Source organism: Filicampus tigris, chromosome 18, assembly GCF_054856515.1.
Source record: "Filicampus tigris isolate MCC_2025a chromosome 18, RoL_Ftig_1.0, whole genome shotgun sequence".
Classification (NCBI taxonomy): Eukaryota; Metazoa; Chordata; class Actinopteri; order Syngnathiformes; family Syngnathidae; genus Filicampus; species Filicampus tigris.
In genome coordinates this window covers 7,185,424-7,329,602 of record NC_141234.1, presented here as the reverse complement: position 1 = coordinate 7,329,602, position 144,179 = coordinate 7,185,424, and the positions used below count along the sequence as shown (strand labels likewise).

The window sequence follows — 144,179 nt, the reverse complement described above, 5'->3', positions numbered from 1 at the left end:
TTGCTTTAACATCAAATAATACTTCCTGAACAATGGATTGCCATTGTGAAAACTTACACAGATTACAAGATATAGTGAACATATAGTGAACTATGAACATGATTTTGTAGCATTACTTATAGATGCTAGAAAATATTCTACTTATCTCTATCTGTCATTACTTTCCGCCTCAAACCCGCCATCACCAACGCTTTCTCCCCTCTCCAACTCGGCCCATTTCTTTGAAAGTCCCGTACGAGTCGGAACGCGACAGTGAGGACAAAAATTAAAATTTCATTATTTACTGCAATCTGGGCTTTTTATTTCTCGGGGAAGGCGAGGCAATTAGCAATGTGAGCCTCACGGCCCAGGGATATTTATTGCTCCGGCCTCTCCTTGCTTTCTTATCCTGTCGCTTTCATCCTGTTTAGCTGTGTTGCGATGCTCATTAGAGTCACGTTGGACAATTTAGTTCAGCATGTGAATTTGAGATTGGACACGGAGGCGATAAATCACTCATTTTTGGGTTGGATTGGGTTTCAGTACATTTAAAGGAGCAGGAGTAGTTTTTAGGGATGGCAATTGGACAACAATTCCATGATTGTCAATTTTTTTAATCATTTTTAATCGGGGCCAGCCGATTTAATCGGCCGATATTGGCTCTTTTGAAATCATCCAAAAAATCTGATGGGTTGTTTTTTGCCCATTTTTTTTTTTTTTTTTTCCCCCACACATCTCCAAGTGCCCACCTCACAGTGGGGATCTATGATCAGCCTGGTCAACTTAACCAGGTCTTCTTGGAGTTTCTTCAAAACATACTTCACGTGCGTCATTTTCCTGCATGGACTCCAGCGAGTCAGTTTCTGCTTACAGTGTGTGATAAAGACTGTGTCCCTCACCTGCGCTGAATTTAAAGGGAATCAAAGGACACGCTTCCACTAGCCTGGAAGCAAGTCAGCCCCGTTCACTCCCACGACAGCGCAAATGCTGCTTTATAACTGCGCCTAATATATATGATAAATACTAATAGAAAACTCCACCTATAAGTACAGGTAAACTGCGCTTTGCATTAGACTTTTGTTGGGCACAGAAATAGGGCCCTTTAAATTAGTTGAGTGGTTGATGAAAATGGATGGATGTTTATGCTTGACAGCTGGGTGCTGTTTTTTTGTATTTGAGAGAACAAACTTCCTCGAAAAGGAGGAACCGTTTTCAAGTTCCTAGACAATATATGCAGATGAACCCAATCAAAGCGGACCCGGCGGCAGATCTGAAGGAACGACGCGATGTGGTAAAACAACATTAAAGCTCATCTTAGCGTTCCAAGGCGCTAACATATTGATCACAGAGGAGGCGATGTTTTGCGCTGAGTAAAAAAAAAAAAAACTGCGGGGTGACGGGCGTCGACGACACAGAGACGCGCTCGCGCTGGCGTTCATTAAAATTGCATGGCTTTTCACAAAAGGCGTACAGTTAACTGGAGGGAGCAAGAGGCGAAAACAAGTGTTTGCTCATAATAGCTCTTTTGCATTCCTCCCACTGGTCCGAAAACACATTTTTTCCCCATTTGTTGTCACATAAGCCTCCTGGGCAGGTGGAGTATCAGCAAAAAAAAAAAGACAACATTCCTGTCAAGCTTGTAGGTTTGCTTAGTAGGTAATACAGAGTGATTTCATTATACCATCGCCGTTTCCCACACTTTGACTAATAAGTACTTTTCAAACCTTCCCTTCCCGTTTGCTGGCGGCGGTGCTCCGGTTCTTCTGCGATTTAACCTTAACACGCTATCATTACTGTCACTCCCCGTGAGGAACTTAACACAGAAGCTCACTTTCTTGCGACGTTGAGCCCGAGCCACTGCGTCAAGGCGGCACACAGTTCCTCTCAATTACATGTTGTGCTGGTAAATCAGGCTCCAAACTTTTGGCAAACAAAAAACAGCATATTATTGGAAGGGCCTCCATGACTGCTCTTTTACAAAGAAATCCCGCGCAATAGTCGTAAAAAGACGATACAAGAGGTTGGAGTAAGTCGCATGCGTGCAAGTCATAAATCTCAAGTCTTAACCTTCAAGTTTCAAGCAAGTCCCAGGTTACTGTGGGATAACTCAAGCAGGTTTAGTCGAGTCCTTGTTACTTGGATGTAGCAAGTACAGACGTACAGTCTGGCTGAGTCAACAACATAGATTCGCCGCAGTGAAGACTTTCATTTAGTTTATAGTCACGTCGAGTTCTATCAATATCAAGTCAAGTTGAGCCTTGGATAAGTTTTGGTAAGCAAGTCCCATTCCTGTAACTGGCGACTTAAGTCTGATTTTAGTCAAGTCGTATGATCTGAGTCATCTATTCATGAAGTGGGAATTGCCACCATTGTGATACATATTTAAAAAGCGGTATGGTATCCGCAATGCCAGCCACTGAAGTGTCATATTATAAAACAATTGTGGGAAGGCACAGTTGCTTTCAAGATGACAGTTTAGTAGTGCATTACGTAATCCTCTTCCACATTGTGACATCGTCCTGCCTTTGTTCATACTCCGATACAACACCCAATGGGGGAAAATTGACGGTTTGACTTTGTTCTCTGATTACTGGCAAAGTGTGAGGAAATGTCTTGGTCATCCATTTGTACGAGGGCTCTTGTAGTTTTGTACAATCAAATCATGTTTTAAGACAAAACTCAGGTTAAAATAATATGTTTGTCTTATAATTCCAGTTAAACTATTAATATAGGCGAGTATAAACATTTTTACTACAGATCTCAGTTCCGATCTCTCATGAGTAGCGTGGCATTACTGTACTTTGCTTTAGCGTTATCCTGCTACAATACAAGCCTGGACCAAAAACCTCCCATTATCTGTACATTCTGGATTTGCAACAGCACCACACCCTCCCCCACCCCAGCATGTGTCATTGCCCGTCGAGTATGACCTCCCCCGTCCCGCCCTGTGGTGACACCGCCTGCCCTTGTTAAGTGGCCGCGGCTCCCCTTGCCCGATTTACAGGTGAAATCTATTCTCGCGCACAGGCCTCCAGGGCCTGGACGGACTGTAACAGAATTTTTCCCCGACCACGACGCCGAGGATAAATGGCCGAGGTGGCGGGACTGGACAGAAAAATCAATGGCTGTTTATACAGACGTGACAGTGGCGGCGCCCAAGCAATTCTCCCGCTCGCCCCTCCAGACGAGCCTTTCGAGACTCTTCCCCCACTCCTGTAAGAATTGCGGCACCCCCCCGTAGGATGCCACCGAGGGCCGAGACTATCTGGCCGTTTTGCTCTCAATTTGTTCACAAAGCATGTTGAGGTCAAGCTAGTGCTTTTTGATGGGCCAACTGTCAACGCTACAGTACGTATGCCAAACATGAAATGCAGACACCTTGGGGGTTGGGCCAGCGGGGGTCATGTGTTCCAGACGGACGTTCTTTCTCAGCTAGCAGGTCGCAACCTTAAAATGTAAAGCCACCGTGTGCTGACAGGGTCTCACGAAAGACACATTCCTATTAAAACATAAACTTGCTTGTTGGGCTCCTGATGATTCCCCACTTTTGTGTCCTTGACACGCCACATACTATACTTTTGTCTGCTAAGATAACAGACTAGTCCGTATTCTATACTCATCTATTGATTTTTCCCTTTCAAAAGTAGAAATCCACCTTTTGTTCACACATTGTTTATACATGTATGCATACTATACTGTACATATACACAGTTTATAGAACAAAAGTATGTTTTTCCATTTTTTTTTAGTCAAAACCCAAAGAAAACCACTTTCCAACATTAAAAAAGACAAATTACTGTTTACAAATGTGCTATTTGTTCAATGAAAATCATAAATTTTTTGTAGTCTGACATATTATCGCCCCTTCCCCAAAAATTGGTGATAAATTTGGATTTTCTTTTAGATTGCATTGACAATATAAACAATTTTAGTTAAAGATGAGTGCAAATGTAAACTCCACCATATTTCTAACTTGTTCATCTTTCTAGTCGATAATGAATTAAGATTTTGGCCTACTAAAAAATATGCGTGACTTTCAAATACTCTTTTTTTAATAGAGTAACAAGAAAGTCAGGCTAGTAGAAATATTAACTTGCCAATCCAGGTGAAACTTACATTCAGATAGCATGCTAGCAATAGCAAGTTTCTAGAAAGCACGGATGTACAGAAACTACTGAATTTGGCATGATAATATTTGCCAGTTCGCTAAAAGCACAAAGATATGAGTAGAATTAGCCTGTAGTTAGCATGCTATCATTAGACAGTTAGCATTCAGCACAAAGATATCAGGCTAAAGGGAATCTAACACCTGTTTAGACTTAAATACAGTGATACATTAACTAATGAGGTTCCACTGTATTCAAATATGTGCTTCTACAAAACCCATTTTTAGTCGAATTCTTGTTTTTTTCTTTATTCTTAATGGTTTGCAGCATCCTTTGTTCTGTATTCACTCACTTTTGCTACCAATTTACTGAGTTTGTGAGGCAGTCGAGGGGCGGCTGTGTCGCACTTGCAACTCACGTTGATTTATGTCCACTGTCCAAATAAAAACATAAATCAAAGCACCTGCCTCGCAAGTCACTCTCGCACCCCGTCCCCGCTGTTGTCTCAGCCGCCCCCCCATCCCCCACCCCCCACTTCATTGATGGACACGCAATTGATTCCCCTCATTGCGTCAATTTGTCGCCTAATCTGGTGATATGCTGATAAATTTTTACCGCTTTGTCAATTAATTTTCCTCCGAGGCTCGGGCCTGGCAGCGACGGACACATCAATATGCAGCCAGTGGAAGTACGGCTGACAAAATTAAGTGATAAAATTTATTGCCCCCCTATGCGATGGTGTGAAAACATAACTAATGAGGGAGGCAATTAGAGTTGTATGTGGTCTGCTTCAGGGGGTGGAAAAAAGACCTCTGTGGTAATTAGACAGGAGGGAGAGAAGAGATCTAGTGGGAAAATGGTCATCTGAAACAGAGGAGCTTCATAAAAATAGTTTGTTCCATCTTTCCGTCATAGTTGTAAAGGGCAAACAAATGGAAAAGGCCTATCAAACACGACTTTGTCACTTGCGCGCATTTCCCATTTTTGACAAATGCCTTAAAGACGCTCTAGCCGCTCATCACTTTCCCCTTTTGCATGTTGAAGTACTGACATAAAATCGTCAGTACGTCCTCGCCTAATTAGTTTACCGCTGACTTTGACGCATGTGGGTTTTTTTTTTTTTCGTCATGCGCTGGAATAAATTAAACATAGATGCTTGTGTCATCATTTTATTTATTTTTTTCCAGAAGGGAAGAAGGTTGTTAGTGGCGTTATTCCCCAAATACAATCTTGACGTTCACATCAAAAACGTACAACGTTATCTTGCTTTATTTTAGCACCCGCCGCCGTATGGCCCGATAGAAGTTGCCGAGCTCGTTTTGTTTGACACGTCGCACTCGCACTGTCGTTCGTCAGACAGACCGCCACTTTGGTTCGCACTTAAGCTGTTTGTGTTCGGTCTAATGGAAGCCGCCGTCCCGGTGGGGATGCCGATCACTGTCTGGTGGGCTCTGCGGTCAGTGATCAAATGTGCCGGAATGCCGCATAAAATAAATAACCATGTCGCCACAAACATTGCAAGACAAATAATTTGTAGTCTAAAAAAGCTCCTCATCACATATGACAACTTGCCTGGTGTCTAAGAAGGATGAACAACGCGTGACGTTTGCCTTGTTTTTTTTTCTTTGTTTTTTATGTTAACCCATTAAGGCCTAAAGCGCCTTTCTCAACAGCTCCCCAAAACCTAAGGTCGCCTTTGGAATTACCCTTGAAAACCTGACGTTTTCCCAGAAATTCAACACTTCAAAAATTCAAATTGATTAATGATAAATCCCTCTGCCCCTGTAGCAGACAGAAACATAATTTCAAAAGAATTAAAGAGCTTAGACATGTGGCTTTCACACAACCAGAATTTATTATTATTTACTGTTTCAATCGAAGATGTAAAAATAACATGTCAGTGCAAGAGAAGCACTATTCTAATTTTTAAAAAAACGAGTGGTAGTTACCATCCTCTATTTTGTTACAAAGACATCAATATCGTAATTGTCTACAAACCATATCATATCACATTCGACTGTTTCCACTGGTCGTGCACGTCGTCTATATATCACTGCCGTTACTTACTTTAATCAGAGCTCCCGGTGATCGACGGCGTCTGCCATTAGCCTACCTACGGCTCGAAAAAAAATTCCACGACCTCCGCGGTCTCACGACACCGTCACGTGTATACTCTGATGCATTAAGTTGGCTAAGAGATGGAGAATTGGATTAAAAAAGGACGATAGCGTATCCGCTCCCCCGGTTTGAAAGGTAGAAAGACGCCACAGCGCTCCCAGCTCTAGTGGTAGAAACGCGGTTATGTGCTCCCGGGCTTAATGAGTTAAATCACCTAAAACTTATCTACAATACCTAGGACTATCATAAAGTCCGCTTGCTTAATCATACCATATATCATGAAACATTTAAGACAAGCTCGGAAATTAACATCAATGTTAGGGTGATTTATGAACCTTCCAACTAGAGCTTACGACAATATTTAAGGTATTCATTCTCTCAGATCTGTGGGAAAAACGAATATTAAAATATTATACTGTCTTGCACTGAAGGGGTGGCTTCGTCTTGGAGTTGATTACGCTGCATTGCCCGCAATTGGCCATGGCGCTTCCTGGTATTTTGCGCACAACATGCAACTAGACTGAAGGCTTGTAACTCTAAATTCTGACTTACCTGTACACTGTCACAACCCATTTAAAAAAAATATGAATACAAGATACAGCGAGGGCACAAATGATGAACTGTGTTATAGCCAGGGTTCACTGTATAACAGTCACATTGTTTAGTATTTTTAAAAAATAAAGCCCCCATAAATAGGCCTCCCCAATCTACTTCTGAATGGATCAACTCCCCCGGACACTATTTAGGAAATCAGGGCGAACTTGAATTAGAAAAATTGTCCTATGAAGTCCTATGAGTACGAACACAAGTCAAGTTCATCTTCCTTTTGTACCTTTTAATCCCATATCAAATTTGTAATATCGACATCAATTAATAATGAAATTACAATGGAGTCATCATCCTTCATTTGAACACTTTAAACATGGCCGCACTGTGTAACACACGAGGGCTTTGCCACTTGTGGAAACTTCATTTTTTATGTGTCGGAGCACCCTTGGGAGCCATTGAAAACAAATGGTGTGTTTTGAAGAAAACTCCTTTTTACGACTCCAACAACCCGGGGAAGCGACTTTTCTCAAGAGTGGAATCGCCATTAGCGCCTTCATTAGGAATGCGGCTAGCCATCGACGCCACTTTTTTTTTTTTTTTTTTAGCCGGCATTAACGTCTTATCTCTTAATTCTCGGCTGCATTCTTCGTGTCCGGCGTAATGAGATCCCTTCATTAGACAAGCGTGCCGATTCTCGGAGGGGTGCTCCTGCAGGGTGAGGGATCCTTACCAACGTTGGTACTGTTTGAGGAAATGAAGCTAAAGTCTTTTTGTGCTTGTTTAATAAAACAAGAAGTGCCTTAATATGATCATTTGTTTAAAGTAGTGTACAAAGTGTACTAGGGTGTTTTTCACGTTGCGTTTGTGTGTGTGTGTGTGTGAGTGGAAGTTAGCACATTGTAGCACAGGTGACAGCATGTTTGTAGTTGCTTTGAAATATGACTTGCACTGATGGTGAACTTGCGATGTATTTATTTATTTATATATTTGGCAAGTGGTGCAATAGCACTGTTATATGCACACCCATTTTTGAAATATCACGTTCACTGAATTGCATTACTATAAAGTATATTACAATATAACAAAAATGAATATAGTGAAATAACCCCAAAAATGATTACCACTAAAGTAAACTACATTAAGTAGCAAAGTTTAAGCAAGGGGAATATCAGAAAATATGATAACTTAAGTGCAAATCACCCAAAAATAAAAATTAAATAAAAATAAGGATGATGAAATAAAATAAAAATAGGTACCGTACATTAAAAATGAATACAATAAATACAAGCCTCAATTACAAATAACTAAAATAACTAAATAAAACTGTTCAAACAAATAAAATGAAAATAAAACATTTATCAAAGCGGAAGTCAACCTAAACATATTTTTTTCAAGAATATGTTCTATGCATAGGCGGCACGGTGGTCGACTGGTTAGCACGTCCGCCTCACAGTTCAGAGGTCGTGGGTTCGATCCCGGCTCCGGCCTCCCTGTGTGGAGTTTGTATGTTCTCCCCATGCCTGCGTGGGTTTTCTCCGGGCACTCCGGTTTCCTCCCACATTCCAAAAACATGCATGGTAAGTTGATTGGATACTCTAAATTGCCCCTAGGTGTGATTGTGAGTGCGGATGTTTGTCTCTGTGTGCCCTGCGATTGGCTGGCAACCAGTTCAGGGTGTCCCCCGCCTACTGCCCAAAGACAGCTGGGATAGGCTCCAGCACGCCCCGCGACCCTTGTGAGGAGAAGCGGTACAGATAATGGATGGATGGATGGATGTTCTATGCAGGCCCACTAGTTGAAACACAGCATTCTAATTAATTTTGTGTTTGTGCAATATGAGTTAAGCAGCAAAAGCCACACGATTTTAGGCATCTCAGGTGGCACCCTCTTTTCTCACTACCGTCGAAAGAAAATTACATCACGGACGCTCAGGGCTCAGATAGCAACCAATCATGGCTCACCTTCAGAAAACAGGTGAGCTGTGATTGGTCGTTTTTAGAGATGGCTAAAAGCAGATGGATTAGCTCTTATGCCTTGTTTCAACTAGTAGGCCCGATTAAAATATGGTCTTGTGTTTGGGTTGACTTCCCCTTTAACTACAATAATACAAGCAGATAATAAACACAGTAAATGAAAAAATAAAAATAAATGAGCAATAAATTAAATAACTGCATTTGAAAATGGAACTAGAATACTAACAACTAAATTAGAATCACTGCAATAAAACATAACACATTCTCAAGTAACTGCACAAAACACATAAATCGAAATAAACAAACTAAGAATAATATATTGAAATATAAAAAAAAAAAAACACAAATCATACATTTGAATTTTGAATTTCTTACAATGAAAATACAAAAATAAATACATTCAATTATAACAAAAATGAAAACATTACTTTCCATAATAAAAAATAGGAAAAATGAATGCCTAAAGTAAAAATATATTGCATACATAGCTACCCAGAATATAAAACATTTACTGCATGTGTAATTAAACATGGTAATTAAATGACCGAAAACTACTATTGTCTGTTACAAATGAATCAATCAAAATATAGATAACGAAGAAGACAAAATGAATTTAATACAACTACTGCATGTGTATTAATGGGTCCTGCTATTTTGGCTAGCAACAGAACAAATGGGCTTAACTCTTTCATGTCCACTTGTGAAATATAGCATCTACAAACTGACATGATTACACTTACTACCTTTTTTGTTTCCTAATGAGGAAAAGGGAAATGTTTGTCTTAAATCAAACACGCATAAATGACAATCGGGTAATTTCATTCATCAGCGTACCAAAATCTGGATTTTCGTCTATTTTATGTCGTTGTCGCCTTACTTCTGGAATCTGGTGACGAGCAGCAAGTCAACGTTCCGCGAGGATTAAGCAGAAGCTGCCATTAAGAGTAGGTGTCTGTTTTAAATATGAATCACCTCCTCTTCTAGTTCAAGTTGTTCGCTAAATAATTCAGCGCCGGGGGATGCATTATCGACTTGATGTAAATGTGATATGAGTGGAAATTGGGACGTGTGACCGAGACGATAATTGAGACAAGAATGGGGGTGGGCAAAGATGGCACAATGGCAACAAATAGTCATGAAAAGCTAAATAAATGATTGGGTAAAAACTGCGAGCGACATGCCGGAAGAAGCTCCAACGGTGTGCGAGAGTCGGACGAGAAGTGAAAAGCAGCAGCTGGCCAAGCGGCGGCACGGCCAGACATCTTATTACGAGCGCTTGTGTCGCCCTTAATGAGACAACAATCGGCTCCCACCTGGTCCGGATGCCGCCTCGGAGACGAATGTTGTATTCCACCTCCAGGAAGACTCTCACCTTATTTTCCGCCAAACACTACGAATTGAAATTCTTCTGCAGGAGGCTATTACAACTTATTTGGAGTGATTGTCTGTGACAAAGCAAGAACATGACTTTCACCTGAATGGCATGTCCAGCATGTGTCCACACAGCTGGGAGATGACCGCAAAAATAACCGTCAGAAAGTGCAACCTAACACTCACACACACACATATATATATATATATATATATATATATATATATATATATATATATATATATATATATATATATATATATATATATATATATATATATATATATATATATATATGGGGGAATAAATAAAAAAAAAATATTTGTGTAATGCAATATTTTCGGGGGCTTCTGTCCGTCACAGTTTATCACCTACAGTGAAAATTACAGAGCAAGCAAATCACTTATTTTGACCGCTGTATGTGTGTAAGAGTCAATTTCCAGGTGCATGGGTGTGAGCCACCGACTGTAATTTGCTGGCGATTGTCCAGTTCAGTCACCTTTGGCCGTGTTGCTCGGTGTGCTGCGGTCTTCAAGAATGTGATTGAGTGCGGCAGCGTCTTCATCTGGGGTGAACGGGTGCTAGTCGTGCGCTTGTCATCCTCATCTTGCGGGATTATCCGGAAAAGCGATGCGACCCCCTTCAACCTCCTCCCCTCAGTCGCATTTCCAACTTATTGGAGTGGCCGTTCACAGTGCTGCCCGGTGTCATTTAATGAGATCAAACGCTTGTAGTGTCAGTGGCAGCTGACAAGATGGCGTCGCACAAGAGTGCAAACTGTTCATGCGGCGGGCGGCCTCCGTCTACAAGACGTCGAGACCTAAATGAAGTCGTACAAAAAAGCACTGCGTGTGATAATACGGCACATTTTTACGACTCTGACAAGTATGTAATTATGCGCCATGCTGCCTTTCAGATTGTATCACAGTCAATAAGAGAGCGTGCTAATTTCATTCCCCTTTTGACATATTTACACGGAAAGATTCCGTTTTGGTGGAGGAATTAAGAGGCCTTGACGGATGGCTCTTAACCATCTGTGACCCGCCGCCCGTCACTCTCCACCGAGACGGACTTTGATCTCGAAGGACGGGACGTCTCGGGGAAACATAAGGCCGTTTGCGTGCGCAACATGGACAAAAGTATTGGGACACCTGACTCTCAGTTTTGACTACCCTCATCAGCATATTCCTCACATTTTCCTCAAATTGTGGGTCATCCATCTAAAACAATAATGTGCCGTGGAAAGTTATCCGCTTTCACATAATTAGTCCCAAAATTATTTACTGCAAGTATCTTTGTTCATTTATCCATGCCAACCACATATACAGTAGTGACAGGCAGAATAATTTCATTTTTTTCCAAATGTAAAATATGTGCAAGGGCTCAATGAAGGTTGGAAAACGGTAGGTGCATCATCCAGTTAAGACCAACGCCTCCCTCAAATATATATATATATATATATATATATATATATATATATATATATATATATATATATATATATATGTATATATATATATATATATATATATGTACTGTGCTGAGAAAATATCAATGACATCATTGATTAATCGAATACAACCGACTTTCATCATATTATCGGCAACCATAAAGGGGAATCTTTTAGTCGTTCATCCCTTACCACGGAATATAAAAGCTGAAGACAAGGACGTGGTCACTCCACAGTGCTACGTATGTCGCTATGTTGTGTACGTCCATCTTTGTGTTCAAGGTCATAGCCGTTTTTTTCATCTAGTTTTAAACATGCCTTCCAGGCCACCCACGCCGCAGGGGTCAGCGGCAGTGACAAGGTCCACTTATGAGACGTGGGAATTGGCGTCCGGAAGCGGGGAAATGCGTTCCCATCTCGCCGCGTGGCGCGTCCCTCGGCGCTGTCATAAAAGCAGCAGTAATTACCCGGAAAATTGACAGTGAAATTGAAAAAGTTTGAGGCTGTCCATCCTCCCGTCTCCTGTTTTGTGACAGTCGAGGGCCCAACGTTCAAATGGACCACAGTATAAGAGGTAATTCCTTGGAATGGTATTATAACTCGATAAATTGAGAAAAAACAGTATTGAAAGACAGTGCTGATTTCCTTAAGTTACAGTTAGTTATTTCTGTTGTGCTATTGGACACAATTCATAGCTACCAAGATTAGGTATCATATTGATGGTGAATTAATTATTAAATTGCATGACATGAACTTTTTTTTTTTTTTTACTTTGTGGATTATTTCTAGTTGCTGTTTATTTCTGCTGTGCAAGGTTGCAGTTATCAGCAGTAACTGGCAGCTATGACCATATTAATTAAATTCAAATACATTTTATTGCGGGTAATGTTTTATACCCACCTGTGATAGGTAAAAATCAGGGATATCGAATATCATCGCCCCTAGATGTTTCAAACATGAGCCTCTTCCCACCCTCTTGCTCACACAGATCACGAAATAAGAGGCAAAGTGTGCTTCCTTCAAGCTGTTTTTGTACATCCCAGTGGACGATGTAGACATTGGTAGAATGGTACATTGTTGGAAGTAATGGACACATTTTGTTGTTCTTCATGTCAATTTCACTGAAATCAAGTCTTAATATTTCCCCCTCCTCCCCAGCCCAGTCATTCCTAGCTAGCCCGCTATTAACGCACGGTGACATTTGCAAATGTACATCACAACGTACACAGCCAAGTACGCGCGGCGCTTGCAGCGTTTGACTGCAAGACGAGGCATTAGTACATTATCATGCGGCTTGTCAATAGTCATGAAAGCGTGCGACGCTCAAGAACAGCCATGCGCGAGGACGCCGCAGCGCCACGCCGCGCAGCGCCGCGCCGCTCCCGATCGCTAACGCCAATCTCCATAATCAGGATGAAACCGCACCGCGGCGCTCGCCGATGAGTGATTGATTGAATATGAAATAATGAGGGTTTTCCGCCGCTCTGCCGGTCATCTAAAATTCCGCATACAAATCAAATGGAAATTTTATGCAATGAGATGGATTAATGCGACTCTGGCAGCGTTTTAAGGTCCTAATGCACGGCAATAAGCAACATAGGTTGTCTGCGCCAGCACGGACGCTTGTTTGCTGTTGATAGGCCATTTTAGTGCATTACTGTCAAAATAATGCATGTCTGTCTGCATCCATTCCACCAGCTTAACGTGGAACGATTACAATACGGCACTTTTCAAACTATTTTAGTGCTAAAGTGCCACTAAAGTCAATGCCAAAAGTTGTTGAATTAAATATTAATTTATGGAAGCTGGGGAGGGGGGGGGAACGTCAGCCTTTTTATGCAATCTCCCTGAAAATTAAATCCTATTGTTTAATCTAATGTATTATTTACCTGTAGAAGTAAGGCTTTTGCATTTTAGTAATGCATTCATACATTTAATACATTCTTAAAAGTATATATACATACATACATGCATACAAATATTAACAATGTCATATTTTTTGTTACCCCGACTAATGCAGTTGACTTTTTTAATTTTCCTTATTTTGTTTAAACAATGTTACCCTTGAATTTTGATGCGAATCCATACACGTAGCTCAGAAAAAAAAGTATGTTAAAATGTGGGGGGAAAATATGATTGTAATTTAATATTGTAAATATGTAACACTTTTTAATTTGTGTTAAATTCTGTTTTATATTCTCGTTTATTTTAGGATAATTTTCTGCTTGGTATTAATATACTGTAATAAAATATTGTTCCAATATGCATCATTACTTTTTAAAATTATTTTAAATATACTACTTTACTGTAACTACTGGTGATTATCATAAGTATGATGATTTATATATATATATATATATATATATATATATATATATATATATATATATATAGCCATACTTTTATGGGAAGTACAGCATTTTTTTTAGAATGAAGAAAAGGGTAAGTGCTCCTACAAACAATTTTTGTATATTTTCATATACATACAAGTCAATATTTCGTATTTTCTGACATTGTGGAAGCATCACGTATTATGGCCACTCTGATTAGTATTGAAGCATTGTTGAGTGGTTGCACATGTCCGCCTGCTTGGTTAATCACGTTGATGTTAAGTGGTATTTACAGATTGTGGCCAGCAAAATAGCATATTAGAAGCCCAATTAACATTTTTGTTGCCCGGGGCAACCGGCAAGTAGATCGCATCTGTTTTTTTTTTTTTTTTCAAGCAAGCCCGTGCACTGCACTGGTGTCCCGTGCAGCAAATTTAACTTTAGGACAAAGGGGACACATCCCGTGATTAGCATGCTCATTAATTTGTCGGCTTTCATTTAAATCTCATTTTAAATGCCTCAAACCGCGGGCGCTTAAGCGGAATAATATTGTTGTGATTTCAAAACGGAGCGTCACGCTGCTTCACCAGAGGGCGTGGCCGACGTTCACTAGCTAATCGACATGGTGACCATTTTGTGAAACAAAGACAATAATTAATGTGATTCATTTTTTTTTGGAAGAGGTTTGAAATTATTGAATGGAATTTTGGAAAATTTGATTTTTTTACGTCAAACATCAAAGCTCATTGCTTGTCTTCATTGTAATCCACCAACGATTAATAATTGAGTGTTACAGCTTTTGGTTGATTACAGTCAACATTTTATGAAAAAAATAAAGATACGTAAAAGAAGACAAAGATAAGCTGTTCTTTCACATATGGGCAATATTATGACAAATTATATGACGATGCTACTATTCTTGTTGGGCAAATGCAATCTGTGTTTTGCCAAATAACTAAGGCACTGAATGGACTATATGACAACTATCAATGTCATGAATGGGGTAAGAAGTCTAATGTTTTTCTTGGCAAGTTGGTCATTCTGAAAGTACGCCTTGGTACCATATCGAATATTCCGTGCCTTTACTTTACATTTTCCGTTAAGTTTCTCCATCAGTGAAATACACCAGAAATATGTGAATTTAAGACACAGTCTGTCTCTATACAGTCCAACCTGTCGCCTCTGAGCTCGAAGTTAATGTTCTTTTAAAAGTTGGGAACGAGTTGGTCAATTGTGGCTCACAAATGAGTTGTAATAGCATAGATTAGCAGGACAGATAGTGACACATTTAACTGCACGAGCGCCATCATCTTAGAAGCAAACGACGTTTGATGGCCATCAAAGCGTCCCACCCCGGATCAAATCTGCTCCCGAACAGGAGAGCTTCCCATCCCGGCTGCCGATTGATTGACAGGTAGACGTTGACCGGCTTTTTTCATTTCCTCTCCCTCCGCTTCATATGAGACCTCCACCTGCCATGAAAGCGCAACTTGTCCCGCGTTGGCAGCCCCCAAATGATAGAGAATGTGATTAGCTTTTCACGCCGCCGGATTTCCGAATACTGCTGATGGTTGACGTTTTCTCTCTTGGCGGCCTGATAAAATAGTGATGACAATTGTCTTCAAAGGGATTTTGTCAGCATTAGTCCGACTGATAAAATAAATATGGTGTGACACCGGGGATACTGTTTGTTTCGCAGTGAAATAGCTTGGATTTAATTGTCGCACGTATTTTTTTTCTTGTTGACACACAGGTCAGTTTTATTTGTATTGCGTTTAAAGTTTTAAATTTAAGAGTTTCATTGCAGTGTTGCTGCCGTGCACCGCCCACACGGAATGACAAAAAAACCAAGTTTTGTAAATGTAGAGATGGTTCAAATTTACTAGCAATTGGACAAAATCTTCAGGACAAATTTGTCTCTGTCCCTACATGTTCCCCAGAAATCAAAATATAGAATGTGAGTTGAACCTAGGAAAGCCTCAGACTTACCCTGACGTAGAAACAAAGCAATTTCAAAATGATCTTCGAAAGGAATTCAATTGGATACATTGTGGTCCCCTATAACCACAAGTTTGTGTTTTATGTAGTTTCTTATGCTACTACTAGAGTCAACAAGTTAAGAAAACTATATTTATATAATTTGTACACACATATATATATATATATATATATATATATATAACACCCAGGTCTTACTGATCCCATCTATTTGACTTTTTGCACACACACAGCCGTACATCACAGCTGTTAACGTAGCCTCTAGTTGGCAAACACCATCCGCCGTACTACTGCTATCTCGTCAACTTTTTTTTATTTTTATTGCTGTCTTTTACAGGACGACATACATTAAACCCACTGTAGCCGCTATAAATAGTTTGTTGTAAAGTTGTGTTTGCGAAGCAGCCTGTAAACACGAGCACGACCGCGGCCAGGCCAAACTCATTTCCATTGAGTATTAAGGTGATAAACATAAATCGTACCAAGAGTGTTTTGGGGGTTTGAATGCAAGGTGCTACAATGGATGAGTGAAGCTGAGGTTCAACATAGAGAAAGTTTACCATAAACGGCACACTGAAAGAACTAACATGAATAACTGTGGCAGACATTTATCTTTCAAAAATGTTTTTCAGTGTTTAGATGTGATCTTAACCTTACAGTACAACTTCGCCCGTCCGAGCTCGATTTGTAAAGTATTTTAGAAGTTCTCAATGATTTAAATCTTAGTTTATAGTGTTCAAATGTGTGTGCGCGTGTGCGGGGGTGTGTGTGCGTGTGCAAAATGATGTCTGTGATTTCTGTGAGTGAAAAACACCACTTTGGAATGCTCAATTTTAGGCTCCATTTATCAAGCGATTTTCCCCGCATGCCACTCTCTACCCCAAAGAGCGCGTTGTGATGCTAATTGACGCTTATTGATTGTTTTAAATCCGGGCATCCACTTAGGATGGCCGTCAAGGAATGCCGACGTTTGATTTGCTCTTTCATGCCGTTAAGCGGCGTGCGCAAACGACAGCCGCGCATCTCTCATTCCTTTTACTCATCGCGTTTGATTATGTTTGGCTAAAGCGCCTGCACCATTAGCGCCGCTGGAATCATAAGTTATGAATGAGGTGCTTGGCACAAGAAATCAACGCTCGGGGCATCAGCAATGACATGGCGAGATGCGCGCTAGTCTCTCTTCTGCGTGACTCGGTACGCAAAAACCCGACCTTCTTTACATACGCGTGCAGCTAATCGGAGTTGAAGTCAATTGGGCCCATCTCGCCATCAGATGGTTTGTTGCTTTCAAGTCCGGATGCGAGGCTTAAACACATAAAAGCGAGCCGAGTTCATGCTCTGTCACCATGGCTCTAATGGGATTTGCAGATCATTATGTGAGGCTTTAGGGAAGAAAATCCAACAGTCAAGTTTTGTCACTTGATGGTTTTTCTTTTTACATTTATCTCGCTATTAGCGGCACGTCTTTGGCTTCATTTGAGTCCTTCAACCTCCTCCTAACGTGAATTCATCAGTCCGGATGAGGGACGGACGTACAGTAGTTGTCGATGGAACAATTATGACCTCGTTCTCATAATTGATGATTAGCACACCAGAGACATGTTTATCATTATCATTATTAGGGATGGATTATGTAAATGTACCTTTCTTAACAAGTTTAGACCACCTGTCACAGAGGGGGGAAAAAAGGAAAATACCTGTGTGTATAGAGCTTCAGTTTTCACGGGCACTCATTTGGGTTTTCAGCTAAAAACAACTGGATTGACACACGAGTGGCCCAGAAAACAAGAGCCCTAACACCATCGAAATCGGCGCCATTTTTGTCACTGCTCAGTCGTTTTCGATCGATGTGAGCCAACAAGAAAATCTACCGGAGAAATCACAGCGAACGCTAATTGCATTTTCTGCATGAAGTATGATCTAAAGCAGACATTTCCCACTGCTCGCCTGGCTAGGAGTCACCTGCGAAAGCCCCGTCAATCACCGTGACTGGCACTTCTCAAGTCAGCCAGCCTAATTTCTGTCTCTTTTTGATTGGTTTGTCAGCTTTTATCTGGGGACCCCATTTGCTTGGGTTTTTCTTTACCCTGAAAAGGACGCGTCAGTCAAGTTGACTGACAGGACTCACGCCCTGTGTGGGTAAGGGCAATGAAATGATTCCCAGCAGTTTCCCTCGCTGCAATGCAGAGTTGTCATAGCAGCAATATGATGCACACTTGATTGTCTGTATAAGTTTCTTTAGTTACTTGATAAATGTCTCACGATCGTAACCCTTACATACAATCCAGCTGAAATTTGACGCGTTTTGACCGCATTCAAAATGCCCAAAATGTAATTCGTTCACCCTGAAATGGAATGAATTTTCCTAAAGTGACCCAAAATAGACAAACGAGAAAGCCATTCTTTTCTACTGGTGTCATAAATTGTGTCTACTTCATTTTGATGTCGATAAATGACACCTTCAGACAGATTTGGGCATGTTTGGCGACACTGTATAGCTCGAGCTAGCTCCTGCAAGGAAGCATTCGGCTCCTAAATTCCGAGTGACTCATAATGGAACGTTTCTGCTTACGGTCGTGACTCAGCCGCGCATCACAGTCACGATAGACTTTCCCCCCACTAATCCCCCCCCCCCCCCCCCCCCCCGAGGCGCTGCTGGAAGATCACCAAGTCGCCCAGCTGCTCTGACAAAACAGGAAACTTTCATGGCAATGGTTTAAACTGACAGGGCCGCGATGACCTTTTAGATTACAAAGCGAGTTCAAAGACGAGAAGAAAACTGCATAACCACAACTGGCTGCGTCTTACATGTGACAATAATCACATATCACATATCCTTCATATGTCGGAGCTGTGATTATAATTTGGTAAAAACATAAAAGAAATCTGCCCCAAAAATACATCGAGAAATGTTTTATGGCATGATGAACTTTTTGGCCGTAATTCAAAAATGTATGTTTAGCGCAAAGCAATTCTGGCTCTGGTCTGACATCAGCCTGTGGGCGAGCACCAGTCTCTCGTGCCAGGAAGCGACTTTTAAAGGGGAGTGATAACACGCATGTACTATATGTGCACTATAAAGGTCACCCACTGCAGTTGTCCATATGGGATCTGACAAGAGCTTTGGACCAAGTGTCTCCCTTCCCCCGTAAGCAAGAGCGGAGTTTAAACAGATGTTGTCGAGGAACAACCGGTTGGGTGTCAAGAGTCACCCAAGGCCACTTTATATGAAGAAAGCTGCCCTGTGGTCTCATTAATGTAAATAGAGAGGTCAGCGTGAGGGTAATCTTTCCCCCAGAGCAAGAATAGCATGCCCACCGTAACACTGATGTCTTTGTTTTGAATTGTGTATCATAAGTGGCTGAGAGATTTGAATATGATGCAGAATGTATTGCTAAACTATTTTTTTAATCACTTTAAATCGGTTCAGCTGCAGTGGCAAATCTGGCTTCACTTGGTCTGCAACGCATGCAGATGTTTGTCTTGGGAATTGTTTGGCCAGTTAACCTTTGCAAGCACACTTCGCCTCTTATTTGGAGAACTGTGCTAGGGAGCGTCAAAATAGGAGCTGAGCAATCATTAATTATGAAGGGGTTTTCTTTAAATGACAATTGTAGTCATGGACTTGAGTACCAAATGTCTATATGTCAATATCAGTGTGGCGGTGTGTGTGTGTGTGTGTGTGTGTGTGTGTGTGGCGCTATCAGTGCACTAGTTGTGCGCTCTTATCGGCGCACTTGTGCAAGGACGTTCTTCCACTCGACCCACCCACCCGGCGCTCCACAGGGGAGGTTTTTATCTCTACCGGTGTTCCACATTATTGATGGCGGCGTCCGTATTGACAGGCGCCGCCACGTCAGGAAAGGCAAAATAGGAGTTTGATATGACATACTGTGGCTCTCAGCAGGTCCCATAAATAACGTTGACACGTTTTTGTATGCATGGGAAGGCCTCTGATTCAGCCTCCCATAAAAAATAAACTTCTATTATGGAATGTATTTGTCAAGTGGCGCCGTGATGGATGGACTCGTGTTTAGCGCTTGGCAGGTGGATGCGACCCGCCGCTAGCGCAGCCGCGCAGGGGTGGATTCGCTAAGCAATCTGGGGGCGGGTGGAAAGAGGAGGTTGTCGATGCAATTATTCAACATGAAGGGGGGAATCATCTCCGCACCTGCTTTCTCTTCACCGTCATGCATTATGGTGACAGCATACTTTCTTGCTGATCAGAAACATGAGACGCAGAGGACAAAAGCGACACAAGATTGTCTTTGGTTCAAACTCGCCAGGCTGCAAGGTGGACTTTTCAAACACAAATGCACACTGATTCCGACGATGAAAACGCAGCCAAATTTGAGTCTCAACATATGAGCGTACTGTGCAAAAGTCTCAGGTGACCGTTAGATTTGATGTTTGAGTACTGGATCGGTTGTACTACAAATATTGGCTGGGGGAACTGCTTATTGGGAGGAGACAGTGATTCAGAGTGAGACCGTTACAGCGTTTTATGCAGGGAAGACTGCTGGGAGGCTGCTGTTTTGGTTAGCAAGATTATCAAAATGTCATTTGCGGCGCTGGTGTGTGGCGCGTGTTCCCATTGCGATGTTGCCGCTCCATCACGGGGAGCATTTGCCCTTAAGCGAATATGGGGATGAAAGTGGCGCCAATCCAGTTCACCTGTGCTTCCTTCATCTCGGCATACTCGGGGACTCTCACATACTGCAAATCAACTTTCCTCGTATCTGCTCTTATAATAAATGGGAATTTGTATGGGCAAATAAATGAGCTTTCCATCATCCCAAACGAACAAACGATGGTCTGAAGTGAGCCCAAAGATGGAGAACTCCTCCTTATTCACTCATTAAGGCGGCAAATACATCAAAAGATCTTTACAATGATCCTCTTTCTCATGCGCTGCCGCTCGGCCGGCCCAATTAGGGGGACAAAGGAGGCGGTAATTACAGATTTTAAAGAAGTAGAATGCTGTATGTAATCGCATGGATCAAAACACAATTAAAATTTCAGCTCAACCTGTTATCGCCGGCTGATGAGCCTGACACCCCCCTATCCCCCCTTCTCTGATCTTAATACTTGAAATCATATGGCGGGCGGGTTGTTTGCCCGACGGACAGATGAAAACACCTCTCGCGCCCAACAGTAAATTAATCGCACCGCTTATTTCGCCACCCCGCAGACGTTTAATGCGAGCCTTTAGAGACGCCGCTCAAATCCTCTTGCTTTGTAATTGGCTGTCGACTTCAATAATTGATTGGAACAAATGTGAAATGGATGAGAAGGTCTAAGTGTTCTCCATCACACGCTTTCTCGGTTCAGCAAGTTCACGGGCGACTGCTCGGAGAAGGGAAGCAGTCGCGCGGATGCGTTGCTTTCTTGGGATCTGATTGCAGCAAAGTCGACGTCATTTGGCATTGCCTGTTTTCACGCGTAGCCAGATAAATGTGCACAGGCGGGATTTTTTGGGGGGGTAGCTTCATAACGTTTAATATCGAAGCGGCAAATTGATCAAACAATCTTATTTCGTCAAATGAAAGTCTGTTAGCTTAATCTTCACGAAATTCGAACCGATGAACCACAATATACAAGGTAATCAATTTTTATATTTGAGGGGATGGGAGAATCGACCTGAATGTTCTGAACTCCTGTTTACAATACAGTCTCACATTGAGCAGAATAATACTTAGTGGGGGTCAACGTGGTCTTTTGACAGCAAACCCGTTGAGTGAGCTCGCAGTGCTGCTACTTGTTGCCATTTTGCAGTTCCCAATTAATTGCCAATTAGTTGTTGACAATCAGTTAAGCGATTGTTATGCCCATTACACTCCAACATACCAAAGCAGCCACTTTTTATGCTCCTGCCCGTGCTGCTGCGCCTCCTCCCTTGTATCTCATCCCTGCTCGCTCCCCTTATTTCCGGCGTATCGCAGCCTCCTTGTCATCACAATGAATTGGATTTGTCCCCTTCAGTGCAAACAACAATAGACGAGCGTCGGGGACCTTCACAGAAAACAAATCGCCGCCTCCCGCCGCCGCCGGGGGAATGGTTGTATACGTGTCTGCGCACATGTGCGCTCGTGTCGCTGATGTGGCTGAGGGCAGCGATGAGGAAGAGGCCCGTGCCACCGAGGCACCCTGGGTCGTTTATTAACATGTCACCCTCGCCTATCTGCGCGGCGAGCCAGACATCCAGACGAATGATGTTCATAATAATAAGGAGCCCCATGGTGACACTATGAGGTCTGCGCTGCTGTCCGTACCGGGCGCCTTTCTTTTATTAGCACTCTATGCAACTCGGTGAGGGCTTTAGGATGCACTATTGTGAGTTTGGACTGGGATACCATTACTTAGTAGGGATATGATGGTGAGTCATCCAACTTCACCAACATGCAGTGAGGGAAAAAATGTCCACAACAAAGTCATCTTTGAAAGACCCCTACAGATGGGCAAAATGAAACTAGAATGGCGACTTGAAACCACAATCGCAGACTTCCTGTGTCTTATCTTACTTGGCTTTCTGTGGGTTTTTGTTGGTCTACTCGGAATTGACATGGCTTTTAAATTTCATGTTGCTAAGTCAAAGTCGAATTCCAACAGACTGTCAAAGCCAAGGCTATTATTTTTCATCTGTCAGTCAGTCAATCAGTCTTTTTTGGGGGCGGGCGGGGGATACAGCTGTGTCTCATCCCAGAACGTTTCCATGCATAGAAATAATTCATAACGGGTGTTGCGCGCGGGTCACCATGATTTAAGCTAATTCATTCATATAGGTTGTAACATTTTAAATGAGATGCGCTCATGTGCGAGAGAGGTCCTTTCAATTGTGACTATGAATTAATGATCTCGCGCTGCGGGTGTTATGAATTATGGTGGAGGTGGGTGGGGGGAACATTGGCAGGTGCCGATCACGCAATCCGCCACGGGTTTGGTTTGCACGCTTTTTTTTCGAGAGACAAGTGAAGGCAACATCTAAATAATCTCAGGTCTTGTCGAAAAATAGAGCGTCTGAAGCGGGAATAAATGGTAGAATGTGCGACAAGGTTTGAATAGTATTTACATCCTGGTAAATAGCGTTTTGTGAAAGTTCACTGCTAATTCACACTTAATAGCCCAGATGACGTGGTAGTAATTCAGCTTGGTAGCCTGCAGTGGGCAACTGTGACTAAAGGCTATTATCACAGTGGATTGATCGTATAAGGAGGTGAAAAGGCACAAAAGGACCACACTCATTTGGAAATATACTTCTTTTTGGGTTTGATATGTGACCATTTCAGGCAGAAAGAAATGAATTGCGCTCCACTATTATTTAATTTCAATACTCATGCAAACGTCGTGCGTAATGACCTTTCATTTGGTCATTTGTCATTTCCCCGTCCCACTAAAACCATTGAAAATCCATCTGTAATTATCCTTTCTGTCGGGTCAAACTGTCACCGTCATAAAAACTTTTAGTCACTCTCCAAGCAATGTTTTAGTGACGTTTTTATTTTAACATTTTTGCCACAGAAGTACACAAAAAATAAAATAGATAAATACAAATAAAAATAAAAGAAAATGAAAGTACTTAATGGATCTAATGGAAACTGAGGCAGTTTTCACAGCGGCTTTATTAACTGTTAAATGTTGTTTTTAGTACCATGTTAACATTGTTAACAAAAACCATGCATGTTCATAACTGCGGAATAAAACTAAAATAAAGTAAAACTACTAACCCTTTTAAAATGTCTGACGGACTAATAATGGAGAGGGAACTTTTATTCACCATACAAGTATTTTTAGTAATGTTTTAACATTTTTGGCATACATTTATACTGTATATGTCAAAAAGTTGAAAACTGTCATTAAAATAAAGTAATATTAATTGCATTTTAAAGTCTCAGAGAGAGCAAGCAATGAGCTTTTTCTGTCAAAAATAAAAATGTAACTATTTTCTCATCATAAAAGCTTCATTAACTGTTTTCTTCTGGTAACATTTGAACACCTTTACCACTCAGCACAATTTTTTTGTACTCAAGGATTTGAGGACAAAAGCCACTGAAGTAGGTACCGTAGAAATAGCTCATTTGAGAAGCTTTTTATTTGCCTACGCCAACTCACCGGACAGAGCATGGCAAAGTTTGATCATTTCGGGATTGGCCATAAAAAGAGGTTGTTAGGTCTGTTCATCTCTGCTTGCAACTTCAATTTTATTCATTGTTTTTTGATGGCATGCTAAATAATTAGACATACTTGCAAAGAAACAACAGATCAAAGTCTTTTGCAAGGACTTTTCGTCACGCCGTTTCTTCTTCTTCTAATGCGCTGTTTTGTCCCGGCGCTTATGCTTCGCTTTCAGCCGACTGGCGTTAAATCTATTAGGTAAATAAAGGAGTCCCGCGATGCCGCGTTTCCTCGAGGCACCCAGAGTGAATTTAGCGTTCGATTAGCCGCCGCCATTTGCGCCAAACCTTTGCTTATTAGAAAAGATGCCGTTGTAAGCCTTCACCCAAAGCAATAAACTGTATGCGCGTGCAAATGGTGATTATGATAAGTACGCTAATCTCCTCGGCTCATCGGCGCTCGCTTTAGCTGCGGAAATGTGTTCCCTCCCGCATGCTGATAGCGTGGAAATACACTGCCAAGTTGGAATATTAATGTTTTTCAGAGGTGGCAAAAGTGCTCAGACTTAAGTAGAGGTAGGTAGAGTGGACAAAAATTGGAGTCAAGTTAGACTACTTTTACTTTAGAACATTGACTCAAGTAAAAGTAAAAAAAAACATTTTTTATTAAATTTTACTCTCACTTGTATACAATTTGATAACTTGGCATATTTTTTTGTTTTTTAATCCACACTCAAATTTGCCTTTTTTCTTAACGTACATTATGCGTGTGCAAAGAAGAGGGGGAAAAATAGAGCTAGCTAGCATTAGCGCCACTTATATTCTCCCAATGCAAAGTGTTACCATAGCTTTGCTAATGTAAACCGAGAAACAAAAAAATATTTTGTTTGTGTCACACATTTGCTACTTTCCATACAAATGCGGGTTTGATGGTGATAATAACAGCAAGTCTGCCCAGCAACAGCCACACACCATGATAGCCATCAAAGTTTTATGGCGTCTTTCACTCACTAACTTGATTTTTAATAAGCTGTCCGTCAATGCTAATGAGGCGGTGAAGTAACCGGCGATGCATTTAGTTATTTTTCCTGACCTTTTATGCAGTAATTCACTCCCCTGCCGTCAATCTGTCGTGTCAAGCGTGCAAGGACGCCGGCGCTGCTGTAAATATTGTTTAAGGACTCAATGCTGTCACCTGTAAACACCCATTACATTACTTCATAGCGCTGCAGTAAACAAGTCCTCATCTGGTTTCTAAGGCTGGTTTCACACTGCATGGTTCAAGAGACAGAATTCTGATTTATGGTTCCATCTTCAGATCAGAATCAGGCCTCCTCCAAATAAGGATGGATGGAAAATGGAGCTGGCCTCACGATGAAAACATTTTATATTTATGGGTCCAAATTTGAACATATTCAAATGTATATTGATTTCAGAACCAATTTCAAAAAGACACTGATTCAAATTGGCCGTAATATAGGTGTTAGCTTGTGTAACTGTGATTGCCTGTCCTCAATCAGCGAAAAAGAACCACAGTGAATCCCTGTTTATAGTGGGGGCTACATTCCAGACCCACTTGCAATATGTGAAAATCTAAAATAAAGACAAAATAATTTGTGTACTTGTATACCTCCCTAAAACTTAAAATACAAACCCACTCATTTAAAGTATTCTTGAGATCAAGTTCTCTCTCTCACTCTTGAGAAATGGAAGACTATCGTATGACATTGAAGCCGAGGGTGCTTGCTTCAAGCTGTTTGTCACTCTCAGTTGACGTTAACGATAAAAAAGCTGACATAAGACAGGAGAATTAAACAGTGCAAGTGTAAAACACCAATATGATCGTCCAGACTAACCCTAACGTCTAACCTTACCTGAAGAATTGATGAAAAAATGTTTTTTCTAACCAGCTTTGATATATGATAGATTGTACTTTCTGTAATTTGTCATTTCTCCTTTTCCCGTGCGTTCGTCTGTGTCTTTTCCCGGACACTACGTGCCCATTATTAAACTTTATCCTAAACTAACCCTAACTCTCTCTGTTCTGTGGGAACAAAGACTATTAGGAGAGCTCAGTATAGGACCTTATCTGCCTTTTCTGACTGCTCTCGAATATGTTGAATCTCTTGTAGTAGACGTCAATGCTGTCCTGGTATAACAGTGTAAACACATCCGTGTTGCGTCGCTTGAAATGTACTTGGAAATAGAAATATAACAAATCTTGTGTATAAACATTAAATCAGAATTGGGAACTGGCAGAGGAAATCCAGCCTAAGAGTCTTGTTGTTTTGGATTTGGGACCGTCGAGCACTCCCACAAAGGCCATAAAGCGGTCCAGTCATTGCCTCTGACGCCTTTTACCAAGGTCAAATCGTGGCCACCGCTCTGTCACAAACAATGTAGGACTGTATGAAAGGAAAGACAACAGCACGCCCAAAATAGATGCGCTTAATTATACTCTGTAATTCAATTTAGATTAATAATTAATGCCTCCTTTCTCCGACTAAATATCTATAATTAATCAACAAGTCCTAGCAAGAAAGCGGGCTAATTGGTTTGAAAACAGCAACCTGAATGCTTAATTTGTGACATCGCTAATTGCGGGCGTAATCAAAGCGCCGCCCTGTGGGATTTGAGGAAGAGATTGTTAAATGGAGGTTAGCGTGATCCTTTCAAAGCATCGTTGTGACGGCTCCATTTAGGGAGCGGACGAGTACGACCGGCGACACGCAGCGTAAATGGCAACAGACGCACTGCATTAGTGCGTCTTGATGATAAACGCTGACGAGTGAATCAGCCAAGGAGTTTTTCCCCCACTTAAGGCCAACTTGGAACTCAGTCTCTTGAGCCAGTGCTCTCACTCGATTGTTTTAAACACTTAGCATGCTGAAACGTTAGCTTTATCTAAAGTGGCTCAACCTGTGATGTTGCCATTAAACTCCACCCATTTGCTTGACGTGAGCTTTGCTTGAGTCCCGATCATTGTTTGCGTGCAATTTGGTTGATAAATGATTATTGCATATGTCAAATCCAATAGGGGCATGAATGAATGGGCCCACATTTCTGACTTTCAACAATTAGCAGAAAGAGTGTGAAACTTTGCCCGAAACGTCCGTTACTGTAAATTGGTCGATTTGACAAATAGTACCTTGAAAAATGGACAAAAATTTTGTGTACTATCTGATGGGCATATGTATGTTGAAGTTTACTATAAAACTGACACATGTTACAAAAGACAATTCGATTCTTTTATGTTTAAGCACCAAAATGTTCAAGCAAATCATCTAACTTTGTCAAAGCAAAGTCAGCCAGCTCAATGATAACATAATGCAAAATGCCATAAGCAAGTTAAGCAAAATTAGCATCAATTTTATCTAAACTTTCAAACAGCTGCGTCTTTAACACACGGAGCAGCAATACAAAAAAAAGAAAAAAAAAGAAATGCAACAACACTCACCGATATCTTCTCTCAGCTATTGACTATCACTGTTGCTTGATTGGGGACCTTTTCTGCCTCTTTTCTTTGCATGTAATGCAAGTGAATGTGCGAAGTATTCAAAATCCGCAATATTAAATTGGCGCAAAGAACGAACGGCGGGGTATGGCGGGGTAACACTGTAACCGTGTTGTCCTTCTGATTACCTTCTCCACTTGAAGTCTTGAAGTACTTTACCTTCCTGTCGTCCGTCATTCATGCCTTTGAGCGCTCCTGGAACGCCACACGAGGGTTAAGGAGTTAATTTCTATAATTGATTTGAAGTGTCTTATGACAGCTCCACAGTCGCCGGCGTACACGCAGCAGCCACCGGTGATTGATCGGCGTGATCGATGGCCCAGGCGGGTGCACACGGAGGGCGTCGCGGAAGGAGAAGGTTCAAGCCGGGTGCTAATGACAAAAGGGACGTATGCCGCTCTCCTGCAGACGCCATTAGCAGTCGTCCTTAATGCTTACTCAGCTCTAGCTGTGTTATCATTTTGAGCTTTGGACTCTAACTTTTAGAGGTGGAATTGGCACACGGGCAAGGGACGAGGAAAGTGGAACCATGACCATTCGGAATGTGTCCAAAATGTCCGTCGGACTTCGAAGAATGAATATGATTAGTCCTTGGGATGTGAAGAGACTCGCCTCATGGGCTCGGGCACTTCTTGTCTAGTAATGTTTTTTATTTTTATTTTATTTTTTTGAATCAAATCAGTTCTGTAAGTTTTAAATTATATTCAAATGTACTAGGATCATAGTTTGTGGTATATACACGGTATAAGAACCTTGACTTATCGATTTCATTTGTTCCGTATGATTCTTTTATCCAGGTCCTCTTCCCATGTATTTATTGACAAACACAAACAATACATTGTATTTCAATAAACAATGTATTAAGATTTTTTAAGCATTCAATTAAGCAATCATTTTTTTGTATTATAGGGTAGTTTAACACTACAAGGCAAATGAAGCGTGAATTAAACTAAAAGACAGTTTTTTTCTACTTCAGTTAGAAGTTACTAAACACTTTGACGTATTTCTTGAACGTCTTTACTGTACATTAGTTGATAGACAGCATGAAGGGATTGGATGCGTTTACGGTGGGATGTAACATCGCCACGACTTCCTTGTTTCCTCGTCACTGCCACCTTGGGCGGGGATCAGATTAGCCGCTCACCAACTTGGCAGGCCCGGGCGCCGGGGCATCGGCGACGCGTGTCCGCTCTGATATTTCCCCTCTATCTCCCGCCGGCCGATAATGCGAAGCCCCCCTAATGAAGCTATTGTGCGGCTGTCCAAAGCCATTGTCTTCCCGCCACGACGTTCCCTTTCTTTCCCGCTCGACACATGCTCCCCTCGGTGATGAGCGCACCTGTAATGGCCACGTCGCTCCTCGTCTGTCCTCCCCGTTTTATCCGGCCGCTCCACCGCCGCCGCCTTATCGTTCTTCTCAATTCCGGACAGTTTTCCGCTATCTACATAGGCAATTTATTTTTGTTGTTTTCTTCCTTCCTCCGCCGTGCTGTTTGGCTTTATCTTCATAGCGGAGATTGTTACAGTTTAGAGAGCTGACGGGAGATGAGCTAAATCAAACCAGTGCACTTGGAGGCAACACTTAATAGGGCAATTTCTTGTCGGACAAACTTCAAAATAGTTGTCATTGAGACAAACATCCTTGACTTTCTTTCTCCAAAGCTCTGCATACATAGGACATATCTCGACAAAGTTTTGAATTTGGGACAATTTCAAGTCTTGTCAGGCATTAATATTCATTTCTGGGGCGGAATGGGCAGCTCCCAATCAGTCATTTGAGCGTCTCAACTCGGTGGATATTCGGTGGGCTGCAACTTCAGCCTACACTGCACTCAAATGCCATCTTAGTTTTGCAGTTCGAGTTCAGAATGACAATATACGCTAATGTTATGGCCTTCAGTGGAGGTAGAGAAGGTAGGTTATGTTATAAATAAAAACATACAAGAGATTCGTTCCCAATCTGCCTATGGGAGGGGAAAATCCGATAGAGACGATATCGTCGCTGTCCTGTGAAAAACACTTATCTCCGATTTTGGAAACTTTTTTAATTTCCACATTAATGCGATGTCTTTAACGCCGAAACACATTTCATGTAAAAATAAGAAAATGAAAAAAAACGGAGATACGTGTTTTTCACAGGTCAGCGACGATATAAAAAAAAACATTTGTATATAGTTTTACCCCTCCCACAAACTTTAAACATACTTAGAATCATTAAAACACATACTTGTGAAAACAAACATATTGAAACACTTAGTCGTCCTTAGCACTTTTTCTCACTGTCTTTTGCACAGTTCTCCAAATAAAAAGTCAAGTGTGCGTGCTTCAAACTGTTTGTCACTCCAATTTTAAGTTGTAAAACTGACCCATAGAACAAAAGGGAATTGTTCTTTCATCCTTTATGAAACACTAAAATGTTCAACCAAGCCATGTAATTTCAGCTAACGAAAGGTCGATAGCAGAATGCTAACGTGTGAAACTCCATAGACAGCATAATTAGTTTGTCCTCCAATATCTCCAAATTGTTTTTTATGCAAATAAAATGGATTTGCTTAAAAAAACAACTCAACTAAAACAATGCTCTTAACAAGCATGATTTCCTTGCATTCGGCATGTTGATGTTAACATGAGTTGTATCATACTGGAATAAAACAATCACACCAGAGCATGTGTGTGATCTGAGGCGCCGGTGTCGCGCTGCCTATATTGAAAATGGCAAAGAAAGCGAAAATGGGAATCCGTGCCTGACGCGCTCGTCACGGCTCGAACCCACTCCGACGTTTAAATGTCACATTCTGCTGCAGATGTTACACTTTATTTGCACTTGGAAATTCTCTAAATGGAAGGGTGTGTGTGTGCGTGTGTCTGCCTTCTTTCATTTCCAATTTGACTGTGCAAACACTACGCTTCTCCCAGAATATCACTTTTCTTGGATTTGAGCGTAAATTTCTCCTTTCATGCCAAAATCTCCCCAGCAAGTGAGAGTGACGTGCTCGCAGACAGTGTGCGACAAGTGCACCTATTTTTTTTTTTTTTTTGATGCTCCGCAGCCTTTGATGTGCTGGGAGAGGCTGACTCGCGTCGCGGCCTCTCCCACCAAATTAGCAATGGCACGCGCGATATTTACGATCCGTATTCTTCTGCGCTTGTTTGTTTCCAGCAGGCGTTACCAAAATGTGGTGCATGTGTATGAGTTACAAGTAAAATGACGGTGTAATATAAAAATCATGCATTTATGTAATTGCACAGTCTGATGCATACATTTTGGGGGGAGAATCTTTGACCGCAACATATGTTCCATGATTATCACATCACAGCAAAACTTTTATACCCTAAATTTTGTCATTTTCATGTTTTTGTCACAAATTGGTACTCTTCTGTCCCCAATGATCGTCTGTTATTTTTACACATTATAGACCAATTTAAAGTGTTCGGTCAACTGTGTGAGAAATGTTGTAAAACTCTTTCTCCCTCACTCTGCGGGGTCCGTGCAGCATTATGTTACCGCAAGATTGAACGTTTGTATGTTATTTTAGACTGACGAGAACATAATTGAGTTAGATAAATTTGAGTAGGCCGTAAAATTGATTGCTGTAATGCTTCGTTTGGTGCAGAAGGAAATGGTCAGCCACGAAGTTACCGTACGTGTGTGCAGTCATTTCTTCTTAAGAATAACTGCCAGCCGGTTTCAGACCCTCCTTTACCCTACCAGGTAAATTTGTATTTATTTATTTATTTTTTAATTAATGTGTCTGGGATTGAATGGCTGGCTTCTTAAAAGACAACAATGTCATTAGCATTGAATGAGTTACTACTTGGTCGGCTCATTGTTTTATTTATAGCATCACTATTGGCATTAAGATCTTTGAAAAAGAGTTTGGGAGATTATGACACACAATTTCCTGGTGACTTGTCCTACCATTTTAGTTAACCACATCTTAATAAATAACATATTTTCGTGTATTAAATTAGTGATTAAACATGATTTTGGGGTGGTATAGTGTTGATTTTGGTGCGTAGCAATGTACGGTAGACTTTTGAACGATGTCGTGTTTGGTATCTTAACCAAGGTGACATTTTAAAAATTTTCTGAGAAGTAGTTCGTTTTGGGGATGTGAGAATTCCACCCAGCAGCGATAACATAAAAAACATTGTGCTTTTGTACTGGTCATTTTCCAATGTAAAACGCATATCTCCAAGTTTTGTTTTTTGTTTTTTTTGGACTAAAACAACTTTCTTTTTTGTCAGGTTAAAAAACACAATTTGGAGACACATTTTTAATTCGACAGCAACAATTCACATAGTTGAAAACAGCACAACACCACAAGTACAAAACAAGCGTTTGTGGTGTGTTCTATTTGTCAGGTGTGCCTCCCGGAGATGAAGCCACGAGAGAAACTCGCACTATCGGGGAACAGCTGTCCAGCTCTAATCTTTTTATGAGCGATATGCTCTTTTTAATGAAAGCCCCTCGCAGCACTCGGCAATCAGCTCGCCATATCGCAGCTTATATTTCATCCCACTATTGTGATGTCATCACCGGGCGCGGGCATCATACATAATTCCCCCCGCGTTATGACAAACTGTGGCCCGGGGGTCGGCGCTATATATGAAACGCCTTTTGGGCTTGTCGTCAAGTCCGATGCCATTTGTGGCTGGAATAATCACCCGGCAGCTTGTTGCAGGATTCGCCGGCATCAAACAACACATAGCACATGGATATCTGAATAAACAGTGAGTAGGTTTTGATAGCATTTTATACGACTGCATTAAGTTTAAGTGAGTAGAATAACAATGCAGCAGGTACCTTGTTTTGTTAGTTTTATTATTCAGACCACATTTTATTCCTTCCACGTTTCTAAGCAGGTACAAACTGGAAAATATTCCAAATTCCACATTTTCCAAAAAGAAACTGTTCAGCTCCTCCAGGACAACTTGAAAATTATCTTTCCCATTCACCAAATTCTCCAACTTTTAATTATTCCACATTTTCCCTTGTTGACATTCCCGAATGGATGGGGGAATTTGACATGTTGACCTCCCCCGCGTATTCCTTGACCAATTCAAACCATTCAAATGTTCCGGTCATTCAGGACCTCTATGGCTTTGTATGAAATTTCCCAAATTTATTTCCCAACTACAATTCAAAATTTTCACAGTAAAATGCCCAAATGAAAACCTAATTTACATATTCCCCCCCTTCCACATTTCTCCACCAATGTGAACCATTCCAACCTCAAAATGTTCAGCTCATTCAGGACATCTTACGAACCGTTTATCACATTGACCCGATTCACACATTTTAAAATACTGAACTCCACTTTTCCCATAACTGAATCCTAAATTCATGGAGCAATTTTGCATATTTGTTCCTCATATCATTTACATTCCGTTGTTTTCAGTCTAGTGTCAGCTCTTCAATTTGTACAGAATTAGCTTTTTTTGTTGTTGTTGTTGTTGCGGAAAATATTTTTAGGAAACATGGTTCTAGGCCATGAATTTAAAACAATCAAACGTAATTTTGTACCTTCTTGTGTTGCACCATAACGTATTCATGTACCATTGGGCAAACACACCATTGGTGAATTGAAGTGTGTGTCGAGACCATTGTAAAGCGAAGAGATCCGTGATTATCGGTTATAAATTGTCTGTTATTATGCTAGCAAAAATGAACGCACAGTGTTTCACGGGAACAAAAAGCAAAAAAATGATATCAAACTGCTAATTTACATTCACCTGCATCATTAGATTTTCAGACTAGCTCGCTAGCTAACGAGCCTCGACTTCTGCCTTCTCTCGTGTCTTTTTGTGCTTTCTGTAATGAAGCCTGACTCTGTGTTCAGATGTATTTTGTGCCTTTTCCAAAGCTGCCTCGCTTGTGTTCATTTCCAGGATGAATTGAACAGGAATATTTCCAGCCATACTTTTGAACATTTTGGCTACTTACTGAGACGCCTCCACCGCATTTTGCTTCCAAAGGCATCTGCCAGAATATTTATTTATTTTTTTGCACTTCAGTATCATTTGGATACTTTTGATTTCCCGTTTAAGCCCGTTTGTTATTTGCATAGGAAGCTAACTGCGGTGATTAATTCCGTCGGACGGTTCCAGGATGATAGTGCCTCCATGTGGATGGGCTGTCGTTCTTGCAGATGCTTGTGTGCTCATCTTGCAAAAAAAGCCTTTTGTTCCCCTCAGGAGACTCTCAAATTGTCAGTGCCAAGCAACAACTTTATGTTCCCAAGAGAGGAGCTGAAATACCCTGGGAATCAGGCGTCATTTAGCCCACCAGAGCCTTTTTCCATGACTGGCAATCACATTTTACCTTTTATGTTCCCAGTATGTGCTCCTTTTCCCTCAATTGTACAATCATTCAATCTTGTTCGCTTGTCTTTGATTTTACGTTGAATCTCAGTTGAGCTTTATCCGACCCCAGATAATAGCGTCTCTCTTCTTTTTTTGGTGCCTTTTATGTCCCTGTATGCACTCCATCCTTGACTTTACGTTCTTGTTCACTCCTCTTCTAATGTCAGGTTTAGTCTCTTTCAGCGTTCCTCGGACCCACAAGAGATTTTAGTTTTAATGTTCTTATATGCACTCCTCCTTGCAATGGTACCGTCGTTCAATCTTTTTAGATAATGTTTGATTTAACGGTGAATGTTTTTTTTTTCTTTCTCATATACCCTCTAAACTCTCCATTCCAGCACTGTTCTGGAGGGGTTTTTGTTTTGTATCTTCCTGTATGCGCTTCTTCCTCTATCAATCGCAAAGTCTTGTTCTCTCCTCTTTGATTTCAGGTTAAATCTCATTCAGTCATGTTCCGGCCACTCTAATCTCACCTGTCCAATATCAATTTGTAGAGGGTTTCTGTCTTTTATGTTCCTGTGCTCCGTGCTCTCAAATGAACAGTTTTGTTCACTCCATTTCGGTATCAAGTTGAAACTCATTCAGTCTTTCTCCAACCATTCTAACCTCACCAGTCCTGTATCTGTTTTAAATGTTTTGCCTCTTCTATTCCGGTATGTGCTCCTTTCTCCCAACCCTCCAATTGTGTTTGTTCCTCTTTGATTTTAGGTTAAAACTTAAGTCAATCTCTGATCTCCTCTAATATCAGTAGTCCGGGGTCTCTTTTGAAGGATTTCTGGCTTTAATTTTTGTGTATGGACTCCATCCTCTCTCAACTGTGCAATTTTGTTTGCTACGCTTTGATTTCTGAATCTCATCCAGTCATTCTCAAAACACTTTTTACCTCACTAGTCCAGTGTCATGTCTTCGAATGTCTGCCTGAGTTGAGTTTTATATTCCTGTATGCACTCCTACCACTTTCAAAGGTACAACATTTCAGTCTTTTTGGTTCCGCTTTGATTTGACGGCCATCGCTGTCAACCAAAACATACACTATGCGTCCAACCTCATCTCACATTAGTTTGGACAAAAAGTGCTAGTGTAATACTTCTACCGAAACGTGTCGAAATACAAGAGTAAGCGAGCGCCGCCGTTGCTATCAGGATGCGATGACTCAATCTTTTGACAAGGCTGGCAGCGGGCTGAGGGAGAACGCCGGCAGACGAGATGCTGCCACTGCTCGTTAATTTATTGGCAGGCCGCGGTGCGTTTTCGCAGTGATGAACGACACGCGTCTCAAAGGTTAAGGGCTGGATTGGCGTCGCATTAGCTGACGCTTCCCGAAAAAAAACAGATGAGACATTGAAGCCAATCTTTCGTCATGATACTAAACTTTAATTTAGCAGCCATACAAAAAAAAAAAAAAGGACTTACTTGATGTACTGGTCCATAAATGTCAGCATTCATCTTGGGGGACACTATACCAAACAAGTTATATCAGGTGGGCAGTGGCGTCGCAGTTTCTATGGTAACCGTGGCAACACAAGTCACATGTTCCCCTAATAAAATCCTGCTAATCATGATCAGTCTGTGAACACCACATTGCATTGTGTCTGCATATGCAGGAACGCCGTAAGATGTCATTATCTGCTACAGTTATTTAATCGTGATTTATTTTACTGAGCAGCCAGGGCAAATATGTCTCCACCATCACAAAGGAAAAAGATATTGACTGGTGTGACTCAGGTGACCCTCAAGTCGGGTTTGATGGGTTTTCATATTTCTGCTGGCCTGTTACAATATTTTGGTCTGTGGTCACCACAACAGCCATGTCCGGTTTCAGATTCTGTGGTCACCCTTACAACAATTGGCCTTATCACCACAATCCTAAAAAAAAAAAATGAGGATCGTCTTGACTAACCTGAGTCTAGGGGGGCAATTGAGCCAAGGGCAGGGTTCGTACCTCCGTCAGCCTGGTCATTCATATTTAAGATGGTTCTGTCATTACCCTCACTGGCGTCACAAAAACCAGCAATAGTCTCGACTGACGCGGGTCTGGCGATGGCTGTGTTAGTATTGCTGCTGGCCCGTTTCGGTTCCAGTTTGACACATTGGCTGCTATTGTATACGCATTGTAATTATCATACCTCAATGTTCGATATCAGTTTCCAAGCAACCATTCAACAAATAAGAACAGAAATGCCACCGAAAGAGGAAAAACAATAATATAGTGTGCTCACTGTATTCTAGATTCAAGGTCGCAGCTTGGACACGAGAGCGTCCTCCATTGCTTATCTCAGCTGAATCCTTGCATCGGAGACGACAGAGAGAAAATGGCTGCGTGCTATGTATGTACAGTGAGGCACACACAGATACACACTCATCTCCCGGTGAGGAGATAGAGATAACCCCAGAAAGCACACACACACACACATCATAAGTAGTTCACTTTATCAGCAGCAAAAGAGAGCTGGCAAGCCATCTCTTCGCCATTGTTAATCGCTCTCTCTCGTCGTCATCCGTCTTTTTTTTACCCTCCCTTTCCTCGCTCACTCTTTTCTTTGAAGCCCACAATTTAATAACCTCAAGTGCTGTCATAGGAGGCGTTGAAAAATGGCTTCTATAAAACATAACGGCCTTAATCAGAGTGTGCCGAGGATTCTCCCCGCCGTCGCTGATTTTCCCCCTCCAACACACACGCACACACACCCTCTCCCCCACGATGATCCCCGCCTTTAATGAATTAATGTTGAAATATGCAGGGCCTCAGTAGTCATTAGATGCGCGCCGCTAGATGTGATTTAAGATGGCGGCCTTTTATAAGCGGCGATATGGAGCGGGTTGGGCCTGGACGGACAACCATCGTCTTGACCGACCCGAGTCTAGGTGGCGCTCGAGCCGAGCAAGGGTCATGGCCGGCCCTTTGTTTTCTTTCTGCTTATTTTCTGGTCTTCTCCAGATGTGATTTAAGCGGCAAGGTGAAGCTGGTGAGGCCCTGCTGGTCAGTGTTGGTCTTGACTTACAGGAGCCGAGGGTGCAGCCTGCCGGCCAATTGTTTTCAAGTCTAAGTGGAGTTTGAGCCATGTGTTAATGACATGTCTGCTGGGTCACTGTCATGTTTCAGTTTGTTTTTGGATACAAAATAGAGCGAGATGGACCCGGCCGGGCAGTGAAGTTTGGACTGATCTGAGTCGCGGCGCATATTCCTGATTAATTTTGCGTATGCGCGAGACGTGATTGAAGATGATAGCCTATTACAAGTCATCAGACCTGGCCTGGTCATTCTTTTAGAGTTTAGGCCATGCTCACGCTGAGGGTGTTTGCTTGTTTCGTATGTCTCCTGGTCTGTTGTAATTTTTCTGAATGTTTTTGGGGTAAATGCAGAACTTCCTTCAAGATGGTGGTACATTTCAAGTGGCAAAACGGATCGGTCCTTGCCCTGTCGAATAGCGATCCTATTGACTGATCTCAGGCTTGGCAATGTTTGAGGCAAGGGTGATGGCTTTGCAGTCATTGATTGTTTTTGTGTATACTCGAGACAGGTTTTAAGATTTAAAATGGAGTCGATCGGGCCTGCCAAGAATTGGCGCTAAAGCCGAAGGTGTTTTCTCTGTAAGTATTTACTTGCTGTTGTCTTTCTGATTGTTTTTTTTTTTTTTTTTGCTACACTCATGCATCAAGCTGAAACACGGGCTGATAAGTTAAGGAGATTTGTCCTGTATCCGCCGCCTCTGAGCAGCCTGGTTTGGATGGGCGTTCATCATCACGCACTCCTGCCGCGCCCTTTGACCTGCGGTAGCGTGGCCCCAGCAATTGAATCTCGACTGTGATGGCAGCATTGCGTTTAAGCGATGACTTCAACAGGGAGCATTTTTCTTCCAGGTATCAGCAGATTTTAAGATATTTTGAAGGCAGTGTGCGGTTTCCCGTAGCTTCTATTCATTTTGAGACCCTTTGTGAATGCTTACCTCCTATTAGGAAATAATCCAATCTCCTAGTATGAGCCAACATTTTGGTTGGTTTGAGGAACAGACACCTACAATACTGTATGCACTAACCGTCTGACTTCTTGTGCAGCCTCATTAGGTGGCAAACTAGTCGGCCCTGCAATAATTGGTGTTGACCGTTCATAGCTTTAAGCATAAGCATGGTCTGTTGTGGATAGAACTTCTGCATAAGGTGTGCGTTCTCATTGACTTCTCGGGCAGCCTCTTTAGGCAGTGGTCTTATCGGAGCTGAATTAATAAGAGTTTGTCACACATACTGTAGGTCTTAGCACTGAACTTGCTTGTCATAGTTAGAACCACTTCAGATATAATTTGTGTATGAACTTAGTGTGCAGCCTGTTTAGGCAACAATATAGTTGTGCCTGAATTAATGCATTGGCCACCTCAGTCATCTTTTTAAGCATTAGCATTACCTGTCGTAATTTGAACTGTTACAAAACATGTACTTCCTTTTGACCATTTCTCTTATTTTGCATCCTGTTTAGGCAGTAAAGTGGTATTAATGTGTTGCTTCTGCGCATTATGCTTCTAGACATAGCAACTGCACATGATCATTATTTTGAACTTTTCGAAATTTGAACGATCAAACATGCTCAAATAAATTAGTAACGTCCATAAGCAAAAGCAGTGGAATATGTTGGCAGCAACGAAATCAAATAGGCAGTTTAACTTGCCAAACAAAATGGAAAAAATGTATGTAGCTCGAGCACAGGCATCACCATCAAACATTTTTCTGACATTTTGTTAAAAAGGCCCATCAAAGTGTTCCTATAACTTCCACCCAACATTTTTTTTGACAATGTTTCATTACTGTCGAGCGGCTCTGTAATCTATTTCCTTTGAGACGCCCCTGTGAAGTCGTGATCACACAATTTACCGGCGCTCTCGTCGCAGCGGCTACGATGGCGGCTGAAATTAATTAATAAATAAACACCGTATTTCTGCTGTTCATCAACGGGCGGTAAAAATAGCTCTCATTATCACAGGTAAATTACCACTTTCGTTTTTGTGTCGAAAAATTAATTGTATCCCTTAACAGCTACTCCCTGGAGGATGTTAAAGAAGAGAACGGGGAATGTAAAACAAAACAAAACAGACTGTGCCGACCACCAAGAGTGCTAAGTGATGCTTTCAAAGCCTTGCGTCAGTGTTGGTGTCTTTCTACGGCGGCGTACGAGTGTCCCGCAGCGATGGGCTGCAGGTAGAACCCCTCCACCCCCCCCCCAAATTACAAATGTGCGGATGTCAAGTGTTGATCCAGGCGCCCCGGCAGGGAACTTCTCTTCATCTTCACTTAACCAGGCGGGCTGACCGCAGAAGGAGCGGCGCAGTTGTTTTTAGTGAGACGGCTGTGTGATGTGTGGCATTTCTACCCACTTAGTCATCTGTCTGCTACGCATGTCAACTTCAAAAAAACACGAGTGTGTAGTGAAAGTCAACAAGCGAGGCAGGAAATACAACACAGTGCACGGGAACAAAGACAAACTATATCGCAGTGCAAGATTTGATACTCATTCATCTGTCCATTTTTTTCTAATGAGTAATACCAAAATCTGAACATTTTAAGTAGTAAAGCAATTTTATTCAATCACTAAGGTTAGCGTTAAATTCATTGAAAAATAAACAATGTTTTATTATCCACCCAAAAAAATAAACGCTTCCCTCATACAAACATCTTTAAGTTCTAAGGTAGTAGCTCTTCAATGAACTAAAGTGTGGTATTTACCAACACTTGATATCTGAAATCTTTCTATGTGCACGTGTGTGAAAGACTGACCACCACGATATAGGGCCAACTAATGGCGTGGAGGATTTGAAATCAGGCAGGCATGGACCTGATCCCGATACCTGGTATCGGTATTCACCCATCCCTAACTAGAATTTTATTGGTAATTGTACAAAAAGGAACTCAGTTATCAATTTGTTTGTTGTCCGTAAGAGACACTTTTTTTCCTTCCAAATTCTCATGACATGCCCTCACATCAAATTTGCCTACTTTGCCGTGACACGGATGACATGGAGAGTTAATGTATCACTCCGTGCCCGTGGCCAACCCACTGATGAATACCACTGCATTAGCTGCGCCATTAGCACGTTTAAGCCGCCCGTAATGCCCGAGTGCAAGTGACACCTCTGGGTCCCCGCTCCACTTAAGCTCCGCGTCAAACTGACTGGCCTGACACGCCAGGTGACGGCAATGCCACTGCGGCCGTGAGCGGAGACCCCTATGATAGGAGTGGTTTTGTCGGGCTGCCATCGCCTGGAAGATGAGGCAGGTTGTCGCCAAGTACGGAGCCCACGTCCATGCATGCTAGCTAGCACATACAGTATGCAGGAAAGCTTACTAGGCCAACTTTCCATTTAAATGTACTTTTCTTGGAAAGCAGATGCACAGTAACCACAATCCTTCTACAAATAAGGGTTCCAATTAATCATTTAACTTATTCCGTTTTTTCAGTTTTTTATTTTTGCGGCGGCGGTCACTCAGAGGGTTGTGTGTGTCTATGTTCACAAACAGCTACTTACAAAAAGATAGCCATTTTATCACAACCAACCACTTGTCGGGGGGGTTCCTGGGTCAAATGGAGGCAGAGGTAGGTGGTACCATTATGATTGAGCGCACAGATGTTTATGCGTGGCTAAAAAGAAAAGAAAAAAATTCTGTTAAGTATATATCATTAATCTAATAGCTTTATTGCTTTTTATCTTAATCTCACGATACCAATAACTAATTCAAATTTGCTTGCTAAAAATGTGCTTTTGCATTGGTTAGATTGAGCATTGAACATTCCAAAAATGTTAAACAACTGAGGCAGTTATTTTAGTAGCTGATGACAAACAGTATGTTATTTTTCTACCTCCCAAAAAAGAATAGAAGAATACATGACTGACGGTCATCTCGTTACTCCTTTTGATATGCAAATTCATCCCGCCTCTACCGTTAGAACTCTGATCTGCCAATATACTGGGAAGGCAGTGTGAAAGAAACCGTAGACTGACCCATGATCGCTTGGACAGTGATGCAATGTAGGTCCCGACAGACCGAACAGAAACCCAAACCACCGCTCAGTGCTAGAAAACATGCTGACTGAGGTAATCCTAAATCCTATGGCAGTTCGGGGTACACTTGGCAATTATGTTTAATTGGCATTGGGATTATGAGGGGCTCTTTGGAAAAAATGTCTTGGCTGTAAGGGCTCCCTGGACCCAAAACATTTGAGAAACCCTGCCTTAACTTGCCATGCTGACTCTGAACTAGACTACTTGAGGAAAGTCACTTTCCACATCGTCCGATGATCACAGGCGACCTGAAGTGCTTCTTAGCCTCGTCTCAATGTACTTCGTACTCCCACTTGACGGTAAATGTGGCCATTTGATGAGCTAAGTTTGGCCACATGAGCCCTAATGGCTGCATTAAAAGAGGAGAGCGGGCAGAATGATGGCTCCACATCCATCACTTTAATCGCCCGGTTCATTATTGAGTGGACGGCCGCCACCTGCTCATACATGAAGGCTGTCAATGGCGATGAGACGTCGCCAGGTCTGGTTTGAGGGAGCGGCTTTATTCCTCAGATCAAGCAGAAGCCTCGTTTTTTTTGTTTTTTTTTTTCCTAAGAGAAAATTAATTGCATCCCCGTTGGTCCGATTTATCATTGGAGATGAGATCAGTATTGTCTTGTTCGAGTTGCGTCATTATGACGAAAAGCCCAAGGAAGAGTTTTCATGAGAGGTTGAAGGGTGCAGCCATTTTACGATCTGTTATGTTTCATCGCGGTTCTAGTTGGATCTGAAATGGGATCATTTTCAAGAAGAAGCATTGGCTTTTACCGCAGAACAAAAAGAGCTTAGTACTAAAAAGGTATGCAGTCCTCTCCAAAAGTACTGGAACTGCAAAGTCAATTCCTTTGGTTTTTGTTGATTCCGGAATACATTTGGGTTCCAGATCAAAAGATGAACATGAGACAAATTGAGATTCAGAAGTCCATCTTTTATTTAATATTTCATTTTCTTGACAATAACCAAAATCACTTGACGAGCTTTTGCATCAATAGCTATGGCATTGTATCGCCAAGAATGGGGCTTTTAGGCATTCCGTTTTCTTGTGTGTCAGTCATTTGATTCACTTCCAGTGGTACTAGAAATTAAAATGAACAAGTCATTGAAGAAAACATGACAGGCTCATAATCCATAGCTGTGTGGGTGTGCACATATAATCTTGTTTTTCCACTTTAAAATGGTCATTCACTTCCTGTTTTGATTTCTACAGCAACCCATATAGGCAGCAGTGAGAGCTACTGGTCAAAATTCAGTTTCAAGTCACAACATAATCTCATTGATACAAACTTGAACATTTGTCACAATCAAATGTCTTTTTAGCCCTAGCCTCCTGTTGTTGTTCAATATCCGGATGAAGTATGGAAAAGGTACTGCACCAGTAGCAAGTACTGATATGACGCACACACACTCACACTTGATAAGAGAGAATAAGATGTCAGCCGCCCCTGTTTTCGCGTCCTCTACATTCTTCGCATTAGCACAGAGGGAACAATGCGTCTCGTGTGGCAGGTGGCCATAGTTCATAATGTGCTGATGCTGACCAAGTGTCACTTTGATCCATGGCGTCGGCGGAGCAAGGGGGGGGGGGGACGCCGCCACCGCGAGCGATGCATGCTAAAGTGAGTGTTCCTGCGGGGGAAGCCGGCAGACGCGATACAGATGAGGGCCGCCGCGTTGGGCCTGTTGACTGGGAAGGAAGCGCGGCGGGGATGAAGCGAGCAGATGTCACACTTATTTGCCTTCAAGGACCTTTAGCTCTGGCGACTCTGTCGCAGTAATGTTCAAAGGCCTATCTAGTGAGGAGAGCTGTGGAAATAATCTGTTATTAAAACATACTCAAATAGTGTCTGTAGTCCTTAATCCTGTGTAGGAAACTACAAGGGAATGGTGCATCCTAAGCGTTTTTTTTTTTTGACAGAGCAAGATTTGGAAGAGCTCAAGAGACCGGACCGGGTATGTAAAAGTGAATGTTCTATGTACTGGATCAACGGCCTTCAACCACTGTTCTACAACCTCCTGTCATAAGCAAGAATCATTTCAAATAATGATGGGCACAAGTTCTTGAAACCTTATTACGATAGCAAGAATCCTTTTGATTTTGAATGATACCTGACCGTGTGGCCAGAAAGATTCTCGGCCCATCGGACTTAAACTTACTACTGTCTCCAAGCCCCTGATTATGATTTTAAACAATACCTGATGCGATTATCTACGATTGATATTTTCCAAGTTTAGTAAGAGCAGCATAATGTTATGTGCGTGTTGCCGGCGCATATAAACTCAAGTTGGCAAGGACGTGTACATAGTTATTTAAACACACACACACACACACACACACACCTTGAGGCAGGTTGTGCAGTCGACGGTGAACGTGATCAAAGCACAGCTGAACACACACACAAACACACACACACACACATTCGTCCAATTTCCATATTCAACAAACTGTCACGTACACAAACACGCTCCTTTGCGTTTGTTTGTTTGAAAGGCACACGCATTGTGACACGGTGACAACATATTCATGTCACCTAAACAATGCATGTGATAGAACAGCATGTCGGCGGCTGCGCCGGGATGTTCGCTCAGTGAAGTTAACAGCGTTTAAAGGCGGCAAAACGCCGTCGTTTGTCAGCGAGACGTCGCTTGGCATCATTGTTTGTATTGGAGGAAGACGCGTGAAACGTGACGGCGGACGAGCGTGGAGACATCAGCAGAATGCTGCGGGAGTGTCGGCACTCCGCAATTCCACATTTTAGCTCTTCCTCCATCTCGATTTATTACACAGGGAAGAGGAGAAAGCACCCCCAGCGCCAGGCGATCTGTCATCTCAACATTATCGGCCAAACACAGCGCCTTCCATACGGCGCTACAAGGGCCGGGCCAAATTGCTATTTTTATGGGACATGATAAAGGAAATGCTTCCTTATGTTCACTTTTTTTTTTTTTTTTTTTTACCTCCCCTGATGTTGGCGCTGTTATTCACTATGCTGGAAGCCATTTGGCATTGTGTGACGCTCGCTGGGGGAGGGGACCAAGTGGACAAATATATGTATTTTGTGTTAAATAAAGACCTCCCTCAAGTAGACATGTCAGGAAATGCATTTATTTATTTACAGCGTTTATGAACTGAGATAAATAGTGGTTCTGTTTCATATAAGTTAACGTTTGCCGTTCTGCCTAAAGCATATTGCTAGCCAGAAGCTGAGCTGCCCTCTTTGTTTATTTATGGGCTAGTTTTGCTTGTTCCTTACAAAATGTGTTTTGTGTGGAAACCTGTGTGGAAACCTGTGCGTTTTTGCGCTGGCTGCAAAAAGGCAATTTGCTCGTCGAAAGAATTTTGATAATAACAATTCCGAGAGGGCCCCTCAAATGTTGGTTATCATTCTCTAATAATAATAATATTAATAATAATAATTATGGAATGTGGAGGAAATTAAAGATGTCTGATCATATTGCAGAATGTGACCAATACAAATTAAGAGAAGTGCAAATATGCTAACATCAACTTCCCTGTTAGTTGTAATTAAGCATTTGAACCAGGGCCGGAGCCATGGGTGTGTTGTTTTTTATTTTAATGAATATTAAGAATGGCACACTTGTGGGTGTCTAAAGAAGATCTGAACTTCATAATATTCACTTTGTCATTTTATTTGAATATATGATGTATCGGGACAGGTGCATTGTGCTCAATGAGAGAAATATTCAGGCCCACCCATTAGCCACCTTCAGGTCCCGCCACTAATTTGAACTCTAGAAGTGAGAAAGTTGTACTCGGTAAAAAGTAGCAAGAAATGCTAAATGAAATGCAAAAAGCCAAAGCTATTACCAAGTTCCATCTGCAAAAGACAAGTCGGTGTTGACTTCATCTGTCTGTTTTTTATTCCCCCTCCTTCTTCTCTTCCTCTTTGTCTTGTCGTTTCCTCTCCTTCAAGCCTTCCCTCAGCGTGCCTGTCAGGCAAACTGACAGGCCCTCAAACTGCCGGCATGAAGGCGAGCATTAATTAAGTCATTGCCGGACTGTAATTTCCTTGAGAAGTTAAAAAAAAAAAAAAAAAAAAAAGAACTCACACGCGAAAAGGTTACCAAGACCTTTTCTGTGTCAGAATTACCATGTGTCATGAATATTAATGCGCTTAATGAAGACAACCTTTGCTTCATCAAGAATGTTCCAGTAGCAGGTGCCAAGCTGATAAACTCACTCACTGATGGCTGTTTTATTTTGTTTTATTTTAACTTTCATTTCATGTCAGACCCTCAGAGTCTGTTATTCAAATCAGGCAATTGCATGTCTTGAATATGCTTGGTTTTTCCTGCAGTTTTGCACATCCTTGGCCTGATCTCTCTGACCTGTTAACTGCTGCGGTCATCAGAATCCAGAAGAATTATTATACATTCTTCTATGGGTGGCAATTTTCAAATGGTTCCTTTTTGCCAGGTCAGATCTTTGATCAGAAGTGCGATCGAGAAAAATTTGGTGAAAAAAAACTAACAGAAATTGACGTTTCACTCTGTAATCCAACAAAATTACTGCGTCTGAAATGTAACAAGCTCAAGCATCAACCTTTGCCTTGAATGCAGTCTTCAGCCATGGTGAGATATTACCATGTCAATTATACACTGAGATGGCATGATTCCTCTTTTTGAAAAAAAGAAAGAAAAAAACCCCCCGCAATTTCACACAGCCTACTACGATCAGATAAATGGTCAAGATATTATAGCCTCTTTCACAGAAAGATCGCACTAAATGGCTGTTTTAAAGCCCTAACACAATCGCCAACATGTCATTATTTGTCTTTTACACTTTGTAACACAGAGATCTTTTAAGATAGGAGCCCTCCATCTGCATGTCTGACCTCGAACTGAGCAAAATTGTGGCCATCGCTAATGCTAATGCTAATGCTGCTAGATGCAGAGTAGGCCAAGAAACATGACCAGTACTACCAAACATCCTGAAATTGTGGACCCTCCAAGATAATTTAAGTCAGCAGTCTGTGAGCATTTTGACTACTCGGTTGAGAACAGAAATGAAAATCGCGTCGTTGACAAAACCCAGACTATTTGTCGAGTGTTCAACTTCACATCCCTGTCCCGTCACTGCGGAATATCTTTACACGCAGGCACCATCCCACCATTGTGCCTGTCTGTAACAATGCAAAATTCCCAGGTCCTGTTCAGCACCTCATTCTGTGTCACTTCCCTTTATACATAACAGCTGAACTTAAAAAATGTGTCCAAATCCCATTTCATCGAGGCAGTGTGAAACTAAAGTAACCCGCAGTGTCATCCGCCAAACTTTTGACTTCTCGCATGGCGCCTCAGCTGTCCCTGCGCTCTTCCTCCTTCCTCTTCTCCCTCCTCTGGCTACCTATTATTCCTGTTGCGTAATAGAGATACTGAAACATTGACAGAAGTCATTTACCGCGAGATTATTGCATCCAGACGCACGCTCGCACTGGAGACGCGCTCAAAGAATGTAATTTGAGGAGGCTCTCCAGTTGTCCTTTTCCATGTATCCATCCTTCCCTGATGCCGGATCCTTATGAGAGTGAGCATCTACTTCCTGAAATGGGACCACTCCCCTTATTAGGCTGTACAATCACACCAAATCAGGAATTCCCAAATTGTGGCCCCAACAAAAAGCAGGTTACCTTTCATCTATTTCCAACGTCTTAAACGGGATTTCCTGCAATGACTGCAACCAAAATAAAGTTATGGAGTACACTGAACGGTGAGTAGCACCTTTAGGGTGTCATTGTCCCCCATTACCTCAAGAAGGGGCCCCCTTGTTGAAGGGGAACAAGCACAAAGCTCCCATTAAATACAACAAGTACATTTAGTGTCATGATAAAATTGTATCTTCAATAATATGTCCATCAGTCCATTCAAATTGTACTTGATGTGTAACTAGTCATGGCACAGAAAACGACTGAGGACCGCTGACCTAGATGACACTCGCAGCCACCCCAGGGGTGCACAAGTGCCCGCCACAGGGTGCGTGAGCTGAAGCGTAATGCATTCTATATATGGGTTGAGGGAAGTGGTGCGCCTTGTCTGTTAAGACGTTGAAAGGGTGTAAGTGGCTTGAAAATGTTGGTTCAAGACCATCTATACGACACTTAAAGCCAACCCAGGGGTGCGCGACTACTCTCCATGGGTGCCCAAAATACTTTCATGGCTTTAAGATAATAATGACACGTCATAACGTGTGCGGCAAAAGGGGGTGCGCCAACTCTGTCTTTGAGATGTTAAAAGATCACCAAAAAACAAAAGACCAATTTGATGCCACTCGCAGCCACCCGTGCCAGTTGTCCTCCAGGCTTTTTTTTTTTTCATAAAGTTGGTGAGTGAAGTGGGGAGTGCACAAACTCTGTCGGGATGTTTAAAAGGGGTGCGGGCCTTCAAATGTTTCAGTAAATCTGCACCCAGTCCTACCAAAGAACCACCTCGATGTCTTGTCTTATCTATCATTCCGGCTGCATTGTGGGGAAGTTGGTCCATCCTCTTGAGACAAAGGACCACACACACATTCACACACACGCCGATGAGAGCTGTGAGGTGCGCTGTCATGCACCTCTCATTAATTCCGAGCTGTCAGCGCGCTCCCCCCTACCGTATCGGCCCCCGGAAAGGTGACAGCTTTCCGATGACTGACAAAGGCTCTTTAGGTGATACAGAGGATCCCCCCGCAGCAAACGCCGGCTTGTGTAAAGTGCCCCTCAAATGTCACTTTTGCCGCACGGTGAGGCGCATGCCCACGGAAAAAAAAAAGGGGAAAAAAAAAAAAACAGAGGACCGCTCTCAAGTCGTCAAGCATGTGTGACATCCCAAGGCTGCGAGTGTCACCGAGGCATCAGCTCTTAAAGCTTTTAACATCCGAGAGAGGTGGTGTTGTTTGACAGTGCTATTGGTAGATGCTATTGTTACGTGTCATTTTTTTTCCCTCCACACTCCCCAAGTGCTTTTGATCCACTTGTTTTTTTTGTTTTTTTTTTTAGTAAGAGATGTATAAAACTGAGGCAAACTTTCCCTCCGTGTCCGTTCAGCTGTCACGGCGACAGCGAGCCATTTTTCGGTGTCAGTGTTGCCAGGCGGGACTGGGTCAGGTAGAAAGAAAATGTTGTATTGTTTGGCTCATGTTGACATCCTCTCGCTTGTCCATGACAATTTTGTTACCTGAGCTGCTCATAACATATACTTGGGAAGGGTTTTTACTCAAAGAAAAGCACCCTCCTTCTGCTGAATGACCACAAGCCGTAACCGTATTCGTTCCAAGTGGTTGTTTGAACTTCACTTTTGTTCTCATTTTGCCCAGTTTTAAATTAATGGTCCATATAAGAAACAAGAGAATATACCAATTCTAGATAGGGAAGTGAACTTGAGTCATAATGCAAGCTGTGTTTTAATGTAATGGATGGTGTTCTTCCTTGGCCAACCCAACACAAAATTTTGGAAATCTGTCTTCTAGTTTTGCCATACTCGTGCTGACTGTCAAAAAAGGACCACTTTTACCAAAATGTCACACGTTCCTGTTTGGACAACGTGCCGTATCCAGGTCCAACTGTATAGCCTTTACATGCCGACAACCGGAGTTGTGAATTCATTTGGGTGTGTGTAAATGTTTGCCTGACAAAAAAGCCCACTTTTTTAAAATGGTTTTCTCCTCAAATAAAGACTGTCTTGTTTAACTTTTGTGTGAAAAGGTGCTGTCTGGCCGTCAACACCCGGCGCACCTCCAACACTTAAGGTAAAGTCTTCAACTGCAGTACGCATATTTAACTTCTTCTTTGTTGCCGGGTGATGATAGAAATCCTCTTTTAGTGTCGAAACACTCTGGCAGATTGAAAATGGAGCACAATGGCGGAATTAATTCGCCGACTTACTCCAAAAGTTCACGGCGCTTGAACACCTTAATATGCGTGGCCTTCACCTTTACGGGCTCATAAAAACGCACTCAGTTGTGCCTAATTCTTTTATAATATGTAATTTATTAAGAGCAACGTATGTTAATCGGAACCTACGTGGGTGCAGGTTTAAAAAAAAAAAAAAAGTGCGGCCACGGAAAGGTCAATAATATTGTTTAATGCGGCTTTAATGATTTGCATTTTTTTTCAACACGTATTTTACATGGTTATTTGCAGCCAATAAAACCATGCTGCCTCTTGTTAATCTCTTGTGAAATATAGTTATATTCAATGCAGGCAGGCACTGACTTAATGAAGATTCAAATATGGCGTTCAGCTTTCTGAAGTTCTGTCTTGAAGTTCCAGAACACTGCAAGTGCATTTCTACTTGCCACCAATGTACATCTACACAAGTGAATAAGATCCAGTAAAAAAAAGGTTTTAAAAAAAATCATATTTCCTTTTTAGACCTCATGTGCTGGACATAGTGATGATGTCATCAGCCAGGGACAGCACTCATCATGCCCCGCCCCCGATAAGCAGGAGCCCGATAGGTGAAACATTTCTGACCTGTCCTCTTGACTTTGTTGTTTTTTTCCATGTCAGTTATGTTGCCAACAACTTTGTTCGAATATGTCATGACAACGCACAAACACACATCTCTTTGTGTTGCCCAGTGTGTGTTTGTACATGTGTGTATACGCTTGTCAACACCTGCATGTGTGTGTTCAAAGCAAAGACAACAGTAAAAATAAATTGCCCGTTGGACACGTTGCTGATTCTCGCTGGGAGCCAAGTTGCGTTCAAGTGCACCACATGCTCATCATCTAAAAAAACGTTTTGCCAGAACAATCTCGCATTTAATAACAACATTACCCCAAAAGCTTGTTTTGCTCTTCAAATAGCCACAGTCACTCTGCGTGAAATTGTATGCTAATAGTCATCAGTAATCAAAGGAGTCATTGATTAAGACTCACCGAGAGTGAGTAGTAAAAAGATGATGTGATCACTTAGAGCCTTGTTCAGATTGAAAGCGTCATCAGCGAGCGTCTCCTTGAGTGCACATGACACCTCACTCGTTTCGCTGGTGGCTACATGACTGATGTGTGATGTGATGACTCCGTTTCGCTCTCTCTCTCTCTCTCTTTTGACACGTTTGAAGGCTCGGCCGTTTGTGAAGTTTAGTGACGGGCGTGCCAGCGAGCGCTTTAGCGAGATAAGTCGTTTGACACGCACACATCACAGACCGCCCGCCCGCCACTTCTTGTGTGTCCACGCCGGGCGCTTTTTTCACTTTTCAGCTGTCACAACTGACGCTGACACATGCTGAAAAGCTGTCAAAACTAAAAATACTGTTAAATTGATCTGGGGCCGCTTCATTTAAAAAAGAAAATTAATTTGCTATTTAAGCAGCAAAAAGAATTCCCCCCTTTTTAGCACAGCGGCGTTGATTAGAGCAATTAGATGTATCCTCCAGGGTGAAGGCCGCATTGAAGCCACAGTCATTGAATGCAACACGACAGCTGTTATGGCTGACAGGAAACTTTGTGGCTTTGTGACTTGCTCACACGCGCATACACATTTAGCATAACAGTTTGCTAACACGGGAATATTACATACCATTTTATTCATTTTATGTTGAAAAGATCGGCTTCAGCGTACACATGTGTGTTCCTGTGCATCTACTCTATGTACGTACTTAGTTTGTACTTTCCCACAGATTTAGGTGCGTATTTATGAGCACACTAGTGCACACAAACAAAAACTGCAAACGTTCACACCGGTGGCGCGCACGCATATGCGCACAGAGTAGAGCAGACAGTGAGTGTGCTGGTCCAGTTTTTGTGTTATGTAGGATTGCACTAATTGGACCACGTCTGTTCTCTAAACATAAAAAGACTGTTAAACGTTGGCCAATTAAAGCCGCTCCAGTGTGTTTAACTGACACAAATAGTGACAAAACACTCAGATTGGGAAGAAAATCATATCCCATACTGTACATATGCTACTGTATATAGATTTCTTTTTTTTTTTCAGATTGAGAACTTTTCTTTAATTGGTGTCCATGAACGTGAAAGCATGATTGGACACAATTATTTTTTTTATGCATTGAACAGGACATGCGAGTTTTAAAATGTAGCAAATAGGAATTCTCATTAAGAAGCCTATCTAGTGTGCGTTTGCCTTTCCTAGCCTTTCTCCTGTGTGACACGTTCACATGCACGCACACGCACACTGCATGCGATCCCTGTGGCCAAACATCCCCCTCCACTTCGCCCCCGTATGTGTGACCACTTGTCATGGGATGTTTATGGTCCATTGTTTGCGGTGCTGATGATCACTGTCACTGGCTGCGTCCATTACCAACAACTCCTCTGATGGATGAGACCCCCCCTCCCCATCCCCCGGCCCAACACTCACATCAATGGATGAACCCCACCCCCGCCCCCCATCCCCCGTCCCAACTCACATCAGCGACCTTGACCACCAGGGCGGCCTATGAGTTGATATCCTTTCAAGCAGTGATTCCCATCCAATTTCATTGAATTGGTCCCAAAATTATTGAGCACAAAATAGTCTTTGTTCATCATGTGTGCAACATGTAGTGACAGGCTGAACAATTAGATTTACCACCACGCATCGTCATTTCAGTATACTGTATATGATTTTTGCATATTTTGGGGGGTTTGTTTTTATTTTGTGGGCATAAGAAAACGGTTTAAATATGTGACTATAACAAATTACAATTCTGCTTTCAGTGTTTTGCACCCCCCTGGATGGAACTGACTCTCTGGGAAACCCTGGTCCGTCCACCATATTTAATGCTCCAAATCATCCATTACATTATTTTTAAAGCCTAGCACCTCATCCTACCACAGTTGGTGCACCACTTGTCCCACATGTGAAAATGTTGTTCTATAGAGGAAGTCCTTCGTTCAATTTTTTTGGTGTGAACATAAACTTATTTTATCTATTATACATTTGATATTGCAAATCAATGGACCGTGCACCTGTAAGTTTTTGCACCCCCTCAAACCTGCGATACTGTACCACATTGCCATAACACTTTCAATCTTAAGCACCCCCATTAAGTCACTCTCAGTTTAATATTCTGCATTCTAGCACCAACATTATGACAGTTAGCGCACCCCCCCCCCCCCTCCCAGTAAATAGCATTATGGGTATCGTTCTTTTTTTTAAATGGTTATTTTTAGCTAAAAATGTTTTTATAGTGTAAATGCTAAAACAAATATTTAAAAAACACTTATGAGCCGTTACAATTTGCAAGTCTTTGGTCTCTCACTTCTTATGTAGCACATTTAGACCGTATTTAACATTCTAGCCATCCATTCCAAAACTTTTAATAGTGACCCACCTCCTCCCTTAACATACTGACAGGGTTGGTGTACCCCATCTCAGCTTTGTGCACCCTTGAAATACAGTAGATTCCTGGTCTATACACACTAATGGTCCATATATAGACTGTGGTTAACTCTCTATGCCATCCATTCCCAAACTTTTTTAAGTCACGCATGCCCTTCAAGGTCTTGAAAAAACCTGCCGCACCCTCGTCCCACCCACACGTACATCAAATGAAAATTGTCACTTGAAGCATGTAGTGTAAATGCAATTTTAGATGGAGAACTGAAGTGCTAGTTAAAGGAGATGTCTTATCAGCGGAGACTCGCAGTAGAACCCCGAGCGCCGCCCCCTTCGACAGGCGGGGGTGCGCCCGGTGAATCTTTAAGCAGCCGCGGCCAATCATAATTGTATTTCATAACTGTCACCAGACGGGAGGTGACGAGAAAGCTATTTGTGTCACTCCGCCGTCTCCATCTCGCTTCTCAATAAAAGTCCAATCAGCAGGCAGATTGTTAGCACTGCGCCTCCGAGATTATTAAAAAATCCAAATGGGGGAATTTACGGGTGACAATTAACGGGCGGAGGCTTGATTAATATAGTTGGCTCGGCGGCGGGGCGGAAGGCGGGAGGAGGATCCAACATGCGACCGCTTGTCATGGGGGACAGCCGTGTCATTCTCTTTGATTAATGGCGCATCATGACCCAGCACCGATCCCGCCTTCTTCTTCTTCTTTTTCTTCTTCTTCTTCAATTTCCCCCATTCGCACCTCCACTCATGTAAAATTAGACCCATTGGATGCATAGTTATTTTGCCATCGGATTTGGGAAGGACTGAGGAGACAGACTGAGAAACTGAATTTTCTCCGTCGTGGCGCGTCACCTAGCTAACCTTGTCACCATGTTGAGTCAGCTGTGATTAATTAGTGCAGTGAGACTGAGCAATTAGGTCAGGGATGTTTGTGTGTGCGTGTGTCAAACTTTTGGGCAAAATGTTAATTACGCCTGCGGCTGACAATTATTTGGGTGATCAGTTAATTTGCCATTTAATCAGTGCAACGGCAGGCGTCTGAGAAATGTCACAAAAGTCCTGACAGATGTTGGATGTAATCAGCCAGCTTCGGAAGATTTTTTTTTTTTTTTTGCAATCATAGTTTATAATAAATAAATAAATATATAAACCAGGCACTATTTCCAAGGTATCATAGATCCTCTATGTTGCAATGCATTTCAAAAGAGTACATCCCAGAGAGATAATCCATTCCAGTCAAACTCTGGCCGTCATAAAAGCTTTATTCATTGTACAGGCAATTCTCTTGACATTCATGGCTGTCATGCAAGTGTAGAAATAAGGTAAACGTTGACATAAAGCAAAAAGATAACTGTCTTAGCTCTGCCTTTATGCATTCATTTTTAAAGTAGAGTTGCATCACAGATGTGTGTCACATGTTTATTTGATTTATAACTTTTAACATTTATTTCTTATTTATGACACAAGTAGTAGTATTTTTTTCAATCATATTTCTTTGTAGAATTTATATTTAAATTTTTTTATATTTATATTGATATTTTCATATTTATTTCATTTTAGTTTTTCCTGCAAAATGTAGAATAAAAAAATTTGGGGGTATATTTTTTTATTTTACGTCAATAATATTACACGGGTATATTGCAGTAAAATGTTCTTTCATTGTATTCCTTTTTTTGGGGAGGGGGCATATTTTGTTTTCCCCAAGTGTGCTTCAAGTGAAGTTAATTTTTTTTTTTTTTTTTTCAAGAATATGTTCTATGTAAGCCCACTAGTTGAAACAGGGCATTCTGATAAATATTGCGTTTGTGGAATAAGTGTTAATCCACTCGTTTTTAGCCATTTCTGGGGGCGGTCATTTTGTCTTCTCTCGACTAAAAATAACATCGCAACTGCTTACAACAACCAATCATGGCTCAGATTCTGAAAACAGGCCAGCCGTGATTGGTCGTTGTGAGCAGATGTCATTTTCAGTCGACAGAAGACAAAATGGCCGCCCCCAGAAATGGCTAAAAATGAGTGCATTTTGCTGCTTAACTTATATTCCACAAACGTAAAATTAATCAGAATGCCGTGTTTCAACTAGTGGGCCTGCTGGGAACATATCCTTGGAAAAAATTTGTTTGCGTTGACTTCCTTCCGCTTGAACAAAATATGGTTGTGTCAAAGAATTATTAGTTAGTACTTTTGATTAAATACACAAAAATAATAAAACACTGGCAGAGACAAGCTATTACATTTTCTTGTTTTATAAATCACTGTTACTAATAAAACACATTCACCTTGATAACAGGTGACAAGCTTCACAAACATCTTTTGGTCGAATTTCGAGATATACGAAATGGCGGGCATTTGAATTTAGAGGTTTCCCACTTGCCTTTTTTAGATGTTTATTTTTCGTAATTTACATATCTTTGCTGTCCTGTGAAAAACTCTTATGTCCAATTTTTTTTTTAATTTTAAATTTTTATTTTTTTTATTTTTACGTGACTGGTGATTCAGCGTTACAGGCATCACTGTGAAAATTGGACATATGTGTTTTTCACATGACAGCGACGATATGTTACCTATAAAATGAAGTTATACTTAAAAAGACAACTCCAACTCTGACAGTCGTAACACAGATTTGATTTGCTCATTTTTAACACTTATTTTTGGTGCTTTTGGTGCTTAAAAGAAGCTTACCACTGTTATTTGTAAAAAGTACAAAAATTAAACACTTTACCTAAACATTAAACTTCCTACATTAGCATCATTTTGACGACATCATTGTACATGGCGTCATTTTTGTGCGACTTTCGAGTTTTACATTTCACGAAAACTATGGTCGCATTCTAAATTCACAGGTCTGAATTTGAATTGATCCACTTCTTGTGTCATTATGGACCTTCATGGCTTAACTTCAAAGAAATGTTTTCAAGAGATGTTAAACAAGTGAACATCTCGTGTGTGTGCACATAGAAACTCGTCTGCATCGTCGTGTGGCGGCAGGGCGTCGACTTCCCGAGTTTAAGGATGAGAGACCCTCACACAAATCCTTGATCCCGTAACGAGCATATTTAACAATGATGGCTATATATTTCCCCCCTTTTTTCTCTCTTCTCGCAATTAAAGAGTCACCGTGTGTAATTTAATTCTTCTTTTCAAGTGCAGGCTCCCCCGAGACGTGGCCTGTAGCTGCGCCATCATCGCTCTTGGTGATTATCATTAATGAATGTCGCCTAGGACCATCCCTCAATGTGACTTGCAGAGGAAACACGAGCCCTAATTAAAGGTTCCTATTCATAAATATATGCCTGCAACCATGCGCATGCTCCCTTTAATGTCAGGAAAGAGCAGCTTTGAGACCACTTTTTAAAATTATTATTATTATTATTGTTATTATTGTTGTTATTATTATTATGGGCACAGCCACCAGTCAGGGATCTGTGTAATTTGAGATTTGTAGATTTTGGAATTGCAAGGGATTAATGTGCTAATTCGACAGTTAATAGCGACGGTAAATCAGAATGTCAAGCATGCTGGGAGTTTGTGTTTTATTCTAGTGTCTAAATTTCCAAAGTAATAATAAGAGAAGAATTTCTAATAAGAGTTTTAACAAATGCCTTATGTCCTTTAAAGGCCACGGTACACGTGGCCGTCATGGGCTGGGCTAATAACTTGAGTGAATTAGCCTGTATTTTTTCAGATGACTCGGAGCTCACAAACTCAGAACAAGTTTGACTTGTACCACTGGGCACATTATTGAATGCCTTTTGTCCCGTAAAGGCCGCTATACATGTACATGTGAATGCCACAGGCTAGGCTAATAACTGGCACGAACTCGCCTTTTTGAGCTCAGGAATTTATAACAAGTTCCACTTCCACCATGTATTATTAATCCAGATACTGTTAAAACTATGGTCGAAAGTCAGTGCACCACAGTTTTTACAGGTGCTGTTATATAAAAGACTGTAGTACCTTAAAGGTACTTGAGTCCATACAACCGGACAAAGTCCCAAGTTTGACTTCTAGAGCGGATCGTGTAATGAAATGCCTCTGGTCCCTCAAATGTTACTGTACATGTGGGCTACATGGGCTGAGCTAATAACCCTTGTGAACTAGTTTTTGTTTTTGACCGACACATTCCAATAATGACAACGAGGAATGCATCAAAACGTTTGACCTGGACAACAAAGTGCATTGTCTAATGCCTTTTGTCCTTTAAAGACCACCATAACTACGCAAACTCTATTGACTTTATTTGTAATGGCATCACGATTATAGCTCACGTTTGGCATGACTGCAGTGTGTCCGGTCATGTTTAATGCGTCTTGTCAACAACGGAGCTATTTCCGTGTTTGCTCAAACAGCACGCCTGCCTGTTGGTTGCATCAGTGATTGGCTGAATGTGCATGGCTGGGTGATGAAAGCTATTATGAATTAAAGAGATGTTAAAATTAAATGAATAACACACATACTAGAGCTGTGGACTTTTATTCTTTTTTTGATTTAAATAAATAAAAAATAAAATATAATATAATATCATGTAAATAAAGTGGTTTTGGGACTTTTTAACCAGTCATTGCATAAATATAATTGTGGTCACGTTGTCTTACACCAGACCAGATCATCCAGCATACATAGTAGGTGGATCTTTATTTATTTTTATTTTGAAGCATGTGTCCCGTACTGCTCCCACTTAGCAACTGAGAAATGCTAATTGGGACGCATGTGTCAAAGCAAACAAAAAGGCAAAAGAGGCGGCAACGCGAGTGTACCAAGTAAGGCGCCGTTTATTTTCAAACGGGAAATGTGTCGCTTGATGATGCAGTCGAGGGAACTCAAAATCTGTTGGGGTTTTTTGCATTATTTGTGTACCAGAAGAGTAAAAAAAAAGCTACATCAGCTGGCCATAACATTAGGTACACTTGTAGAAGACTTATATACAGTCTATGTGGCCTTGTAGTGCTAGAATATGTATGTATGTATGTATGTATTAACATAGTTTGTTTTCTAATGTAATTGCAGTTGTAGTGGCGTACTGTATCTAATACTGTGGTTCGCCTGTTAGGTACAGTACATATATGAGAGAAACTACAAGACAATGAATACATACTGTACTTCCTGGAATCTGATCTCATTAGGCCATGAAGGGTTCTCTCGTGATTGCTTTACCATTTTAGGCCATGTTTAGAGTTACTGAAATATTTTTAGATATAAAAATGAGCAAAAAGCATAAATGTCTTTTACCATTACAAAACTTTTATAAACTTCAGTAACTTTTGGTTTTCCTTTTTTCCCCCCCAATTGTATATCATACTTATTTTTCATTTTATTAATTTTTTTTTCAGTTTTTGCAATGTCCCCCACCAAATAAATATTTAAAATGTTTATATTATTTTTATTCATTTAAAATAATTCTTATTGCTCCCAGGTATAGCTTCTCCTCCCTTATGAGTGAAGTGTGTGACATCCTTTTGACTCAAAGTTTGTTACCAAATGTGCAGTTTGTATCTTGAACTGAGATAGAGCCATCTTTGTTTATTAAATAAAAAATGTAAAAGATGCACTTAAATTGGTCTTCCTTCTTGTATTTGGCCCCACAAATAAACACAGCGTCAGAGAAACCACACAGAAAATGTTAAAAAATATTTGTAAGAGTAAAAACATCTTTGAGTCTCCTACAATCCACAAAATAAGGGAACCCAATCACATTTCTTTAAAATAACTTCACATATGCTATTTTATTCTTCTGCATAAACGTGACCACACCATCAATGCCATCTTTTCATCTTTAAAAATAAATTGCCCAAAAGTGACAAAAAAAAAAAAGATGTGGGGATTACGAGGGTTTAATTGCATTGTCAAAAGTAGTGAAACCTGTCTTTTTTTTCTTCAAGGCGGCACACGTGAAAGTAGTCACATTATTTTAATAACGTCCACTTATCTGATAGATGTGTGCAGATAGAACAGAGCTTGTGTCAAAGTTAGTCTTTATTAATATATCTTGAAGACATATAGCGTGCATATCCTTCTCGTCAGCCTGTCGACGTGAGAGCAGCAGTCATTGATTGGAGATTAGCGACGTTATTTTTGAAAGGCGGTTCAGAAAAGTTTCGAGTGGAGAAAAGAAGTACACGGCTCTTAAATGTGTGCCATGCAAACTGATTTATTCATGAGCATTGAGAGGTAGGCATTAACATTTTTGTCATCATCATTTGGCCCATTAACTTTGCCGTGACTATTAGTGATAAATACTTAATAATACAAAAAAGTATCCTCCGAGAAGCCACCTACTTATACCACCACACCCCAAAAGCCAAACAATAGTTTAAATACTGTGTCATAAATTACATGATAAGCGCAAATATATTGGTAAAATAATGCTACACAATAAAATGGAAAAATAGTATAACATAATATAATGAAATACAAATGAATGAGAGAAATACAATCAAATATATAAAATCATGAACTAATGCAAATAAAAAGTAATACAAATGTTTTAAATATTGAAATATTAATTAAAAATGTATACTATTTAACAAACAAACAAACTAAAAACTGAAATAGTTGAAATATGATTAAAATATACTATAAAATAATACTTTGTAAAATAAAAAATACCATAAAACATTGAAGTAATGAACATACAGTTAACATATTCAATAGTTTAAATGCATATTCTTTTTCAAATAAAAACTAAAATACATATTTCTTCACACACTGTCTCTCACCTGGTTTTCTGTAAATATATCCATTTCGTAGTCAGAAAAAGAGGCAAAGGGGGAGTATTGACACTTCTCCTGATTTATTGTTTCTGTAAGTACAGTATGCACTCACTGGTCACAACATTCGGTACATCTGAGCTGTCAGTTTTGCCTTTTCAAAGACTATGATGCTTTTCGACCGATTTTCTGCACTAATTGTAGTGGATTAAACACATGCTGGCTCCACTGTAATTTGCATGCAAGCACCTACGTATAATGCAAACTTGCTCATTACACCAAAGGAGAAGCCTTTCTGTTACTTTTTAAACAATATACACACACACTGGCATACACACTCACATGAATGCAGGCACATTGAGAGCTTTCTCTCGGGACCCCATGACCCCCCCTGCTGGCACTACTGAGACTCAACCCGTACACATTCAAATCCTTCCTATTTTACTTTAGCATGCATTTCATATTTCATATTTATGTAACTTGACCTCAACGTGTGCCGAAATGTAGCTGTACTGAATGCAATTATCTGCATCATACTGCGGTGTCCCTAATATTTTGGTGTCCTGATGCTAGGACTAGTGCATGAAACTTACTGACGTTTTTTTGGGGGTTTTTTTAATGCCGTAATAAGTCAAATGTATTATCTGTATAAGTAGGTGTATATTTTGTGCACATTGTAATGAGTTGTAAGTACAATATACATATATATATATCAAAGCTCTAAATGATGCCAAAATCAGGATTTGGTGCCTTGTTAAAATTCTAATACAGTATAGATACCGGTATATTTCAAACTTTAATGAGTTGTAAACAAAAAAATGGATCATGATAGCTCAAAATTGGGATTTCAACTGCACTAAGCACCTCATTAAAACTATAACAAAACATTTTAAACAGTGTAGAAAACACACAAAATTAATCTATCAAAACTCAGTCAGATTGTTATTAGCCTTATGGAAAGAAAACTCAGGATTTAAATAATTTGCAGTCTCATTAAAAACTGTGAAGTGCATATTTTAAAATGCAATCATAAGAACATTAAAGCTCTTAGTTGAAAGTCAAACTCATGCCTTAAATTGTATTGGGGAAAATGTATTTTAAAGTATACATTAAAAAAATTGAAGTGAAAATGAGAGTGAGAATCATTAAGTTGTAAATAGGCAATCTAATAAAAATGTTCTAAAAATGATGCTTCAAGATATTTTTAAATCATACACTCTAAACAAACAGTTTATTCATTAAAGCTATGACAGACTCATGATTTAAATTGTGTTAAAATCTTAAAAAGTGCAATTTTGTAAGAGAATAGGTTCAAAACAATGTATCGGAGTTGCTTTTTGCATCATGACTTAAATTGCATAAGGCGCCACGTTAAATAAAAAGTCTCTTCTTTAAGGTGTCATCCTATATGAGATAAAGACCCCCCACCCCAGCCCCCCTTTTGTAGTGACGTCACCGCTCTCCGTCAATTAGCGTTGCAGGCTGCGGTGACAGGCGCGGATGGACACGTGTTGTGTTCCGAGGGCGGTCCTTTCCTTTCGCTGGCGCTCATTAGCGAGCCTTCTGTGGCGTGTAGCCATGGCGAGCACTCACCACCAAGTTTCCCCGTTCGGCCGCCGTGTAATGATAGTCCCCGCGCATTGAAGCCATCCTCCTAAATGTTCATCCCCCGTCGAGGCATTAGCGATGTAACCCCGGCACTGTTTGCTCGCTTTTATAAACACTTTGCTAACGCTTGGGAGCGGCTGGCTAACGTAGCCCCCCCACCCCTCCTTGTGGTGGTGGATCGGGGGAGCCCCTCCTCTCCGTGCAAAGCCGCTGAAGAAAGGTGGAACCAATTCATCCGCCACCTCTTTTGTGCCACTCCAAAAAAAAAAAAAAAAAAAAAGTTAAAAGTATCTCTTACTTTGAGACTTGTGAGTAAAAGTCCATGGTGGGGAAGCATTATAAAGTCCCCCAGGAAATAGAGTCCAACAAATGTTTCCTGCATCTAATGAGCATTTTTGGATTCAACTTTTGAGGTTTTTAATCACAGTTCCTGGGTCCAAATGAATATTCTGTCAGGCCGTTTATGTACCACATGCCCTATGTTGCACACCTCAAAACCACAGCAGACTCGCTGACGATTCATTTAGGACTCTCAAAATAGACCTTTTTTTTGTGATTAGTGTTTAAAAATAATTTAAAATACAAACTTATGTTTCTGTCTAATGTAGGGAGTAACAGTAAAAAAAAATAAATAAATAAATAAATACTCACTCCATTGATGTACAGATACATAAGGAAAAAATTGACTTTAGTACATAAATTCACCAACTTAACAGTCCTGCCATTGCTTGGTAATTTTTTTTTCTTTGTGTTGCGAGCCGAAATCTAAAATAGATGTGAGCTTCAGACCCACGGCTGTTTGAGTGAAGTAAAAAGAATGTGTGTGTTGTAGTTGCAGTTCAGTGCCTGAGTACTGTTACCGATAGTGGTAGCAGTGTATTTTATTTACTGTCTGAGCCCACAATATAGAATTTTCAGACTGAGTGTTATTTGCGGTAATGGTCGCACCTAGCAGTGCAGCGTGAGTATGTAGCGCGTGCCGGGGCTCCCCTAAGAGTCTGCAGCGTTAGATGAGTCAAGTTGTTGAACAGCTGTATAGTAGCAAAAGTCCATCGGGAGTTTGTTTGGTGTCAGTGCACCCTTGATGGTTGTTTTGGCTGCTGTTGTGCTGCTAGAATGGAGAGCCACTAGCACCATGAGCTCGTGGCAATGGCGATTCCATAAAAATGTAGTGTAGCTACAGTGACTGATACATTTGAAGGGTAATCAAATTGAAACCACATTACAGTGGAAAGTAACTGGTAAATTACCAAGAATTAAAATGAAATGTATCTTGTTTAAAAGGTGTTACGCATAGAACCTTTTCATGAAAGTTTTTCTCTTAAGAAAAACAATGAAAAATTCTAATTTGATTCTTTTATCTCAGCCGCCAAAAGTACACTTGTCAATATTTTCCTGTGTTTGGTGCAACCCTGTTAATGATCCTCAGGCATCTGAAAAAAAAAACATATTGAAGACTAACATTGTTTTGGTATCAATGTAATTGCCCAGTTACTGTTATACTTATTGTTTTGGATTTTTTGTAATTATGACTTTATTACTGCATTAGCATAAGTTAGTGAACAGTGACAGAGTTGAAAATCCGTGTTGTGTTTTTTGCTCAAGTGTACATGCTGACTCTGTGTATAAAGTATTGTGGTCTTTATAATACTTAGATATAAATGCCTTTTTCTGATCTTGTGAGTAACAGGCTGGAGTGACACACTACATTAGAAACAAGAAAAAAAACAGAGACAAAAGAAGAGAGGAATTACCTTAAGTCTGCCCTTGGTCAGAGCAATTAGCCAGATGATGTCATTTCTGCTGAATCATGTTGCTCACTTTTTTTCCTCTTCCTCTACGATAGCTAAAAAAATGTTTTGGTTACAGGGTTGCGTGTATTTCCACAACATAATTACAACGATTTTAAAATGTGTGCGCAAATAAATATTTAACAATTACATGGATGACATAAACAAAATAATATCCCCAACATGATTTAAAACTTATTCATTGTGTTGTGTTCTAGTTGGTCATCAAGGTGAAGGGATAACCAGAAGTCATTTTAGGGGGTGCTCAAGAGCTATTTGGAAATTGTAATATTTAGGAATCAGTTTGTCCCAGAGCAGCCATAAGCGCATGCATCTGTATTTTGTGCATTGATTATTTAAATTTCCATTGTGTTGGGGTGACAGAAAATGTCCTCCAATTCTGTAATGACGCATGTGCTTCATAATATAAGAATATATCAGATTTGTATGCTTTTTGCACTTTGGCCCCTGATAGGGAAAACAAATCTCCACAATGGTGCCACTACCACATCGACTCGGGTTTGTGTTTTGTGTGCGTGAATGGGTGGGTGGGTGTTGATGTCAAAGTGACGCCGACTGGTAAACACTCGGCGGCCGATTGACGGACAGGTGGGCTCCGACTTGTCAGGGTGACGCGCCTTGAAGGGGTGGAGTAAAAAAGCAGCGGAGAGGCCGGCCCCGGCTGCGCTGCGTTGCGTGTGTCCGTCCATCAGTGCGAGCCGCGCCGTCATCCTCCTCATCCACGCCGCGGAGGAGCTCTGTTTCCTCTTCTTCGTCTTGTTGTGTGACGCTTTGTTTGTTTTGAATTCGCCAACAATCATATTGACGGAGAGCGCGCACGCGCGCGCCTGTGAGTCTCGCGGGCTCGCGCACGCCTAATGACTGACGCGCCGAGCGAGCGCTGGCACTAAACGTGTCACTCTCTCTTTTTTTCCTCCCCGCTTCCACAGAGTGTCACGGAAGCTCTCACGGCCCGCAGCACGGAAGCCCCCCGCCCCCCCCCCGCCGCCGCCCCCTCCACGAGAGTTCCGAACTGCTCCGCCGTACTTCTGGGGCCGCTAAGGTAGGAAATAGTCCCGTCAAAAAGAGGGTCTTGGAACGGAGGGGGCCCCCCTTGTTTGCCTACCCCGAGCCACCTCCGGTACATCCACACGGAGCCTTCCGGCAACTTCGCGGACCTTCTCTCCCCCCCCCTCCCCCGTTTTTTTGCGGAAATACTCTCCACGAGTAATGAGTTAAACGATCAATTGTTCTTTGAAAATACCCACGCAACGCGAAGGAAGGATCTACGCGAAGACTCCCCGGACTCGCAGCCGCTTTTTCCCCCCCTTTGGTTGAGCAGTTCGGGGTCTGTATGAAAAGTCCAGCAGCGGCAGCATGCCGAGGAGGAAGCAGCAAGCACCGCGGCGTTCATCAGGTACGTCCCAGTGCAGTAAACACACTCTCACTCACTAGACACATTTTAAATGACGTAAATTAAACATATTAGAAATTCGGTTTTTGCAAAGTGGAGCACAGAGCTTACAATTGTACTTTTAATGGGAATTTAGTGCTGTGGGGGATTTGTTAGGGAACAACAATACTTTGGACTATAATGGTAAATGACATATTTTACTATGTTTTATTTACTCTAGGAACATACCGTTATGTTTCAGACATGAAATTAATTAACTAATAATATTTTGTATATGTGGTAACCAAAAGAACTACTGATGTACCCTCACTTATTAATTAGGTTGTTTCCTCTTATTTTAATGTTGCAATCATCAAGCAAGTTCTTCCAACTTTTTTCCACAGTGTTTAATGTGTCAAAGCATTTGAAGTAAGGATAAAATAGCACCCCAAAAAAAACCCCCAAAGTGTTATTTTCAGCTCGCTCTAGCATTGCCATCCTCGATTTGATGCTTGATTGATCGCCTGTCACACCACCGCCTTTCATCTATTCATTGGCGATAAACATCAACCGAATGGTTGGCTACGCATGCGCCCAGCAGCTGGACTGAATGGGTCACTCCTTTTTTTGGGGGGGGACCCCACCTGACAAATTGAAAGAAAAGTTCTAAAACCGGGGATGAATACAAGGCTATTAATTCCCCCAAAAAGGACGGGTGGGAGGGGAGTTTGGGGGAGTGGGTGGTTATGGGGGGGCTCTCTGTGGGTCCGAGAGGGGTGTAGGTGGAAGAGGAGGAGGGTGCTGGGGCGTAGCAAGATCACAGGGGAAGAAAAAGCCGGAAAAGCAGCCTCTTAACGCCGTGACCTGACCTCTGTGTTCAGGAGGTGTCGGACGAGCAGGAGTCGTGACCCGATTTTTAAAATGTATTATTGGCAACCATGTGAGAATTGATCACCGAATACCTCCAACAATTTGGTTTTCGTCGCTGTTGGTCGGAAAGATTACACAAATATTACTTGTCTGGTTTTCTTGCATCATGGACTTAATAAGAAAAATAATTTTTGGTTAATCCCCATTTAGTTTTTTCCCCCATTTCCATTAAATGTATCCAAATGGCATGAATCTTGATGGGAAAAATGTGGTGGATTGTATGTAGTAAATCTGAAGTTATGCTTGGTGGATGTATGAGCTTGATTTTTGATGCGTTCTATTTGTTTGTTTGAATAGCCTCTTTCACTCCGAGATACCACAAAATCGCTGTGTCAGATTCCGAAGATCTGACATGCTTTCAACTTTGCCTTTTGCACAAAACCCAACAAGGCGGGATGTTGCCGCAACTGTATGCTTTCACACAGATGCACGGCATCCCGTCATCAGATTATTACGTGGCGTCAGTGGTAGTGTCTGATTTGATGTATAAAATATTTAACGTCCGTGATATCCGGATGGGAGAAGTAACAGTATTTCTGTTATGCTCTCTATTGTACAGTATTTATGTTCTGTTCTATTTCACACCCATTTACAACACGGAATTGCGGAATTCCCTTAGACCCCATCGATGTCTGTTATGACTCTGATACTACCTTGGAAGGCAGAAAATGTACCAGGTCAAATTTGTCCCCGTATTGCATGTTTGTGCAGTTTGGACAGAGCAATGACATGGGATGGAGGCAGGCATCAGGGTTAGAAGAATGCCCATTTTCAAGTTTGTGTGACAGTTTTTTCAGTGAAAAAAAAGCATGAATCTTAATAACAAAAATTAGCTTTATGCGTAGCTATTAAGGTGAAGAATATCGATGCCGTATCGTTATCTGGTATGATGCAACGTGATCTGCTATTAATATTTTCATACTTAAGTTACGTTTTTACTCATGGGAATGCAGATGAAGCAGGTACAAGACTGGCCAAAATGATCAACATTTTCAGCATGATCACAATTATCGAAGTAGCAAAACCCCTTTTTTTTTTTTTTTGGTCTACTGATCGTTTGGAATTTTCAGCATGATTAACCAGTACAGTATTTGATCCCTAATTGTGAATCTCTGCGTTTGTCTGTACAAAAACAAAGGATTGTTGAACATCCCTACACACCTTCATCAGTTCCTTAGATATGATGATGTATTGTACATGGTCATCAAATACTGCGTAATTGCCAACTCTTGATACTTCAGTATTGTTGGAAAAATATTGCACTGTTGCATCATGATTTCCTAGAGTCATTCCATCCTTTCAAAGTCACTCAGACGTTCCTTTCCGGGACTTTTTAGGCCTCCCTAAGTTCCCTGCACGAGTCTCCCGTCTATGTGATTGACACCCAAATGGCGGTGGAAGCCGTTTGAAGTCCACGTTGCGATGACCAAAGCCAAACGAACGGAATGCTAAGCAGGCAGGCGTCGGCGAGGAAATGTGAGGTTAAGCAGACTTAATCAAGGTTGCGGACGCGGACACTTTGAACTGGTCGTGGCTGTAATGTCTAATTGACAGCGGGCTTCACTGATGGATGTGCTGCCGTTTGAAGAGCACGCCGCAAAAGAAGGGCGTCTCGGTGCCGAGTTGAAGCCTTTGACCGTTATGGTTACCTCCACCAAGGAGTGTATGTTTTCACTCGATTGGTTTGTGCGCAACTTCTTGTCTCGTTTTTGACGTATCGCACCGGATTCCTTTGAGTACATCTGCACATGATGATGTCACAGTTGTGTACGCGCAATCAGAAAGATTGTTGGCCAACCGTCTTTGTTCCGGATCTGATCCAGATTATGTAAATGTCATGATTCATGGTGCATGGAACTATATTTAAGGCAATCAGCAGAGAGATAGGCCATGATAATAAGGAACAGTTTTAAATACAGTGGAAGAAGACAAATGATAACAAAAATAGGGTCTTTTGTTCTACTCAAAAGTTTATATCAAGTTTTAAACTGACACTTAATTTTAATACAGTGTACTGTTTTTAGTTAGATTTCATTCATTTGTCATCAACATGACTTTCTACTGCCTCATAGTCCTCAAGGAAATATGGTTCCTGTGGCCTGTTAATCCCGTCAGAATCTCATCAGATCAGGTTGCCTTCTGTTGTTGGACCTTAGCAATTGTTTTCTACATTCTGGACTCGTATAAAACTTGATGATAAGATCCAACATGGTGCAGTCGTTGATTTCATAAGAGGTTTTCCGGTCCACTGAGTGACCGACACGCATGCTGCTGTCCCTCCCGGGAGGGTGTTTACATCCCTGGCCAAATATCACCAGATTTGTCCCCTGACGAGTAAAACAAAAGAAGCCCCGGCTCCTCGAAAGGAAAGGGGGAACGTTTCAATGGCTCCTTGTGTGTGTGCGCCACTTCCAATAGGCTCCGTTTCATCAGTCACAGGGATGCTTTTACACCCTGTAATGGCACTCGGGCCTATCTCCTTTATGGCCACTGACAATACATCAGTGTTCCCTCATCTGGAACCACATTAGTGCATCTGTTAGTTTTGGCGGCGCATTTCAGCGCAGTGCCATTTGAGCACAGTACCCGTTTTTTTTAAGTTACTCTTTTTTGCTGCAGTCATTTGTCGTCATTGTCGTGAAGGCGTGTTTATGTTCGGGAGATGGGTGATTAAAATCAACGCTGCAATGTCAAGTGGTTTTGAGGATATGCTTTAGTCAAGAGCAGGACGACAACAGCAGGCCTTGTTGCAGTATCATCGATGAGCCAAGAAATGTCCAAATTTAGAGAGATTGCTACTCAAGTACGAGATTAAAAGTTGAGGTGACTATATTTTCCCCTATTACCCACCGCTCCGTTTTTGTTCAAAGTCAAAAAAGGCATTCCGACTCTCGCTTTTGCCAGCCACAAAATCTTAAATCAAACTGCTGCACTCTTTGTAATGAACGTGTCAACTAATCACTCAAGGTGGCAGAGTAATTACACAATGACACAGATTGCGTTACAGTCACATGAAGAAAAAAAAGGAAAAAAGCAAGACAAGCGGTGGTCCCATTGCATTCTGGGAGGGTGACACATCGCAGGGAGTGCCTCGTCGTTCCCGACCGAGGCACCTGTGATGTGGAATAATTGGTTACCTAAACAGGCTGCGAAAGATTTCTGAATGGGCACGATAAATGGACATGTCCATGTTTGACTGTTGACCATTTTCTAGTTCGCACAGGGTACAGTCAGGCACAACCAGTTTGCTGCCGAAACGGGCTGCAAAAGTGGAGGGGGCATTATAAAATGGCATTTATTTGCTGGATCTTGAGTAATTTAGCAATTGTTGGTGTCACTAAGGCTATGTTGTCATCATTCTCATGAAGTGATAGTTATTACATGGCAGCAAAATAGCAGCGAGTGCAATTCATTCAGGCCCACTTAGTTTGCTCCCTAAACAGGCTGGGGTTAATGTCGTGGGAATGGCCATGATGAATAGAATTTTGCTGAGCATGTGTAATTTGATTCATCCATTGTTTGTGTACTTGCTACGTCTTCTTTGATGGAGGCATCATGAATTTGGTTTGCAGTCGAAGGCTGCGCAAGTTACATTACGTCATTTTTTTATTGTTAGTGAGATCATGGGATCCATCTGTTTGTATTACATATTGATATGGGTTTTGTTTTTAAGTTGCCTAATGTTGAAATAATAGAGACATCGGGCAGCAGGGGGAGCAATGAATTTGCTGCCAAAATGGACTCCAGAAGGATATGCTAAGAACAGAATGCTTAATTGCTTTTGGTTTTCGTAAAAAAAAAAAAAAAAAAGGCAATAACTTACTGTTGCGAATACACTTTGTTGTTTTGTTGTTGTTGTTGTTGGCCCGCATGGCGATGTGGCACACGGCAGCTGTCAGCCAAGGAAGGCGGCAAGCGTCACGCTACTAGCACCTCGCCGACACTCCTATCTGGATGCCATCCGATAAAGCGTTTAATGACATTTGTCAGGGCTTGGTGCGTGCTGCAGGAGGAAATATTTCAAATACACACAAGAACGCAGTGTATGCTTGCGATTGTGTACGCATCGGCGAGTTTGTGCAAGTGTGATCCGGTGATAAGCAAGCGTATGCAAAGTATCATTAATGCTTGACATTGACTGAAGGAGACGGTGGATATACTGCGTTTCTGCAAAAAGTGGCCGGGGCTGTTTATTTACTCAACTGCAGATGGGGGAGGCCTTTATTTGCACGAGTATGGTATATTACAATTCATGTCAGGTGAAGCAGGAGTTTAAAATTCAAAGCGAAACAGTACACAACATTGTGAGGCGACCAAATGTCAAAATCAACCAGAACAGTAATTGCCATAAAAGGTGCCCTTGTTACATAACTTGAGATCATCTTAAGTACGCTGCAGGCAAAACGTCCACGCTTTAATTCGTCCTAGCGACCCTTCACAGGTTTCCGTAGGTTAGATACATAATTACTCCCAGTTTTTGAGGGATGCTTATTTGTCTTATATCTGGCACAGCATCTCCTCAGCGGAGTTTACATGTCGCACGAAGGTGGACGAGTAAGAATCAAAACAAGTCAACTATTCCTGAAATTCAGCCGGCCAGCCGGGCGACGACGTAAAGGCATTCAGCTCCGCCGCCACGAGGTAAACCTATCCGCAATTTAATGAGGTTGAGGGGGAAACAGGAAAGCCTGGCTTTCTACTCGAATATAACAAAAGAATCCTTGACAAGGAAGCGAGGCCTTTTTTTTAACTAAACAAAACTTTGAGGGATAAATACGCCCTGCAGGTAGGACGTCGTCACTAATCAGCCCCGTGTTTGATGCTAATTTGCTGTTTAAAGACATGAAAAAGACAACTCAACTGAGTTCAGAGAGACAGCCGCATGAGATCATTGCACATTTTTACTTGTGCAGGTTTCAGTGCGTGGGACAAAAGGAGAGGAAAAGCGAGAGAAAAGTGATGAGTCATGATTTAAAGAAGACTTTATGGGCTTGTCATGACTGTTGCTTTGCCTGCAGCAGTTTTACACCTTGGCGTTTTTACGACTGTTGTCCACTTTTAGAACTACGTTACATTTCAATGTGTCCTTGTGCCCTTCGTGCTCACTTATTGCCAGTTGATTTGTTTGCACTTAATTTCATTGCTGGGTTGCTTTTTTTCAGCTTTTTTATCTGTTTTCCTTAATTATGCCTTTAATGACAAAATTTAGCCATATACAGGAGTTTGGTTATCTTTGACCAAATAGAAAAAAATACCAGCTTCCCATAACATTCTCCAAAAATACATGCAATGCATGAAATGTATTGTATTCATAGATTGTGTTACAAAACACAAACCTGACCAGATTTAAAAGTGCCCAATTAAAACATTTTGGCTTGTCGCAAAACGCCCTTTTTCCGATGCACAATATCTACTATATGCTTCACAGCTCAACTTGCTATTGACATTAGGCTAACCTTAGTTTAGCCTGTTGTTCAGTGTTATCTCTGGACTCCACACTGTTATCTATCCTTCAGCCTCCTCTTAGCTCCACTTTACTGGAATCTCCACTCAATCAAATGTGCCTCCTTACCAACATAGTTAGCTACTCTTCTTTGTTAGCGTGTCTCATTTGGAATGGTGTGTTAAAACACTTTTTTAAAGTCTAAGTTAACGTGGCACCGATCCTCACTCTCTTGCAAGTTATATACTGCAGTTCAGTGTAGAGCACGGGTGTCAAACTCATTTTTGTTGGGGGCCACATCGTAGTTATGGTTTCCCTTGGAGGGCCTTTATGACTGTGAACCCATATAAATGTATGATCGCCTTATATGATAACATATACACAACAAATTGATAGATAGGTAGTTTTGAAATTATTGATGTAATTATTTGAAATGGTTCAATTATTTTTCACTTTTTTTTTTATAGTTGATATCATATATCAGTGTTAAAAAAAGTCAAAACAATTAGCAAGAAACATGAAGTTGACACACATGATTTGCCTTCGCGGGCCACATAAAATGAGGTTGCAGGCCAGATCTGGCCCCCGGGCCTTGAGTTTGATACCTGTGATATAGAGAAATAGTTCTCCAAATAAGTGGCCAAACATGTATTGTATTGTATACTTAAGACGCAAATGTTCAACCAAATCATACAATTTTGTCTAATGAAAGTCTACTAGCTTAATGCTAACAATGTGAAATGCCATAGACTGGCTCAAGGAAATATAGCATAGATGTTATGATAAATCTGAAAAAAAAAATGCTGCTTTATCACACGGAGCAGCAACACATACATAAAGCATACGACAATTGAGTACAACAGGATGATCTCCGGGAAGAGCAAGTATGATTGGGACTTTCTCTGCTGTCTTCCTTGCCTGAAGGTTTTTCTGCATCTCTTCTAGTAGAGAATCTGATGATACACTGAAGGCATGCAACTCTAAATTTGGACTTTAGTATTGAAAAAAATAGCTGTTGTCCAAAATGTTGAATGAACCTACTATATAGCAGGGGAACACTGGACCGCAATTGCAGTTTAAAATGACAGCCAAGTGCAACGCTGCTGAAGTAGCCCTGGTTTACCTGAGGTGGACTCTGGCAGCCTTGAACATCTGGGAGGGCGAAGCAGGAGACACCAGACGGCAAGATGAGCGTGTCGGGCGGGCGGCGACAGTTGTCCCGTCTGAATGAAAGCTATCGAAAGTGACAGACAAACAGCACTCGCAGCTGTGACTGTCGCCACGGCTGTGACAGGTGTCAATTAAGAAGTACCAGCGCAGAGGCACCCGATGTCTTTTTCTTTTCTCTCTCTCTCTCTCCCTCTGAGCTCTTTTTGTGTGAAACGCTTTACCTTTGTCAGTGTCGTTTGCACCTGACGACTGTGGCCTTGTGGAACCACTAATCGATAGCCAGCGAGTTGGCATTTTTTTTGCATAGTATTTGCAGAAGGAAAGTATTTTTTAACTCCCCACAGCTTCCCCAGAAATAACTAAAAAATACGCTAAAATTGGTACGAGACGTCATTTTGACATGGTTAATAGTCAAATATAGGAATACACTTAAATATGAATACATTTTTTTTCAAATTTATGGAATGATTATTTTATATTTTCTACAGATATGTTGTTTATAGCATTTCTTTTGAAGTTCAGATTTAAGACTGTTCTCTAAATACACACAAAGTCAGAAGGACATAGATTGATTTGTGATGGAAACTCTGTCGTTCGTTGACGTATTGAACGTTTTGTGAGTCGGCGATCACCTAATCGGATCGAGACATGTCAGTGGGATGCGTCCGCCCCCCTGTAAGCAACAGCAGAAAATGCTAATTTGGCTGTTGAGTGAAACCCTCAATTTCCCAGATGATTTCTGTCCCGACACTTCGGTCACAAGCTTTAGTGTCAGAGACTGAAAGAATGAGATCGTCTGGATGAAGCCAGCCGCCTCCTTCCTCCTGCAAAGTGACCGGCCCGGGACGCCCATTCACTTCCCATCGGGCACTGCTGCCATCTCTCAGCTGCTTGTACAAGTCATCATTTTGACAGGACACTCACTTGTCTTGCTGCAGTGTTTAAAAAAAAAAAAAAAAAAAGAAAACTGTTCCAGCCTCCCCAAAACTCAATTTGTTTTTAGTACAGAAACATAATGTGAAACAATCAAATGGTTGCGCACTGTAGTAGTATTACTTAGGCTTAGTCAATAGTGCCTGTTTTTTTCATGTGCCTGTATGCTCGACCTACAACATCCACTGGAAGACCTCTTTACAAATCTGCATCACGGCCGTCTAGACCACTTGAGGCTCTAAATGGCAGATTCAACACGCACATAGATTAAAGTATTTTGGAAACGAGCATGTATTTTTAAAAAAAAAAGTGTGATTCCCCTTGGATTTGTTGAGTGTTATACAGCATTCTGCATTTGAGTTTAATTCCTCAATCTTAATGAGTCGGAACATCACAGGCAGACGACTCTCTTTTGAAGTCAAAAACTCATGACTGTCACATATTTTCCGAGAGGCCATTTCCCTCCGTGCCAGGCAATAAAACATGTCGCTCGCCGAGGGAATCAAAGCATATTTCTGTTGGCGGCGTTCAACGTAAAAGGGAAGCCATTGATCGCCATTTACTCGAGGTTACACCAAAGTCATCGCTTTGTAGTCTCCTGCTTCGCCACATTGGTGGGGTGCGGGGCTGCTAGAACCTTGAGATCCCTTGTCTGTTTGACGAAAAGGTGCCACAACATGCCCCCCTTCCCTTAAAAAGTTCAAATCTTTGTCTCAGACTTCCTACAGGGTACAGGCAGGGGGTCCTAAGCCCGGCTCTGTACCGCTAAGTCGTCTGACTGAACAAACAGCAGGACATTGCTTTACCTTGGTATCCCATTTAGCGAGGACACTATCATTCATTATTTCTGGGACTGACAGAAAAAAAAGCGTAAGAAACACAGGTTGTCTGGTGGTAAAATTACAGCGACGTAATTAGCATCGCAATGTGTCTGCTAATTTGATGTAACGACATCCTATCAAAGGAGGAGTCACTTTGAAATGACTCGCAAATTACCAAGAATTGGATCGTTCTGATTAACGGCATCATTTTTCACTACTTCTTTGCTCGCCTTCGTTGCAAGCAATTATCCACATTTGAGGGACATAATCTTGTCAGCATTAGTACTCGGAAATATTACAAAGTCATCAGAAAATATTTTCCAACTGGGCTACCCGAAGTCCTGAATCGAGTTCTTTGAGAATGTAACATGACACTCAAAAAACTATATTTTAACATTGTTTTCAGTAATAATCGATTCATTGCGTGTTAAGTATTGATTGATCGTGAGAAGTAAAGTAGTTTGCTGATTAATCGTATTTGGACTCAACTGAGGCAAAATGGAGTGCACATCTTGGCTGCTAAGATTTCATTTTGCTACATAATAATTAGATGAAGTTGTTTTTGGAACATTCATTAATTTGTGACCCAAATTATGTTTGGTTATTTTACTTAAAGCATTTTTACGTACAGAATTTTGCACAAACCTAGTGTAAAAAAAAAAAAAACATCTTTTTTAAACTATGAGTATAAGAGGTTCAGAAATGAATGACTGAATTAAATTTTGCACAAAATTCTACGACAACTCGCCCGAAGAAAAAGGGAGGAGAAATGTAACCAAATAATTCACGTATACATTTAGTCTTTCTAAAAATTGAATTTTCTAACAATAATTAGTTCATTAGAGCTCTTGTCACGTTTGATGTAACTTTACAATCCTCCAACTTTATATTTTCTAACCTTATATTAAAAGGCGACTGAACTATTTTGGATTGCTTCCAGTAATCAAAGAGCTATTTTGGATTACTTTAAATAAATTCACAAATTGTTTGCATGTTCTTCTGAATTATCACACAGATTTTTTTTTTTACAAAATCTTACTAAAACTTGTTAGAACACACTCAGGTGAAAATGCGACCATTTTTTTCCTACTTGCGTGCTTAAAGTTTGAATTGGCTAAATTTTATCACCTCACAATTGTAGACATGGTAACTGTCCAAAAGTAATTATAAAAAATATATATATGTATTTTATAATTATTTTCAAAAGTGTTTTGTTTCTAATTACATCACGGATTTGGGGGCAAAAATACTAATAAGAAATAACCTCCTTTTCCTGTAAAACATTTACATGTGACCTCAATAATTGTGCTCCAGTGCGGTCTGATGTAACCCAACAATTGGACAACTTCTTGATAACCTGAACATACCAGATATGGGAGCTGTTCCCAAATCTGAGTGGGTAACCCTCCTCTGGCTCTTTGGATTTTGGGGGTCTTTTATGGATGGAGTGTCTACGTGGGCCAAGACTGGTCTGAGTGTGAGAAGCACCGGCAGGACAAGGGAAGAAAGAAAAGGGGGAGAGTGACAGCAGACAAGAAAGAATGAGAGGAGGGAGGGGGGTGGCAGTGGAAAAAGAGGAGGCCAAGTGACAGAAGTGAAAGAAAAATGACTTGAGCGATCGGCGAAATAAAGCAAGAGGGAGAAAAGTATCAAGGAAAATGAGGGTGGCGGGGGGGGGGAGTGAAAGCATTTGGACGTCAGAGCAGAGAAAGAAAAAGAGAGGGGAGGATGTCACCCATGGCTGCCACTCATCACTCACAGCCTAATGACGCTGTTTTTTTCTCTCCTCCCCCCGCCAGTCTCCCCTCCTCCCTCTTCCCGCCGTGGGAGAGAGGACGCTATGAGAGGAGTTGAGTAGGAGGGAACTCAGCCCCACCAAATGGGGTCACTCAGAGTTCACAAGTTCCAGGTGGGGCTCTCCAACACCACTGCTGTTGTGAAAACTGTCCGGGCGGGGACGGTGATGGTTTACATGAGACGTCCTCGTAGAAAAATTCGTCATTGCTTGACTTTTTATTGAAAAGTGTCACATACAGACACCGTCAAAACAATCCATGTTATAGAAACGGTTGGACATGTGTGATATGCACGCCAGGTCAGTAGTTGGCCACTTTTGGGTCGTATCCAAAAGTGTCCACTTATGTCGTTTTGGAAGTTGACTGTAAAGTTTTACGTTCAAGCTGTAATTATCTCTTCTGAAGATCCTGTATGCTTCAAAACAGAATCATGCGGCGGGGAAGCGGGGGATAGGCATGGCCGACGTCATATGGAAGTGACGGCTCTGTTGTTCTAATGCAGTATTTCAACCAACAGACGGTACACACTGCAGCTTTAAGATGACAGCTTTGTCCAAAATATTCCAGATCACAAAAACCACCCAAAGTGCTGCAATTTGGGCGGGGCACGAAAACATCCTCGCAATATTTGAGCCCAACATCACAAAGCTCATGGAAAGCTAACTCATCAAGAGCATAGATGTTGGTTTAGAATTTGACTAGCAGACTAGCAGCCAGGCGTGCTTGTTTTGGTTGTGAAGTACTTACGCATGTTTACATGCAACACCTAAACACGTTTTCACAGACGCCCGTTTATCTCATATGCACGGAATTATAACGGTGTCGTTTTCCAAATTCTGACTTCACGTTTGGTATCAAGCTCCTAAATTGTGTCATGTGCTTATTTTATAGTTTTTCGTTGAAAATCAAACCCATGTTTGGATGTGAGTCTTAAACAAGACCGCACATAAAACGACATAATAGATAGGTTCCCTGTGTCATTTCAACATTGACAAGAGAACAACACTGGTTTAATATGGATGCTAGTTGTTAGCGACATTTTGTAAAGTGCTAAAGCACGTCCCATTTTTTTCCAAGAACTCGAAATACCGTCAGATTGAAGAATCTGCCTTTTTTTGGAGGGCAAATTTGTAATGCTACAATAACATGTACATTTTCTTTCAGAAGAAAACAATTGGTTTTGAAAGTAGTGTTTTTCCAAGAAATAAAAGTGCATCTTTACAAGAGCAAACAAGCAATTAGTTGGATTAAAAAGTAGTTCATATGACAAGAAAGTCACAGTATTTACATATTAAAGTCAAAACAAGAGAAATAGGTCATATTTCAATGAGTGAATTCCAAAAATTCTTAAAATATTTTGTCTTTTCTGCAAAATGTCTTAATTCCTCCAAAACTATATTCCTGGAAAAATGTGCATTTTCTTCTGGAAAACAAAGCGACTTTATTCCTGTAACAGTATGCCTTCTGTTTAACAAAAAGGACTTTCTTCATTTATTAGGTTTTTGTGATGATGCGTCATAAACATATCAGCGCTTTTAATTAGCCCAACGCTAAAGTTAGGGTAGCACCATTGGTTTTGTCTGCATATTTGTTTTACTTGCCCACTGGTCCTCATTTATAGGCATGCAGTTGTTTTTTTGTTTTTGTTTTTTTTAAAACATCTGACATAATTTATTGCAAATTATTTTGAGCTGTGGGTGGCTCGCGGACCCCCCTTGGGGTTCAGGCACCCCACTTTAAGAATAACTGATTCAAACGACGCAAAACATAAACTTGGTTTGGATCTGGCGTGGTACTAGCGTGTTATTGTTTGTTTGATGCGTGTTTGCGTGTGGAGAAAACACTTCCTTCTGGGATTGGCTAGCTTCCCATCCCGAGCTTGTGTGCGTGTGTGTGTGTGTGTGTGTCAGCTCCACTTGTCCTCGCCGTTTCTGGGAAGCGTCAGCCGTTTAGAACTCAAACGGCCTGATTTTTTTTTTTCTTTTTTTTTCCCCCTCTCTCTCTCCTCCGCCACACCACCACCACCTCCTCGCTCTCCTCCTCGCACCAAATTTGGGGAACAGCTGGGGCGGCCATGACGATGATTTGTCTCCCTCTGCCCGTCCGCTTGACAGCTTTCAGAGCACGCACATGCTCGTACGCCATCGCTAATAAGCACACACACGGCGGTACACACTGTAAGACACGTCGCCTTATACAGAGGCCATGTTTTTTCTGGCCGCTGCCAAAACACGGCCATTTCCTTTAAGCCGGGGCCAGCCGTACATCAGCGTGGGGCCTCCCAGCCCGGATGGCAGGGGCTGACAGAATGACACGTGTCATTTATCAAACGAGGGGGCGTCGGGAGGGGGTCTCAGACGGGCTGTGTGACAAAGCCCTGCATCCACAGCAGTGTTTCATGGGATACATGCCCACAGACCATGAACTAAAGTCTCATTATGGCTCAAGAAGTCGTTTGGAAAAAGTACATATGGTGAAGCTCTGTTTATTGCGGGGGTAAGGTCCAGACCCACATAGAATAGTTGAAAATCTATAATAATGGAAGACCATTAAAAAAAAAAAACCTCCCACATGCTTTTAACACATTTAAACCCATTATGAAGTAGAGCAAAGGGAGACTATCATATTTCAATTTGAGAAAACAAAAAGACTCCCTCACAGATTTCTCTTTAAAGGGGGCAAGTGTGCTTGTTTCAAGCTGTTTGTGACTCTGGTTCAAGTTTACTGTAAAACTGACACTGTATATTTCAATGTCAAGATGTTCGATCATGTCGGAGTCAAATCATTTTATTATCATAACTACACACTTTTCCACATGATGAAGGACAAAGTATGATAGCCGATAATTATTATAACTTAGTCTTAATGAAATTCCGCAATCCGAAAACTTAATGCTTAAACAACTGCCACTTTAAAACACACGGAGCAACAAGTCATACAAACCGAGCATACAACAGTTCTCACAGGCTCTCTGGGAACAACTTTTACCCGAGATTGCAGTGGTCGGGGGCCTTCTCTGTCTCTTTTTACCTTGCTCTTCAAGTAGACTTTACTGCTTTCCAGCATGTTGTGGCACAACGGGGGTACTACACTGAGCAACTCTAACTTTGGACTTGCCTATACAGTAACTACTGTAAAAACCCATAAATAGTGGCTTCAAAATGTGTGTTGCCTGAACAATGAAGATTGCTGGAAACTGGATGGGCAGCTGGGGCGGAGATTTTTTCCAGAGCTTTGAGTGGAGTTGAGACAAAATGGCATCGTTCTTCACTTTCTGCCACAGAAAAAAAAATAGTCGTCTTATATCTAACTTGGCAAGCGCTGTACTGACGGATTACTGCTACTTGATTCAGGTTAAGGCATTATTACACACAAATGTTCCTCTTGAGCATTTTTCATGCAATCAAACCGTTCTGCAGATGGAGCAGTTCGGTCTGTTAATCCGAAGTAGCCCCCTAATCAATACAAATGCTGCTCTCTGATTTATTCTTTTTTTTTTAAACATTTGTTCACAAAATTGGATTCACCTTCCGATCGATTAGTCAAATACTGTCATTGACAAAACAAATATTTTGCCATTTGACAACAAAATACGAAAGAAAGTTGCTGACATTATTTTTGTTGCCAGTCTCACACTTTACGTAACATCTTTGACTTGGAGTGTGTGTGTGTGGCTTTAAAAGGTGCTGCCTGGCATGGGAGCCAGCGAATGAGTTAGCTGTTGTGAGCTTAGTTTTGCGGCTAGCTGTAAACTGGCTACGCGTTTGCCAGTCTGCGTTGACTGCCCGGGCGTTATTTGTGACTGTAGCAGGCAGCTCGTGTATAATTGCACTTAATGCACGTTTATTTTGTCACCATTTCTTCAAGCTATTGTGCTATGTTACTTACTTCTGCTTTGCAGCAGACACATTGCATTGTAGCTCGTAGCTTCCTTTTATAGTCTGAAATGGTTCCCAACACCAAACATTTTCTCATTTTTTTTTCAAACCCCAATACTGCGCTCTGTTCTCTTTACATGCACGCCTCCACCACAGTCCCGGCATACGCCTCTCTTCCTCCTTCATCACGTCCTCTTCTGTGATCTCACCCTCACCCCGCCAGATCCCTCCCGCCCTCCTCAGCGTCTCCTCTTTCAGGCGCCCGTTCATTTGTCTTCATAAGCCTAATTTATTCGCTGGGCCCGCAGATGCGCGCTGACACACATCAGTCTCCCTCCCACGCCGCGTGACGCACGCTCCCTGGGCGCACACCTGACCTGCCAACACGCACACGTACATTCACGCGCACATACACGTAGTGTACTATCTCATAGCACCGCGCTTCACCTACTCAGGCCCTCGGAGCTCCTCCTTTTTTAGCATTCCTGCACATATGTTGCCGTTTGTGTGTTTGTGTGTGTGGGAGATAGAGGGCACTTTGGGCAGGGAATTTTTTTTTTTCTGGCGTTTTCCACACCCGCACAGCCGTTGGTTGTCTGTCCGCAGTCGGATATTGTGCTCCGTTGAAGGATGGCTTCCTCTCTTCCTGCCTCGCTCCGGCTGGGAGGATGCTTCGAGCCAACACACACACACGCATACGCGCACACACACTCACACACACAGTCAGACATGCATAGTCGCATACAGACCAATTAGCTGGACATGACTACTAATACAAGCTCACCAGTACATCATTTACTCCTCATCGCTTTTTTTTTTTTAAATCTTCCCTTAATTCTTCCACATTTGACACATACAATAGCAATATTGTATAATTTTGGCGTATGATGCCGTAACAGTACAACCTATTATAGCGATGACTGACAAAATACGATGATATAGTCGAGTTATCAGGTTGATAAATATTGTCATATATCGTGGATGGTTGTCTTTCTTTTTCAAGACAGGTGATTTTTTTTATTTATTTATATGCTTTGACTTGCTAGTAAAAAATCGAGATACAAGCTAAATATTTATTCAGTTAACCAATGGAATTATTGATAGATTAATCACTTCTACACTGCATACAGGCTGACCACTAGTTGGCTGCAGGCTGCAAAGTACGAACTGCGGTGATCATTTTTTGCGATCTGCAATGAAAGGCACTGATCAACACATGTCGATCACATACTTTTCCACGGAAATTGGCCAATCGATGGGAGCACCGCTAATCATTATGTATCATAGATACTTCTGATATATCGATTATTGCACAATCGCTGTTTTGGGATATTATTTGAATTGCTGGCAAAATATCGTGATTTGGTACATAGACATTGTAATGCATCGTGATCATTTCTTCTCATATTTGCATCACTGTGCAACTGCCGTTGTGATATCGGTGTTGTTTTGTGTTATATTGGGAGTAACTCTGCGGCTCCCACCTGCGTATTAAATTTGCTTGAGTGTGATCCCTCCCGCCTTAATCTCCTACACTAATGTTGAAACGATAACAGTAAAAACTTTGGCTAATGGAACGTCGGCCTTCAGCGCCACTTTGTCACTGGGTAAGGAAAAAAAAAAGAACTGAGAAAACTTGGCCAAGCATAAAGGATAATGGCTTTCACGGTGCACAATTGGCGGAATTTCCCCGGTGACACATGCGGTTGAAAGTGCTCAAATATTTGGGGACATCTCGGTCGTCTCGAGTAGACTTCCACCCGGAGGCTTTTTGTGGTACTAATTAATTTCCCTGCAGTGACATTTATAGTTTTTCATGTTCATTTTTTTGCCTTTTATTTTCTCTTTTATACTGTCCCTCAGAAGAAAAATGTACATGTCATACTTGCATTTTTAGCAGTTATCAAATGTCCTTAATTCAAGGTAGATGAAAATAAATAGGGACATGTCCTATAATTCAATAATTTAGTTTCCTGACACTTGAAGTTTGTCACATTCACACCAATTTAAGAAAAATGTGACCAATCAGCCGAATTTAGATGACAGTGCTAACTCTTAAGAATGTATCTTATCAGTTAATGCTATTTTATTTCTCCTTAATCAGTTAATGCTATTTTATTTCTCCTTAACTGCCAAAACAAACAATCTGTTTCAAAAGCATGGTCATGAGGCGAGTGTTGTAAGTTTATGAGCCACTTAATTAATGAAACATGTCTGAGAACTAGCAACCTTGCTAACTGATGCTCACTTGCTAGCTCTATGTAGTCCCTTTATCATGAATTCCTTGAAAATAGGAAAGGCTTGATGATTTTACGGATTTATTATTATCATTATTTAAGATGATTTAAACAGCTTCCGTAGTTCTGTAACAACATGGCTGCGAAAAGAGAGCATCTAATTTATAATAGCTGTCATTGTTGCCAATCTTAGCAATTTATATGAATCCCCGCTAGGGAATTTTAAAAAAATATATCTATTTTTAGCAAAATAAAGTCACAATGTTAAATTGTTGAACTTTGGAATTGCAGCCTTATCATCATCATGATCATGTTGAAATTCATGTTTTTGCAAACGCAACTTTTTTTTTTTTTTTTTAAACAGCAAAAAATACATCCAAAAGAAACCGTGTTTGGTGTGACTAGCATTAGTACACTCACAAGCAGCTTTTTGGTCAGAGTTGTTTAGCAAAACAGTTTATGTATCTTAAAAAAAACAGAACATTTTCCAAATTCTCCTAAATGGATGTTAAGTGATTATTAACCCACCTTGGATAAAGTAGAAGTCCAAATTTTCCTTAAATTTTGGAGATTTTATCCCAGAAAAAAAACATCACTTCCCAAAAACCTCAACCGCCATGTCTTAAGCTATTTAGCACAGACATTTATTTAACTGGGATTCTTTTGAAATGTACGTGTGTGTGGGGGTGGGGGTGTGTGCATGGCTTTTGCTGCTTTGCTCATCAGTGTTGTACAAAGCAAGCGTCCTTGGCAAAGGCTGATTGATGACTTATTGTGGAAGCGGACTCGACCGGAACCAACTGGTTAGGTTTTGGCCCTACGCCATCTCATCTTAATTTTCATTGTAGTAGATACTTACTTTATGTACATATTAATACTCGATCTATGATGCTTGTCTACCATTAGTTTATTTATTTTTACTACAGGTTATTGTTCTTGTTTTTTGGGTATATATATTCTGTGTGCCATGACTGTTCCAATCTTTCATTCTTCCTTCCTCGGACCTTAACTTTGTGTCCTTCGTTGCCACTTGGGTCCCTTGAGTCGAAAAAGTTCAATTTTAACGCCTCTATTCATAGGCCAGGGACACAGGCTCACATTTTTTTCACAGTTTCTATTGTCTTCATGAGTCGCAAAGTAGTTTTCCTCACCGCGGAAAAAGTTAAAAACTCGTCAGTCAATGCTTTTCCGCTCTCTATTGTCTACGCTGGCGTCGGTGATTTATGGTAATTATCCATCTTTTGGGGGTCATCCGTCAAGCGGCTTGTTGCTAGGCGATGGGAGCAGATGTTGTTTAGTCGCCAGCAAGACAGGAAGATGGTCCGGGGCAGCGCAGGTGAACTCAGAGTGTGTGCGTGTGGTGGGGTGGAGATTGGGGGAATATCAAACGTCAACTTCAAGACGGTGCATTCTTAACCTTGAGCCCTAATACTCCATTGTAAGAATCATTATCTGTTAAAACAAAAAAAAACAGCTTCCATTTGAAGTGAATTGCAGTCAAATAATGACTTGAAAAATCTATTAAAATTTGTAAGTTTGCATTATCGTAAAACATTAATAAACCACCTGGCTACTGTCTGAATGATGGAAATGTGCCAACTAGCTGAAGCAAGGAAGCATCTTTGGGTTGCTTTTAAACAGGATGTCCGCATAATTTCTGAGAGTCAATCAAAAAACTGAAGTGAAAGGTTTTTTTTTTTTTAAAGAGCAGGTCATACATGAGTGTTGTTTGACCTACATGGAGTCAGCTGAGCAAATGTCTCACAGTGGCATCGTTTTTAATTAGCATTAGTAACGCTTTATGTGCACTTTGCCTCAAAAAAGCAAACCAGATGGTTTGGAATGCCTGTGCAGCACAAGAGCACAGTTGTTGTTCCAACCCTCCAGTGTGTGTGTGTGTGTGTATATCTGTGTGTGTGTGTGTGTGTGTGTGTGTGTGTGTGTACACATGGAAGTGGGAGGTTGTGCGTTTGATGAGCTAATGGTTGTTGTTTACTCTCATTACAAGCCCTCGTTTGACAGTGTAGGGACGCCAGCATTTCGCCGGTAAAGCAAGACAGCTAAACTACAGTGGTACCTTGACTTGCCTGTTTTAGGCCCTGTCTACACGTAGCCGGAGTTTTTGAAAACGCCGGATATAAGCCTGCGGTTAGCCCTGTCACGTCCCCGGAGTTTTTTCAGTGAAAACGCAAAACTCCGGCCGCAGTGGAGATTTGCGGATATCTCCGTATTAGCGTTTTGCTGTGGACGGTTACGCCCGGAGATTTACGTCATCACCGTGCGACAACAATGCTTTCACATCATTGCGCGACTTGTGTTTTCATGTCAACATGGATTCTCGCGCCGCTGCGTTGGTTATAGCCATTCTCGATGCGCTTTTTGCTCACTTATTTGTCTGCAACCAACCACTGCTTCTCGTTGAAAGGTTTAAAAGCAATTCTGACCTCTTGTCGGTTCTCCCGAACGAGTTTGGCGCCGTGTTTTTGGTTTCGTAGAAGTGACGTCAAAGGACGGAAGTTCCTTCTGAATGAACAGTATTTGGCTAACTAATGCCACCCAGAGGCTTGGCATGCGTTTAAAAACGCACTTCCGCGGTTTCGTGTGGATGCGTTTTTTATTTTAATGTGTATTCCTACGCAGGCGTCGGGGGGTTATATATGGTTGTTAAAAAACCCCGGCTACGTGTAGACAAGGCCTTAATTTGCTATGTGACCAAGCTCATATCTGAACTTACTTGTGTATCAAATTAAGGTTCTCTATTTCAATGACTTCAAATGCCATTCATCTGTTCCAGCCCCCTGAAAGTTAAGTTCCAAAGAAAGAAAGAAATTCCTGGTTGATTGGTGAACCAGAGGCGAGACGGTAGAACTCGTCCCAATCAGAAAATTAGATGCATGGCCAAGTCAGTTACAGTCAATTTCAACACAACGCAGTGTGGGCATTGAGTCTTGTATGTTAAACTGCACACGCAGTTGCTGCATCGGGACCTTGCGCACAGACGACCCAAAGGCAGCCAAAAGCCAGCCTAACTTGAAGCTTTATGAGGGATTTCTGATCAGAAATAATCTTGTGACTAAATTGGTTCAAAAAACATAAAATGAATAGACCTGCAGCATCTAATGATGCCCAAGCCATCCTTTTGATGCTTATGCAGTTTTTTGTGATTGGGTCAAATGAAGAGCGGTTCCTGACCACGATAGCTGTATTAATTCATTCACTGCCATTGACAAATTTACTTGTCTTTTCGCAGTCCAGCCATTCAATCCTAGGAATTCATTTATATTTTTTTCTATTTTTTCAAACATTAAGGTAAAAGAGGGTCTAAAAATGTCCGGCAGTAAATGAGTTAATGTGATTCATTTTCCAACCGATGATTTTGTGCGGAATCAATTGTTGATTAGTCATTTCTTGAAGCAAGTGAAGTAAAATAAGTGCTCTAAAAGCAGAGGTATTGTTCATTCGCTTTCACCTAATTTACTGTTGAAGGAACAACAAACTGGAAATCTGAGCTACAGTCACACTATGCAAATTACTCACGACAGAAATTCTGAACAAGATTTATTTTGACTAAACCTCCTTGATATTCCAAATTGAATAACATTTTTGCTGAGCTACATAAAAGAGTCAAAATATGAGAAACAGTTTTTCAACCAAAATATTTGTTAATTAAAGTTACATGAAGTCTGTGTCAGTTGAAAATGGCTGTGCTTTTATTGCTATGGTTTACTAGCAAGAATCAAGGTGCTGAGGACAAATTCATAAAATCTTGGTATGAATCTAGGATTTTATTTATTCAAATGTGCTGATTTATCATTGATGGTAATTGTGAAACAAAATTCAAGAACAGTATCTCTGAAGGTTTATTGATCCAACAAGCAGCTTGGGCCTTGGCAAGAGTCGGCACCCTTGTCTTGGGTGTCATGACTTTGTGCAGGTATAGCTAAAAGAGCGTCCCGCAGAGAACCGAGACGTCGTGACATGCTCAGCATCGGCATAATTGCCTATCCTGCCCGTATAGGATGAGGGAAGTAATAATGTCATTTTATTTACAGCGTCTACCTCCCCGCAGGTCAGTGACACACACTGATCAGGCCTGTCCAAAGCCATCAGAGGTGAGTGGCAGCGAATGGAGGGCCTGGTGACAAAGCGAAACGGGATAGAGGAGAAATAAGGGCCGCCCGTTGCCGAGGGGGCTCGCTAAACGGCGCAAAGGGGTGGGGGCGTTCGGCTGGAACGCGGCGGGTAAATCAGCGGGGGTGAAAGCTGGCGGAATTGGACATTAGCGCTGCAAATGAGAGGTGGGATTGCCCTCTTGGTCGAGACGACATGAATAAATGAAGATGCGTTACCGGCGAAGGTATGTTTATGCGTGCGCACAGGGGATGTTGATTGTTTTCGTCGGCGTGACACAAGATGGCTGACGTATGACAAGTGCTACTTTAGTGGGTTTCAAGCACTTCAAGCACTCTAGATGAGCAGAAGTAATTAATTTTAGTAATATTGTAAACGCAAATCCGGAAGCAGTTGTGTCTAAAACTATTTGGATAAGGATTTTTTTTCCGGATGTTGCATCAAATCCTCAATAATTAGTCAAATTTAGCAAAACAAATCTGTCTTGTGTACCTGCTACAATTTGGGCAAATTCCCTATTAGGAGGTTGTCAAAGTAAAAGCTCTGGAATTTCCTTCAAAATGCCAACTTCAAACCAAAATGTCCAGCTTCTTGTTCAATTTCTTTCTTTCTTATTTCAATTTCTAACAAGTCCTTTAGACTTTTCCGTTCATCTTTTTACGATGCCTGCCAAACTTTCGGTGAAAGTGGTGTTGGGGGCCAAGATTAGTTGGCGTTGGCCCCCCAAAAAATCTTGGCAATTTAGCGTTGCCCATCTGTCTAGCATACCTACCATTTCTGAGTAGAAAGAGACCTAGAATTTGCCCAAAATGGCCGCTTGGTATGATAAAAATGCCCAACAAATTTAGTGTGGGAGAAAGCGGTGTCGCCGGCTAATTTTTCTTCAAACTTTCCTGAACATATTGGAGGGAGTAAGGGGTCGTGCTGAGAGACATACATTCCCAAATCCGTCGCAAAAAAGGAAGTGTAGACTTTCAGCGAAATGCACCATTTAGGACTGACCGCCATTTTATGCCAAGTACGCAAGACAAAATGGAGTCCACCACTCAAACAGGCGAACGCTGTCATTGTGCAAATACCTCTGGACCGAAACCTGTGTGTGTGTGTGTTGGGGGCGCGGGGTAGTGCGTATGTGTGTGTGTGTGTGTCCCCTTTGTTAATCTAGCATGTCAGTGTGTGTGTAGGACATGTTTTAGAGGACCTCACACATCTCCCTGCCCTGGGGGAGGTACTGTATGTTGTTCTTTGTGGTGAGGGAATGTTGTGGTGCCCCACTGTGGTGTCACCTGTCTGCAGCAGGAAATCCTGGACTGTACACAGCAACAGTGACAGGCTGCACTCCAAACGCACACAGATGGCATCGCTTTATACACACAAACACACACACACAAGTATTTAATACAGAGTAGTCATTAAACTGTGGGATTACACTGTCTGTGGACATTTATTGTATTGTTGTTTTGGAGTGATTAGCCCAGTGTTTATCCACCTTTATTGTTCCTGTTCCTGCACACTAGTGGGTATTCGCGGTCTTGAAATGTATCATAGAATCGAAGCATGGTGATGTAAACATGAACGACGCAGTGGCAGATATAATCGATTATAACATGATGACATTGGGATTTTTGGCCCACGAATATTCTTGTATTCTGTCAGTCTGTGCCGGATGTCAGTGTTGGTTTTATCCAAATGGTTTTAGCTTTGACATTACATTTGAGGCCGTGAGCTATAAGTTAAGGATGCACCAAACTTTTGAAAACCTGATATCAGGACACATTTTGCATTTCATGAACAGACAAGAAAGCACGAACTGGACAAGACACAGTGTAAAGCTGGCCACACAAAAATTAGAGATGTTGAATGATGTAACTGAGGGAATCACATTAGCCGTTGTCACCCTGTGTTGCCAAGGAAAATGCACTGCTAAAAAATCACACAAGTCTGTTAACAGTCCCGCCTAGTTTAGACAAAGAGAAGGAAATAACCCAGGCTTGTTAAACGTAGGATTTATGGCTGTATTTTGTCATGGACCATGCCAGGCTTCAACACTTGTTGAGGACTTTGGAGCCGTGATTTAACCCATTAAGGACGGGAGCGCATAACCGCGTTCCTACCAGTAGAACCAGGAGCGCTGTTGCGTCTTTCTACCTTTAAAGCCGGGAGTGCGGATACGTCTGTGTCTTTTTTTAATCCAATTCTACTTCTCTTAGCCAATTTAATGCATCAGAATATACACGTGACGGTGTCGCGAGACCGCAGAGGATGTGGTGGATTTTTTTCGAGCCGTAGGTAGGCTAACGGCGGATGCCGTTGATCGCCGGGAGCTCTGATAAGTAATGGCAGTGATGTATAGACGATGCGCTTGTGGACTTTGAACCAGTGGAACCAGTCGGAGGTGAGATGATATAATTTGTAGACAATGACGATATTGTCGTATTTGTAACAGAATAGAGAATGATAATGACCGCTCAATTTTTTTCAATTAAAATAGTGCTTCTCTTGCACTGACACATTATTTTTACATCTTCGATTGAAACACAATAATATATTATTATTTACTAGTAAATAATAACAAACTCTACCTGTGTGAAAGCCACGTGTCTAAGCTCTCAAACTCTTTTGGAATTATGTTTCGGTCTGCTACAGGGGCTGAGATATTAATTATTTTGTAAGTGTTGAATTTCTGGGAAAAAGGGTAATTCCAAAGGCGACCTTAGGTTTTGGGGAGCTGTTGAGCCAGGCGCTTTAGGCCTTAATGGGTTAAGATCCCTTCACATAGGCTCTTTAGAGAAAATTGTATAATTCTTTTGGGATGCCAACCAATCATCGTTAAGTACTAGTTAAGCGCTAACACACATTTCCTTTTATAGCTTTTATTTACTGCATTGTAGCATGGCAATATCTTTGATTATTGATGATATGAAAACAAAACCATCGTAATCTAGAACCAAGTAACGCATAAAATTGATGTGACGCATCATAACACGTCATGCTGCGTCGTGATATCGAATCGCAAGACCAGTGATAGTTAGTCAGCCCTAGCGGACGTAACTAACGTGCCGTGCCACTTTTATTTTGATATCCATGGGGGCAGTGATGACGGAGCCTGATAAACTGTGCCGAGCGACAATGGTAAACCCGGTTTACGCTGTTATCTGATATTAAACGGTCAACGTTCAACAAGATGTCCACTTTAACATTATAACTGAAAGCTCTCCTGTACTTGTGAGTCCGTTGGCTGTTGTTTAACTTCATGCCCACATCCTCCCCGAGTGGGCTTTGTACATTTTTGACTGACAACCACAACAGACACCTCCATTTTAATCCCCCCCCGCCCCAGCTCCCCACCCTCGCCGTCTTTTGTTCCGCCCGAAAGCAGCCGCGTCAGCATCTTTCCCCATCTCTGATTGCCTTATTAGCCGGAGGTGGCACTCGCAGCTTTTTTTTTTTTTTTTTTTTTTTTTGTCGTACACAGATGGTAGAGAGGAGGTTGTTTGGGGTTTTTGTCATTCTATGCCCCTCCCACCCACTTTCCCGCACACACACCCCTGCACGCACACACACACTCCTGAAGTGTGGTTTGCTTTTTTTTCCCCAGTTTGTTTGTTGCGCTGTCAGCTTAGCTTTGTCTTTAACTTGAACTCGCCACCTCGGCCGTGAATGCCTTCCACCGCGTTCTATTTCTCCGCTTAGATGAGAGCATATTCAATGGGCCGAATTTTGTGAATGGCCCAAGTAGAGTGTAATTATAATGGTTTATTTTTAAGACAAAAACGGATGTGTGTTGAGTCTTTCTGCCTCCAACGCACGCAGAAAGAGAAAAGAGGAGGGGTGGTTGCAACTGTTGAACCTCCAGCTTTTCCCAGGCAGCTGTGACTGGCACCTCACACACATCAGGTATTATGTCCACTCCTATTATGGGATGGAGTGCAACACGCTGTTTGAAGCTGACAGCACATCTGCCTCCTCGCTGGAGACTCATTCTGGCACCTCAGACAACCATCTTACCCGAGATGGATTTGGGGGAGGGGTTGCCTTTTTTATACTCAACGCTGTTTTTTTTTTTTTTTTTTTCCCCTGCCCTCCTGGAAATATTTAGTTTCTTTACAATGTCGCCTCATTTTCAGTCAGGCGTCTTTCGAAGCGCGACCAGGCTGTCATGTCCGCTGGCGCTTTTCCCTCGCCTCACGCTGGGAAGACTTCCACCGCCGCTGCCAAGTCCACTCCTCCCTGCCAGCCACGGCTTGGCCAGGCGCACGGAACTGGCATGCTCTCCCCTCCTCGCACTATCTCCATTACTTTGGAGGCCAAATTGTGTGCGCACATCCAGTCAAATCGAGGGATAGTGTCAGTTTTCCCATGTGAGCCGCTACTTTTGATCCGGTGGTGAAATGGTGGCTGTTGTTTAGTTGTAAATCCATCTTTCATTCCATCTTTTTCCTTTCCCAGTAGCGTAATTAGAGGGTGCAGTATCACTTAATTAATCAATTGCATCATCGTTTCTGTTACCTTTTTTACGAATGACCTGGTGCATCTGCCATTTTAAACAGTTTAGGGAACGATTTAGGGAAGACGCACTTCCGTTCGCAGTGCACAAAGCAAAGTCGGTGACCCCATGCTTTGATAGGTTTGGTGTGGATGCCCTTTAAACAACATCACAAATATTTACAAATGAATAAAATTCTCCAACGCTGAAAATTTCCATAAAAAGAACGGAGGTTTCCATACTGGGATTTCTTGTCTAACGAGGCCACTGTGATACGATGGTTCAAGGTTACAAACATCAAGCAGGAAACTATTTTGTGTGGCTTTGTAAGAATACTGTATTTATATTACATGTAATTACAATTTTAATTTGATTTTGTTTTTTTCCACTTTGAAGTATTTTTTACACATACAGTATTTACTGTAATTCTGTAACTGTCAAATTTTCTTCCGGTTTCACTGTGTAGTTTGAATAGCCTGGTGGCCCTCCAAATGCTTTACTTTAGTTCATCGGGTACCTCTCAGGTCTGTACTCAGCACCCCCAAAAACAGTCTCAAATTCCCTCATACACTTTACAATTTTTTTTTAGAAGTTTTCAATAAAGTCACATGTCTGCTGTAGTTGCACATTGGACTCCTAATTTTCTTCCTGTTGATGTCATGGCCATGTGTCCAAATACTTCTATCACGTGTCAGATTCAAGCCCTGGGGAGCATCCAGCCAGCTGCATCAAATAATGTGGCCCTCTAAAGTTGATAAAATGTGCCTACTTTGTTCCTAGCTGAATGGATTTGTTGTTTTCATTTTGGCATTAAAAAAAAGTGTTGACTTAAAAAATACATTTTCATTAAATCCCTTGTTAACATAAAATTGAAAATGAGCTATTTATTAAAATATTTGCTGATTCAAATTCAAATGTTTTTCAGTAGATATATAATAGAAATCAAATGAATGGGTAGTAATATGATGAGGCGATTGTGCATTTACTGTCTTTGTTTTTCACTGTAATAATCTTGCGATGAAAATGAGTCAGATGCCCCTTGTCTGTGTAGTTTCATTTACAACCTTCATAGGAATAATAGAGACCTGTACTATTACAAAATTAAAGCTGCATGTACTTGCAATTAACAAAACATTGTTTGCTGTTTTCCAGCTTACGGTCCCGAGGATGAGTTTGGATCGGACAAGGCCGATGAAGAGGAACCCCTTCAGGATGACGGCCTGTCTCTGGACGGCCAGGATACTGACTACTTTTTCAACGACGATGAGGACGCGGGGGATCGCTTCAGCTGCCAGAACTCACCACTCAGCAATGGCACCAATCCAGATGCTGGCTACGCCTCACCGCTCAGCGCGGCCAGCGACCACCTGGCGGACCTCAAGACGCCACCCTTGGTCAACGACGCTCGGCAAAAGCTGGAGGAGAAACCTGAGGAGAGCCCCGAGCCGCTCAACGGCCTCTCTTTGCAGGACAGTTTGGCCAAAATGAAAGCCGTCTATGCAAACTTGATCTCCGACGCCTCGTGGTCAAGCATCGCTTTGGACATGCTGAAAGGTAAACAAGATGACGACGTTGCGTCCAGCAAGAACAACAAAAGTGAACATAATGAGAGCAACGGGATCGTAAACACCCACAGCCAAGCAAGCGTCCTGTCAAAGAGCAGATTGAGCAGCACCTGCACTAGCACTACGACGACTACCAGCAGTACCGCTACATCACGAACCGCATCCAACCACACTGGCGTCAATTCGGGGTTAACCTACGACTGGCACCAGGCAGCTTTGGCCAAAACCTTTCAGCACACGCCCTACCAGCTACTCCCAGAACCGAGCCTCTTCAGCACCGTGCAGCTCTACAGGCAAAACAACAAGTTGTACGGACCCGTGTTCACAGGCGCAAGCAAGTTCAGGTGCAAGGACTGCAGCGCAGCCTACGACACCTTGGTGGGCCTGACCATCCACATGAACGAGACGGGCCACTACCGCGACGACAATAAGGACACCGAGGATGATCGTAGCAAGAAGTGGTCCAAGCCCCGCAAACGTTCCCTGCTGGAAATGGAGGGCAAGGAGGACGCCCAGAAGGTTCTCAAATGCATGTATTGTGGCCACTCGTTTGAGTCCTTGCAGGATCTCAGCGTCCACATGATCAAAACGAAACACTATCAGAAAGTGCCTCTGAAAGAACCCATGCCGGCTCTCGCCTCCAAACTTGTCCCGCCGACCAAAAAAAGAGCCTTTCAAGACTTAATATCACCGAGCTCCCCCGATTCCGTGTCCTCTAGCATCCCACTTGGAGAGACGCTCAAAGACCAGAGGCTGAGCAATCCATACGTCACGCCCAACAACCGCTACGGTTATCAGAACGGTGCCAGTTACACGTGGCAGTTTGAGGCGCGCAAGGCGCAAATTCTCAAGTGCATGGAGTGTGGCAGTTCCCATGACACCTTGCAGCAACTGACGGCGCACATGATGGTCACGGGCCACTTTCTCAAAGTCACCAACTCGGCCTCTAAAAAGGGGAAGCAGCTCGTTTTTGATCCTGCTAGCGAGGAAAAATTTCAGTCCATTCCTTTGCCTCCAACAACCACCAAGCTTCCAGCTCCCAATGGGAAGTCGCAACCTGACTCCCCGTTGCAGCCGGCAAGCCCTGAGGAGGGAAATAGGCCGGGAGAGGATGAGGAGGCAGAGGAAGAGGAAGAGCCTGAAATGCCATTGGAACTAGATAAAAAAATTAAAGAAGAGAAGGAAGAGACACCTGAAAAGTCAGATAAGCCAGAGAAGGCAAAGTCCTACCAGTATCTCAGAGAGGAAGACTTAGAGGAGGCACCTAAAGGGGGGCTGGACATCTTGAAATCATTGGCAAACACAGTTTCAAGTGCAATCAGCAAGGCCCAGACGGGCACCCCGACGTGGGGCGGCTACCCCAGCATTCACGCTGCCTACCAGCTCCAGAGCTCCCTCAAGTCCACTCTGCCTTCCTGCGTGCAGGTTCAGCCTTTATTCAGCAGCACTTCTCTAAAGGTAGCGCCCTCTGACTTGGTGCCCGGCAGCCCATCGTCATCGCCGAGCCACAAGAACAACGTGCAGGCCATGGAGAAACTGGTGGAGAAGGTTACTGGGAAAAGCTTGCTGAAGAGTGAAAAAGAGGAGAAGGGCAGGTGTGCCAAGTCACCATCGCCAAATTGCAAAGACAAACGGATTTCACCCAATCCAGAAAAGTCTGTCGTCGACAAAACTGAGTACAGACGCAAAGAGAGTAGAAAAAGTACACAGATCAAGGAAGAGGCAATGTCGCCAAAAAAGCTTGTCAGTGATGGCTGCAGCAACCTGAGCATCATTACCAACCACTCCCCAGAGCTGCCCCTCGTCAACCCCCTCAGCGCCCTGCAGTCCATCATGAACACCCACTTGGGCAAAGCCGCCAAGGTGACCACGCCCTTCAGCGACCCCTTTGCTTCGCTCTATAAGCTCAACGGCAAGTCTGCTCTAATGAAGCCAACCGAGCCGGTGGTCGAGTACCAAAACAATGACCAGCCCATGGATTTGACCAAATCAAGGAGCACCAACGGACCCCCGGTGAACTGTACCGCCCCAAACCGACAACCGGGTTCCAGAAGCGTGTCCCAGTCATCCTCCCCGCCCCTCCGGGAGAACGCTTTAATGGACATATCAGACATGGTGAAGAATCTGACGGGCCGCTTGACACCGAAGTCCACCACACCGTCCTCCATCTCGGACAAGTCGGACGTTGACGGGGGCACCTTCGAGGACAGTATGGAGGAGCTGTCCCCCATCCAGAGGAGGAAAGGCCGACAGTCCAACTGGAATCCGCAGCACCTCCTGATCCTCCAGGCGCAGTTTGTCTCCAGCCTACGGGAGACCGCAGAGGGGAAGTTTGTCATCAGCGACCTGGGCCCCCAGGAACGGGTGCACATCTGCAAATTCACCGGTCTCTCCATGACCACCATCTCGCATTGGCTGGCCAATGTGAAGTACCAGCTAAAGCGGACAGGCAGCACCAAGTTCCTCAAGAATATGGACTCCGGCCAGCCGCTGTTTCTTTGCGGCGACTGCGCCTCCCAGTTCAGAACTCCTTCCTCCTACATTCGCCACTTGGAGTCCCACCTGGGCTTCACCCTGCAGGATCTCTCCAAGCTCTCCATAGACTTTCTCGAGCAGCAGGTTGTCAGCAGGACGGACGAAAAGACTCTAGGTCCATCAGAGTTCACGGAACACGACGACAATGATGGCGGCTCGCTGAATCAGTGCAAATTGTGCAGTCGGACCTTTGTGACCAAGCACGCCATCAAACTGCACCTCTGCAAGGCGCACGGCAAATCCCCCGAGGACCACCTGATCTTTGTCAAAGAGTTTGACAAGCAGTGACTCTCGCCCAGTTTCGGTCCGTCTAAACAGAGATCCACAACTGTACAAAGCGTCGTCACAGCACACATGGTAGCTCTACCAATCAGTGTACTATTCGTTCTTTCCATTTTCAATTGCCAATAAAAACACATTTTAAAAAAGTGACTTATTTTATTTGTTGTTGCTAGGGTTAAAACTACTTGAACTATTGATGACTTAATATTCTTGTAAGACGGATGAACAACAACCATGCAGCAAAAGCAGTGTACACGGTGGTTGTTCAACGATTACTACCTTTTCACTGTCATCTTCTGATTCAAACAAACTATTTTCGATTAGCAATTAATTAAAATGGAAATAAAGAATGATGCACAAAATTTTACGCCACATAGTGTAATTACCCATTCATGCATTATGGCCATACAAAGGGGTGGGTGGGGGGCTCTTCACCGTTCCAAAGCTAAAAACATCCGTGTGATGTAAACTGTACCAAAATGGTGCCGCAACCGTGTGGCCGCCGACCGATTGCCGCTCTCGCTGGCGCACTGCATCTTTTATGAGCCTTTGGGAATTGTCCATCTGTTGTTTTAAAACTGGACCAGCGCTCCCCTGTTTCTGTCACGGTCAACTTGCATATTATTTATGAGATTGTTTGTGCATGTTTTAATGTAAAGCGGCGGGCAAATGAGGAGAGCTCCATTTCCTTTTGTTTTGTTTTTAATTGACAGCCATTTAAATGAAGGTGAAGCAGTTGAAGGATGCTTTAAAATTGGTATTCCAGTTATTTAAACAAATGGAAAGGAATGAAGAAACAACACAGCTGCTTTAAAAACTGCAAAGAGGAAAAAAAAAAAAAAAAGTATCAACTGAATTGTTTCAATATGTACAGTATTTGCATTAGTTGGATAACCGTTGTAAAATGAATGAAGTTACTGTATGAATAATCAACAAGCAGATTTGTCGGCATATCTTGCTTGTTACGATTCCACATTATTTGTACTGTGTGAATTTTTATAATGTTATTTTCTAGACAAAGATGGCTGAAAGTGTATAAAGTTAGGTTTTGTTTTATTTGTCATTCAATGTGGTTTACACAAAAGCACTCGTAACACCAACAAAGAACAACATTCTCAATGGTTCCCTGACGTTTATCATGTTAATTTGCAATGATGCTATTTTTGTCTTTGGTTGTAAATAAATGCCATGGTTTAAACTTCAACAGTGTCACTGTGTACAGTACATTTGAAAGGTTTGAAAATGCATTTTGAAAAGTTTGAAAATGCCCATTTGATTCGATTTCAAAAGACAAAATGCCAAGTAAATGGGAGAAAAGTACCGATGATTTTTCTTTTTAAGTAACTTTGTTTTGCTGATTCTTAGTATCAACTACCAAAGTGAGAAACATGTGATGTGATTGGAAAAAAAAACAATCAATTCAAATATTACGTTTCCATTAAACTTCCTATTCAAAATAAGTCAAACTGTAACGTGCTTTCCTTTTTCTAACTCTGCTGCTTACCATCAGATGTCTGTGTTCTTTTTAATTTTGCATGCTATTAAGGAGACCTGATTGACTTTTGTTTTGCACCTCAGAGCCCTGAATCTGTGCATGTGCATGTTTATGTAGCAAAAATAATAATCCCTCTATAGTGGGGTGTTGTAGATAAAATAGAGAGAGGACAAAATGAGCTTGTGACGCGCGTGTTTGACGTGGCGCTTGGCTTTGCCGTTCAGCAGTGGAGTCAGGCACCTGATGATAAAAACGAAGAAGCCGCGGCACATTTCCACCGAGGGCATTTAAGTCGACATGGTCCCGCCTCTCTCTGCTCTTGAACGCTCGCCTCAGGCGTCTTCACTCCCGGGAACAATGAAGCTTGCGGTGTCTCTCCACAAAATGGACCCCCACTGCCACCCTTTTCTCAAACTGGGATCTGATGCCTTTTTTTTTCTTTTTTTTTTTTTTTTTTTTTATGCGGGGGTGCTCAGAAGTCCCTCCCACTTTGGCCTTGGAAGATTTGAGGGCCATTCAAAATATGTAGCTTGAACTCAATTTTCAGGCGCCCGCGGAGCTGAAATCATTGTCAAACTTCAAAGCGACAAATTTCAAAAGGATCGAGCCAGTTCAGGGGAAACAAAAATGTTTATTCTGTGTGGTTTAAATTAGGGCTGGGCGAGTAACGATACCGGCCTTATTTTAAGATATCGGGTACAACAGTTTATCTCTCGCCCGTACCAAGACCCTGGCTTTTTATTTATCGTCAGTTCACATGTTCTCCAAGACAGTAGACCTGATTTGAAATCAAGGGTTCATTAACAAACGATGACAAAATGCAGGCACATGAAGTCCGTCCCACAGTCAGCATTTGGCAAGTAGTGAGAGAGCCATCACGATGGCCTTACCTATGATTTAGTGTCAGAAGTCGGATCAATAGCTTTAAGACCATCCCAACCAACTGTATGGTTGTGTAACATAATGCAACTGTCCCTTACAGTCTTGCTTTTCAAATGTCATCCAGTCACAGATTTTTCAACCCACAAGATCGGACGTCCGACTTAGAATTTTGTCCTCGGTGCTAAGACAATGTACTTTGAGGGAGTCTTTCGTTCTTTTACTGCATCATTCCTTCCTCAAGTCATCTGAGGAAGTGGCAGACTCATTTCTTGTTTGAGAGCGAAACAATAAGGCACCTTTTCACGCCAAGTGTGAAGCCAAAGGTTTCCAAATCACCAAAGGACGGTTGGCTCGTCGACGACACCCGCCGCCCTGCCGAGATGCGCCGGCATCTCCTAACTGTCAGGGGAACTTGTTGTTTTTGTTAAGATACCGCGCGACATCATGCGTCAGGGCCGAGAGGGAAGAGGAGGCTCTTCTTTCAACAAGTGACAACGTGGATCCTTTAAAGAGTAATGACACCAGCGTAAGCGGCCGATGAATGAAGCCTCTGTTGCGATACATCACGGACTTAGAGGAAAAAAAAAAAAAAGGATGGAGGGGGTAAAAAAGGCGGGAAAAATGTTAGCCTTCCCAAAAATGCTTGCAATTTCAACAATAATTTAGATCTATCCCCACCGGCCGAGTTGGACCCCCTAATGGACCGGTTCTGGCCTGCATTTGACACGCCTGCTCTAAATTGTCTTTAGGTTTGTGCCCTGTGATTCTATCCTAGCCATGTTTTTTTTTTTTAATCAATAAAAGTGTTACTTTGGCACCATTCGGTGACATCCTGTTGTCAAGGGAACCATTTGAAGTGAGTTGAGGAGCTTCATTTAGATAAAATAGTAATTTACTGCCATCTTGTGGCATCCGTAGGAAGTTATAATCACTTTTGTGGGCGGCATCAATTACAATTTTTGCTATTGGCGGCAGGGCTCGGTCCATGTCCCCTTTGAATAACGGGAATTGTCTGTATTCCAATTTGTGTAGTGCCGTTTCGTACGAGGTCGCGAGGTTGATCTACAGCAAAAAAGATCACCTATAACAACGTCACCTAGCCAGAGGCTTAGCTGTATTGATGTTGTTTACTCACGAGACGTGTGGCTCGTGCCCTTAGCTAATACAGTATGTTGGCAGTGGAAATATCTTCATGCTTCCTAACAAAAAAAAACAAAAAAAATCAGACTGCATGTTGGTTCTGAAAGCTTGACAGACTTAGCAACAGTAACTAAGGAAGACAGGCCTCAAAACAAATCAAAAAGGGCAACATCCACCTGGAACATGTTGACTTCTGAAGGTTCAACTTATTTTTGGTGTCAATTGTGTGTGCGTGCATGTGTGTGTGTGTGTGTGTGTTCTTGCTGGCCGTAATGTTGGAAAAATATGAATTGTCAGGACGTGTCGCATGAAAAGTAGGTTGTGGACGTCTCCGGATGACCACAATGCAGACAGTGACATCACCCTCCCTGAGACACGTGTGCGTGTGTGTGTGTGTGTGCGCATGTGTGTATGCATGTGCAATACAAAATAAATAGGTTACAACTGTTGCTGCTGCCATTTCCTCATTATTCTCGACTATTCCTGGTCGGGGGGGATGTCAAGCGCGTTCATCCGGCAGCCTCGGCGGACAGTGTGACGAGCCTCATTCACGTGTGGTCCAAATGCTTTGCATGAGAATGGGGCCCCCAAACTCTGGCAAAGTGACACTCGGCCGACAAGCCGTCACCAGGCGGCTGTCATATTAGGCGGCTAAATTCAGGTGACACCCATCCGGCGGCCTCACCCGGGCCGACCTGACACCGCTTCATGTTCCCCGCTGTCTTTTTCTGAGGGGCTTTGTTAGCGAGGGTGGGAGTGGAGAGAGGAGGGGGGGGGGGCGCTTTTAATCAGCATGACGAACCCTTCCCTGTGCGCGCGCGCACACACTTTACGTGGGAGTGGGCATATGCTGAGGGCAGTGGGCCGGCCGGCGTGCCATCATTAGTCTAAGGCGATGCGGCGAGCTCCTGACACATGTCGACGGGAGTTTCCATTCGACCTCCACAAGGAGCATCCGCATTATGCATAAAGGTGACGGCGTAGTGCTACTGTCACCGGGCGGGAAGAAGACACGGTGAAGAAGAGAGACGGGGAATTTATTCGAGGCGGAACGGTTTACGTACAGGAGGTCCTCGGTGTACGACTGTCCCGACGCGCAAGGTTTCGAGGCTGCAAAACGGCAGGCCGCGGACCAGTTTGGCATCGACCGAAAGCCCTCGATAGCTGCGACAGCTTAATCGAGCCGGGGCGCATGTTGGGGAAAATCTCATCGCACCCAAAAAATTATAGCACAGAACGTAAACGGCGAACTCCAACTATTTGCGGTTCTATTCGCAAGTCGCCAACCTCTTTGAGATACTTTTTCGGTCCAGGTTAGTGGACTCGGTTTAATCCACGCTTTTGAAATAACAGATTTTCTCCAATTACATTTGATACCACAAAAAATCATATTCGTCCATGCAAAGCCACTGATCACCCGTTCCATCGACCACTCTTCTCACCTTGCCGTACAGGTGCCACTAATCAGCCATCTGAGCCCCCTCCCTCCCCGCCCTTGCTGCTTTCTGTTTGCCTGTCCCTGAGGCTCTTTGATGTGGCGCTGCAAAGACATTACAGTGTGGGTTCCCATCTTTTGCTACCAGGGAATTGCGAAAGGTTACATGTCCAGGCATGTTTGTTTTTTTTCCCCTCCTCTGCAACCGTTACACACCTATCCTTTTTTTCTTAAATCTTTGATTTCCTTTCATTAGGTCTACAAGATTGCAAGATAATTTGGGTTGAAAATGCCCAGGAGCCCTGTCCAGTTTTGAAGCTATGACAGTATAATCTGTCCAAAACACCTGCCATAAAACATGATTCCTGTTCACCTTCATTTGAATATGGAAAACAGCTTCGATCTTGCCGGTAGTACGCTATAGCTCGGCGTCTTGTTGCGGCCAAGCGTTCAGCGCAATGTGGTGTTTTGATCCTTTGTGGCCTCTTCCTATCATTGTGAAGCAGAATTCACCGAGCATTTGATTGATCACCTACTAGTCGTGACACAGGGTTAGTCTAACCCTATTGATATTGTCATGAAAGAAAGCTGGCGAGATATATCCTAAACGCGGCCGGATACAGATGTTTATTTCTAGCAGCAATGTTCCCTTATGTTGATCGATGTTATGCATAGAACAGTGGAGTGGTGGGTGGGTAGGCGGGCTTTTGATGGAATGGGATATTCATATTCCTGTTTTTTTTTTGCAAGTTTGGTGGCAACATAAACTGATGTACTTAAATTGGAACGCACCATATCATTGTTTTACCTAATGACATCTCAGTTACAGTACGTAGCAAATTGCACATGTAAGACTTCTCAGTCGTGAGAATAACTACATAGTACAATAAAAGTCCGGAAGTATGTTTATCCCTCCCAATCCCGCCAATGTTCCTTTTTAAAGAGTTTAGCTCATTTTTTTTTGGTCTGATTTCATAAACCCTAAATTAAGTCCCTATCATTATCTGCAGTTTGACATCTTTTAATTTATGTCCCTCCACCAGTCATGGCTGCGCTCCCAAAAGTGATGTGAGGATGACAAGAGGGTGGCGAGAAGGGAAATGGCTGCGTCACGTGGATGGATCCTTTCTAATCATCACTGTTGGTGAGATACAGCTTCAACCATCCTTGTATTGTTCCCGTCCGAAATTGTCCGGCCCCAACTTGTGTGTGTCAGACTCTCACTTTTAGCCGCCGTGATTCAGCCCGTTTGCCCGCCTTTACCTGAAGCAGACCTCGAGAGAAAGACATGACAGGAGCAGGAAATGGGAAATAAGACAGCCTTTTGCCTCAGTCGTCGTTTGACAATCAGAGGCTGTCATCACATTCCCGATCGGGCCTGTCAACGCACACACACGGCCAGCCGACTGTCATATTCCAAGTTATGTTATTTACGTACGCATAAGAGCGACACATGCAAACGCGTCAGACGTTTCGGGAACCCTAAAAATAAGACGCACTCGCTGACATAGTGTACAGTCTCCACAGAGACCACGACCAAGGAGGAAAAAATGTGGGTTGAAACCCTCCAGTTGTCAGAATTCAGACTCTATTGAGATCCAACTTTTATTTATTTATTTTTTTTGTGTCAGAAGTGGAAATATTGTCAAACTTAAGACTCTCTGTAAACTTAACAATCTTTAATTTGGGTCTTTATTTTGTTTGTAAATGCTTTTTAATGGTGTACTTTTAATTTTATAAAGCACGTTGAGTTAGCACACGTATCAAACGCTCCGTATAAATAAAGCTGCCTTGCCTTCACGTTACATTACGAAAATCAGGGGTCTTCAATCCTGTTCCTGGAGGGCCGGTTTCCTGGATTTTTTCCATCCCTCCTTGCTGCAACACACCCGATTCAAATGATAATGGATAGTTATCCAGCTTCCGCAGCTGATGATATGATCATTTGAATCAGGTGCATTGCAGCAGGGAGAGATGGAAAACATCCTGGAAACCGGCCCTCGAGGAACAGGATTGAAGAACCCTGTCGTAAATATTGCAAAAATGCGTTTAATACGCCTCTCATTCCATCTGAACTCGAGAAAATACAGTACACTCCGAATGTGTTTTTTAAAAATTTTTTATGGCTTTTAAAATGAAACTCCCTGCTAACTTGGGATCATGAAAACGATCTTTTTTTTTTTGCAGGTAGAACATGAGCTCCTACCTCACCGGCGGAAGTCCAGCGTTGACACTTGGGAAGTTCTCAAGACATTCTGGAAGGTACGTAAACAGAATTTGTTTTTATTGTTGACACCTAAGTGTTCAACCCACAACCTTCCAGATGACTGCCAGCCCGTTTTTTTTCCCCCAGAATTCCCTCCTACTCAGACGTCACTTTTTGTTTTCCTGCACGATTATTAAGCGACCAATTAAAAACGAAGAATTCAAAGGCTTTAAACGAATATGCAAATGTTCAGTCGTCGGGCCGATAACGGCGTGCCTCTAAGCTCTTTTAGTCTTAACTACAATTTTCCTTGATCCGCCGTGACAAACAAACACAGGTGATAATCCTATTATATGTATTTTGATGCTTTTTTTTTTTTTTTTTTAATGCTATGCTTTTTGTTTCCGTTCTCCGGTCGCTCATGCGTTGTTGTTTTTTTGTTGTTGATTTTCAAAATCAATTTTCAGAACCTTCCATTTCAACACATTTTTTTTTCCCCCGCATTGTGATTCATGTACCGCTGCTGTGTTTTGTCGTGTTTTGCTAGCTCGTTTAGCCTCGTAGTCGCTGGGCGGAGTCGATTCTCTCTACGACGACAGCTGACATTGCTGAAGTAAAAATATCAGGAGGCGCATCAGCTTAGAAAACAAAATTTGTTTTTTTTTTAACCTAACATAACTTTCATTTACAAGTTCATTGCAAAATATATCACTATCGTAAATTATGCATTGTATGAGATGAGTCGTAACCTGGAGTCAGCTCTTCTTTTTTTTGGGCTCAGAATATTGTGAAGCTTTTTTGATTTGGTAGTCTTACCTAAAAAGTCAAACAAAAATACCACTCTTATGCGAATAAATTTGAATGTATGACTAAAGTTTTTTTTTTTTCAATGAACAGTGGTAATTTTACAAGGATAAAGACTTAATTTAAAGACAAGTCATAATCCTCCAAAATAAAGGTAAAAATTTGAATTTTATACAAATAAGTGATTGCTGATAAATGTCTTCCACTAAATTTCTGTTGGAGAAGTTTCATACATGTTAGAAGAAATCTTCGTCCCCTTTGGCGTTGTAATCCGACTGAGCGTTTTCGTCTTGTCTGGTCAGTTGAGCGGTTTTGCTCCTTGGAGACGGACGCAAAGCCAACTTGGGAAGTAAGAGACGGGCACTTTTAAAGGAAGCTTTTGGAAACGTTAAGCCCTAAAGTGGTTAAAAAAAAAAAAAAACAGTGAGTGTCGGAGGAACTTTGGCATGACGACGACACCTTCATTTCCCGTCTAATACCTGAACTAAATACCCCCGCTCGCTCCCAACGCGCGCCCTTTAATCACAGAATAACGGCCTCGGGGGGAGGTGTGTGGTGGATGGGGGGGGGGGGGGGGGTAATAAAAAGTGACAATTAAAGGATCCTCACCTTCGCCTGCGGCGTTGAAGAAAAGTCTACTTGTAATTATTGTGGAAGTGTTTGTCGGAATCTTAGCCGACAAATCCTTGAACCCCCGACGACAGAAGACGCCGAGACCCCTTTCATCTCGGGGGGGGGTGAGCCACTGACAAGCACCGGCGACGCACCTTTCATTGCAAATGTTTTAATGTCTCGTCACGCTCTGCGCGCCCTCCGCTTCCCGCGTAGGCGATGTCGCTCGTATTACGGCGAGTTCAACCAACTTCTGAGGAACAGCGGTCCAACTTTAATCATCGCTTCATTTACTGAAGAGCTTTCTTCCCTCTGCCCCGAGAGAGCCCAAACACTTACATCCATTAAAACTTTTTTTTTTTTTGGGGGGGGTTCTGCAATCGTGGGAATTCCAATTTTATAGTAGCAAAGTGGACAGTAGCAACACAAGAGGAATAAGATAGAAAAATTCTGCAAATCTATGTACTACAATGGTGGCAGGTCTCCATTTCTGATGTATTGGTGGACCAGCCAGGACCGGCAGAACAAAATCCGTATAGCGATGACTTTGAGAGGTCAGTATTTCCCAACACAAAAATGATATCCTTTTTCATAGTTGATAATAAAGTACAATATATTGTCGGTTGGATTTTTTTACGCTTAATAGGCTAATCCAGGGGTGGCCAATTAACTGTGCAAAGGGGCCAGATGAGCAACATCCCAACCTCAACTTTATCTATTATTTTTCCATGTATAAGAAAAGCATATTGTTTTGTTTCAATACATTGCTACGTGTAGATATGGTATAAATGACATATTTAGACTAGCGTTTATTTTGCGCACCAACCGGCAATTTATATTTGCCGTTCCTAGTCATGGCTCCCAAATATATCGATAAGTGGGAAATATAATGTTATTGACTGATGTACAGTATAAAGATTCAGTGACGATTTATAATACAGCCGGTATCTTTAGTGTATGAAAACGTAGGTTTGCGTACAGTATGATCAGGCCAAATCCTCTTGGCAATCACTCCCTCCTCTGTGCAGGAAATAAGAATGTAGCTAAAATCAGGAACCCCCGTCTTTAAAAAAAACGAAATAAAACTAAATTAGCAAAGTTACGAAATATAGTGAAACCGTGCCAACACTGCAGTATTACTATCAGCTCTAAACCAGCATAAGGTGTCCTAGCTGGTCCATCAATTTCTAAACCACTAACGTAAGTAATCTCGGGTTGCTGGAATGGCTACAAAAGGACGCAATTTTCCTCAGTACAAGCAAAAGTATTGTCCAAATGAGTTTTTAAGGCCCAGTTATTTCACATTGTTTCTTTTATTTATCACTCAGTGTTTGCCAAAGAAGGCTGAATCACAGGGGAACCAAAAAGCAAAACATGTGGCGTATAAAGTATTTAATATCTTATCATGTCCTCCATATGGTGGAGTCGGGGACAACTCCTGTCCTGTGGTGAGCACCGCGGGGGCACCGGACCTGTCATCAGCGCCCCCACGCCCGTAACCCCTCCGTCAGACATCAAAATCTTCCCGCTGTCTCATTTGGAATTAAAGGTGAAGTCTTTCAATCCTCTTAGAAACGTCTGAACGGTTAGCAAGGCAACTAAAATGCGCTAATTAGCTAATTAATTGAAATATGACTTCAGTCCTGTACAATGACGACTTTAATGCCAAACTTTTATTTTTTTATCTTCTTGGGTTATGACTTTCATCCCTCAGGATTACAATTGATCTTGTAAAATTATAATTTAGCTCTCCAAATAACCTATTTCCTGCAAGATCACATTTTTTTCCCTAAATGAAACCCCTCAACTCACTTTAACATGGCTCCTCAGCAAAAATAATGTTTTAAAATGACAGCAAAGCACTACTTTTGTTGAAAGGCAGCTCAACTGAACACAGTTACTTGGCATTAGGATGCCACAAGATGGTAGCAAAGTGCTACTTTTGTCTGACTGAAGCACTGCAACACACTTCAGCATAGTTCCTTGGCACCAAGGTGCCACAAGATGGCGGCTTAGCATAAGCGAAGCTCCTTAACTCACTTCAATTTAATTTCTTGGCAAGATGATGAAACAAGATGACAGAAGTGCACTACCTTTGTCTAATTGAAGCCCCACATGTCAACATACTCCCTTGGCGGTAAAATGGTGGTAAAGCACTACTTTTGTCTAACTGATGCACTACAACTCACTTCAACGTAGTTCCTTGGCATCAAGATTCTGGCGAAGCACTACTTTTGTCAAAATGAAGCTCCTCAACTCATTTTAACATAGTTCAGTGGCACTAAGATGCCACAAGATGGCAGCAAAGCGCTACTTTTGTCCAACCGAAGCGCCGGTGGGTGAGTGTGAGGTTCAAATATCAAATCCACATGAGGTGAATTAGCAAATGCCGAACCACAGATATGTGGAGATTCACTGTAATTATCTGGCGATTTTGAGAGAAAAAAAAAAAATGCTAGAAACAAGTGAAATGCTCCTCCCCAAAAACTGCTACAATTTTAAGATATATCATCTCGGTTTCATTTGACTTTTTCAGTGGGTACTTTTTGTGATATTTTCGACTGCCGATGATCCGTGAGATTTTTTTTTTTCTCATGTAAAATATATGCCTTGGCTCAGTGAAGGTTGAGGAACACCGCGTTGGATTAAGAGTCTAATGGCCGCACGTTTCACTTGAACGTGTTGGCAATTTCCCCGGTTGACATTCCCATCCCTTCAGGGTCAAAGCACATCTCGGCAGCCTCTGTATCAATTATGAAATATTTTAACCGTGTCTGTCGAAGACGGACGCCGTTATCATTGGAGTCCGATTCGCTTCCCATTTGCATTTGTCACCGGCCGGCGCGCACATTTAGCACTTCTCAATCGGCGTGTCGGAATGCAAAATAAGTGATGTTGTTGGGGATGCGACGCAACGGGACTATTGAGGGCTTTCAATCAATGCGCATCTTCTTTCTCTCCAACTCCAGCAAAACACGACTCGGTCATCAATCTCACAGCAGTGGGGGGGGGGGGGGGGCTGCGATGCATTTAGGTGGGGGCGACGGGTATATGATCAAACGTTCCGCGTTAAGGTGAACACATTGCGGGGGGCTTTCAAGCTGTGTTAGCATGTTTACCTTTGTTAATGTGCAGTGTTAGTAGTACTAACAGAATTCCATGGATTGTAAGGAATTAATTTAATTAATTTGAATTATTTTAATTTTTTTTTTTAATCTGTAATTCAATGGACATTGTGCTGCAACTTCTAGTGTGTGTGCCTTGCCCACTACCGGGTAGTACAATACATTAGATACATACATAATACAGTATATCGTTGATGTCCTGTGAAAAACACGTATGTCCAATTTTGTATGTATATATATATATATATATATATATATATATATATATATATATATATATATATAGCATTATTTATAAAACATAAAGATGGCAAATGGATTTCGCTGGTCCACTCCCCACCAAAGTCGGAAGATTAATGAGTCACTCTTTGGCTTATAATTCAGAGTTCATCCTCACATACATCATATTTTCAAGCACATAGATTATGAGAGAGAGAACATTTATCATGCGACACGCAAACACACACACACACACACACACACACAAATCGCGCGCCTCCTTCACATCCAGTCATTGTAATGTTATTCACAGGCGTCTCCCGCGGAGCGTTAAAGTGCTGTTTGTGCAAACAGAGCCGAGATAATAGTGGGACAAAAGTGTGCATTCCTCACACATGATCGTCATTCATCACAATCATCAAAGCGTGACACTTTCACGACATTTTTGGGTGCGTTTTCGCTTTGGTTTGGTGAGAGCGAGCGCCCACACGCCACAGATTGCACCCTAAAAAGTTTAGCTTCAGCACAAAATAGGAATTGGTGTCGTATTGCGGGGAATATCATTAGTATTTTGCAACTGTGAAAAGATCAATTCTATCATCTTAAAAGTTTAAAGTTTGTGATAAAGTTGTTGTTTGAGAAGCTAAAAGTTGTAATCTAAAAAGGAGTTTCTTTTTTTTCCCCTTTTTTGGGCGGTATGACCTCACACTCAAATTTTTCAGGTGGGCCTTGATTTTTTTAAGATAAAAACAGTTTTCCATTGCCGTATTGCAAAAGTAGTCATTTTTCGAGGGGAAAAAAGTAATTTTACAAGAATGACGAGAATACAATTTTGAATACATTGTCAAATAAATATATAAATACCAATTGAATTTATTCCATGACCCAGTTTGTAACCCAAAACATTCTTAAACCGAGTTAACGTTTCCAATTGAAATCTGAAATGAGGCTAAACGTTGAAACTTGGCAAAAAGCGTGACAGCCCTTTCAAGAAACGAGCGCTAACGTGCAAAATTGTCCGAGCGCTCCACCGGATTAGCCAAAAAAAACAAGACTTCGACTTTGCAGCCGTTTGTGCCAACAGCCTCTCAAACATTAACGCTGCCTCTCAAAATGATCGACTGCATTATTTCCTAATCTGCCCGACGACGCCTGATAAGAAAGGCAGGAAATCGAGCGCCGAAGCTGATATGACGTCGCCTTTTGCGTAAATTGCTCTTTTCAGACGTCCGGTCGCTTGATGGCGGTAGATTGAATTCTCTCCAAATTGGCACGGCCATGTCACACACACGTGCGCGCACACACGCGCCACTTCAAATGAGCTTTGAACAGAGTCGTCGTTGGCTTATGCTAATCCGTTCCATTTAACTCTCGTCACTTCTTTCGCAGCCATCTATCGAGAGCTGGTGACCCGTCACTCCCGGCATCAGGCCGCCCTTAATTAGATCGAGAGCGATGGCGGGGACAAAATTACTTTTTGGGTTTTTTTTTTTTTTCTTCCCACAAAGTGGACCGCAGTAGGGAATGTAACCTATGTTGCAACAGCATGTACAGTATCTGAGGGGGCAAAAAAATAATAAAGTTAGAAAAAAATGTTTTAATCAAATTGTAAATTATGTGAAATAGATACAATTTTATAAAAAAAAAAAAACGTTTTAAAATAAAGTTGTAAGGGAAATAAAAATTTCTGAGAATAAAATATTACAAGGTGAAATTTTACTCAAAATTAATTGAATTCAATATTTTTTTTTCTATGAAAGTAAAACTAGAATTTACACATTTAATTTTAACAAAAAAAAAAATGGATACAAAAATACAACTTTTGAAATCTGGCGACTTGATTTTTTTTTGCCCAGCAATTTTAACTTCTGGGAAGACAAAATGCTGTCTCCAAATTAATAAATTGTGTTCCAGAAAAATAAATAAATCTAGAATTGTCATAATTTAAAATGTCATAAATTCATGAGAAACAAAAGCGTTGTGTCACCACTTTTGGAGTAATCTTTTATTTTTATTTTTTTAATCTGAAAAACAATTTTTATGAATTTTGAAAGTGATTTTTCTTGAACCGAAACCAAGCCCTTTGTGCATCGTCTAAGTCTGTAACTGCGTCATAAAATGGTTTCCACTGTATGCCACAAGATGGTGCCAAAGTAATATTTAATCAGTGTATAGGTGAGATTTTGACTGAATAATGAACATGAGTCAAGACGTGATTTTGTCGCTTTTAACGTTAGGTGCTCGTATACACACCTGTTTCACCGTCTCTTTCAGACATTGACTTGGCATTTAACATTTTTGTCTCCTTTTTATTTATTTATTTTTTTCATTGGCTTGTTTTTTTTTTTCTTCCGTGCATCAACGAACACAAGCCTGACCTACAAGGAACCCTGACACAGATCAATCTCCAGTGTGTTCCTCTCTACTAATTTAATCCTAATTTGCGCTTTCCCGAGGCCTGAAGTGACGCCGACTCCTCCAAACCAAGATCCTCAGACACGAGATGACTTCCTGGTTGCCGTGGCAAGTGTTTATCGGAGGGAATGTCACTTTGAGTCCACTCGAACAAAACACAGCTGCCTTCAGCCACGAGGAGGCGCCACCGTCATACCGATGATCAAATTAGACGTCATGATGGTGTGTTTAGGGAAGCCCGCGGAGGAATAAGAAGGAATATCATTTTTCTAATGAGAGGGGAAAAGGTCAAAGAGTCCCGGATGGAATGTTGGGGAAGTAATCATGGAAGCAAGCGACGGCAACCCGGACAGAAGTCATGGCGGACGTTAACCAGCATCACGGCCGATTCCCGAGGCCACAGGAGCAACCTCCTCCTGCTCCTCATCTACCAGGTGCTGGCCACAGCATTGGCCTGTGGGGGGCGCTACAGTGCAACCCGGACCGTGGAAACAAATAGTAAAGCAAACGATCCAACTTCTGTTTGCAAGCCCAGCCACAAAAAAAACAAAGAAACTAAATGCATTATTTAGAGGAATTGAAAATGTACTTGCTGACTGGATACATGCATTTTATTCATATTTAAAAAAAAAAAAAACATACCATCACATCAAATGAAACATTGGATTTTGAGTGTAATCGTATACAAATACCTATAAAAATATACTGGATATTATTTCCAGTGGATTAAAAAATCTATTCTAGTTAACCCATTAAATTGTTCTACATTTGTGTTATGTTAGCGACTTGAAATAACTTTCTTTTCTTGAACACTTAAACCTACAATGCTACTGTATCTTAATATTAGTCATTATAATGGCACTTGTGGCACTATTTTTTGAGGTTGGAAAAGGTTTTGAGAACGACTGCCATAGAAAATCTATACCCATATATACTATTCATCTTGTCTAATGAAGCAAAACAATGAACGTGTACAGTACATGTGACCTTGCTATTGTCCTAATAGTCTGTCATACATTTCTCAGGTCAAGGTGAACACTTGCAGACTGGACGCCGTGTTTGTTGAGAAGGCCGACACTTGACGGCATCGTCGATTCTCCGCCTCTCGTTTCCTCCCGCGGCGTGTGCGAGCCTGGCGCGTCTGTCAGCTGTCAGAGGCGGGCCGCTGATACAGAGACCTGTCACTTCTCGTCAGCCTGCGCCACTGAGGCCTTTTGCAGCTGCCTTTCTCCAGGCTACAGGAAGTGTGCGTACGCGTGTGTGCATGTGAGGGTGTGTGTGTCCGCGTGTGTACTTGCTGATGACAGGGGAGGGAAATAAAAGGCATTGTGGGAACGAGGAAGGCCACGCAGGAAGTCCATCAGACTGTAAATATGACATGAAGTAAATGAGCTCAGGAGCCTCTAGCAGCCTCTGTTGGTCACCTGCGGGAACTGCGGCGCTAACTAGCCTTCCTCAGACCAAAGTAGGAGGGATGTCGACTACTTACAGTGAATTGTTTCCTGTTGCTCCCTTGTTTGAGCAACATGGACATTTTAGGGTTTTTTTTTTGTAGATACTACAAAATATAAAATCAATTCCTGGTGATATTGCACTTTCTACCTATCTCTTGACTTGTCATGGTCAGGAAAAGTGGTTTACGGACCAGTGCGTAATTAAGAAGTTCAAACTCAAAGGTCTTAGCTTAATTGTTGATTAACATTTTGCAGTGCATTGTGCTGTTGTGTTGTACACGTGTTAGCGAGAGAGAGCTGGCAGGAGCTTCTTGGCCTACATAGCAGTTCCCGCGGGAAGACCCTGAAATCTTTGATATGCTCCGAGTGGGCATTTTTGTCATGTTTTATATCGTTCAACTAATACAGCAGACAAATGGGCCGCTAAAGAGGCGCGCACGCTCCCTCTGGATCGTTTGCTTGTCTTCCCACTTCCGCAATTCCACTCAAATGTTTCCAGTCCAAACATTCTCGCTCGTTTATCTTTGCACTGGGAAGGCTTGGTAGTTTCAAAAGCAAAAATGTGTTGGAAAAATTATCATCAGGAGATCAGTATTTTTATTTTTACTATTTTCATTATTTACCGTAGTAAACAATAGTAATTCTATTTTTATTATTATTTAAATAGTAGTTATTGTACTACTAGTACCAGTGTTTTTAATTTTTGTATTTATGAGTAGTAGAAGTAATAGCAGTTTTTTTTTTTTATTGTTACTAGTGGTAGTTGAAGTAATAGTACTTATTTTTTTATTATTCTTAGTAGTAATAATAGTAGTAGTGGTAGTATTTTAGATGGATAAGTGTGAATATGTGCCTGTGTGTCTGGAACATGGCAAGTGATATCTGCTGTGGCATTGGAATGTCTTGTGCCACGATGCACCAATCATGACTTCACTGATGAACGATTTGATAACTTTAACCTTCCGGTCGTGACGCAGCGAATCATTTGTCTATTGTTATTGTATTGATTTTTTTTCCCCTTCTCCTCTCTAGGAAGTGTGTCATGAGGAAGTGTGGAGTAGGCATCCGTTCGACTTTGTCCTCCAGATGTCTGCATGAACTCTAGTTGCCACCCCGACGCTGTCGCTCGGCGTCATCGCTCTTCGTTGACACAAACAATTAGGTAATGAAATATTGATTTTTTTTCTTCTTCTTCTTCCCACTTAAATTCATATTCATGATTTGCTTTGATAAATCTCCCAAAGTTGAAAGGCTTTTTTAGGACATGATCAAGGCTTTTTTTAAAAAAAAAAAAACACAAATATCGTAAAGCATCATGTTACCATGAGTTGTAGTGTATAGTAAGGCACTTATTAAAGGGGAACCATGGAAAGTAAGGCGTTTAAAAAAAACGTGTATAATAGGTCTTTAAAAAAACCAACAACCATGTCTACTAAATCGTGAAAAACACCAGTTAGTTTTTTTTTAGATGATAATGTATAGTAAGCTGTAAAAAAAAAAAAGGAAATGACCATGTATACAAAGGCATTTATTTAAGAAAACAACCATGTTAGTTATGTGTTTAAAAAAAAATCTTTACTATATATTGCCTTCACTAATAAATGACTATACATCGTGTCTTCTTTAAAAAAAAAAAAAAAAAGCCTTACGATACACATCATGTATTTTTGATGAATGCCTTACTATATACATCATGTCTTCTTCTTAAAAAAAAAAAAAAAAAAAAGCCCTACGATACACATCATGTCTTTTTAATGAATTCCTTACTATACATTAGGGGTCTCCAACCCCCGGTCTTCACGAGTGTTCCAACATACCTGATTGAAATAATCAGACATATCATTTGAATGAGCTATGTTGCAATAGTGTTACATCTAAAACAGGATGGATAGGGGCTCACAAGGACCGAAATTAGAGACCCCTGATGTTGAGCAACAAAATTCTTACAGTATGGGAAAGTTTACTTTTAAAGACATGTAGGGTCAGGCTTTTGAAAGGTTTAGGATGGCATTTTTAATCATGACAATGTAGGTCTATAGTGATTTTTTTTTTTTTTTAAACATGACCAAAAATCTGTCAGTTGTAAGATGGTGTCGCAATGAATTAGTGGTTCACACATCTGCCTCGCAGTTTTGATGTTGGGTGTTGGAATCCAGGTGCCAACCTACCTGTCTTCCGAAGAAGGCCCCCCAATGTCTAAGTGGCGAACTGGGGAGCTGTGTTTTGAGGAGCTTCTACAGATGTGTGGCGGAGACTGGAGCGTCATCAACACCAGCATCACGGTGATCGGTTGCAGAAAGCCTGCTCAGAGGACGGTGCGGAACTGAGTCCCGCACGACCTCTTCACCAGCAGATGCAGAAAGACGGGCCACGCACAACCCCTCCCCTCATGCAGGTTATCCTATTTTGTTGTTCTATTCTATAAAGTTCATCAAAGTTTTTATCAAATTTATAAAAGTAGGGGGAAAAAAACAGCATCCGAGAAGTCACAGATCTCTGTTCACGCTATAACGCAAGGTGACAGTTGTCACTCCGGTGAGCCCAGTCAGACAACATATGTCAGACCTCCAAGTTTACTGACATGATCTACTAACCTCAACGAGCACTTCTTCTCGACATGATCACGGGTGTCTGACGGGCAGCAAAGTGATGCTGTCACCCAAACCCCCTCGGAACATGACAAACGCGGCGTGACAACTGCTTGCTTTGAGCCCTCAACACGACTTGTTTGCTTCACGTCAGGGGACAGCAATACAAAACGTTTTTTGTTTTTTTTAATTCTACTGTATTTGGAAATTCAGAAATGAAATGCAAATGGATTTGTTTTTGTAGTCAACCTGACAAAAGGACTAAACACATTGGGATGGTACGATAGTTGGCCAAAACATCAAATCAAAAGCTGTATCCAAAAAATACCTCAATTAAAGTAATCAAAATATGAGGGCAGATTATTTTAACACATGCTATTACTGTTGTCACATCGCTCACTTAATGCTGGGTTCCAGGTTGAAAAGAGCAAGCCAATGTTTCCTATTCTTTTGGTTTTGCTGCCACCTTGTGGTTAGACCTGCAAACTGAACCGCAAGCATCAAGTAATGCAGGTCAAGTGACATTTAAATACATTCAAACATCTGACCTGTAAATGCGCTATCAAGTACTCGTGTTAGGTTAGTGTTAAGTTTTTAATGGAACCCATCACTTTTTGCTCTGATGTGTCATGTGGGCGTGGACGCCAGGCAGCTTTTGAGTTTGTTGCCCCTGCAGACTCAAGTGACGCGCCTCCCTGGCCTGACTCCAGAGTCAGCATGGGCTGGGTCTCATGGACACTGCTGCTCAATAAAAGTTTTTTTTCATAATAGTTTTCTGTCAACAACAAATTCACTAATCCATCTCTTGTCCCAAACATGCAAGGCTGCAAAGTGTGCTTGCTCAGAGATGTTCAAGTTAGGGTTATTAAAGTTAAGGTTCTTGAAAGACACAGAAACGACTTGGAGAACCTTTTTTATTATTATTATTATTATTATTATTATCTTTGAACATTTTCAACTACAAATATCAAGAACTGGAACTTAGAGTGTTTCAATTCCACTTGGAATAAACAAACAATTAAATAAAACTATCTTGTACAAATTAATGTAAAAAAAAAAGTCAGTACCCATCACTCTCATGTCCCACAAATTCAATGGCTTTTTGTTTTGGTACAAACACATTTTGTCTATGGGATATAAATACAAAACTACAAGTAAAACACTAAGTCTGCAAACACAAAAACATCAACTGAGGAATGATGCAGTAATACCCAAAAAAAAAAAAAAAAAAGTATTTTATCCCTGAACTTTTCCTGGTGACAAATCAAAGCTTGCAAGCTGGTGGGAACTCGTTTTGAAGATTGAATTCTTCCGTTAACATCATTTATTTGTTGTGTCCTTTGAAAGCGTTTCTTATTTCCATTTGATGCTTTTGCACCAACCATTCACATGAAATGTTTTTTGTGACACTGACTGGCATGTTTTTCAATGGACTATGACCAAACTGTCAGTTTGTTCAAGGGATACGTTATATTTCCATTTTCAGCATTAAAAAGTTAATATAACTATTATTTTTCACGTGCAATTAACACCTTTAAAAACGCATTTTGCCACTTGCCCTCGAGTAAAATTGACATCAAAAGTACTCACGGCTCGGATAACCACCAATCACGGCTCAGCTTGAGCCCTGAGTACTTGTGATGTCATTTTTAGTCGACAGCAAGGGCCAATTACATTTTTAGAGGTGTTGATTGTACGTCAAAAATCATGAAGTTATCAAATTCACTGTAGACAAAATATTAGCTTTTTACTGGTGAAAATGGCAAAATTAGTCAATTATTCCTTAAGCTTTAAGGCGATGTAAGCCATAGATCTGTTTAAATGTGCTTCGAGCTTACCTAACCCCCCATATTTTTGCCAATAGTGACTGTGGCCTTTCTTTTTCGAAATGCGGGGAATTGGGCGAAACGCACAACGAACGACGCGCAACGTTGCGGAGCGACCACACAAGTCTATTGCAACACAAATTTCAATTAAAGACGGAATCTCCACGAAAACGTAAGATTTTCTAGAATAGGGCGTAGGGAACTCAATAAGACTCCGTTTCATTCATCTGAGATTTACGTGCTGCTGTTTTGGTTAGTAAGAGTTCCAATGGGTTGAACGATAGCGGCGGGAAAACGGGAGGCAATTAATTGGGACGGTTTGCCACTATTTGAGTAAATACGGTCATTGATAGTGGTTTCTGGTGCATGCTATGACCTTTGCAAGTTTATTGTTAGGTGTTTTTTTTTTTTTTTAATTTGAGACTGTTCAATGATTTTTCATGTTCTTTGTGAACAAATAAAATGAATAATCTGCCCTAGAAATAAGCACACTGTAGTGTTGGCATACATACAAAAAAAAAGCAAAAACAGGGAAGGTCATTTTGATTAATTGCATATTTTTGGTCTCCAATTGGCATTATCCTCCCCAACTTCACATCTTCACATCCACATAACATATCGTACTGGTGTGCGCGCACACACACTCAAAAGCAGACGTCAGTCTGAGAAATGAAACTGTGAGTGCTGATGAGTCCACCTGATTGCATGTTGTTTCTGTCCTTTTTTTTTTTTTTTTTTAATTTTTTTTTTCTTTTTTTTTTTTTTTTCCCCCGTCAGTGGCGGTGGGTGTCTTTGATGGTCTTCACATTCCTGTATGGAGAGACCCTGAGGTGGAAGTGGAGCAGCTGGTCACCTGTGGGACGGTGTTTTTTTGTATAAAAACATATAGTTAGGATATAATAAAATGCAATTCAAAAGGTCAGCAGCTTTGAAAAATATTTGTTGGTACGAATAGGTAGACAATCTACAGTCACTGCTAATGCATCATACTGAGGCACACCCAGTAAATGTGGTCAATTGGCGGGGGAACCTTGATGCAATCCCATCCATCGGAATTTAGATATAGGTAGCCAAAATATGCTCAGAGTCATTCTGTGTCATTTCATCAAACGCCTCCCACCTGACCATCTCAGAATGTCCTGTCGAATTTCTAGGAAAAAGACTGATTTGGTAATAGGAAAAATCCCAAATATTAGGTCTCTATTGTCAATATTTTTCTCATGGGAAATCATTGAATGGAGGGTAATTTAGAAGCTTTTTGTAATCATACTTTTTTTATAATTGTATGTTATAATTGAGCTCCACACCTGACCTTCTAAATTTGGAGGCTATTGGTAGCAGATATTGACTGGAGAAATGTTGAAGGCTACAGATGAGATAGTTTTGACTGTTTAAAAATGTATTTATTGATTAAATTAAATGAGTATGATGCTGAAAACCATAAAAACTACCCATCATTCAATCATTTTTCATGAGAAAAGTATTGAAAGTAAAGACCTCATATTTTTGGATTTTCCCTATCGACAAGTGTATCTTAGTATATTTTTTAAAAAGAAATTCTGTGATGGTCCAGTGGGAAGATTTTCAGCAATTTCATGAAATGACACTGAATGACCCCTTCAAATGGATGTAACAAACTCTCCACCAGAGGGCGCTGAAACGCCACAAACGGAAAACAACAAGTCTAGAAATGAATTGAACATCCCTGCCTGTTGCTGTATCAACTTCGTTTGCTTAAGTCTAAGTGCATATTCTAGAAGAATTATCTTTAATTCAGTGGACATAATTCCCTTTTTCTCAGCACTCAGTTTCTTAGGACCCATGGTTAGAGAAAAGAAAATTGTCAAAATACCTGATCATTTGAGTCTTGTGAATCCAACGCAAAGCAAACCAATTAGTTATTTATATGGGCTAATTGTAATTTGGAGCACTCGCTACTTTTCGTGTTTACAATACTGTAACATTGAAAGCCAAACTTACTTGTTTGGAAGCTTCAGGGGAGGGATGGACTTCATTTGAAAAATGTCCGTTGAGCTGCAACATTGCTGAAAAGACATCAAGAAGGTGTTGGAAATTTTTCTGCGCCGTTGTGCGAGTTTGGGTGAAGATGCTCCTCACCTTGCGGGTCCAGCCTGGGGTCCACAAAGCCCCAGTGCTGGTAAAGAGCCGCCAGCTCGTGAGGACTGTGGCTCTTCAGGAGGCTCACCACATCAAAGTCCGTGGGCGTGTCCGTCGCGCCGGCGGCGGCGCTCTTGGCCTGAGCGTAAAGCAACGGTTCAAAGTAGGCCCGATGGCCCCACATGCTCATGGCGGCCCACAGGTCGGCCCCTTTGGGACTCGGAGAGGGGAGCCTCTGGGTGTGGTGCCGATCCGAGTTGGACGTCGCCCCCCCGTGACTCAGCATGAAGCCCAGGCCCTCCTTCGGGAAGCTTCCCTCCGCCGCCGTTCTCCCGGATGAGCTCGCTTTGCTGGCGCTCTCCGCCGGGCGCTTCTGCCCGGACTTCACCCTGGCGCGGGAGTCCGGAGTTTTTGCGTCTTTCGCCTGAGGCTTGGACTTGGCACCTGATTGGCTCTTAGGGGCCGCCTGCTTGCCGTTGCCGCCAGTCGGTGGTTGCGTGCGCTGGCTTCTGGGCGCGGGCAAAGTCGGGCAGTCCTTCCCTTCGAGGAACGGCGGGGGTCCCGTCCGTCTCCACCGGGAGGTCTTTGGTCCGCGGGCGCCGTTAGCGCACGGCGCCCACTTTGGGGCCGCTGAACTGCTGTTGCCCACCCTGTGCGAGACCCGCTGATGGATCCACAGCACCTCGGGATAGCAGGTGGCGTGGGAACAATACGGACACTCATGTCTAAGCAGGCCTTCTTTTTTAACCGAGTCCTGTCCTTTGTCGTCCCCCGGTGCCGACAAGTTGAGAAGACTGTCTGAATCGCTGCTCGTCGTGACTTCTCCATCATTGAACTTCTCTGTTTTGATGTTCAAATCACCAGGCAGGCCGGGGAAGGGGTTCCAATATGGCTGACAAAGAAGTGCGCTCCTTTTCCTGAGGTAGTCCACGTACCTTGAGGCCTTGGAACTACTTTGGCCGGCGGCTTTGTCCGAAGCCGCGCTCTGTTTGCTGTCCTGGTGCTGCGCGTGCACGTGAGACCTGAGTAGTGAGGCGTCCACAGTGTGAAAGTCACAGTGCTCGCAAAACAGAGGTTTCTCATCTGTGGGGCAGAAATGTGCAAAAACATGGAGAATCAGAGCAAATGCAAGCAGCGGTTGTAAAGTAGAATGAATAAATTCCAATGTGTGATGAAGACATTTTATTACAGTATTTGCTGCCATTAAGAATCAAGACAAAACTGTTTTAAGAGCCAACAATTACCCCATACATTAGGGGAAAATTAGCCTTGGCTAATTCTGGCTTTTTTTAGCCATGTTTTTTCATGTGTTATGTGAAATTGCACTGTCCCCTTTCAAATAAACCTATCTATCTATTTATCATACTTCCCTGCCATGTTAAGAGACTTGCTGTAATTCAATATATGTCCACAAGAGGTCTAATTTTTGGCGAATATTTTAGTTTTTCCATATTTTTGTCTATCGTTTTTTTGTTTAAATATTCAGTAATGTTTTTTCTAATATTTGTGCATCTCTCTATTTTTTGTATTTGACAAAAAAAGTGGTGTTATTTGTTTGATATTGATTTTGTAACATTTTGTAATCGTTACTAACACACATTACTTTTATATTTAATTTTGTCATAATATTTGTGTACTTTCTAGCTAATATTGGTGTTTTTATCATAGTTTCAATTTTGTAGAAAAAGTATTTTTTTCCAAATATTTGTGCCTTTCGTTGTCATATGTTGTGTTAAGTGTTAATAGTTACCTTCCTGTTCCTGATTCCTGTTGCCGAGGTTGTCTTTGATGGCTCTGTGTTGCAACGCCTCGTAAAAGGCTTGCCCGAGTCCATTCAGCAAGATGCGGTCTTTCTGGCAACTCTTCTTGTCCTTATCGGCTTGCTCGAGGCTGGCGTCGCCCTTCTTCTTTTTGGCGCTGGAAGCGGGCACGTCGATGGGCTTCCTCTTCTTCTCTGACTTGGCGGGGACGTATTCGCCCTTCGCCGTGTTGTACGCCACCTCGGCGTCAGCGAGTCGTTCCTCCCAGCCCAGGCATCTCTCGGCGGCTTCCGCCAGTCGCCCCCTTGTGGCTAACTGCCAAGCCTGGTAGCTGCACACAGGATCCAATTCTGGGATTCTCCGGCCCACGTTTCCGTCCGCCTGGGCTTCCTTCAGTGCAACGCGGGAGAGGCCGAGGCTTTCCAAAAAACGGTCCTTCGTCACTCGCGAGGCCTCGAGGTCTTGCCGTGCGTTGTGGCAGTGTTTGTGTAACCTTTCGTGTAGGCGCAAGGTCTTGCAATCGGTGAAGAAGTGGCCGCAGTGACCGCAGAGCTCGTAGAGGCACTTGTCGTTGGCGAGTGCGCCGGGGTCTTGCGCCACGCCGTTGACGGTGGCGGGCGGCTGGTCGCTTTTGCCGCCCTGCAGCTCCGCCTTGGCCCGGTGGATGCGCATGTGGCTCTGCAGGAACCACGCCTGGCGGAAGCGGCGGCCGCAGATGCGACAGCCGTGGTCCTGCGCGCTGCGGTGCCGCTTCATGTGCGACTTAAGTAACGCCGCCTGGGGGAAGTCTTGGCCGCAGATGCTGCAGGAGAAGGCCCCAGGGTCCAGTCCCTCCACCTTCAAATCTTTCTCTTTTTTCTTGCTAGTTTTCTTCTTTACCACCTCGGGAGTCTCCGGTATCTCCACTTCGGCCTGCTGGTCGCCGAGGCCGAACAGGCCCAGCTTGTGGCTCCGGATGTGCGCCTTGAGGGATCCCTTCTGCGCCGCCCTGTGGTCGCAGTAGGGGCATTTGTAGGGCTTCTCGCGGGTGTGCCGCCGCATGTGCTGCGACAGCGAGCTGAGGAGCGGGAAGCTGCGGCCGCACACGCCGCACGTGTGGCCCGAAGCGGCATCCTCCTCTATCTCGGTGTCTTTGGGCAGCGCTTCCTCCTGCCGCCTCGCTTTGGCCTCCATCGATCGCTGTTCTTCGAGTGTCGCTAGTATGACTTTTCCGACAAGGTTGCTTTCAGAGAGCCGTTAGGTCGTCGTCGGAGGTGTCGAAAAATTTGGAAAGCATCCTTGCTTTGGGGTCATCCGGCAGGCTCAAGTCAACCTGAAACACAACATTGTCCGTTAGCGGTTTTCAACAGTTAATCAAATTCTAATAGACATCGCAATGTAGTAGTAATGCGAAGGCGGCAAATTTAGTGAAAATAATCATGAATTTCGGGCAGTAGGCCAATATGTTTTTATCATTTATGTCATTTTTTAACGTTTATCATTTTCAATATTCGGTTGTGAGGGTTGTCCCAAAAGAAAGCTCTAGATGGAATTAATCAACAATCACTTTGACAGTAATCAACACAATTCTTCCCAATCCATTCACGGCCTCATTGATTTCCAACCATTTTCAAGAACCAACCAGTTCTTTGTTGTTGTTTCTACTCAGTTTCACTCGGAGCACATCGCATAACAAATGAGGGGAAAATAAGCACAAGCTTGGCACCGACAATCCATTTGGGACAATTTGCAATTACAGACGACTCTGGTATAACCTTTGTCCCTCAGAGGCGGAGAGGCGGCTGTCTGCATGTATTAGAGCGCCAGCCTCTGTCCAAATTGAGTGTGTGAGGCCAAGCATGAAGAGACGTATTCATTCCTGGGCCAATGAGGATGGGCCCTCAGGGTCAGCACACTCTAATTCACGATCAATAATCCATTATGTCCGAACTTTGGTAAGCACAGAAACACCCACTTATGCCCAGGCTAAGTGCTGACATGACAGTCTTGTTTGGTGCTGGCATGTTAAACATGGTTGTTTAATGAATGATTCCAATGCTTTCTGTGTAGTCTTTTCAAACTTGTGGGAAAATGAGGTTTAAGTAGCTCCGAGACACGTGCTTGTGCGCACAATGGTGCCTGTTCTGAACCGGGCCGGACATGTGACCGGACCAAACACGCAGCGACTGTGTTTTTTTTTTTTTTTTCTTTCTTTTTTTCCAGTGAAAGATCGTATACTCCGCGGTCTGATCGCCATCCAGGCAGTAAAAAGTAAAACCTGCTATTGTGTCGGCCGCACCAGAACTGTCACATCGCTTCACGTCTGGGCCCCCGCCGCCTGGGTCAGGGGGGTTGATGGGGGGGGGGGGGTCATTGTTTGAGCAAGAGAGGCCACGGCCTGCGTGTCACCCCAAGAACAACAGACAACTCTGACCGTCCTTCGTCCATACTTGAGTGCGACGAAGGTGATTTTTCTAAAGGGGGGGCAGAGGTTTGTCCATTTGTCAGCGTGGCATCTGTCCCGCAAAAGGGGCTCGAGACTGGGTCTCGTCCGGACGTGGCAGGTGTTTGCAGACGCTGTCAGATTAGAATACGGGTAATGTGGCACGCTGTCCTCCCTTTCGAGAGGGGGGCAGGGTGGACGATAAACTAGAGGGTGGCAATTAGGGGGTTAATGTTAAAGCACAATGGGGATGAAGTCAACAGATGGGAATAAAAACAGGCCATCGGTCTGGGGGGCTTCGCCACCACAGCACTAAGAGCCTTTGTGGAAGCAACCTACGAAGTGGAAAACGCCTTAATTTGCCTTAAATGTCATGTGACAGGCTGTCAGCGCAGCTCGCTTCTAGCAACATCAAAGAATTGACTGTTATAGAACACGAGGTAGGCAGGCTCAATCGTAGCCAATAAAGTGGCAGTATCCAAATACTTTAGTTGTTCTTGTCCAGTGAGTGATTCAGTGCGCATGAAAGTCATGTTCAGCCAAAGCTGCTATCGACAAAGTGTCGGTGAACTTTTTAGTATAATTGCCTGTTTGCGATGATGGGCAACACAGTGCTGATGTTGACTGTAGCGTTAGCTTCACACGGGCAGCTAGCTGGTTCGGTGCCAGATGGTTGTCACTTGTGATTAAAAGTGCATTGAGTATGCTTGTGAACGTGTTTGATTTCTTTTTACGCATCCCACATGTGTAAGCTGCTTTTTAATTGTTTAAAAAGCGTTATATCACACAGTCTTTTTTTTTTTCTGTTTCACTTTTGTCATTTCATCTAGAATTCAAACTTATTTGGTACTTTGTATATTTGTCGTTATTTATGTATTTTTTTGTCATCTTTTGAGTTTAGCTTGTTTTTCATTGGTCATGTCATGTCATCTTCGACACCATTCATCCTCTACAGGGTTGTTGGGGGTGCCGCAGCCAATCCCAGATGACTTTGGGCGAAAGGACCGACCGACTACACCCTGAGCTGGTCGTCGGCCAATCGCAAGGCACGCGCAGACACCGTCACTGAGCAGGAACCGACCCCACGCTGCCCGCACACAAGTCAGGCAAGTGTACCACTACACCATCAGAGATCCCTTTTTAAATTGTCCTTTTCTTCTTAGATATTTGTGCCTGCCTAAATCTAATGCCCTAAACGGATCGACTTAAAACAAAGATTGTACCGGTACCTTTAGAAAAGCTTAAGGAACGGATGCATTTTGGACTGTGGCACAAACTATTCTACCCATTTGCCAATATCTTAAACGCAGATGTTTTTGAAGTCACTCTAATTTACCTCTGTCCTACTCCTGAATCTATTATATAAATACACACACATATAATGTCCAAGTATACATGATAAAAGGATCCCTTTTTCCCCCCTCTCTCGTTCCTTGTTTGTGTCCTTTTCACCTCTTGTGCTAGTAGTGCCTTTGGAGGTGTGCAAAGTAATGTTGCTCTGGGGAGGGGGAGTGCCATATCTTTTAGAATGCCTCGCGCCCCTTTTCTCTCCCTTTTCTTTGGCAGATGAATAGGCATGTCCAGTCAGCTGTCCTCACATTGAATCATCCCGACATCCCACAACCAGCTCAGCACAAACTCCCTCTGGTTAGACTGCCGTGTGCTCATGTGTGGATGTGTGCGTGTGAGCATGTTCCTGCATGAAAATAGCTACTGCCGGTGTGCGTGTTGCACCAAAACCGTGGGCGTAATTTCCTGCCAAAAACTAGAAATAGCCTCGTCGCTGAATATGATTTTTGCAAGGCATCCAAAATGGCTATTGTGGCTATTTTTAGAAGCACTTTTGAAATGTAACTAAGTATGTCAGCATAGGTATTTTCGCAATTCTGTATATCAATTGCTTGAGAGATGATGTCATCCAAATATTCCCAACAAGCAGGAGCAGCAGGCCTGTGCCAAAGCTACCGCTGACCGGAGAGCGAGCACGTGACTGTCCTTATGCTTGTGTCCAGAGCCACGCTCGCTGGCTCACTAAGCCGCACCTCACATCTACTGTTTTCTGACCAATAATCCTGTCTGTTTTCGTCAAGCGCCATCGTTTGCTTTGCTATATAAAGCCATTTGCTCTCTCATCTTGAAATAATCCCCCAAATTTGCGGTCATCAACAATAAAGTCTATGCCAAACTGCATCTTTGAGCTGCAAATGGGCTTGTTTTGTCGTGTCATATACATTTCTACGGAGACAAAAATAAATAATCTATTTCATTTCAAAATAGTGTCAAGGGATACTGTCCAAAGAGTGAGCAACCAAACTCCAATGAAGGCGAACGATGAAGAGTAACAAAGACCAGTAAAAAAATAGCGATGACGAGCAGGGACTTTTGGAGATTGGCCAAGAGGCGCAAACACTACACGTGTTATAAAGACTATCAAAGATGAGGGAAGATGAACAAAAATAGCAAAGAGTTGTGAAGATAACCAAAACCTACCTAAAATGACCGGAGAATAGCAAAAACTACAGAAAACAAGCAAAGACTAGCGATCGTACATGCCACTCATGATCGTGTGCAATGTTTCCTGTCTCCAGCTTTGTTAGAGTGTTATTGGTTGTGTTATGTCAAGGCAAAGACAGAAAGACGTGTGATGTTACCAAACACGCTTGACATTGTTGTAAAGCCAAGACTAGAAAAACGCTGCACTAAAACCAATGAGATTACCACGTTCCACGAAACAATTGAGATGATGGGAATGCGCCGTGACGCCAGTAAAAGTCTAAAACGTCTGATTGTCGGTTTTCAGTCTGAGACTGTGAAAATGGTTTGACAAAGACTAAAGCGTCGAAGCATCTTTTAAAATTAGAACCCCCAAAAGTTGATGAGTAGTCTTGCGGTGTACTCAAGATGGCCTACAGCATACCACACACATAACCTTATCACCTTTGACCATCACCAGTCTCCACCCCTGAAGCAGAACTCCCAGAAAATTAGAATAGTAGTAGTAGAAGAATCGAAGCTAAGATAACTGCTAAACTAACTGGTTTACATGGCACGATAGTCACTTTCGCGTCACAATCACGAAGTCTGTGGTTCGGTTGACCACACACCCGCCGTAAGGATTTGCATGCAAAACTATTTCGAAGATTGCTTAGCCAAACCGTTTTCTCAGCAAATTGGAAAGGAAGAAAATACAAGATAAACACTCGGGACAATTGTGATGTTTTACCCGGCCTTTGTTGACTTTGATCGCAAGGAAGTGGGGGTCGAGCCAACATTCATATTTGAGCAGATCCCAGATTTGGGTCTTTGATGACTTTGATCAGAAAGTGGAATTGAGGGCTCAAAATCGGCCTTGCCTATTGGAATGTCTGTCTTTTCAGCTAATATCTAATAAATACATCAAATAACATGGTGCCGTTGGCCATTTCAATATACTTGGACATCAGACAGAGAGTAATATTGGTATGTTATTAATAATTTCCCACTTTGGGTGAAAAAAGCCTACGTATACAATTCGGCAGGTCCACAAATCAGTCCTCCATCACCAGCAGTCCTCTGCTGGTTCCTCGAGCGACTTAGCAACAATGAAGGCGGTGTGGGCAAACAGCCTCATCTACCTAAGAGATTAGACAGCCGCCGGCTCGGCAGCCTAACTTGTGCACATTTTTCCCCGCCCCCCCTACCACCCTCTCGCCGCCGCCTTGTCAACCCAGTGTGCAGTTACACAACATACACAGGGATTATTACTCTTCATGGCACTAGGCAAGCTGCTCCGTGAGTGGCCTTTTATCGTGGAGTCAAAGGCGTGCGAGGAAAGGCGAATACTGCCCAACGAAGCATCTAAAAACATGTTCATTATTTACCTTGAAATAGTCTTTGGGGCATCGTTGGTGTTCGAGGCTAACTTTTCTCATTGTGGACCCCCCACTCTCTTTTCAGTGTGTATTGGCTGGTGTGGGAGACACTGGTGTATAATCTGCGGGCATTAACTTGCTCTCTAAAAAAAGCACTCTCAACAGGGATTAGATTATTGCGGCAAGGTCATCATCGACTCGCCGGGACCGTTTCTCTCGGTGGCGCTCTTTTGCCTCGTTGGTTTCCCCGTTCAAACCCCCGGGCAGATGTACATGATTTAGACACTGGTTTTAGTCTGTGTTAGAAAAATAACCCACCACATTTTATGATGGTTTAATGCGCAGTATGTTGTAGCATTTGAGACGATGCTGATTTATCATCTTGATGATGGTGATGAGATTAATGGTGTGGAGCAAAACACGTTTTAAACATCATAACAAGTACAGTATGTCTTTTCGCCGAACTGTCCAAACAAAGACAAGCAAAGACTAATGCTGGTGTTACGCCTAAAGATTTTCACAGTCTCAGACTTAAAACAAAGTCAGAAAGAAGTGTTAGTTTTTCCTTGAGTCGCAACGCGCTACCATCACCTCGACAGTTTAGTATATGCTAGTAATATTCAGAGCTGGGCATTTTACTAAAAGTTTGCGGTTCGTTTATCACTTTCCGCCTACAGCCGTAGGTCCGTTTATCCGCCATTTTGTCCGGCCGGACCAAATAATAATCACCTGTCCAACTAAAATTTTAAACAGGCTTCTGTTTACGACAACCAACTTTGACCAAACGTTTTGATTGTGGGGTAAAAAAAAAAAAAAAAAAAGCCTTGAAGAGGAATCAACCCAAACATTTTTTCAAGAATATGTTCTATGCAAGCCTACTAGTTGAAACAAGGCAGTCTGATAAATATTGCGAGTTAATCTACTCGTTTTAGCCATCTCTGGGGGCGGCCATTTTGTCACTTCTGTCGACTGAAAATGACATCACAACTACCCAGGGCTCCGGTAACGACCAATCACGGCTCAGCTTTAGAAAACAGGCGAGCTGAGATTGGTCGTTCATTTTCAGTCGACAGAAATGATAAAATGGCAGCCCCCTCAGATGGCTAAAAATGGGTGGATTTTGCTGCTTAACTCATATTGCACAAACACACTATTAATCAGAATGCCGTGTTTCAACTAGTAGGCCTGCTGAGAACATATTCTTGAAAAAAATATGTTTTTCCACTTTAAGAATATAGTTGTAGTCTTGCAAATGGGGACCCTACAAAATCACTATATTTTTTTTTATAAAATCTCAGTCTTAGACTAGGATTTGACTAGAAACACTCTAACTTGTCTTTAAATGTGAGCAGGTGTGAGATGATCGTTTCTAAGGTTCTTTTCCAAATCTTCTCAGTCTTCTGTTGTACAGGCATCTTAAAGACAAGCAGAGACCGGCACAGACTCGTAAACGTTTGCGCAGACTAGCAAATACTTACAAATGAAAGCAAAGACTAGTATAGGTTACCAAAGATGAGGGAAAATGAGCAAAGACTGGTGAAGATGACCCAAGACATACACAGGGATTATTACTTAAGTGCAAAGGCGTAATCATGTTTGTTGCACTTCACAAAAGAAAAAATGAAATTAACTTTGGTCTTTTTATTTGTACTCCTCCCATGACCTTGTCATAATCTGTTGTCCACATCAAACCTGAAGCACAAACGCTTCTAATCCTAGCGTAGCTTTGTGATGTAGCAGACACGCAGTACTATTGCTATAATAGCTAAGCTCTTCTAAAATGACAGTGCCATCATGTGTCAAAATGTCTTTTTTGCAAGCAGCGATCAAGGTAACGATTGCGGCAACGTAAGGCGATACGCGTTTGGCCATTTTTGCCCTGCGGCAAAGCAGAAGAATGACAGCTGGCAGCAGGGTTTGGATTAGGTTTCCCCGTCGGGGCTACTGCATCTTTTACACCGCCCCGCTGCTCGGGAGTAGAATGGCGCTATAGTAACCCGATTCCCTCGCGCACTCATCCAATCTCGTCTCGGCCCTCGACGGGGTTAAACAGAAGAAAGGATCGGCGGACGTCTTAGTCATTGCCGCCACCTTCCATCTGGATGTCCTGCCTTTAGTTCCTGCACACCATTTCAAAACAAACCCTGAAACTCAATCGGATGCAACAGAGTGACAATAAAGTCATAGTTGTAATGCTTAAATTGCTCTCGGCATAATTTAGTGGTACAGAGCACCTCAAAATTCAAACTGCCACTTTCCTCAAGAAGCTATTCCTAAAACTTGCCAGACTTCATCAAATAGTGTGCGTCTTGACTTCAGTAAGGATCAAAACCTTCACCAACCTTTTTCAAAGTGTAATGCACTCTCCTGAAATAAATTTCCCCCCCAATTATTTTGCTCTTGTTTGGTCATGTGCTCCAATACTAATGTTTTTAATAGTCATTAGCAAATTTACACCAATGCAGTTAAGAACAGCACCCAAAAAGTTAGATGCAACTCACTAGTTAGTGCTGGGTGTTTTTCTTTTTGTTTTGTTTTTTTTTTTACAGAAAAGCAACACAAAAGTTCAACGCTGGTGAGCTATTTTTAGACCAGGTCCGCGGGCTTCTCATGCGGTCGTTTGGGGGCCAGCTGGTACCCGCAGGCACCTGGATGGATGGATATACTTCATCACTCCGATGTGGGAAATTAGGTAAAGCAAAGATATGCCCGGTTAACAAATGTGTCAGCCACTGTGGATGAGCTAAGGATGGCCTTGCCCCCTCACATCTTCCTGTCTCTCAGTCTGTACCCATCCCCCATCCCCTGTCCGGCCCCCTGACCCAATCCCCATGATTAAATCATTTTTTCTTTAGCCCAAATTTGGTCCCACCCCCCAACACACCCTACTCCCACCACCCCGAGCCTCCCCGCTCTCCCTCTCTCTCCCTCTTGTCTGGTAGATGGCGCGCACCCTCCTCTATTGATCGTCATACTGAGGAGATTACCCTAATAGCTGGGATTACCTCCCCACATGTTGGGTTAGCCACATACGGCGGGGCGGGTGGGGAGAGGAGCACCGTGGATGAGTATGGAAAAAAGAGGACGAGAATTTTGGGCTTGTTTTGTAGAAAAAACAAAAAATTTCATTGGAACGACAAAACTAAAATTATTAAATAGACCTGTAATTTAGCTAAATTCATTGATTGTTCACACAGGGCAAGAGTCAACTGTTACGCCACACAGGGCAAGAGTCAACTGTTACGCCAATTTGTATTCCATTCCAAACCAAAACATCAGCATGTAAACAATGAAAGAAAATTCAAGCAGATTTTATGCAACATTGAGACTTTAGTGACGATTAGCATTCCTTTAGATTTAGTTGTCCGTTAACTTAGTAGTTATTTAGGTGTAGTGTAAAGCTAAGATTATTTATATTTTTTGTAAAAAGTAAAAGATTGTGCATCCATTGCCTTAAATTCATCAACAGTCCCACGATAATCAAAGGAATATTAAGACTCTTCCTAATCTCCAAAAAGCTTTGAAAATGTGTATGGATTTCTGCAGTTACGAAATCATGTCTTTCAGTAGTTTAAAACTATGTTCTTCATTAGACTCCATTTTGGTTTCATTGCTTCAAAGATCAATCAACAATCCCCAATGGATTCCAAAATTCAGTGAGGGATTACTGTACACAATCGCTGCACCTGTTATGAACATTTTTGTCACCATGCGCTATGATGAAATATACTTTATTATGTAAATATGTAACTAGATCACCATGTACCATTGTTTTTGTTTTTCTTTAGCTTTGTTTTAGTCTGCTATCTGTCGTTAGGTCGGCATTGCACCTTGTCAATGGCCTTACCTTTATATCCAGGTAGCATTCACGTAGCTAAAATTTATTTTGCGTGCATTTGCCTCCAAGGTTTCTGTGATTAAGTGTCCCACACTGATCCAGAGATAATTATGCCTATTCCTAGTCTCAAAAAGGGCTACAAATTCTCTCTATTGATCCAGAAGTAATGGCGATTTACATGACTGAATTATATTGCCTGAAATAGAGTTTGCATAAATGTACACACACAAATGTATTTTGCCTGCATATTTTGACGTCACAATCTCACTTCACATATTTGTCTTTAATATGAATGAACATTTATTATAGATATTGCCAGGAGGGAGGAAGGTATGCATGGATGTAGCTAAAATGTGCAGCCCCATTTAGCTTCAAGACCTTCATCAACAATCCCACACTGATCAAAGGATTACTGGTATGCCTGTTCCTTCTCCCATAAAGGTCTGATAACATCTGTATGGACTGATGCAAATTGATGACTTAGTATAGTTGCTTAATTATATTTTCAATGTGGCAACTGTCATGTTTTGTAGATAATTTAGGATGCTTGCCAGGCCCAATGATGCTACATTTTGATGGCCCTCCTGGCCTGCTCTTTAATCCCTATTTAAGACAGTGGAAACAACAAGCACGACAAATCATTGCTGGGTTTCCCTCAAAAGCAATCACCGATACATTTCAGCACAATTGACTTTCATGAAGATGTTTAAAAGAGATGTAAGAGAAATGGGGGAGGGGTTGGGGTGCTCGTTAATCCACCGTTGATCCGCCACAATGGCAGCCTTGTTTGCGCCAACTTTGTTGATAAAATAAAGATGGACGAGGTGAAAGCGACCAAACAGTGGTGGAAGTCCGGAGGAGAGGGGAGGAGAAGAAGGGCTGCCGGGGAAGCTACTTGTCCCGGGGCAAAAAGAAAAAAGTGACAAGTAGCGAACTCCTAACTGGAGTCGGACTCAAGTATTCTTACCTCAATTGGAGGGCTGAACGAACGCGGAGGAATCCCATCACTACTCGTTCACAATGGCGACATACTTGATGCTCTCGGAACTTTGTCGCCGTCGTCGTCGAAATCACGGCCGGGTCGTCGCACCTGGGCCAGCCGCGGAAATGGAGTCAGTGGCAGTGCTGGCGGGTGCCGTCTCGTTCCTGGAGGCGAGTGAAGCGCGGGATAACGTTAATAACGTTAATAACTGGAGAGGCTGAGCATCTCCGCCTGCTGGCCGTGTACGTACGTGCGTGCGTGCGCACGCTCGCGCGCTCCACAAATACTCCAGCAAGTAGACTCCGCCGGTGGTGGAGGCTATCAAAGTGGCGGCTTATTTTTTATTCAACTTGTTTTAGATGGAGCCAGGTCAATAAAGTGGAACGGTCCAAACTCATTGATGGCTCTTTTTTTTTATTTAAAGAGACAGTGCAGCTTTCATTAAAAAAAAAGAAAAAAAAAAAGCAATTCTCCATACGTGACGTCACTAAATAAATAGATGTCGATGTATTCAACAAGATAACAAGATGACCACAAAATCCAGCAGATGGCGTCGATAAGAAAAATAATTCTAAAACTAAATTACGTATTGTATAATAATTATATTTTTCTTAGTATTATGAAAATCTGATGTGCAAGAGCAAAACAATGATAGCAGATTCAGTGTGTTAAAAACCAACAGCTTAATAGCATCTTAGATTGAATAAATAATAAGGTAAAATAAAGTGTTGACCAATGTAATTATTGAAATCGGGTAAAACTGTAACTGGTCATAAATACTACAATAAGAAAGCAATGTACTCAATTTTAGCTTGGAGACAATTCAACTTTAATTTAAAACACACAACTTCTCTAAAGAGTCAACAATATACAGAAATCCAGCAGATGTTGCCATTATGAATTTTACAAGTATTCAAACAGAGTGATAACCCTAAAACAGTAACTAAATCATGCATATTGGAAAGCTCTATAGAATTAATGAGTTAATTCTCTTTGTCTCTTAATTGTATCAATGTAGATTAGTATTATTATTGTTATTATTACAGAGACCTTGAGGCAGGAATTATTGATAGCATAGCAATATTGTATGCATGTAATCAAAGTTCTTGTTCTTATCTTTAAACCTGACTTTCTTGGTTCGAATCCAGAAAATGGGACTAATGACAAGCAGTATGGAAAATGGCTAATATCTGACCCCTGGATCCGAGATGACAAATTTAAAACAAAGTGATCATTCGAACCAGCAGATGGCGCCATTATGAAAATAACGTATTTTACAAATGTATAGATATTTTTATAGACGCTTTCATGACATAATAGAATGTAAAAAAAAAATAGAATGTAAAAAAAAAAATCAAAATCAAAAATACAGTTAATAATTTTAACTTATAGGTGACAGTTTTACTCTGTCAAAGAATGAGTTTTACTTTATTATCATAGTAATCAATTTCAAGTATATTGTTAGTTCGTGATAAATGTTTCTAAATCTCCCCCCCCCACCCCCAAAAAATCAGGTCTGCCGACCCTATGTATAGAATTTACCTATTCCATTTAGGAATTAGAGTCCACTGATAGTGTAGTGGTACACACGCCTCAGTTGTGTGCGGGCAGCGTGGGATCGATTCCCGCTCAGTGACGGTGTCTATGTGTGCCCTGCGACTGGCTGGCGACCAGTTCGGGGTGTAGTCTGCCTTCGCCCATTGAAGGCTGGGATAGGCTCCAGCAACTCCCCGCGACCCTATATAGGATAAGCGGTTTGGAAGATGACATGACATGACATTTAGGAATTAGGCTGTAATGTACATGACATGAGAAAAGTGAAGCGATGTGAATCAAGAGCAATTGATGTCAAATTATACAAATACCAAGAGTTTGGGGACTAAAATCTAGCATTTGAAAGGTGCTTTGCAGGGTGTGCTTGATGGAAATGGCTTTGTTTTGTTTTTTTGACAAGCAGCCATTGATCAATTTGGCCTACCCCAGCATCTCCTTCCGCCCATTGCCGCCTAATCTCATTTGGTCATTCGCCGCTGATGTTGTTTCCACTATCAACGACCGGTAACGATGACCCATTGCAACCACCCCGGTTAACCCTGCCGTATAAATAGAAAATAACAACAGAGTGTCTAAGATTCCCTTTCATTTATAACCCTGAAATACATCAATTATATACAGAGCAACTATGACATCAAATGTATACATTTTGGGGTCCCAACCCACAGTTTGAAAGAAGCTAATGGAAAGTAATCTGCTCTAAAAGAATCCAAATGCAAGAAATCCATACAGTCCAAACTTTGAGGTCATCAATTAGTGTAATTTCAAAGTTTGGAGACAGGGGTGCTTGAAACCTATTAATAAACATACTCATTATCTTACTATGTTCCATGTATTTTCAACATGTTTCATATGTAATTTACAAAACCTTGAATTTTAACAAAAAGTTGTGAATAATGTCATATTTGGGAAAAGAAGTGCAAATATTCATTATCAGCCTATTTTATCTTGAATATTACACAGCACTGAATAAAACCAAATACTTTTATGCAAATCAAGTCATAGAATGATACAATTAGATATGAATGACCATTCACATTTATTCAATATAGCATAAAAGTACCACAAAAAGATTGACTGTCACATTTAAATCTGCTATTAATCAGTAAAAAAAAAAAAAAAAAAAAGAAATCCCAAAAGTTGAATGAAGGCAAAAATGTCATTTATTTCAGTTGTTCAAATCAAAAGTCAAACTCATCTCCAGTATGATACGGACTCATTGAAAATAGAAAACTACGTTTTATAAGGCAAATTCCTAGCTAATGTCTATGTCAAAAATTTAAAAAATGATCAATTATTCCCAAGATATACTAATTAATTGCGATGCACCTGATTTTACAATTGCTATTGCATTATTGTGAGTGCAGCGGTCATCCTGGGTCATTTCCATTGAGGAAGAGGATGGGGTGGAGCGTCAACGCGGAGATAATGGCATTGTTGTGCTCCGCCGCCTCAGAGATAAGTTCCACGTCGTGCGCTACAGCAGAACACTTGCGGGGGGAAGGAGGGGGAAAAAACACTCACCGAATCTGGAATCATTTGGTAAGTTTTTCTTTCAGTCGCCTGCATGTAAACATAGTCATAATTAATACTTGATGAAATGCATCTTTTTTTTTCCCTATGTCTGAGGTGAAATATACTGTGAATTGGTTAACCAAGAGAAAATGTCATATGCTCTGTATTGATTGGATATCAATTGGATATTTTAACACCAATATTATTTCACAAAAGTCCAACAAAATCTGAAGTTTAGTTCGTGTTGATTGCAATGAGAAAGGTACGATGCTAACCATAGAACAGGGAATGGAACTGGGACACGGGAAATGATATGGCAATCTTTTCAAATCCAATATTTGTGGATTTTCGCTCGCCGTGGCAGGGGTCGGTCCCTTTCAAATGCATGAGTTAAAATGCTCTTAAGCACGACCACGACATGACCCTTTCAAAATGTCTCCCGGTTGTCAATTAACCCATCCGTCGAGAGAAATTGTCTTCTTTGGAGATGAAATCAGATTAGCGAACTCTGCGTCTGACACTTGGGTGTAATTTGTTTATCTGACAAGGCTAATCCACTTATTTGTTCATAAAAGCGCAGCGCATATTATGCAATAATGATTTCCTCTTTCCTTCCACACAGCGACCGTCACCTTGCAGGCGGCCGCCCGGCATCTGTCATCCGGAACATGTCCAACAGCGACCGCGAGAGAATGGAGTTTTTCCGAAACTTCCTGCACGGCTGCGGCGCGGACATGTCGTGCAACACCTCACATTTGCCGTGGCATAATGAGAGCTTGTATAGCGGAGGGCTGGAGCTGGCTGGAGACGGGTCGCCGTGGTTGCGCATCCTGATCTCGATGGTCTACTTCGCGGTGGCCACGGCCGGCGCGGCGGGCAACCTGCTGGTGTTGTTCCTGCTCTACTCCACGCGCACCATCACCACGGGCACCATCAACTTCTTTGTCTTCAACCTGGCTCTGGCACACCTCCTTTTCTCCCTGGCGTTGCCTTTCTGGGCGATGGACATCGCGCTGGACTACAGCTGGCCCTTCGGCGCCGCCATGTGCAAAGCCGTATCGCTGCTCACGGGCCTCAACGTGTTTGCCAGCTGCTTCTTCCTCTCCGCCATGAGCTTGACGCGCTACTGCTACGTGGCCACCGCGCTCAAGCCCAGGGCGTCGCCTTGCGGCGAATACTGCACCTCCCCGGTGATCACCGCCCTCATCTGGGCAGCAGCCCTGGTAGCGGCGACGCCCCGGGCCGTGTTCGCCGACCTGCGTCGCGTGGGAAGCGGCAATGACACGGCCTGCCTTCTCCGGTTCCCGGACGGAACCGCCTGGTTGGGGATGAACCAGCTCCTGCGTGTGGTTTTGGGCTTCCTGCTCCCGTACGCCACCATCATTCTGTCGTACCTGCTCCTGCTCCGCTTCCTGTGCCGCCACAAGCCGAAGGGCAGCAATTCCAGGCGCAAGGCCGATATCTCCAAGTCGGTGGCGGTGGTGGTGCTGTCCTTCTGCGCCTGCTGGTTCCCGTACAACGTCCTCACGCTGTGGAGTGTCCTGATCCAACTGGACATTGTCGACATCAGCCCCTCCTTCTACGGGGCGCAGACCTACTTCTTCCCCCTGGCTAACTGCCTGGCCTTCACCAGTAGTTGCTTCAACCCGGTCATCTACTGCCTGGTGCGCAAAGAGTACCGAGCGGCCCTGCGCAATGTTTTTTTCAAATTCAGCCTGGCCGTCACGTCCAAGACGCTTTACGCCGTCAACACTGACGAGGGCTCGGAACGAGCGGGCCAGATGGGCGTCCCCCTTAACAACACGCTTGGCCAGACAAGCCGATCGGACTCGAGGCGATACGCGCCCCTGTCAACGCTCCCGACGACTGTCTCCACTTTGTAGAGTCGCAAATGTACACCTTCTAGTGGACCCTTCTTAAAAAGAAATTCCCCATTGTGATTGTGTATATTTGAAATCCAATCCAAAGCATCCAGCATGCAAAGTAGCGGTCGTAACATGTCTGACTTCCAATTTCGAGTCTCTCGGTTCAGATTTCCTACAGTCTATTGAACGGCCCTTTCCAATGTCTTCTTCAATTTCTTAAACCAATCACTTCCAAACATGAGAAACTCTACCTTTTGTTTACAAGTGACAAATATATGACCTAGCGTAAGAGGTGTAGTAGAGATGACATAGTTATCACCGCACTTAGTATATTTGCATTGGAGTTGTGAGTGTCTTGGTTTGAATCTGCAAACTGGGTGATACCAGTATAGAAAAAGTCTAGCAGCTAGCACAGGAAGCTAACGGAGATGTTCCAAATTGAATGTCCCTATTGAAATACAATCATATTAGGAATCAAATACCAAAGCAACATGGTGGACCCATTGCAGTTCAGAGGTTGTGGTTTTAAATCTTCCTTGCTTGACTCCACCTCATTTATGACCCAAATGGATGTATCCAGACCAAACAACCCCCCAAAATACCTTTTTGTTATTAGTGGCTAGCATATGACTGCAAGCAAGATAGCTAGAACAGCTAATGTAGCGTCAAACAGCGATGTCAGATGGACTCCAATTCTCAGTGTGTCTTTTAGTCTTTGGAAATATTGTTCGAGATCAGATATTAAAAAATGGAAAATGACTGCTTAATTGATTTAAAGAGTAAATTAAAAAAAAGCACAACAGAAATTTAGCTTCATTTTGTTGTTTGTGTTCTGGAATGAATAAAGAAAAGGCTAATAATTGTGCAATTATCATTTTGCATGTAAACAATGAAAAAACAATGTAGCACAGGGCCACATGAAAATGTGTTAATTTCGTATTTATATATTTTAGTGAGCAAAGTGCCGTTAAACAAGCAGAAGAAGTCATAATAGTAATCATGATCGCAGTATATGAAATTTAAAATCAAACTTTGTAAAGCATCTGAATAAATATGTGTAATCCAAATATAATGTAGGTTTATTTAAGTGAAAAATAATGTTAATGGTAAATGGTAAATGAGCTGTCACTTGTCTCTTGTCCGTCTACCTTTAATGCGGCCCACCTCCCCCCCTTTTAGTAGTTTGCCCCATTATGTTTCAATCCCAAGTTTGGCAGAAGTTTGTTCTGGTATATGTGGACATGTCATTGAAAATCATCAACAGTCTGGGGTGCAAAGGAAAAGAACCAAACAACAAGATAATGCTCGCCTGTCACGAGACGGTGTTTACAAAAAACAATTGTTTATTTTTTAACATTTACGCGACCACACTAATCTGATAAATGGGAATAATTGGGTAATGGCAATAATGTGATTAGATGCTTTACATGCATTTCAGTAATGCGATAAGTTGGAAAAAGCAGATGTTCATGGTTCAGTCAATAGTTAGATTTTTGTACATGATGTCAAACTCTTGGTTTCAGTATAGGCCTTCCACCGCTTCTACAAAAATCAGCTGTACCTCTAGAAATGCTTGTGGCGAATGCATTTTACAAGCTTGCCCAAATAAACCCATTTCATATGTATTGTTTTGACATTATGTTCAGAATTTTTATATTATGACCTCTCAGTCCTTGTCTATAAAGGTGGAATATTCAAATGTTCCTGTATGTGTTTTGAATATAGGCCTATGTAAAACTATGGTTAAAAACTATATGTAATTGTAGAATCCCTGAATTGTTTGTCTTGTATTTCTGAATACAGGATCAATGCTTGAATATGTTCGAGGAGGAACTCACGTGAAAGTTTCTGATGATCAACCATCCACCACAAGTAGTCAAGGTCAGCCATCAACCAGCAAGGGCCCAGATCCCGCCCGTGACATCATTGTATGTGGCCCGTGAAGGCAAATCACGCGTGTTGACTTGACATGTTTCTTTCAAATTGTCTTCACTTTGAACGCTGCATATGAGATATAGAAAACATTAGTTACCAATCCGGCGGCACGGTGTTCGACTGGTTAGCACGTCCGCCTCACAGTTCAGAGGTCGTGGGTTCGATCCCGGCTCCAACCTCCCTGTGTGGAGTTTGCATGTTCTCCCCGTGCCTGCGTGGGTTTTCTCCGGGCACTCCGGTTTCCTCCCACATTCCAAAAACATGCATGGTAAGTTGATTGGATACTCTAAATTGCCCCTAGGTGTGATTGTGAGTGCGGATGTTTGTCTCTGTGTGCCCTGCGATTGGCTGGCAACCAGTTCAGGGTGTCCCCCGCCTACTGCCCAAAGACAGCTGGGATAGGCTCCAGCGCGCCCCGCGACCCTTGTGAGGAGAAGCGGTACAGATAATTGATGGATGGATGGATAGTTACCAATCCATCATTTAAAACAACCTGAAAAGAGATGAACTTTTTATTGGCTTCTGATTTCCAATCAGAAGTTATCCATCAATTAGTGTATACTGTCCACTGTCCTTTATTTATGTCCAATTTAGGAAACAAATGTGAACCTCGTTTTTAAAAAAAAAGCCTTACCTTCTTTTACGAAAAAAAACGCCTTTCTATACCCTTACCTCAATTTTGCAAAATAACGCCTTACTATACCCTTACCTCGTTTTTCACAAAAAACGCCTTACTATATACCCTTACCTCGTTTTTCGCAAAAAAAAAAAACGCCTTACTATACCCTTACCTCGTTTTTTAAAAAAGACGCCCTACTAAACCCTTACTTCGTTTTCGAAAAAAAAGATAAGGGTTTCCGAAATAAAAATGTCTTGCTTTAACCTTAATTCGTTTTTCGAAGAAAAAAAACATCTTACTGTACCCTTACCTATTTTTATTAAAAAAAGTTAAGGGTATAAATACCCTTCCCCTTTTTCAAAGAAAACGCCTTACTATGCCCTCGTTTTTTGAAAAAAAGATACTATACCCTGACCTCATTTTTCGAAAAAAAAAAAAAAACTATACCCTTAACTCGTTTGTTCCAGAAAAAAAGCGCCTTACAATACCCTTACCCCGTTTTTAGAAAATAGATGCCTAACAATACCCTTGCCTAGTTTTTTTTTTTAAAAAAACATCTTACTATACCCTGTCCATGTTTTTCGATAAAAAAAAACACCTTACTATATCCTTACATTATTAAAAAAAAAAACACCTTACTATACCATTACCTCGTTTAAAAAAAAAAGCCTTACTATATACCCTTACCTAATTTTCGAAAAAAGACGCCTTCCTATACCCTTACCCTGTTTTTAGAAAAAAAACGCCTTACTATACCCTTACCTCGTTTTACGAAAAAAAACGCCTTTCTATACCCTTACCTCAATTTTGCAAAATAACGCATTACTATACCCTTACCTCATTAAAAAAAAACACCTTTCTATACCCTTACCTCGTTTTTCGAAAAAAGACGCCTTACTATACCCTTACCTCATTTTCGAAAAAAAGATAAGGGTATATTTCCGAAGTAAAAACGCTTTGCTTTAACCTTAACTCGTTTTACGAAGAAAAATAACGTCTTACGATACCCTTACCTATTTTTTTTTTTAAAGTTAATGGTATACCCTTCCCCTTTTTCGAAAAAAACGGCTTACCTCATTTTTTGAAAAAAAGATAAGGGTATATCCATGCCCCGTTTTGCGAAATAAAAACGCCTTACTATACCCTGACCTCATTTTTCGCAAAAAAAAAAACGCCTTACTAACCTTACCTCGTTTTTAGAAAATAGACGCCTGACAATACCCTTGCCTTGTTTTAAACAAAAACAAAAACAAAAACATCTTACTATACCCTTGACATGTTTTTCGAGAAAAAAAACACCTTACTATACCCTTACCTAGATTTTTGAAAACCAGGTAAGGGTATAGTAAGCAGTTTTTTGCGAAAAACGAGGTAAGGTTTTTTTTTTTTTCGGAAAACTGGGTAAGAGTATATCCTTATTTTTTTTTTTGAAAAACCAGGTAAGCTTATAGTAAGGCGTCTTTTTTCGAAAATGAGGTAAGGGTATAGTAAGGCGTTTTTTTTTTCTTTTAAACGAGGTCACGGTATAGTAAGGTGTCTTTTTTCGAAAACGAGGTAAGGGTATAGTAAGGCGGTTTTTTTTTTCTTTTAAACGAGGTCACGGTATAGTAAGGTGTCTTTTTTCGAAAACGAGGTAAGGGTATAGTAAGGCGTTTTTTTTTGTTTTTTTTTTCGAAAAACGGGGTAAGGGTATATACCCTTACCTTTTTTCAAAAAACTAGGTAAGGGTATGATAAGGTGGGTTTTTTTTTTGTTTTGTTTTTTTCAAAACACAAGCAATAGTAAGGCGTCTTTTTTCTAAAAACTTTATTTGTTTTTGTCAATCGAGAGAATAAAACAAAACTTACCAATCATGCTGTCCGGTCTGCCCATGCAAGTCTGGCTAGCTTTTGGTATTGTGAGGCAGGTGTCTGGATTTGAACCTGGGTAAGTTAGTTCTCCAATCCAAATCATTTACCACCAGGCCACGGGAGGAGCAAAGGCATGTGCGCCACTTGAGCTTTTGCTTTTCCATGCAGACACGTGCCCCATTGGTGAAGATATATGGACAACGAAAGGCTTTCACTCCTAGGTACCCGCTGGCTGAGAGGAAAGATTTTGGGTTTGTTCACCTGAGATCAAGGGTTCAAATCCCACAATGCCATGTAATGTATGCTAATCCTCACCAAAAAAACTCATTTTTTGCACAAAAAAAAAAACGCCTAACTATACCCTTACCTTGTTTTTGAAAAAAAAACGCCTTTCTATACCCTTACCTCAATTTTGCAAAATAATGCCTTACTATACCCTTACCTCGTTTTTCACAAAAAACGCCTTACTATATAACCTTACCTCGTTTTTCGCAAACAAAAAACGCCTTACTATACCCTTACCTCGTTTTTCGCAAAAAACGCCCTACTATACCCTTACGTCGTTTTCGAAAAAAAAGATAAGGGTTTCCGAAATAAAAATGCCTTGCTTTAACCTTATCTCGTTTTTCGAAGAAAAAAACGCCTTACTATACCCTTACCCATTTTTATAAAAAAAAAGGTAAGGGTATAAATACCCTTCCCCTTTTTCAAAGAAAACGCCTTACTATGCCCTTACCTCGTTTTTCGCAAAAAAACGCCTTACTATACCCTTACCTCGTTTTTCGGGAAAAAAAAACAAAACGCCTTACTATACCCTTACCTCGTTTTACAAAAAAAAAAAACTTTTCTATACCCTTACCTCGTTTTTGAAAAAAGACGCCTTACTATACCCTTACTCCGTTTTTCAAAAAAATGCCTTCCCTTACCTCGTTTTTAGAAAAAAAGATAAGGGTAGACCCTTACCCCATTTTCTGAAATAAAAACACCTTGCTTTAACCTTAACTTGTTTTTCGAAGAAAAAAAACGTCTTACTATACCCTTACTTGTTTTTTTTTTTAAAAAGGTAAGGATATACTTATATAGTGTAGTATAGTAAGGCGTTATTTTTTCGAAAAACGAGGTAAGGGTATAGTAAGGCGTCTTTTTTCAAAAACGAGGTAAGGGTATAGAAAAGTGTTTTTTTTTTGTAAAACGAGGTAAGGGTATAGTAAGGCGTTTTGTTTTTTTTTCCCGAAAAACGAGGTATAAGGCGTTTATTTCGAAAAATGAGGAAAGGGTATACTAAGGTGTTTTTTTTAAATGAGGTAAGGGAATAGTAAGGCGTTTTTTTTTTTGTTTTGTTTTTTTTCAAAAAACAAGGTAAGAGTATAGTAAGGTGTTTTTTTTTCGAAAAACGAGGTAAGGGTATAGTAAGGCGTCTTTTTTAGAAAACGCGATAAGGGTATAGTAAGGCGTTTTTTGCGAAAAACAAGGTAAGTGTATAATAAGGCGTTATTTTGCAAAATTGAGGTAAGAGTATAGTAAGGCGTTTTTTTTTCTTTAAACGAGGTCACGGTATAGTAAGGTGTCTTTTTTCGAAAACGAGGCAAGGGTAAGGCGTTTTTTGTGAAAAACGAGGTAAGGGTATATATAGTAAGGCATTATTTTGCAAAATTGAGGTAAGGGTATAGAAAGGCGTTTTTTTTTCATAAAACGAGGTAAGGCGTTTTGTTTTTTTTCCGAAAAACGAGGTAAGGGTATAGTAAGGCGGTTTTTTTTCTTTAAACGAGGTCACGGTATAGTAAGGTGTCTTTTTTCGAAAACGAGGCAAGGGTATAGTAAGGCGTTTTTTGTGAAAAACGAGGTAAGGGTATAGAAAGGCGTTTTTTTTCATAAAACGAGGTAAGGGTATAGTAAGGTGTTTTTTTTTTTTTTAATGAGGTAAAGGGTATTGTAAGGCGTTTTTTTCTGGAACTAACGAGTTAAGGGTATAAGGCATTTTTTTTTTTTTTTTGGGCGAAAAATTAGGTCAGGGTATAGTAAGGCGTTTTTATTTCGCAAAACGGGGCAAGGGTATATACCCTTATCTTTTTTTCAAAAAACAAGGTAAGGTCATAGTAACGCGTTTTCTTCGAAAAAGGGGAAGGGTATACCCTTACCTTTTTAAAAAAAAAATAGGTAAGGGTATAGTAAGACGTTTTTTTTCTTCGAAAATATGAGTTAAGGTTAAAGCAAGGCGTTTTTATTTCTGAAAATGGGGTAAGGGTATACCCTTATCTTTTTTTTCAAAAACGAGGTAAGGGTTTAGTAAGGCGTCTTTTTTCAAAAACGAGGTAAGGGTATGGTAAGGTTTTTTTTTTTAATGAGGTAAGGGTATAGTAAGGCGTTTTTTTTTGCGAAAAACGAGGTAAGGCATTTTTTGTGAAAAACGAGGTAAGGGTATAGTAAGGTGTTTTTTTTTTTTTTTAATGAGGTAAAGGGTATTGTAAGGCGTCTATTTTCTAAAAACGGGGTAAGTGTATTGTAAGGCATTTTTTTCTGGAACTAACGAGTTAAGGGTACAGTAAGGCATTTTTTTTTTGGGGCGAAAAATGAGGTCAGGGTGTAGTAAGGCGTTTTTATTTCTCAAAACGGGGCAGGGGCATACCCTTATCTTTTTTCAAAAAACGAGGTAAGGGCATAGTAACGCGTTTTCTTCGAAAAAAAATTTATTTAAAAAAAAAATAGGTAACGGTATAGTAAGACGTTTTTTTTCTTCGAAAAAATGAGTTAAGGTTACAGCAAGGCGGAAAATGGGGTAAGGGTATACCCTTATCTTTTTTTTCGAAAACGAGGTAAGGGTATAGTAAGGCATTTTTTGTAAAAAACGAGGTAAGGGTATAGTAAGGCATTATTTTGCAAAATTGAGGTAAGGGTACAGAAAGGCGTTTTTTTCGTAAAACGAGGTAAGGGTATAGTAAGGCGTTTTTTTTTTTTAAATGACGTAAGGGTATAGTAAGGCGTTTTTTTGAAAAACGGGTATAGTAAGGCGTCTTTTTTTCTTCAAAAAACGAGTTAAGGTTAAAGCAAGGCGTTTTTATTTCGGAAAATGGGGTAAGGGTATACTCTTGTCTTTTTTTGCAAAAAACGAGGTAAGGGTATAGTAAGGCATTTTTTTTTTAAATGAGGTAAGGGTATAGAAAGGCGTTTTTTGTGAAAAACGAGGTAAGGGTATAGTAAGGCGTTATTTTGCAAAATTGAGGTAAGGGTATAGTAAGGTGTTTTTTTTTAATGAGGAAAGGGTATAGTAAGGCGTTTTTTTGCGAAAAACGAGGTAAAAGGCGTCTTTTTTCTAAATCGAGAGAATAAAACAAAACTTGCCAATCATGCTGTCCTGTCTGCTCATGCAAGTCTGGCTATCTTGAGCTTGCTTTTGGGATTGTGAGGGACGTGTCTGGATTTGAACCCAGGTAAGTTAGTTCTCCAATCCATATCATTTACCACCAAGCCACAGGAGGAACGAAGGCATCTGCGCCACGTGAGCTTTTGTCTTTTCCATGCAGACACGTGCCCCATTGGTCAAGATATATGGATAACGAAAGGCTTTCACTCCTAGGTACCTGCTGGCTGAGAGGAAAGAATTTGGGTTTGTTTACCTGAGATCCAGGGTTCAAACCCCACAATTCCACGTAATGTATGCCAATCCTCAACAAAAAAACTGTGCAATGTATGCAAGTAACCCTAACAGTGTCATTCTCTCCACTGTGCAGTATGTATTTGCAATGTTAACAGGGTTAGGGTTCTATAGTATATGAGTTTGTTCTCATTTTTAAGCTCTTTGCATATACGAACACTAATGTATGGTCATCAAGTCTACAGGATCCACATTCTGCCACTTCCTAGAGTTATATGATGTAGATATATGGACGAGGGGACACTATGACCTTCGGATCCCAGCTGGCTCAGAGGATAGTGATATGGATTGTGAATCAGAGGTTGTAGGTTCAAACCTCCCGCCTTACTATACTCTTACCTCGTTTTTCACAAAAAAACGCCTTACTATACTCTTACCCTGTTTTTTTAAAAAAAAATGGAATACCCTTACCCCATTTTTCGAAATAATAACGCCTTACTATATCAGACCATGTTTTTCTGGAAAAAAAACAGCTTACTATACCCTTACCTCAATTTTGCAAAATAACGCTTTACTATACCCTTAACTCGTTTTTGGGAAAAAAAACACCTTACCTCGTTTTTAGAAAATAGACGCCTTACAATACCCTTGCATCGCTTTTTGAAGAAAAACGCCTTACTATACCCTTACCTCGTTTTTAAGAAAATAAGACGCCTTACAATACCCTTGCCTTGTTTTTGGAAAAAAAACGCCTTACTATACCCTTACCTCAATTTTGCAAAATAACGCCGTAGTATACCCAAACCTCGTTTTTCACAAAACACACCTTACTATACCCTTACCTCATTTAAAAAAAAAAACGCCTTACTCTACCCTTACCTCCTTTTACGAAAAAAATGCCTTTCTATACCCTTATCACAATTTTGCAAAATAACGCCTTACCTCGTTTTTCACAAAAAACGCCTTACTATACCCTTACCTCATTAAAAAAAAACAACACCTTACTATACCCTTTCCTCGTTTTTCGAAATAAACGCCTTACTATACCCTTTCCTCGTTTTTCGAAATAAACGCCTTACTATACCCTTACCCCGTTTTTCTCAAAAAAACGCCTTAACTCGTTTTTCGAAAAAATAACACCTTACTATACCCTTGACTTGTTTTTTGAAAAAAATCAAATAAAATACAACACCTTATTATACCCTTACCTAGTTTTTTGAAAAAAAGGTAAGGGTATACCTCATTTTTGAAAAAATACGCCTTACTATACACTTACCTCGTTTTTCGAAAAAAAAGATAAGGGTATCTCCTTACCCCGTTTTCCGAAATAAAAACGCCATGCTATACCCTTAACTCGTTTTTCAAAGAAAAATGCCTTACTATGCCCTTACCTCGTTTTTAGAAAAAAGACGCCTTACAATACCCTTGCCTTGTTTTTGGAAAAAAAAAAAACACCTTACTATACTCTTACCTAGTTTTTTGAAAAAAAAACAAAAAAAAAAACACCTTACTATACCCTTAACTCATTAAAAAAAAAAAACACCTTACTATACCCTTTCCTCGTTTTTCGAAATAAACGCCTTACTATACCCTTACCCCGTTTTTCTCAAAAAAACGCCTTAACTCGTTTTTCGAAAAAATAACACCTTACTATACCCTTGACTTGTTTTTTGAAAAAAATAAAATAAAATACAACACCTTATTATACCCTTACCTAGTTTTTTGAAAAAAAGGTAAGGGTATACCCTTACCCCGTTTTTCCCCCAAAAAAGACGCCTTACTATACCCTTACCTCGTTTTCGAAAAAAGACACCTTACTATACCGTGACCTCATTTAAAGAAAAAATACCGCCTTACTATACCCTTACCTCATTTTCGAAAAAAGACGCCTTACTATACACTTACCTCGTTTTTCGAAAAAAAAGATAAGGGTATCCCCTTACCCCGTTTTCCGAAATAAAAACGCCATGCTATACCCTTAACTCGTTTTTCAAAGAAAAATGCCTTACTATGCCCTTACCTCGTTTTTAGAAAAAAGACGCCTTACAATACACTTGCCTTGTTTTTGGAAGAAAAAAAAAACACCTTACTATACTCTTACCTAGTTTTTTGAAAAAAAAAAAAACAAAAAAAAAACACCTTACTATACCCTTAACTCATTAAAAAAA

The 144,179-nt window shown here is 41.7% G+C and overlaps 3 protein-coding genes and 1 long non-coding RNA gene across 8 annotated transcripts; 2 read left to right on the top strand and 2 right to left on the bottom strand.

The window, feature by feature from the left end:
• The first annotated feature begins 63,323 nt into the window (after window positions 1-63,323).
• LOC147132244 (teashirt homolog 1-like) lies at window positions 63,324-95,113 on the top strand. The gene is made up of 3 exons (XM_086014208.1): window positions 63,324-63,372; window positions 63,589-63,726; window positions 90,680-95,113. Exons 2-3 carry the CDS (start codon window positions 63,687-63,689, stop codon window positions 93,913-93,915), a joined length of 3,276 nt encoding a protein of 1,091 aa, XP_085870334.1. The 5' UTR covers window positions 63,324-63,372; window positions 63,589-63,686; the 3' UTR covers window positions 93,916-95,113.
• A 4,789-nt stretch (window positions 95,114-99,902) lies between these two features.
• Window positions 99,903-135,638, top strand: LOC147132242 (relaxin-3 receptor 1-like). Of its 4 annotated transcripts, none has more exons than XM_086014218.1 (9): window positions 99,903-100,005; window positions 101,049-101,123; window positions 109,268-109,488; window positions 110,729-110,858; window positions 111,853-112,091; window positions 121,366-122,057; window positions 126,811-126,953; window positions 132,003-132,177; window positions 132,773-135,638. In XM_086014218.1, exon 9 carries the CDS (start codon window positions 132,819-132,821, stop codon window positions 134,031-134,033), a length of 1,215 nt encoding a protein of 404 aa, XP_085870344.1. In that variant the 5' UTR covers window positions 99,903-100,005; window positions 101,049-101,123; window positions 109,268-109,488; window positions 110,729-110,858; window positions 111,853-112,091; window positions 121,366-122,057; window positions 126,811-126,953; window positions 132,003-132,177; window positions 132,773-132,818; the 3' UTR covers window positions 134,034-135,638. The 4 variants fall into 4 exon arrangements, with proteins under 4 accessions (XP_085870344.1, XP_085870342.1, XP_085870343.1 ...); XM_086014216.1 differs by having other exon boundaries at window positions 111,827-112,091; XM_086014217.1 differs by lacking the exon at window positions 126,811-126,953 and having other exon boundaries at window positions 111,827-112,091; window positions 121,366-121,511; window positions 131,998-132,177.
• On the bottom strand, window positions 113,182-129,479 carry LOC147132243 (zinc finger protein 516-like). 2 transcript variants are annotated; one of them, XM_086014214.1, is made up of 6 exons: window positions 129,332-129,479; window positions 129,067-129,245; window positions 117,979-119,300; window positions 116,229-117,311; window positions 116,091-116,155; window positions 113,182-114,963 (listed from the first exon to the last, which is right to left on the bottom strand). In XM_086014214.1, exons 3-6 carry the CDS (start codon window positions 119,159-119,161, stop codon window positions 114,913-114,915), a joined length of 2,382 nt encoding a protein of 793 aa, XP_085870340.1. In that variant the 5' UTR covers window positions 119,162-119,300; window positions 129,067-129,245; window positions 129,332-129,479; the 3' UTR covers window positions 113,182-114,912. The 2 variants fall into 2 exon arrangements, with proteins under 2 accessions (XP_085870340.1, XP_085870339.1); XM_086014213.1 differs by having other exon boundaries at window positions 129,067-129,435.
• On the bottom strand, window positions 130,683-138,740 carry LOC147132241 (uncharacterized). Its single transcript, XR_015082037.1, has 3 exons — window positions 138,417-138,740; window positions 135,854-136,016; window positions 130,683-130,819 (listed from the first exon to the last, which is right to left on the bottom strand). It is a non-coding gene; the product is annotated as an uncharacterized LOC147132241 (long non-coding RNA).
• Window positions 138,741-144,179: the final 5,439 nt, after the last annotated feature.

What these genes read in the sequence shown, in the direction of transcription:
- LOC147132244 (XM_086014208.1), top strand. Translation starts at nt 63,687, where the DNA reads ATGCCGAGGAGGAAGCAGCAAGCACCGCGGCGTTCATCAG. An exon ending in AGCACCGCGGCGTTCATCAG is followed by an intron (nt 63,727 to 90,679) that starts GTACGTCCCAGT and finishes GCTGTTTTCCAG; the next exon opens with CTTACGGTCCCGAGGATGAG.
- LOC147132243 (XM_086014214.1), bottom strand. Translation starts at nt 119,161, where the DNA reads ATGGAGGCCAAAGCGAGGCGGCAGGAGGAAGCGCTGCCCAAAGACACC. An exon ending in CAGGAATCAGGAACAGGAAG is followed by an intron (nt 117,312 to 117,978) that starts GTAACTATTAAC and finishes TCTGCCCCACAG; the next exon opens with ATGAGAAACCTCTGTTTTGC. An exon ending in CCCCTGAAGCTTCCAAACAA is followed by an intron (nt 114,964 to 116,090) that starts GTAAGTTTGGCT and finishes ACCGTCCCACAG; the next exon opens with GTGACCAGCTGCTCCACTTC.
- LOC147132242 (XM_086014218.1), top strand. Translation starts at nt 132,819, where the DNA reads ATGTCCAACAGCGACCGCGAGAGAATGGAGTTTTTCCGAAACTTCCTG.